General features: G+C 42.9%; 1 protein-coding gene across 1 annotated transcript; it reads right to left on the bottom strand.

The window, feature by feature from the left end:
• Positions 1–869: 869 nt before the first annotated feature.
• Positions 870–75,886, bottom strand: MOXD1 (monooxygenase DBH like 1). The gene is made up of 12 exons (XM_054975333.1): positions 75,527–75,886; positions 58,218–58,364; positions 56,861–57,028; positions 56,658–56,741; positions 29,166–29,345; positions 28,571–28,673; positions 21,465–21,631; positions 13,596–13,787; positions 10,705–10,764; positions 7,994–8,136; positions 5,618–5,786; positions 870–1,426 (listed from the first exon to the last, which is right to left on the bottom strand). Exons 1-12 carry the CDS (start codon positions 75,788–75,790, stop codon positions 1,253–1,255), a joined length of 1,851 nt encoding a protein of 616 aa, XP_054831308.1. The 5' UTR covers positions 75,791–75,886; the 3' UTR covers positions 870–1,252.
• Between the last annotated feature and the right edge of the window lie 42,292 nt (positions 75,887–118,178).

Raw genomic sequence — 118,178 nt, forward strand, 5'->3', positions numbered from 1 at the left:
CACCCTGTATCCTCCCACCCAGCTCCTGCTTGCCAGCTCCAAGAACAGACTGTCCTCTACCCATGGTACCTCACTCTTGGCAGGACTCCAGCACTTGGGATATGTTTAGCTCACCATGTGAATCCATCTCCCCTTTGCCAGAGGGCTTTTCTGTTGGGTTTTTTAAAAAATCAGTACGAGTTATATTACCATAGCATTATATACATACTATTGATTTGAACAGGCAAAAAGCCTTCCACTGGCAGGAGAAAGGGAAAATACCAGCCGTGAGGGAATGGGGAGGGAAATGGTACAGGATGTGGGCATGGAGGTGCAGTAATAGGCAGCTTCCCACCCACACTGAGGGCAAACTCACTTTGCTGTGATGTTTTCAGAAACATCATTGATCAAGCAGGTTTCAGAAACACTGGAGCAAAAGATGGGAAACCCCTGAAGGTGATAGAAGGTGAACAGAAGTAGGAGGATGACTTTGTGTGGATACTTTAAAAAAAACCACCCTGCTACTTTTTGGAAGCCAGTGAGTTGCGAATTGTTTGTGTGGAAGCATCCCAACAGTGTCTGAACTAACTTTTTGTCACAATTGCCGGTGTCATTTCAGTTTGTTTACTCTGACTGAAGTAGACCAGTTGCTTGGTCTACTTCAGACCACTACATACAAATTCTTGCCTATCATGGATGGTTAAATCTAGATGGCATGAGCTTGTTGACCTGATGGCAAGGTATGTGACCTACATCATCTCCCATGGCTGGCTGATATGACAAAACAAGGCTTTTGGGATGCAGCGGTACCACCAAGCACTGTCATAACTTACCAGAGTCCAGGAGGAGAGGCAAAATAACTCACCAGACTTCAGGGTGATTAAGGTTATGTAAATAAAGTTTAGTTTATTACAATGGTATCCAAATACAGAGCAATCTTTGGAATCACATAGTGAGGTACCGGGACAAAGTAAATAAAATGCTATGAATCAATTTAGATAATGTACTGCAAACCAGTGTACCTTCTATACATAAAATACTGTACATTTTTTTCCCTTTCAGACAAAGTGAATGGCATTTTGAACTTGCAAATAAAGACTGCAATCCTAAGGGCACTTTCCTGGGAATAAGTTCCAATGAATAATATGGGACTTACTTCTGAGTAGACATGCTTAAGATTGCTCCCTTAGTTTATTACTATGTAAAAAAATAAATCTACGAGAAAAACAGTGCAAATGTAAAAGCATGGCACAGAGAACATATGTGAGACCAATCAGAATTGCAACACAAAGGGCCGACTATTCCTTGGAATGCTGGTTGAAATGTACAGAGCAACCAAAAGAATTAAAAATAGATTATGGCTTAAACAGGAAGATGAGCTACATAGAACTGGATCTGTCACATATGGTCTTTCTATTTCAGGAGGTACTGCCATCATTCCTTGTATCTGAAATTTAAAACAAAATAAAATGATCTTCTGCATTTGGTCTAACAGCATACATGTTTAATAACTTGCATTTAATAGCTGATCTGAACAGAATTGCTGGGCTATATCTTACAGACTGAAAGCCACTGATGATCCTAGATATTTTCCACATTGCTTTGCCCTCAACAATTCTTTCCAACCCCAGTCAAGTTTATTCCTGCGATCTCAGGACCCTTGAGCACTAATAACCACAAGGGTCCAGTGGTTGCAGCAGGGAGGGGGAAGAGGATAAAATCACCTTTTCTGCCTCGTCTGTCAGTGCTGCTGTGAAGAAGGAAGAGGGAGGAGAGGGTAATTTCACCCTCTTTCCCTTCCCCACTGTGTCTTCCTGACTCATCTAGTTATTACACTCCATGGGTCCCAGGAATAAGCTTTCTTGGGTCAGAAGTGAATACTTGTGTTAGACAACATGGAACGATCTGTGGATCACAGATCTAGCCCAGAATCTGTTCACTTGTATCTTATCTGTTATTATCATCAGCAGTACAATAGTGTATATAACACAGTGCTTTTTTGCTGGGGGTACGCAGGGGTATGCATACCCCTAAACATTTTGTGAATCTAATGGGAGAAAGTAAAAATTTTAAATTTTGAGGCTTTGGTTGCCCATTTCAAAAGTGCTAAAGTAGATGACAATAGAGACAGAACTGAGCGAAGCTTGTATGAAGGACTGTTACGAAAAATTACCAATATCAATTTAATTTTAGATCTTGCCTTGATGTGTGATGTTCTTCAAGAATTAGCAGAACTTAGTACAGAATTGCAAGCATGTGATATCACACTCTACTCTGCTCACAGAAAAATAACCAATCAACTTAAATTGTTTGATGAAAGGAAGACAGACATGGGACCTTATTATCTGGAAGCCTTAAAAGCAGAAAAAAGTTTGGACTTAAAAGGAGTTTCACTGGAAAATGGGGCAAGACAGTGACAGGGAAATCGTATCGATCCAGTAAAATTTTACGACAGTCTGAAAGCCCGTATGGAGAGCCAACTTTTAGCAAGAGAAATGCTGAAATTCCACAATGGGCCAAGGTGCTGGATTGTAAAACTTGGCCAGATAATCCTCCTTTAACCTTTGGTGAAACAGAAATAATGAACTTGTGTGAAAGATTTGGACTACCTGATAGACAAATCCTAAGGGGTTTTTGAGAGTATCTTTCAGAAAAGAAGGTTCCATCATCTCTTATGTCTCTTCTAAATGCAATCAAGAACATCCCAATTTCAACAAGTGAGTGTGAACGTGGCTTCTCACAGATGAATTTAATAGTGACTCCAACAAGAGCTTCTTTGCATTTAAGCACTGTAGCAAACTTAATGTTTATAAAATTGGTAGGCCCTCCTTTGAGTTTGTTTAAGCCTTCAGTGTATGTAAATTCACGTTTTTTGAAAGGACGACATCTGGCGACAGACACCAAAAGCAAGCAGAGGAATCAGGAAGATGTTAGTGAACACAACCGCATGCCAATCTGGAGATTGTGAGCTGTGTAATATGAGGTAATGCATGTTCTTGGTAATTTTGTCCATTGACTGCATTTATTTTTTCTGATTTGAACTATAAAATGGTGATTTTCTTGAGTCAAACTGAGAGTACCTCTAAACGTTTTTTTAGGGGGAAAAAGCACTGATATAACTCATACAGTTTTTTTGGTATTTACTGTAAACTGGCTTATTCTCACCATCTATTAATCAACACTAGCTACTTCCTTATCATGCCCTGTTCTATAAAATCACAAACCATGAGTAATTGTTACCCAAAGTATATAGCCCCAGGAAAATGTTTCTTATAATGCTGTGTAGCATTACACCAAAGCCACTCACTACAGGACTTCCTGATTATACGGATGCTCTAAGCCCATTCATATAAATGAGGTTTTACAATAGGGTATTAAAGTTAACATTTACTATATTTTACTATATTTAACCATTTTTACATATTGTATTTTAACAGTTTTATAATATATTGATATTGTTCCACAGATCCTGACTGTTGCAGCAAACTGTGTAATCATGTAGTATGCATCTTCCAAAGTCACCTGGAATAATACTGATTAGCTATTAGTAGAGAAGCTGGATTTCAAAAGTCCTCAAACAGATAATTTGCACTGACAATACCAACTGTGGTGATCATCTATAAGGGGATGTATATATAGACCCACCGCACTAGATTTTACCCTGTGGCCCAGCCCAGGCTCCTTTACTTAGATGGGGCCTCATCAGAAGGGCAAGCTTGTTTACAGAAGAAAACTGGCTTCTGCTCAAAGATCCCCCTTCTTAAATAGCAGTGACTGCTAGCTATTCTGAACTTTCAGACACAGGTACAAATAAAAAGAGAGAGCACATTCATTTTCTTAGTTAATCAAAGACAGCACCAGAATTCTCACATACAGCGGTGTAGTCACTCTGAATCATGGACAATAAATATATCTGGCTGTATAGACAACACGTTGCCTTGTTATTTGAGCATGAAAAGAAACTGTTTTTCATGTTATCTGTAGCTAATCTTCTAGCATTGTTTCTTCTGAGCAAATTCTAGATTAAACCTTGCTGTGTATACAGGATTGGCTTAACAATTAGCTCTTTTCAGTTTTATCACATGTGTATACCAAATACAAATGGGGCAGGGTTCAGTCAGGAACCATGGGATTTTGTGAGAGATTATTTTCTAGGAGAAGAGATATCTACCAAGATGCATTACCTCCTGCAGGAGAATCACTTCCCCTACTTTCTGATTCATGGGGACATACTCATTTGGTCAACAGTTCAGGGTTATCTTTAAGTTTGTACTTAATATATTGGGGCTATCTCTTCATGTGGTTTCCTCATAGTCTACTAACTAATATCTCTGAAGATAAGGAAAGGGATCGTGTTAGGATATAGTGGCAGAGGCACCAGGTTTGCTACTGCAGCATTGTGCAAACAGCACTTAGTATAATCACAGAGGATGACATTACCATCCTATGCCAGGCAGTGCTAACTACTCAGTAGCCATGCACCTGCCCAGTGCTGCATCAGACGCTCTAGGGCATCTGTCACTGTCCTATAAGACTGTCAGATATTCCTCTTCATTCAGTGGCAGTAGCTTGTAGTGCTTCAGCAAACCACTGCACAATGCATTCTTGGATTAAGAACTGAACATAGATACTGGAAGCCCTGGCACAATTTAAGCCATTGCCATGAGTTATTCATTGCTTGGCAAGATATTCTTCCTGAGGAACCATTCTCTGATTCTTATGACTTCCTTGGCTTCTGAGGAATCTGCATTGACAAGTTAAGACTATGAGTCTAGAAATTATTTGATCAAAATCTGAACCAAATCCCATATATTCTTAATTTAATTTTCTTTAAAAAGTCATATAATGAAAGTGACTGCTAAAGATAGCAACATTTGGTAATCTCCGAGAACCAGTGTGGTACAGTGATTAGAGTGTTTCCATGACTTGACATCCCACTATTCCAACAGCCCCTTGTACATGGGATGCTGCCATGGCAGCATCTAGAGCCTGAGGGAGGCCTTCGGCTACATGCTGCAGTTATTGCCAAGTGGGAAAGCAAAGGGGCCAGCAGTAACAGGGACATTTGCACATGGGATGGGTGAACCTTTGTGTTTGCCCTCTCTTTGATGACTAGATTCAGGAGGCAAACACTTGGGGGCAGGAATTGCAACAATGGCCTTTGTTATGTCCTAAGTTATTTCCCTGGCTGCTCTTTGATGGTCTCGATCTGATCTCAAAGCATGCTTTTTGACTTGGGAATTACAGCTCACAATGATATGACCCCATTTTTCAACTTACGTCTTAGAAATATGTAAATTCTAAAGTCTATGTCCATTATCCCTAATGTACTAATCATAGGCAGCATGGCACCCTGTGTTTCCTCATTTTCTTCTTTCCAAAGCAAAAAGCCAATTGCGGCTTTTCTCTACCTCATTGTAGCAGAAGGAGGATGCTTGGTTTTGCAACTTCCCAACATTTTGTGATTGGTCCAAGACCCTCAGACAGCCATTTTCTGATTGGTACTAGCTCTCCATAGTAGCCATTTTATGGTGGTGCCTATTCCCTATTATAATGTATCGGTGCCCACATTATAAAAGTGCCCACCGGTTCAACAAGAATGAGGACTCATGATCTATACAACTGATCATAAACTTACCGTCCACTCAGCGTTATCAGTCTTAGAACATCTTACATTCACTGGTAGCCTAAGAACAAAGTCATTGTAGGACAGGCCCTGTTCTCTTGTCCATTTAAACTTATTCATTGCATCCATGAAAGAGAGGTTTTTGTACTGTTTTGGACTCTTGATAATGAAGGGCCAAGTCCTGGATTTGGAAATAAAATACATATTCCTACTATTTCTGAAACTCCTGTAACAAAAGTTTAGAATGCTGTTCCTATAAAAGAAAATTATTCCATAAATAATTGATTAATTTATCAATACTCTGAACACTACCTTTCTATAAGCATGATCCACTTCTGTCTTTCACATTTCTACCCTGCCCTTTCTCCAAAGAGCTCAGAGTAGTATACTGAGAGTGATTGCCACAAAGTCACCCAGAGGTTTTATAGTTGAGCTGGGATGGTGATGGGAAACAAGATGCATACAGGTACCAGCCCCAGGCCACATCAGTCCACTGGGAAGCTAAGCCATAGTTCCTTTGCTTCATAGGCATTTAAAAACACAGTCATTTTAGCCCACACTTGCTCTCTGTTTTTTGTTTACTCTGTTAAGTGTCAAACAGAAATGTAAAATATTCTGATTTCTAGAAGCAACCACTAAATACATACTTGGGAGCCAGACTTGTGCAGAATTGAAAAAAATAATGTACATTACTATATTACGTTACATGCACATGTATTACTATACATGCATGCACAATCTAACCTCATTTTAAGAGGCCCTCGCTTCAAGGATTTTTCTAGCCCTTCTGTAGACTACACAGAAAGTTGCTTAAAGCAGTACATTATTAGATGACTTAAAAGTATCATTCCACAGTGAATTATCTGATCCTATTTGCAAAGTTACACATTAGCTAGAACAGTATGTTGCCACCTGTTCTGTGGCTGCTCTTCAGCTGCTCCAGGTAACATATATAGAGAGCTACATTTGAGAAAAAAATACTTCCACATGTAGAAGTCTCTTATTCACAGCATATCCCTGAAAATATAATGTGGTTACAGATATATGGTGCCTACAGACAGATATGAGGTTTACGGCAGAATCTTAAAGAGAGTTACTCCAGTCTCTAAGGGCCAAGCTACACATGACGAATGACACTTGAACGGCAAGTGGATTGAGTGGAGGGCAAGTGAACAGGGAGAAATACACTTGCCATTCAAGTGTCATTCGTCATGTGTAGCTTGGCCCTCAGATCATTGATTTCTCTATTAATCCCTTCTGAGTTTCCCTCCTTCTGAATCTGTACCTGTGTTCAGTCTCCATCTAACTGATTCCAGTTAAAATGTTGCACTGATACATTTGTTTTATACTGTTCTTCTAGCTTAGATTTTGGAATGTGCAAATACCACTGCAGAGGCAACCACTGCTTTTGCTACAGCTTTCTATACATTTCATTTGTGTGATTTTTTTGCTGCTTACTTAAGTCATGACTTTAAGCAATGATGTGGATTAAAACAATGGGCAACTGCTTTGATTTTTTTTTAGCATTCAGTAGAGTATGATTGTATCAATATTCTTTTTCTGTTAATAGATAGATACTCAACTTAGTAGTTTGCATTTTGCTGCATATCCAACTTGCTCTTGCAAACCCAACCCTTCCCTTTCTCCAGCTTTTACATGACAGTGGCAGCAACAGGTAAGTCTTATCATGGAGAGGCTTCTTGATAGGGCTTCCATTTGGATGACGTTTCCATGGCTTCTGACATCCCACTATCATGGGATGATAGTGGGATGTCAGTTTGGTGGAGTGGTTAAGAGCACAGGACTCTAATCTGGAGAACCAGGTTTGATTCCCCACTCCTCCACTTGAAGCCAGCTGGGTGACCTTGGGTCAGTCACAGCTTCTAGGAGCTCTCTCAGCCCCACCCACCTCACAGGGTATTTTGTTGTGGGGATAATAACAACATAATTTGTAACCCACTCTGAGTGGGTGTTAAGTTGTCCTGAAGGGCAGTATATAAATCTATTATTGTTGTTGTTGTTGTTGTTGTTGTTATGGGGACTGCATTGTTTCACATATATGCCCTTCCTTCCTCTTGTAGCTTCACAAAGATGCAATGGGGGTGTCTTAAAAGCAACTTCTTCTGTACTTGCCCTCCCTCCCTCATACATGCATGCTGCTATAGTGTAGGGCATGTGGCAATTGACAAGAGGCTCATGGGCATATGTTACATTCAGGATGTGCTGCTGTTCAGTCTCTTGGATCATGTGTGATCTGGGTGCTTAAGAGAAATGCATAAGTAAGTAATATTCAAGAACAGCGGTGGCTGATCAGTGATACCCAAGGCCATCCTAGATTTTTGGCACCGCAGCATCATTTACCACGTAGATTGCATATACCCTACGTACCTTACTGGCTTGTATATTTCTTTCACACCAATAAACTGAAGTTGCTCCATGATGTCTGGAATGCTTGCACATCTGGTGAGATTTATTCTTGGATAGTACAGAAGATAAGACAGGCACATTTCATTTCTGGTGCTAAAACCACCCTGAAATTATAAATTGAGTATTAATTTTAGTTTCAAGATTTCTCACATGCATTAGTTAGGCAGAAATCTGGAGTGGTCCCTAAGATTGCTTGGTTTATTCTCAATAATTACAAGAAACCCATATTAAAAATGCAGATAATATATAGAGTAGCAGCAGCAAACGATGCCACAGCCATGATTCATTTCTTTATAAGTTGTGAAACTATAAAAAGAGATAGATTATTCCTGATAGATGCAGAAAGAATTTGTTTTAAGGCTAAATGTAACTATTGTAAATGAAAAAGTATTTCAGCTGTACATTTCTAATAGAAATCCTCTCCCCCACTGATGTCATTTTCGTCACTTGAGCTGTGCATAAGGATTCTGAGAAGACCTAACGGTATGTGTCCAACTATTCCACTCAGCAAAGTTTGAAGCCTTCCTACAATGGAAGTGGTTCTTCTGCTAGAGGAAGAGCCACTGGCATCAGAAGAAGGCACCTTAGATTAGAGGAAGGTTTCAAACTCTGATGAGAGGAGTGGTAGGATGCAAGCCAATATTTCCAGAAAAGTCAGTCCCTGGTCTCTATATGTCCCTCATGGCCACTGCTATCACTGCTGCCCATGTGGAAATATGTGCATAAAAACCTAAAGAACATCAACAAAGGGGAGTAGTAGTTAAGAGAATACAGAACTCAGCATGGGCATTTTTAAGATGGGGGCAACGTGTAGTAACAGGCTTGATTCAAGGCATTAATTATCACATACAAAGCCATTCATGGCCTTGGCTCCTCATATCTACAGGAATGTCTCTCTCCCTCTACTCCACCACGTCAGCTTCATTCATCTGAACAGGGCCTTCTGCAGGTACCACCCTGCAAATGGGCAAAATCAAAAATTGTCCATACATGTGTATTCTCTTGTGGCCCCATCTTGTGGAATGGCCTGCCTGAAGAGGTTAGGAAGTCTCCTACTCTCCTGGTTTTCCTCAAACTGTGCAAAACTGAATTATTCAGGAGGGCTTTTTTATGCAGATAAGAGGCAATCTGGATGAAGAGAGACACCCATTAAAGAGGACTGGAAATTCTTTGAAAGATTCCACAGATTAATTAATCCCAAGGAAGATACTGTGCACTCCATAAAGAAGTGTCCCTTTAAAAAAGGCTAGAGAAATCACTGGTTAGGAACTGGAGAGCACATGAGAATCCACAGGTGGAAACAAACCCAGCTGAGTGAGTCCCTGTTCACGAAATTACAATCACTCCCAAAATAGCTAAGGCGGCATTCTTTACAGGCAAATGACACTGTAACTGAGCTAAAAACATCAAACAGACAAGCAAACCAAAATAAAGCCAGAGGGATTCAATGAACTGCTTAGAGCTGGCATGGAGTTACCCTAAACTGATACACATTTTTGTAAAAGATTACCAGGGATGGTACTTATTTTCCATTGCTGGAGCTGCATTACTGATAGCTATACTTTGTAAACAGAAAATTCCAATGCTGTTATCTCAGACTAGCTGTTTCAGGTGACATTTGCTACCACTGCCCGCATAATGGATTAAAAGATGCAGCATAAAATACAGTTGTGCCATTCAGTCTCATGATTTTCCCCCTGAAGAGGCTCCCTCCCAGCACCACAGTCTTTCATTATCTGATATAATGCAGATTTATTTCTTACTTAAACAACAAATTATTTTTAAGTGTTTATTTTGGTGAATAAAAAGAAGTCTGCAAACAACCTGCCATGTCATAATTTTCTCTGCATTTAATTCTGATCTGTCAATAGAAAGAGGGGGAAACAGCAAAGGGAGGGCAAAGAGAGTCAAATTTCTTCTCACAGTTCTTCAGTTGTAAAGGAAAAAAGGGAAGAATTCCCTTCCTCTAAAGGGAAGAATTAATATCAAAGAAGGAATGCCCAGTTGACATTTTGTGAACTTCTAGGATATATAAAGGGAAACTTTAAATAAGACTTTTTTCCCATTGGGAAAACAGAACTGGGAACTGGGCACTTTTGTAAAGCATCTACCCATACTGTTCTCCTTTTTGAAACAGCAGCTCCTGCAGCTGCATTTGGGAAAGAAATAACCATAGAGTTATTTGTAATAAGTAGTTTAATCCTTAAACAGAACAGAATTTTTTTACTTATTACTTATTTGTAATAAGTAGTTTAATCCTTAAACAGAACAGAATTTTCTTAAACTAAGCTTGCAGTTCAAACATATCTATTATTACGTCTGCCCAACTTAACTTTAGTTACTCTATAAAGTACCTTATGCCCTAACCCTAACCCTTATTAAATTTTACCAAAATGCCTAACTCAAAAAATTCTTGAAGCCAAAGAAAATAGATAGGCAGTCCAATGTTTTTTCTTATTTATTTTGCTTCATTGATGCCGCACAGTTCTCTCCAATGAAGACCCAAAGTGTTGTATAAGTCTCACCTGTAGAGAAATGTAGTTTCTCCAGATTCAGAAATCAGCTTTACAAAATGGATAAATCATGATGCTAATTCTCAAAAATGTCTAAATATCTGAAATCTCAAAACAGTATTTTCATTCTACATCAAGCCAATTTGTAATGTTTCTTACCCAAGTCATACGTGATCGATTTATGGTACTGTAGTGACATTCAGTGACTAAATTATCTCCCTGAAAAATAAAATTTAAAAAATACAATTTTACAAATTTTAGCATTAGCACCATCCTTCTGGGAAATGCATTTTTTCAAAGATGTAAAGTGTACACTGAAATGTCACTTTCTGCATTTATACTGGTTCGTGTTAAATATATGGCATAAATATGATAAATATACTGCATCTGTTTCATAAAATATACTTCATAATTTCTACTTTAGCAACACTCAGCATATACCTATGTTAAATGTAATACAAACAATATACAGCCAATAAAGTTTGAGTATTCATAAAACAATGCAAGTAACATCAAGGGATTTATTTTCAAGTAAACATGGACTGGGCTGCTTGACTAAAATGCCATGCACATTGAGGCCAGACACTCAGTAATTAGCATTAAAGGAGATGTAGTGAGAGGAGTATCTGGGATTCTCCACCTATGTATACCAGGATTATTCCCTTAGAGAACTCTCAAATAGGCAAAACTGATATCTATGCCCCAATATAATGGCTTAATGGTTTGTCCAGAGGTAGGACAATAACTTGGGAAAGGTCTAATATGACTATCTGGGATGCATTATAGGTAAAAATATTGCATGATGACCTGGTAAGTACCAGGCAAGAAGGTTATCAGATGGCTGAATAGCCTCGATTAGGTGAGTAGGAGAGAAAAGTGGAAGGAAGGTGTTGATGAGATTAGGTGAGGAGTTACTCTCAGGAAGCCTCATTATCTCTGCTGCTCTCTGGGGCATGGAAAGCCATCAGTCAGTCATCCCCCCCATGACTCATGGCTTGGTAATTTTCCAGTCTCCAGGCCAGCTGTCATCTGCTCTGCCTGGGGCCAGGCAGGGTCTAGGTCTTATTGCCAGGGGTTTATAATATTCCATATGCATAAAACACTTTTAGCCTGAGGAAGGGGTCTGACTGCTAACAATAGTGTCCAGAAATAGATTGGGAGCTAAGCCAGAATTGTACTGATATGGTCCTTGCAATCCACTTCAGTCAACATCCTGACTGAAGAATTCTATACCAACTGAAGTTCCTGAATATTTCAAGAGCAGCCCCAAATAGAGCACTGCAGTAATCTAATCTAATTCTCTGTAGGGATCAAAATGTACATCATACAATGATAAACATGCCTTTGAATCCTTGTGGTGGAGATGCAATTCAGAGCAAAGAAATGGAATACAGGGAACCAGTTAACTTTTAAAACTGATTTAGTACATTTTATTTCATGCTATGCATGGCTCTCCCCTCCTCCAATTCTATCCTCAGTCCTGTGTGGTGGATTAGGCTAAAAGAAAATAACTTGCCCAAGGCCACCCAGGGAATTTCATGGCAAACAGGGATTTGAACCCCAGTACCACAAAGGTTCTCTAAGCATCAGTTAAGCACAAGATTTAGTACTCCTCCTACTCACTGCTTCCAGCTACCATTAGGTATTTGCATGTAATATGATGTTTCATTCTGATCCTCTTACATAGAACTCTGAGTTCACATGCTGGAGTCAAAGCATATTCTGGTACTACTGCAACAGTGATCAACTCTGCTCTTCCAGATCTAACATGACAAAGTTGTTCACTTTGGGGAAGTACACTGTTTGATAGTGTTTCTCACAATATGTGCGTGATGTTATTCTCAATCAAAAATATAAAATTGACTAGAGTGAGTGATTTTGATCCAAAATTAATACTTTACCTTAGCTACATGCAAATTGGGAACAATTAAGAATGAATCCATAAACTTGGGGCCAGACACTCAGTAATCAACATCATTTAGAAGGTGGTATCCATTTTTTCTCTCTCAAATCCCAATAGATGTCTAGATGTGCAGAATTCTAGAGCAATTCTCTATGCTTTGTGGGGGTATTACAAGTAGGAAAAGAACAAAATCAAACAAAGGACTGGTGTTTTTTCTCAGACCATTTAAAGGATTATAATGCTGTCAACTCAGTGTCCAACTGGAATCAGCCATTACTCAGTGCACAGTTAGGATCATGCACTTTTGTACACATTATTATAGCAACAGCAGTAGAAACCACATCAGACAGGTACATTTCAAGCTCACATAATTTCAAAGCAGAGAGTATGTCAAAAGTGCTAAATCAGAATGCACCGCCTGCATGTAACACAGAGAATCTGCTAATTGCTGCTAGTCAAGCTTAGTCACTCTCTTGCTATTTGGCACCTGCACTTCCTACTTAGTGATAGTTGCTGAGGAATAGTCGGCTAAATATTGCCTATGTCTGAACAAGAGTTCCCACCATTCATTTTTAATTTTGTTTGTGATGAGTTTGCTCCGTTAATTCCTTCTTGGCTGCTTGTTCCCCCTTCTTCTTATCATTACGTCTCCTATTCTGTTATATATATTTTTTTTAATCTCAGAATTGTGGCCCTCTCTTTGGTTTGGTGTATTTTAAAAATAAGCATTGATACTTAATATGTATAAAGAAAATGATGAGTAGCTGGGACTGTGCAGTTTCATCCCAAACAAACAAAAGGGGGATGGGGAAAGAAAGAAAAAAAGAAACAATTTTTCTTTCTTTCTTTCTTTCTTTCTTTCTTTCTTTCTTTCTTTCTTTCTTTCTTTCTTTCTTTCTTTCTTTCTTTCTTTCTTTCTTTCTTTCTTTCTTTCTTTCTTTCTATGGCAACAAAGACTCCCAAGTTCATGGCACATATTGGTAAATAGAAATTAAATCTGTTTTTCATTTTTTTTGTAAAAACAAGACAATAGAGAAACTGTGTGGGATTGTTGTCCATTGTTTGTAATACGGTTATTTCTGACCAATCTCACTTCAAACCTCACTTCAAAAATATTACTGAAATTGGAAAGAATTTATATTCATACGGGCAAGACAAGCCTTTCTTCTTTTAGATACTGAAACTCCTGGAAGTTGAAGTCAAAGTCATCATCATATGCCAGAAGCTGCTGTTCGTTGCCCTTGTGGAAATGGCGCACCCTTATAGCTCTACCAGCGAGGTGGGCATGTAGGAGAACAGCAAAGATGCGAATCCCACTTGGCTTCTCAGCATCCAGGGCCTGGGAGAAACCAATGAAAGCAATCAGCTTATTTCCAAGAGTCAGTGGGTACACACTAGATATCAGAAGAGTACAAAGGCTGTATATGCAAGACCCATTCCTCTCCACACACAAGCAATATCAATATATTTAATTCTCATCATGGCCCCATCTGTGGATACTTATCCAGAGATTGGAGCCATGAACGAACAAGACAGGTCTTTCTACAAACATAAAAACACCCCAGGACTGGAGCACAATCTGAAATCTAAACAAATAAATAAATTGGGGTGGGTGAGTGTAGCTTTAAGAAGTGAATGCCCCAAGTGGCTGTTACTAGGCAACCACACAGTATTGCCAGCGTTCTAGTCTTGGTTTCTGTCAGTAAAAGGTAGACAGAGGGCATAGGGCCCATGCCAGGGTTTTTTGGCCTTTGAAGAAGTACTCACTGGGACTAAGCCCACAAGCAATCACTGAGTAACACACTATCACTCAATTTGCACGACTCACCCTGTCCCAGCTGCTTGCTACTGTTCAACAGCAACTCCTCTATGAAAGCCAGTGTGTGGAGTGGTTAGAGACTAGGATCTCAGAGACCCAGGTTTGAATTGCCACTCCACCATGGAAGCTCAGTGGGTGACCCTGGGCTAGTTACGCATTCTCATCCTAACTTACCACAATGAGCTGGTGAAGATAAATAGAGGAGAGGAGAATGATGAAACCTGCTTTGGGTCCCCATTGTGGAGAAAAGAAGGGAATAAATGAAAAAATAAATATAGCTGAACAGGAGGGGGGAGATAAAAGGTAGGTTGGTTGGGGAGGAGGGAGGGAGAGAAGGAATCAAAGAAAGGTGAGAATATGGGGGTTTCCAGAGGAGCAATAAAGAAGAAGGGGATACCTGGGGAAATGGGGTGCCTTCTGTAAGTCCTTGCAGGTTCCCCACCATACAACTGGGCATGGCCTGGTGGCCAGCATCAAGCAATTGAGCTATAGTTTTCTCAGGCAGAGGCTGCCAGGGGAGGGAAGGAGGGAAAGCTGAAGATGGGGAGAGCAAATACAGGAAAGTTAGTTGGTTGGGTGGGAAGGAATGAGAGAAGGAATCAAGAAAGGGGTAGAGGCTATTGTGGCTTTTAGGGAAGGGAAAGACAAAATAGTGGAGAGAGGAAAATGAGATGCCCCCCAGCAAGTCCTTGCAGGTCCCCTGCTTGTACATATGCTATCTTGAGGTAGTTACTGTAGGCATAAGTTTTCCACTTGTGGAAGACAATTTTCGCAATTCCTTTCTTCTAGTTGCAACTTGCCATGCTCACTGAAATCATGGCATAGGAGGATAGAGTGAACTGAGAAGGTCTGCAATAGAAGAGAATTGGCAAAAATTGCTCCACCTCTGAAATCAGAAACACCATCAAAGCCATAGACTTCTCTCTCTCTCACCACATACATACATACATACATACATACATACATACATACATACATACATACATACATACATACATACATACAGAGAAAGACTCATATTCAATTGTTGATCAACACTTGGGACCTTTAAGGAAGACTAGGGTTGTTATGCAGAGGCAGGCAATGGCAAACCACCTTTGTTAGTCTCTTGCCTTGAAAACCTCAGCAGGGGTCACCATAAGTCAGCTATGATTTGACAGCACTTTCCCAACCAACTTTACAAAACAATTTTAGGCAGAGGAGAATGTCCAAAACTAAAACAAAAGAGGAAAAGCTACATCTAGATGTGAGGTAGCAGAGGTGGGAGTAGTTATTTTTCTAGCAAACAGGAGTGGAAGTTTACAGATTTATGAAACAGCCAAGCTATAAATCCCCTCACTAGTCCCACTTCATCGATTAATACTCTCTTGCCTCCCCTCCCCCAATTTCTCATGAACTTTTGTTTATTTGCCTATGCAATGTGGTTCATTGTAGACCTGAAGTAGACCAATGACATTTTACTTTTAGGTTTCATGCATCTGATGAAGAGAACTTGATTCTCGAAAGCTTATGCTACAATAAAATTGGTTAGTCTTAAAGGTGCTACTGGACTCTTTTTGATTGTTTTGTGTATGAGTGCCCTTTACTTTGGTGCAGAGTCCTTCATGATAAAATAGTAAAGCACTGTCAATATTTAGAGAGGAAAGAAAAAACAAAGTGAAGTCATTTAAAATTAAAGGTTAGAATTATCTCTTGTGGCCCAGAAATTCATTTGCTCAGCTGCAAAAAAACTGATAAGAGAACATTGCAGAGATAAAGTCAAAATTATTAACTAGAGCTCAATTTAAAAGCATAATCTGCAATGATTAGTATGAAAGATGCTCTCACAAAGGCCTGCAAATCAAGACAGAGTCACTTATCCCCTCCAGTTTCAAGTATTTGTTACTCTACATTAGTCCTTAGACCTAAGCCTTCTGTAAGGTTTTGAGTTCCTCCTGACTGGCTCATTTGTTTTATGTGGGATTCAAGTGGTCTGCAGACACAGTAACATTTTTTGATATTATCAATTCTCAAGCCCAAACTTTCAAATCTACCTGTAGATTTAGATTCTTGGTACAAAAGGGAATGGCTAAAGAAAATATTTCTCAATACCATGAACTTTCATCTCCTGTCCTAAACAGGTCTGCCATTTGCGCACCTGCAACAAGTAAGCCCTTAGCCACAATCCTCCACCCTTGAAAAACTGAGGTGGGAGAAAAATCAGAGGAAAAATGGCCCCATAGTGAAACTAGGAATTTCCCCATGTCTTTGTGGTCTTTACCATAAGGATTTGGGGAAATACCTAGAGTAACACCTGGAAGTAATGTCACATCCTCTCCAAATCCTACCCTCCCCAGGCCCTGCCTTTAAAATCTGCTTGCATTTGCCAAGGCTACACCAGCATCATGAAATTAACAACAACAACATTCAATTTATATACTGCCCTTCAGGAAAACTTAATGCCCACTCAGAGCAGTTTACAAAGTGTGTTATTATTATCCTCACAACAATCACCCTGTGAGGTGGGTGGGGCTGAGAGAGTTCTGAGAGATCTGTGACTGACCTGAGGTCACCCAGCTGGCTTCAAGTGGAGAAGTGGGGAATCAGACCTGGCTCTCCAGATTAGAGTCCTGCCGCTCTTAACTATTACACCAAACTGGATCATTTGGAAATCTCATCTGCTTCCCCCAGTACAACATTACCCTCAAAATGTATAACGTATAATATTGTATTAATGGAGAATTCTGTACTTTGAATTAGGGATGTGCGTTTCGGCATTCAGAATGCCGAAAGAATGCCGAAACAAAAGTGTTTCGGCTTCTTTCGGGGAATGCCGAAACGTTTCGGGGAATGCCGAAACGTTTCGGGTAGCCGAAAGAAAAAAGCCGAAACGTTTCGGGATTCTTTCGGCTTTTCAATGGGAAAATGCCTCCGTCTTCCCGGACGTCTGGGGGAGGCATTTTCCCACCGAATAAGCCCAAAATTGGTGGGGACCTTCCTCTAACCCTTCTCTAACAACCACCCAAGTTTCAGACAGATTGGACTTTGGGGGGCCATGTTATGGCCCCCCAAAGCAGGTCCCCCCATCCTCCCATAAGAAAGCGAAGGAGCAGCATATTGTTAGCATGCTGCTGCTCATCTTTCTTCATTATTTCCTATGGGGAAAAAATGAAGAGGCAGGCTTCCTTTGCCAGGGGTGGCATTTTGCATGCAAAATGCCCCCTTACCCTCAGGGGCCCTTCTCCCACCCCTCCTCCCACCCCCCACCAAGGCTCAGCCTGCTCCCACTTGGGGGGGCCATTTCATGGCCTCCCCAAGTAGGTGCTCTAATCTCAACCACTGACAGCTGGGGGAGGCTTGTGTTGCCAGGGGTGGCATTTTGCATGCAAAATGCCCCCAAGCCCTCAGGGGCCCTTCTCCCACCCTTCCCCCCACCCCCCACCCAGGCTCAGACTGCTCCCACTTGGGGGGGCCATTTCATGGCCTCCCCAAGTAGGTGCTCTTTTCTCTACCACTGACAGGTGGGGAAGGCTTGTCTTGCCAGGGGTGGCATTTTGCATGCAAAATGCCCGCCAGCCCTCTGGGGCCCTTCTCCCACCCTTCCTCCCACCCCCTACCAAGGCTCAGACTGCTCCCACTTGGGGGGGGCATTTCATGGCCTCCCCAAGTAGGTCCTCTCAGCCCCTAAAGTCCACCCCTTACAGCCCCACACAAACCCAATTCCCCCCCAGCTGCCACACACAGACCCAAATCCCCACATTAGCCCCTCACAGACCCAAATCCACCCCCACCTGCCCCACACCCATAACCCCAGGAACAGGCTGGCAAAGGCCAGCCCTCTCCCTTTGTTCCCTATGCTGGGAACTTCTAAACTCTCTTTCCCTGGGCAATTCTGCACAGCCCAGGGGTGCCACAATGGTGGGCACACTTCTGAGTGCCAGCTGGTCCCTGTGAAAGAGCACCTGAACCACAGACACCCTCCCTCAAATTCCCCCACCACCTACAGAGATGGCTGGCCAGCCAGCCCCATTGTTCCCTATGATGGGAACCAACTGCACAACAAAGAATAAAACAAGAACAACACAAAATAAAGTTTTAAAAAAATTATTTTCTCCCTTCCAAAGTACAAGTAGGCAAAGCATTATGAAACATTACACCAGCAGTCCCCCACACAGAAAAATTAAAACAAAACTCACTTAACATCAGAGAATCACAAAACACGATTCCTGTCAAAAACACTTTATTTCTTGAACAGCTTTAGGTTACACAGCAGGGGGGAACACCAAAGGGCATGGCAGCACTATCTTACACAAAAATAACACAACTCACTTAACATCAGAGAATCACAAAGCACAATTCCTGTCAAAAACACTTTATTTCTTGAACAGCTTTAGGTTACACAGCAGGGGGGAACACCAAAGGGCATGGAAGCAGTATCTTACACAAAAATAACACAACTCACTTAACATCAGAGAATCACAAAAGCACAATTCCTGTCAAAAACACTTTATTTCTTGAACAGCTTTAGGTTACACAGTAGGAGGGCACAACAGGACATGATAGCAATGTACTACAAAAAATAATACAACCCACTTCACCGTTTTTGACAGCAATTGTGTTTGTGTGATTCTCTGATGTGAAGTGAGTTGTGTTATTTTTGTGTAGTACACTGCTTTCCTGCTCTGTGGTGCCTTCCTACTGTGTAACCTAAAGCAGTTACAGAAATAAAGTGCTTTTGACAGCAATTTTTTGGGGTGATTCTTTAATGTGAAGTGAGTTGTGTTATTTTTGTGTAAGATACTGCTTCCATGCCCTTTGGTGTTCCCCCCCTGCTGTGTAGCCTAAAGCTGTTCAAGAAATAAAGTGTTTTTGACAGGAATTGTGCTTTTGTGATTCTCTGATGTTAAGTGAGTTGTGTTATTTTTGTGTAAGATAGTGCTGCCATGCCCTTTGGTGTTCCCCCCTGCTGTGTAACCTAAAGCTGTTCAAGAAATAAAGTGTTTTTGACAGGAATCGTGTTTTGTGATTCTCTGATGTTAAGTGAGTTTTGTTTTAATTTTTCTGTGTGGGGGACTGCTGGTGTAATGTTTCATAATGCTTTGCCTACTTGTACTTTGGAAGGGAGAAAATAATTTTTTTAAAACTTTATTTTGTGTTGTTCTTGTTTTATTCTTTGTTGTGCAGTTGGTTCCCATCATAGGGAACAATGGGGCTGGCTGGCCAGCCATCTCTGTAGGTGGTGGGGGAATTTGAGGGAGGGTGTCTGTGGTTCAGGTGCTCTTTCACAGGGACCAGCTGGCACTCAGAAGTGTGCCCACCATTGTGGCACCCCTGGGCTGTGCAGAATTGCCCAGGGAAAGAGAGTTTAGAAGTTCCCAGCATAGGGAACAAAGGGAGAGGGCTGGCCTTTGCCAGCCTGTTCCTGGGGTTATGGGTGTGGGGCAGGTGGGGGTGGATTTGGGTCTGTGAGGGGCTAATGTGGGGATTTGGGTCTGTGTGTGGCAGCTGGGGGGGAATTGGGTTTGTGTGGGGCTGTAAGGGGTGGACTTTAGGGGCTGAGAGGACCTACTTGGGGAGGCCATGAAATGGCCCCCCTAAGTGGGAGCAGTCTGAGCCTTGGTGGGGGGTGGGAGGAAGGGTGGGAGAAGGGCCCCAGAGGGCTGGGGGGCATTTTGCATGCAAAATGCCACCCCTGGCAAGACAAGCCTCCCCCAGCTGTCAGTGGTAGAGATGAGAGCAGAGCACCTACTTGGGGAGGCCATGAAATGCCCCCCCAAGTGGGAGCAGGCTGAGCCTTGGTGGGGGGTGGGAGGAGGGGTGGGAGAAGGGCCCCAGAGGGTTGGGGGGCATTTTGCATGCAAAATGCCACCCCTGGCAACACAAGCCTCCCCCAGCTGTCAGTGGTAGAGATTAGAGCACCTACTTGGGGAGGCCATGAAATGGCCCCCCCCCCAAGTGGGAGCAGTCTGAGCCTTGGTGGGGGGTGGGAGGAAGGGTGGGAGAAGGGCCCCTGAGGGTAAGGGGGCATTTTGCATGCAAAATGCCACCCCTGGCAAAGGAAGCCTGCCTCTTCATTTTTCCCCCATAGGAAATAATGAAGAAAGATGAGCAGCAGCATGCTAACAATATGCTGCTCCTTCGCTTTCTTATGGGAGGATGGGGGGACCTGCTTTGGGGGGCCATAACATGGCCCCCCAAAGTCCAATCTGTCTGAAACTTGGGTGGTTGTTAGAGAAGGGTTAGAGGAAGGTCCCCACCAATTTTGGGCTTATTCGGTGGGAAAATGCCTCCTCTAGGCGTCCTGGAAGACGGAGGCATTTTCCCATAGAAAAAAGCCGAAAGAATGCCGAAAGAATGCCGAAAGAATCCCGAAAGTCGAAAGCCGAAAGAGATTCTTGTTTCGGCTTTCGGCTTTAACGATAGAGAATCTTCTTTCGGCTTTCTACTTTCAGCTATAGCTGAAAATTTTTGGCTTGCACACCCCTACTTTGAATTAAATGAGTAGCAAAGCAATCATACACAGAGTAACTCTGCATGGTGTTGTAATGACAAATGCAAACAATATGCTCACTGTGTTAAAAAAATAAAAACAATGTGTTAAATTTAAAGCTTGACCCTTTCCTTATGGAATCATTCACAATATTTTGTCTTATGAAATTAGGACTCATATATCCAACAAAATATCCATCTACAAGGTTTCCTCATATTGCTCTTGAAACTCGGTTTTTAAAAAATGAAAGGGGCTTGCTTAATGCATGAGAAAGCCTGACTGATGGAAGTCAGGCACTGTCCTTAGAGTACTACATATATTTTTTAGAATTTCTGTCACTACTTTTCAGATTATTGACGCTGATTTGCAACTGATTGCAATAACAACATGTATGCTTTTGACAGAATACAAAGGACATGTGATCTTTGCAGAAATCTGAGCACTGAGGCTTTAATTTATGGCCCTTTTTTGCTACAGAAGTTGAAATGGATGAAGACACTCATCATTTTAAAAATATGTACAGTGGCATTTGTGTCTGGCAGTGAGACAAACCTGTCCCATATGTGCACACTTCTCAGTTTTTGAACAAAGACATAGAGGAAAACAAATATCTGTATACTAATAACTATACTTGTATTTGTCATTTTCCTTGGAAGAAAACCATTTACACATGCTATTTTCAGTTTATTCAGAGAATCAAAATGAATTACACTAGACAGTAGACATACTTCTTTCAGGCATTCCAGAGTGCAGTGACCCTCTGACATGAATTCAGGCATGCCTGGTGGGATGTTGTGGAAGAGGCTGACCCAAAGACCTGCTTCAATAACTCCAGCATCATATCGCCTCAAATCTGGAGTATAAAAGAGCCTCAGTCCGGAGTTATCCATCTTCCCTAAGGACAAAAGAGCAATTGTGAATTGCTGCTACAAATCAGTATAGAATATCCTATCAGTTTTAAGTTGCTTTGAGACCCACTCATCAAGTTTTATGCAAGAAAACAAGACAAAAGAGGGATTGTCCTTAAGACAGGTCAAATGGGTCACAGAATCAGGCAAGCTGTAAACAAAGCATAATCACAAGAGGATGGTTAAGCAGGGCAGGATGACCTTTGTACTGTTCTAAGCCATACAGAAAATTCTTCTGTCCCTATATGGACCTTTCATGACAGCAGTTATTTAGTAATAACAGATGCACAATTGTTAGTTGTCGGGTATCATCCACATGACATACTGCTTGCTGCAAAGATATCTTAATTCAGATTGCAGTATTTTGTCAGTCACCTATCACAATCTGGAGTGCTGTAAGAAATGTGATTACACATCTGACATGAATATCTATTTGATAGCGCCTATAATAGTTGCTGTGGCAAGCAACTTATTTCTGTTCCATTTCCACTCAGTTATAGATTCGTTTTATTTTATTTATTCCTTCTTTCTTTGCAAACTAAGTGCTCCCCCTACTGTATCACTCAGGCAGGAGAATAATGAAGCAGCCCTTAAACAGAAATAAATACATGATAGCAAACACTTGCAAGATTAATCCCTTATTCCACAGAAACAACTTCTTGTAATTAAATTTTTGCTATATTCCTCTTTACTTTCTTCCCTTTTCTAATATGATTCATTCAATTTAATCCTTTTTAATGCTGCACATACTTTTCCCAAGATTCGTTACTTATTCTTTTAGAGATTTATGCTCTGTGATCCACAAAGGGTTCTCTAGGTGATTTCCAACGTAAAACAATAAATAATGCACACGATAAAATCAATTACGACAACCACAATTTTATAAACAGTGAAGAGAACAATCTACCTGCTGTGATACTCTCATTTCATCAGTTTTTTAGTGACAAGATACTGAACAACTTAAACTGTGAAATACACAGTTCTATGTCTTGTTTCCATATACGTTAACTTACACATAAACCCATTAGTGGCAAAATGGTTTTTTCAGTCTCAAGATTGTTGTTTGGATTACTGTTTCTTTTTAACATCTTTGTTATGATAGCCTCTATTTTCTAAACTTTGGGTGCATTCTGGAAAAGATTAGTCACAGCTGATTCCATGGAAGCCATGGGTTGCCACTAGTGAGTTTATTTCAATAAATCTCCGCAGTGTTTTCTTCCCACTACCGTAAATTGACTAGGCAGATAGTACAGTATAGATGGCCATAAGTATCATACACACTCACATGCATGCAAGCCCTACTTGGTAATGGAAAGCATGACATTTACAACAATAACTTATCTGTTGGCCTAATCCGCTGTATCTCATCAATAAGAACCTTTTCTTTATAAATCTCAGACTCCGCAAGTTTTCAAGTGTTCAATTGTTCTGAATTCTTTTAAGGATGCTGTGAGATGCCTTGGGGTATGCTGATCTCTCAGCGGCAGCTATGCAAGCAAGTCTGCCAGTCTTAACTAGGACCTAAGCCCTTCCTCCTCAGTTATTTCACTCCAGGCCAGATCACCATTCATGCAGTACAGCTTCTGTGGGGCTACTGCAGCCTGTATGCAATCCATAATTCAGTTTAGATATGCACATAGGACTATTTGGATAGCATTCCCATATTACCCGGGGAAGAGGGGAAAAGATGTATGCTGCTTTAAGCTCACTGGAAGAAGAACAGTATAAAAATGCAAGAGAGAAATAGATACCAGATAGTTACAGGTTAAAATTAAACCAAAAAAGTTTACTACAAAACATTAGGAAGAATTTCCTAATGGTAAGAGCAGTTCTTCTGTGAATCAGGCTTCCATGGGAGGTGGTGGGTTCGCCTTCTCTTTGGATGTTTTTAAGCAGAGGCTAGATGGCCATCTGTCAGCAGTGCTGATTCTATGACTCCATATGAACTTAGGCAGATCATGAAAGGGTGAGCCAGCGTTTTGCTCTCATGGACCTTCTTTATATGCCCAAAGTAATGCTGTTTGCCACTTTTGGATCAGGAAGGATTTTTCTCCAGGCCAGATTTGCTAGGGACCTTGGAGTTTTTACTTTTGCCTTCCTCTGGGCATTGAGCAGGGGTCAATTGGGGGACTGCGAGGTAGTTGTGAATTTCCTGCACTGTGCAGGGGTGGACTCTTGGGGATCACTTCCAACTGTATGATTCTATTATTCTACCAAATGGAAAAGAGTCCAGTAGCACCTTTAAGACTAACCAACTTTACTGTAGCATAAGCTTTCGAGAACCACAGTTCTCTTCGTCAGATGCATCTCCTCTGGGTCTAACTCCTCCAGAGGATCTAACTCCTCTGGATCTATTATTCTACCAGTTGTTGAGATTTAGTTGAAATATAGGGTTGCTATAACCAACATATCTGATATAATAATAGTAAGAAGAAGAAGCACAACCACAACAACAGTGTGCTTATCTACAACCTGGTCAGATTAGTGCCATGCTCAGAGCGGTGAACAAAGTCAGTGTTATTATTACCCTCTCAATTCAGCTGGGGCTGGGAGGAGTGGCTTACCCTAGGCCATCTGCTGAGCTCATGGCAGTAGTAAGAGTTAAGCCAGGAGAGGGCTGATTCATAGCTCAACTACTTAACCAATATAAATCAATGTTAATATTAATATTTTTATTATATTACATTATTATTTAAATGTTAAATGTTTACAGTGGAACAAAAAAGTCTAATAAATCCAGTCTATTACTGTCCCTAGCTGAAAAGCAAAGTCACATGAGCCAGATATAAACAGATGTGTAACAAAGGAATTTACAGAGATAATTATATTATTGTTGTTCTTGTTATTTAACAAGTAGAGGCTTACAAGGACTGTGGGGGGAATAAACGATCAAGTAATTTCTCCCTGTCACAGCCCAGAGCAACCTACTCCTGAAGAAGAAGAGGTGGAGCCGGGCAGAGCCCTAAGGAAGGCAGCAGCCCAGTTGCAGAGCCAAGGAAAGAGCTAGTTGGGCCTGTAAGGATCGAGAGAGGAACAGACAGGAAGGAGACCAGTCAGTATTAGCTCCCTATGGAGCAAAGGCCTCCTCTGTGGTAAAAGTCTCCTCATGAGAAAGGGTCTACTCAGGAATAACAGCAAGGAAGCAGGAAATGGGAATGGCCAGGGGAAGAGGGATAAAAGGCCAGCAGCCTGAAGGACAGGCTGCTGGCTGACAGCTGGGAAGGAGCAGTGAGTAGGCAGGCTTACAGCTGGTGCAGACTAGAGAGAACAAAACCTCCTGGAGACTTGAAGGGTAACATTCCTGGCCCAGAGGGAAACCACAGGGAACTTCTCCTACCCAAGTAGACTGATTCCTCACTGGTTTCAACCTGCAGAAAGGGTGCAGCAGCCAGGAGAGGAACTTAATGACCTGGATCAAAGACTCAAGCTAGAAAAACATCCCCAGCACCTACATGTGAGCAGATAGAGGCGATGGTAGATAGAGGTAAAGTGACTCAGACAATAGGAAAGCAGTTAACCACTGGAACTGGCACTGTAAAAGAGCCAAGCAATTAAAGTGCAAGTGTTATATTCTGGTGCGTTGGCTTGTCTTTTACACTGTGCAAAGAAACTAGCACTTCCATAGGGAGATGAGGCCTCTGGCTCTGGTAAGGTTTTCAGGTGCCCACTGGTGGCAATCGGAGGGAGGTAGCAAGCCGCCCAGGGATTGCACTGCCATTGGCAGGCAACCTGGGCAAATGTGCTTTGGGCACAACCTCACTTCTGGAAGTGATGTAATCGCACTGGCCACAGGAGTGTTCCTGAACTTTGCAAGGGGGCAATTTTGGCCTCAAACAGGCTGCTTCTCAAAGAATTGATGCCACGCAAAGAGTAGGAGCCCTGCCACAGTCACTGTGATGATGTCACTTCTAGAAGTGACATTCAGAGACCCAGGGCCGGATCGACGGGGGGACAGGGGGGGTAGTCTGCCCCTGGCACCGCCAAAGAGGGGGCGCCGGGCACAGTTGCCAGCCCCAGGAGCATGCTGCCAGCCCCGGGAGCGCGCCTGGGGAAAGGCGAACAGCGCGGGCGGCCTCCCAGCCACCCGCGCTGCCTTTTGCATTTCCCCAGGACAAGGGATGGCCGTCTTGCCGCGTGTGTAGAGCCTGACTATGGTTGCCCTGGGCACTGGCAACCGTAGATCCGGCCCTGCAGAAACCAGGGGTGCACATGAACAAAGCATGCATGCGAAGGGAAGAGCTATAGTGAGTACCACCCTCCCTCCCACCAGTTGCCTAAGAGACCTAGGCCCTGAGGACTTCATACTTCCCCAACCCAAATCTGTCTCCAGAACACTATGAGGGCTTAAGAGTTTGAGCAGTCCAGTCAAGATACTGCTTTATTTTCTTTATTTCTTGAACTGAAGTTCAACTTGACATGAATATTCCATGCTTCTAGAATGCAATGAGTATAATCAATCCTCCTTGTACAACTTGGTGAAGGGAGTCTTCTTTTTTATGTACAGAGGAGGTAAGTTTCCTGAATATTCAGAAACCCCTGTCTTGCCTATGAGTGTCCCTATTATGATGCCCTACTGATAGTCGCATAATGATTAAGTTCAGTATTGGATGGAACAAACTGGGTCCCGTGAGTTGTTGCTCAACTCCTTCAGGAAGTTGGCATTTAAGCACAGGACCACTTGTGACCCTTTAAGCCCTCCAGCTGTGTCAAGGCATTTGATCGTTTCAGCCCCCTTTTCGGGGAGGAGGTGGACAGGATTCTGCAGGTGGTGCGACCTACCACATGCCCCTGGACCCATGTCCGTCATGGCTGGTAAAAGCCAGCGTCGGTGGACTACGAGATTCCTTGGAGGCGCTTGTTAACTTGTCCTTAAGCTCGGGAGTTTTTCCTAAGGCGTTAAAGGAAGCTGTGGTACGGCTTCTCCTGAAGAAATCATCATTGGATCTTATATATCAGCTCAGCTACTGCCCGGTCTCAAATTTGTCATTTCTGGGCAAGGTGGTTGATCGGGCTGTGGAGAGACAACTGCAGAATTTCCTGAAGGAGACCTTGGCCCTAGACCCTTCCAGTCTGGTTTCCGCCCAGGACATGGGGTGGAGACACTGTTGGTTTTCCTCACGGATGATCTCCACAGGCAGCTGGATTGGGGCAGATCGGTGCTGCTGATTTTATTGGCTCTGTCAGCAGCATTCGATACAGTCGACCATGACCTTCTGACCCACCGCCTCACCGATGTGGGTATTCGGGGGACAGCGCTGCAGTGGCTAGTCTCCTTTCTCCGTGTTTGGGGACAGAGGGTGGCGCTGGGGGAGGGGTTATTTACTTGTAAGCCACTAGATTGTGGTATGCCGCAAGGAGCGATACTCTCCCCATTATTATTCAGTATCTATATGCGCCCCCTTGCCCAGTTGGTGCCGAGTTTTGGGCTTGGGTGTCACCAATATGCAGATGACACCCAGCTCTATCTGTTGATGGACGGCCAACCTGGATGGGCCCCGCATGTCCTGGAGAGTGTTTTTGAAGCAGTGGCTGGATGGTTGAGACAAAGTCGGCTGAAACTGAACCCTACAAAGACAGAGATCATGTACTTGAGTCGTGGAAATGTAGATTCGGGACCCCGGCTTCCTGTACTCAATGGGGCAGTGCTTACACTGGCTCCGAGAGTTAGGAGCCTGGGGGAGATTCTTGATTCCTCCTTGACAATGGAGGATCAGGTCTCAGCAGTTGCCAGGTCCTCTTTTTATTATCTTCACCAGGCCAGGCAGCTTGCCCCCTATCTATCATCCCGCGACTTGACTACAGTAGTCCAAGCAATGGTTACCTCTAGACTGGACTACTGTAACGCACCTGTAACAAACAGGTGTGGAGACCTGTTCACAGATCATACTGTTTGTTGTTCAGACATCAGAGCTATCCTATTTTGGCAATTCCTCTGGGATGGTATGCTTGTGCCCACCCCCACCCCCACCCCCAACTCTGGAACTTCCAGCATTCTAAGTGAGGCACTCTAAAGTTTGGTTAACATAGACAAGATATTTTTATCTTAGTTACAACTGAAAAGGGGGGATTAAGGAGTGGTGTCTTCAACTGACACCACATACACAGAGAAGACTGAGACAAAATGGCAAACACTGCTTGATAACTGGGTGAGTAGGAAGAGTAGCAGTTGTCTTTCACTCTGCAGTGCTGAGAGTATAGGCAAAATGTTTTCTTTGTCAGTCCACTTCAGCAGCCGCCATGCTTATCACCTCTATCCTCCACAGACCACAGCATGGCCTGTACACCAGGGTATGGAAATAAAATTTTGTCCACCACCTAGCAGGTACAGTCCTACGGAATGAAACAGTGAGCAAATAGGAGATAGTGCCTGTAAAAAATCCAATCAAATCCTGCTTGTGAACTCACAATATGGTTGGTGTAAACACTTTGGAAAGACAGATTTATCAGCTCAGCCTGGTTGGTAAATGTTCCTGTCACTTAAAATCTCTGAGTTGACTTCTCATCACCCTCCTCTCACCTTCTTGAATTCCAAACCAGATGGTTGCCAGAATAACAGACAGAACTGGAATGATTTCTGATTCTGAATATTACAAATTAATGATAAATCTTCCATTTATAGTTGTTATAATAACGAAGAGATTTTTTTTGGTTAATTAATCTGCATATCCCTAATCAAATGTAACCTGGTATACCTCCACAAAATTTCCTTCATCACCAATCCAACATGAGCCAGTGCGAGCCCTAGGATATTCACATAGGAGACCTTAAGCAGCAACCTGTACTGCCATCTGCTGCTAATTCATTTCACCTGTTTTGGAAAAGCCAGCAAAACATATATGCAAATGTATCATATTGCAATATATATGCAAATATATTAGCAAATTCAACAGTTAGATTAGAAGTTAAAATGAAACAAAGAAATGCACCTTCCAGATATGATGGATTGTCATAATGGACTTCCATAAGCACATACTGAGGATCTGTTGCTGTACCAATGGATAAGCCAACATGAGGAGGATATGTGAAGCCCTGAAATTTGAAACATGCAAACACTGTTAACCAGGTTTTGTTCTTGTAACATGTTGATCTATGTTGGAGCATATCTTTAGTTATATATTGGTATACCAACTAAGAAAATGACAGATCCTCTAGAAGTGACACAAACCAGAAACTTCTTCCAGAGTTACTAGTATCTGAGTCTGCAGAAGTATAGCTTGACCATTTTATTTTTTTGAACTGTTACTTTTTGGTTCATTTTTATATCTCCCATTGTTCCACCAAAGACAAAACTAGACAGTGGCAATGGGAGCACAGCTATGCTATTTCCACTCCTTTCCTAATTATCACCCCTTTCTGTTGCTGACCAGGGTAAAATGATGGAAGAGGACTGGCAATGACAGGTAGCAATGACAGGTCAGATATGAAAGGAACCTCCCCAGAGCTTATAAAAATAGCAATGAACAGCTAAACACAACACCTACAAATGCATTTATTATATGATAAATAAATCATTTATCTTACCTCTCCTCCAATGGCCCAAGCAAAAATTACTGTTTCACATGTCAGGAAAGAATCCGGCATGTTTGGATGATAGCACTCATGTCCATAGTCCAATACACTGTCATTTAGAGTGCTGCTACATTGATAGAGTAGAATGTGATGCACCATACTCTCATGGTCCTTCTGTATCAGTGGTTCAACCTGTTTAAATAAAGGGAAGTATTGCTTGAACTCTGTTATTCAAGCAAATCAAATGCATGTCAGAACCCAATTAAAATATCAACCAAACAGGTATTGTTTTCTACAACAGGCTGAATGGTTTCATGCAAAAGCCAAACAGAAATTGTATACTTGTACTAAACTGTTGTCATTTATTAATGGATGTACTGAATAGAGATAGGCACAAACCGGGAAAAAACTGAACTGTGCAGTTCATGGTTCATCCCATTTCACAAACCATGAACCATGAACTTTCACGAACCTCCTCCAGTTCGTGAACCGGTTTGTTTGGTTTGTGAAAACGTCACATCCAGGTCAGCAAATCAACACTTCTGGGTCAGCAGAAGGTCACTTCCAGGCCAGCAAGAAGGCTACTTCTGGGTCAGCAGGTCTGCAGGAAGTCCATCCCTTGTTGCCTAGGAAACTGATTAATTGGTGCCAGGCTGTCTGCAGTGATGAACCGAAAGACAAACCAAATGAACCAGCCTAAAGTTCATGGTGGTTCATCAGAAATGGGCTCTGACGAACCACTGGTTCACAAACCATGAACAGGCTGGGTTTGTCACAAACTTTGGTTCGTATTTTGGTTCGTGCCCATCTCTAGTACTGAATTGATCTCAATGGAGCTATTCTGATGTTCTGAGGAGATGTAACAGCCCCTACAACACACAGTGCTTTTTTGAGCTTCCGCTTTTGGAGGTTTTCATGTGACTAGCATTACTGAAATACATGTATGTATGCTTTGCATCACAGGACATTTACCTAATAATGTTAATTAGGGATGAGTGAATTCTCCCAGCTCTGTCCTAAATGGAATTCATCTTCTCCTTATTTATGGAATTTCGCTCTAATGATCTTTCATACCATTTAATGAAATCCAATTGGGATTAAATTCTCAGGGTTTGAACCCCTTACCTAAGAGATGCTGCCTGCCAAATTGCAGGTGAACTTGTGACACAGGAGATCCGTAAGTAGACTCTCCCATGTTTTGGTAAATGGCTAAAGGGTCCCTCAGTTCAGATTGGGTCAATGGCATTGGTGGTGTTTACGTTTCACTCTTATACAATTTCAATATCATTCACCTATACTGTACGGCTCTAAGGTCAAAAGGCTGCATTAGGAAAATCACAGAATCACAGAGTTGGAAGGGGCCACATAGACCTTCTAGTGCAACCCCCTACCCAATGCAGGATGAGCCTAAAGCATCCCTGACAAATATTCATCCAGCCTCTTCTTGAAAACTGCCAGTGAAGGGGAGCTCACCACCTCCCTAGGCAGCTGATTCCATCTTTGAAGTACTCTGACTGTGAAAATGTTTTTCCTAATATCCAGCTGGTACCTTTCTGCATGTAATTTAAGCCTGTTGCCTTGGGTCCTATCCTCGGCTGCCAACTGGAACAGCTCCTTGCCCTCCTCCAAATGACAGCCTTTCAAATATTTAAAGAGAGTAATCATGTCTCCCCTCAATCTCCTCTTCTCCAAACTAAACATTCCCAAGGCCCTCAGCCTTTCCTCGTAGGGCTCAGTCTCCAGACACCTGATCATCCTCATCGCTCTCTTCTGCAACCTCTCGATTTTGTCCACATCCTTTTTGAAGTGAGGCCTCCAGAACTGCACAAAGTAGGATAGAACAGGATAGAAGAGTTAACCCCTTCCCAAGCAGTCCAAACCTTATTATGAATTGCCTCTCAAAAGGGTTGCTATGTGTGAGGGGAAAGGCAAATTCTAACACCCTTCAACTTCCCTTCATCCAGGCTCAGGGATGCTAATCCTAGCAGCCCACATCTGACTTTAACATATAGGAGAATGAACACTTTGATTTTTCTCTCAATCTTGGTTTCTCCAAGCAGGATCCCAACATATATTGTACTACAATGCAGACCTAGTCACCTGTGAGACAAAACCCACTCTCCCAGAGTCCCTCTTCTCAGACTACACATTAATAGGAAGAAAAATCATGAATTTATTAAGGAAAGAAATATGAACCAGGATGCACTAAGTTTAGCGCTGAATTTAATAATACAATTCAAGGTGGTAAAATTATAAAAGGACTCTCAAATCTTAAGTAAAAAAAAAGTTGTCATAATTTTGCCACTTTTAATAGCAACAACAACAACATTCAATTTATACACCAGCTTTCAGGACAACTTAATTCCCACTCAGAACGGTTTACAAAGTATGCCATTATTATCCCCACAACAAAACACCCTGTGAGGTGGGTGGAGCTGAGAGAGCTCCAGAGAGCTGTGACTAGCCTCATGTCACCCAGCTGGAGGAGTGGGGAATCCAGATTAGAGTTCCGCGCTCTTAAACACTATACCAAACTGGCTCTCAGTCTCTCTCCTTTAAGAAGACAGGAACCCAGAACCAAACTAGCTTCTCTGTGCAAGCCTCTAGCAACTGAACAAAACAAACTCTTTTTCTCAACTGTCACTAGTACTGTGGCAGAATCTTCACTGGCCACATCTAAACTCAGGTTAACCTGAGTAGAGCAACCTGGATGGTTATATCAGGCCCTCTAATGCCCTTATTTCTAGTGTTTTTGAAACAGTCACAGAAGCAAAGTAGAGTTTTCACACACTGATAGTTGGTTTTAAAATAGAACTAGTAACCATGCAGGATCATATTTTTATTTATTTAGGCCATTTGTATACCCTACCTTTCTCTTAACAAAAGCAGGTGACAACATAAATAAAATACAAAAATATTAATTTTAATTAAAACACATAGTTCAGAACAAGTAATTAAAGCAATTAAGCACAAGCCTATTAAAGATGCCCCATAACTCTTTTAAGCAATTCTGAAAAACCCAAAGGTAGGTGCCTACCCCACCATTTTCAGCAGGCTGTTTTATAACTATGGGGTAACAAAAGAAAAGGTCCAGACCATAGCTAACTGTATTCAAAATGAGGGGATTTAGTGAGGAGTGTAATTGCTGCATGGGTTCACATTGGGAAAGATGTGAAATATGTGGGCCTCAGGTCATGAAGGGCATTAAATGCACCAGCACCTTAAATTAGGCCTGGAAACAGAGACAAATAATGAAGGGACCGATACCAGTGCAAAGTAGCCCCAGTGGGCAGAGCCAGATAGCAAATGGACTGCTGCATTTTCCACTAGCTGAAATTTCTGCATCATCTTCAAGGACTATCCCATGTACAGCATATCATCTTCACACTCTAACTTCAAGATTACTATCTCAGTATAATGCTGTTTTCTCATCTTCCAAGCCCACATGTAGAAAGATGGGATATTAGCGCAGGAGTAGTAACATTATCAGAAGAGACCAAAGTAGGAATATATGCTAAAGCTGCAATCCTGCTGAAGTAAAATAATGGATGTTTTAGGATAAAACATTTAAAATAATTTTAAAATGTTACACAGAATTTTTAAATTGTGATAATAAATTAAGAATGGATACAGCTAAAAGATATGGAAAGTGTTCAGTCTTTCTGTTCCTGCTGGAAATAATGGGATATTTGTTCAAAAATGTGATATACCCACCTGCCTCTGCAGGACAACACATGCTGTGTTTCTACTCACAACTTCAAAAAACCAACTCCCCTTCAAAGCAATGGGTCATTCCCAAAATTAGCAGTTCACATCTTTCCATTGCCAGCTTCCTAAACACTAACATTAATTCAAACAAGAATTCTTTTGTTCGGCTCTCTTTCTGTTAAAAAGGAAAAAATTCTAAAAAGAACAGTTTATGAATAACCCTCTGTAAGGAATTTTGTCTCAGGCTTTGCAAATTTCAGAAAAAAAGATTATGAATACTTATGACTACAACTGACAATATAGTAACCTTGTAACAACTGTACATAGTGAAGAACCACTGTTTGTACATCTGTTTGTACATCAGAGTGCTTGGTGGAGAAAAAAGAATTGCAATTACTTGTAACTGTTGTACATCAAGACTAGAGGTGGGCACGAACAGGAAAAAACCCTGAACATGATGTTCGTTGCCATCCACGAACAGGGAATCACGAACAACCACGAACATGACCCTGTTCACAAACATGTTTGTGGTTGGTTGTTCATGGGAGGGAGGGGGGAGACTTGTAAGGGAAGAAAGTTCCCTGCGCCATTTGCAAACAGCGTGGGGAAACCTCCTTCCCTTCAAAGTCTCCCTCCTTCCAACTGGCTGGAGGGAGGGGGGGAGACTTTGTCAGGAAACCCCTGACAAGTGGCTGAGTCGGGGGTGAAGTGCCCCTCTCCCTGCTGCTGTGCATCAGCAGGGAGACGGGCATTTCATCCTGGCAGGCTGCACTCAGCTCCCTGACAAGCAGCTGAGTGGGGGATTTAAATGTTCTTCTTCCTGTGCTGCACAGCAGCAGGGAGAGGGAAATTCAAACCGAGGCAGGCTGCACTCAGCTGCTTGTCAGGGAGGCCTCTGACAAGAGGCTGAGTTGAGAGTGAAGTGCCCCTCTCCCTGCTGCTGTGCAGCAGCAGGGAGAAAGGCATTTCACCCCGGCAGGCTGCACTCAGCCGCTTTTCAGGGGTTTCGCTGACAAGCAGCTGAGTGGGGGATTTAAATGTCCCTCTGTCTACTAAATAGGAGGCTAGACAGGTACCATGTGGTGACAAGCCTTTACTTGCCTGGGAAATAGGGTTGCCAGGTCCGCCTGGCCTCCTAATTGGGCTGGATTCGGGCTGATTCAGCCTGGATTGGGCTGCTATGAATTTGGCCTGGATTGGCCTGGAACGGGTCACTGCTGTGCGTGGGAGAGGCCTCAGTGGCCACAGAGTTCATTCTACAGAGCAGCCATGTTCTCTGTTGCCAGGAGATCAGTTGTAATTCTGGGAGATCTCCAGCTACCACTTGGAGGCTAGCAACCCTCTGTGAGGGGCCCCCACCATAATATGCCTGCACAAATATCTCTTAGGAAACAACAGTAACAGGTATGTGAAACCCTGTTTTCATCGTTGAGTCTCTGTGCAGTCCCTCGTTGGGAGAAAACATGGTTGCACTTACCTGTAACTGATGTTGATTGGGTGGTCACCAGTGTAATCACAGAAAGGTATTTATTTTATTTTATTATAACATATGTACATAATCATACATTGAACCGTATACATCTATTTTTACCCCTTCCCGCCCACCCACCCCCATTATATCTTCATATCTTTAACCATGTGCACAGATTCTTCATTCGGGCTTGAATGCTTGGGTTGGCTTCCCCCCTTTCCACCCAGTGCCTATAACACGACCATTTACTTGTAATCTTTTGATGCTTATCCTCCCATGTCTCATCAGCAGTTATCTATACAAATATATCCGAATGTACACATTCAAAGACATAATTATTCCATTTTTCCATTGTCCATTTATGCTTGTCCTTCCATCCCAATGCTATTACAGCCATTCCGGCTAAAATCATAATTTTATATAGGTCTTGCTTATTTCCATCTACTCTTTTATTTCCCAATATTCCAGAGATAAGCAGATCTCTATTAACCTCTATATTAACTTGAAATAAACCAGACATTACCCTTATAATCTTTTGCCAATATTCCTTGACCACATTACAATCCCACCACATATGCGCATATATACCAACTTCTTGACCACAATGCCAGCATTTAGGACTCATTCCTTTAACTATATACGATATCTGAGCCGGTGTTCTATACCATTTCCATATAAATTTCCTGGCCAATTCTTTATCTTTATCCATTTTAATTTTATTTATACATTTCATTATTTCTTGAATCGTTTCCTGATGAGATAAGCCTTCTCGCTCCCATTTATTCTGTATTATCCTTATCATCCTTTCCTTATCTCTTATCATTAATTCATATAACGCCCCTGCTAGCCCTTTCTCTTTTATTTGTCTTTTACTTAGTATATCATCAATTTCTGTTTTTACCCCAATTATCTCTACTTTTTCAGATTTAATTAACGCATATAATCCTTGCACCTCCAACCAGTATTGTTTTCCTATTTTCTCCAGCAAGTCATTTTTTTGCAACTAAAGTCCCACCTTCAACAAACAAATCTTTTAATCTATTAAATCCAAATTCTTCTAATTTCTTCCACCCACCAGTGTCTGTATATTCCTTATTTATATATTTTAATGGAGTCCACTTTGAGTAAACCAGCATCCATTTCCTATACTATCTTTTCCAGATAACTAGTGCCGTTTTTCTTGGGCCAATCGCCTGCTTATAAGCCATCTGAACATCCCTATTAAAGATCCCCTCTCTTCCTATTCTATTATTTATCTCATTCTCCATCCTAACCCATTTAACTCTATCATTATGCCCAATCTCTATTAAATATTTCAATTGAAACGCCTCATAATACAATTCCAAATTTGGTATCCCCCATCCCATCTCCTCCTGTGATGCATAATTTCCTATATCTGGAGTTCTAGCTCTTTTGCTTCCAAAAACCCAGTTTTTGAGCACCTTATTCCAGGTTTTAAACCAATTTGTTCTTATCGGGAGCGCAATTACTTGAAATAAATATAATAATTTTGGCACCAGAAACATCTTAACTGCCCTAACCTTACCTAAGATAGACAAGTTCTTATTTTTCCAAGCTCTCATATCTTTCTTAACCTTCCTCCATACTTCTTTATAATTCACATCTGGGATCTTGGCCACATTTTTAATAATATTCACTCCCAAGTATTTAATTTTTTTTCTCTTAGAGTCCATCCTTGTCATTTTTACTATTTCCTTCCTTTCCTCTCCGTTTACATCCCAAAATAAAATTTCAGACTTGTCCATATTGACTCCCAAACCAGACACCTCTTAAAAATCCTTCAAGATAATCAAGAGTTCTCTTACTCCCTCTAGTGGGTTTACCAAAAATAATAAAATATCGTCTGCATACATATTTATTTAAATTTCCTCCTTACTGAATTTCTTATCCTATCTGCCAAGTACGCCATACCCATCACAAATAGTAGTGGTGAGAGTGGGCAACCTTGTTTAACGCCTCTTTGTATATTAAATTGTTCAGAGACTCCATCATTCACCCTTACCACTGCCTTCCCCTCTTTGTATAATTCTTGAACCGCCCTCACAAAGTTTTCTCCTATTCCTGCCTTCGTCATAATATTCCATAAAAAAGTATGCTTTATAGTATCGAAGGCCTTATATACATCTAATTTCAGTAAAGCCAATTTCCCTTTTGTCCTACTCGTTAATATGTTTAACACATTTCTTATAGGGTGCCCTATATATCTTCCTCTTATGAAACCATATTGGCCCTTTGATTATTTTAGGCAGAACCTTTTCCAAGCGTTTTGCCAGAATCTTTGTAAATATTTTATAGTCTGCATTCAGTAAGCTGATTGGTCTATATGAACCCACCTCTGTAGGGTCCTTCTGTGGTTTTCCTATCACTACTATCTCCACTAATTTCCACGTCTCTGGAGCCCTTCCCCATTCTAAAATATTATTAAATACTTTTTTCATTTCTGGGCCAATAATATCAATTGTTTCTTTATAAAAATCCATAGTAAACCCATCTAATCCCGGGGACTTCTTTCTCTTAAATGTTCTTACCGCCTCTTCAATTTCCTCCAAAGAGATTTCTTCATTTAACCCTAGTCTATCATCTTCCTCAATCTTGGTTTCCAAACTTACACTACTAATGCTTTTATTTTCCTCTTTATATAATGTTTGGTAGAATTCCACAAATTCCTTCCTTATTTCTTTAGAGCTTTCTGTAAGTATTTTCCTTTTAGTCCTAATAGCTTTTACTCTCTGTTTATCCCTTCTTTTCTTTAAGTAATTTGCTAACCTCTTAGTAGATCTTATTGACGTTCTCTGAAAATCATTCTTAATCATATTATCTCTCTTCCAAATCGTAAACCAGTATAACTCGTCCAATTCTTGTTTTAATTTTCTTAACTGCCCCTGTCTACTTCTTAAATATTTGCTTTGCTGCTGTTGTTGGAGTATTTCAATTTCTTTAATTTTCTTCTGCCTTCCCAGATACCATTCCCTCTTAATAAGTTTCTCTGTCATTATACAATGCCCTCTTATAACCGATTTAAATGCATCCCACACTATCGGTATCTCTCCCGTACCACTGTTCTCTTTAAAGTACCAGCTACTTTGTTTTCTGATATATTCCCTATCCCTGTCTTTACCCATTATTAGGTTATTATATCTCCATCTCATACTTTGCTCTCCCCCTTCACTTCCTAGCTCCACAAACAATGGGGCATGATCTGAAATCCATATTTCTAAGGTCTGGGCTCTCTTAATCTGAAGTTCCTTCCTGTTTGTAATTAGCAGATAATCTATATATGTATAAGTCTTGTGTCTATTAGAAAAGAAAGTGGGTTTAGTACTAGTGTTTCCCATCTCAAAAACATCTTTTAATCCCCATTTATTCAACTTGAGAGAATGGTCTGTCTTTAAACTCCAATTAAAATCTCCAGTAACAATTATATTTTCCCCCTCAGCAAAGGTCTGTAATTTATCCAAAGTCTTCCTTATAAATTTTTTTTTGCCCTTTATTTGGGCCATAAATGCTAGCCACTGTGAAAATCTTCTGCATCGTTTTAATTTTTAAAAACACTTATCTACCATCATTATCTTTCTTCTGCTTCAAAACCTCGAAATTGAGATTTTTATTACATAATATTGCAACGCCTCTGGCCTTATTTGTTGCTTTTGACTCTATTTTTAATCCCCATTGTTGGGAAGACAGAAAAGGTTTATTATTTTCTTTAGCTCTATGCGTTTCCTGAAGACATAATAAATCAACTTTCATTTTCCTTGCCAGCTCCAAAACCCTGTAACGCTTAGTGTCTGAAGTCAACCCATTCACATTAAGAGACAAAACTTTTAAAGTACTATCCATCATCCCATTCTAAGTTTATTCCTTGAATTCCTCCGTGCACATATGTTTTCAACTGATTTGTAACTCTTACTTCCCCCCTCCCCCTTCCCACCTGAGACTCGAATAGAGATCTCTGCGAACTCTGTCTCATGGTAACCTTGGAGGCCCACGTTCCTCCCCCCTCCCTCCTGGAACACAAGGAATACCACACCTTATCTTTACAAAAAAGCCTGTTTTATATATCCCCGTGTATACTATGCTTTTTACTTATTACTACCCCCCCAGTCCCTTTCTTTTTTTTCCTCTCCTTCTCTTGCACTGGAGATTCTTCCTGCTCATTTTGTATGTCCTCCTCCACACTTGAAAGCTCTTGCTCACTCTGTTCTTGCAATCCAACGCCCAAATCTGCCAACATTTTCCTTGCTTCTTCTGGGTCCCGAGCCGAGTGTTTCCTACCATCTCTGAACACCAACAGAGTTGCTGGCTATGCCCAGGTGAAAAGAATTTTGTCATTAAACAAAGCTTGCACAAATTGCTGCATATGTCTTCTGGCTTGTAGTGTTTCCTGGGAGAAATCCTGTCGCACTATAACCTTTCGTTCTTTGAACTGAAGGTCTGTCTTCTGCCGCAAAGATTTATAGATCTGATCTCTTATCTTCTCTCTTGCAAATGCCACTATAACATCTCTGGGGGCTCCAGCCCCTCTCCTTGGTGTAACAAGTCGATGTGCTCTCTCTATATCATCCTGCTTAATCCGAATTCCTTGCTCCTTGAGCCAGTTCAACATGATTTCTTCCAAGTCCTTATTCTGAATATCTTCTGCAATTCCAGCAAATTTTAGGTTTCGTCTGCGTTGTCTATCATTCATCTGGGCGATCCTTTTTGTCAAAATTTCAATCTTATCTTTATTTGCCTCAGCTAATTCTTTAGCATGCTCTGCTGTTTTCTTAACCTTTTCCACAGCCGTCATCATTCGTCTCATCTCTGCCTTTAGATCCTATCACAGAAAGGTATTGTGCCTGTGCAGATCTGCCATGGAAGAAGGTTCCCGATCTCTCACACTGGTTTCCCCACTTTTTTCAGCACAGTGAGGGGAGTAAGGAGCACCTTTCCTCAATTCTCTCACTGCTACTTCTGGAGAGGTTTTTTTAAAAAAAAGAGCTTGCAGAGATGCAGGAAGGAGGGTTGTGTGACCACTCAATGAAATCAGTTACAGTTAAGGGCAATGATGTTTTCATCATTGTGGTCTCAATTCAGTCCCACAAGGGTAATTAGCAAGCTGACCTACCTATTAGGATGGTGGGTGTGAGGCTCTCAATGAAAAAAACCTTTGGAGTACAGCTTAACCTAATGCCTCACTTGCAGAATCGACATTGATGGCAAAACAGGAAGTTAAGGTTACAGTCCTTTACATAAATGTAAAATGAGAAAGAATAAGCCAGTTATATGGATATTTGTGTTGAATGGCATGCATTTTTCAGGAAAGATTAGTTTTGATTTGTTTATTCAGTCTTAAACAGACTGCAAAACCTTGTTTAATGATAGGGTTGTGCTTTTCTTATTGGTTTTTTAAAAGTAATTACAACATTTTTAAATGATAAAGTTGAAGTCCATTCAAGCTGCTTATATGAAAAAGGTTATAGGTTTCTAGAAATGCCTACTGTAAGCCTACTGTACTGTAAGCCTATTGTAAGAATAATAATACTAGTCGAACAGCACCAATGCTAGAGAGATCAACACATTTACAGCACAATCCTCTGCAGAGTAACTCCAATCTAAGCCCATTGACTTCATTGGACACAGACTGGCATAATTCTGCATAGGATTGCACTGCCTATGTTCAATGCCACACACTACACTGCTTGGAGTTATTAATTACTATAGCATTATTTTGGGAATGCTATAGTAAAATGGACTGCTTCCTTCTGCACTAAGCTCAGCCATTCATTCAAAGACAATAACATAATAAATAACATTGGATTTATATACCGCCTTTCAGGACAACTTAACGCACACTCAGAGCAGTTTACAATGTATGTTATTATTATCCCCACAACAGAACACCTTGTGAGGTGGGTGGGGCTGAGAGAGCTCCTAGAAGCTGTGACTGACCCAACATCACCCAGCTGGCTTCAAGTGGAGGAGTGGGGAATCAAACCCGGCTCTCCAGATTAGAGTCCCGCACTCTTATCCACTACACCAAACTGGCTCTCAATCACAAATGTGTCATCCTGCATAGTTTATCCCTTCTAATTTTCCTTCTTATATTGTCCTATTCCACTTGAAACCACTTCTCTCCTAACCAAAGATTATATTTTTTCTTCTTAGCCAGTTATGCTTTATAGTAATTTACATTAAAAAATAAGTCTTGAGAAGCAGACAAATAACTGTGGAAGTGGGATGCACCCTAAAGCGTTTTATATATTATATACTATCTAATTTCAGTATGGCATGTTGATTGCGATTATTATTTTGAAATAAAGCAGCTAAAATGTCAGATGGGTACTATTTGTAGAAAAGATTACAAGCACACTGAATAACATTCCAGGAGCTGCTTGTTAATCAAAGATGGCCCCAAGTACATGGGGAAGTCAGACCTCCTCCTAGGGTGACATCTCATCTTAAAGTTGAAGAGCTTTACTTATAACCATTTCCCATGCTTTTTTTGTTTGCTTTGCTTCTTTTGAAGTTACAGCTGTAGGCTGGATTTTTCCACAGCTATTTGTTCAAAATTATCTAACGACAAAATTATGGCCTGCTTAAATCTCATCTCTCCCCAATGAATCTGATTAATCAGTTTTATTCACTGAATAAAAAAAACACACAAATAAAATATGTTTAGCGCAAGGAACTGCACAGTATTATCCTAAGCAGAGTTATCCCCATCTAAACTCATTGAATTTAATGAGTTTAAAAGGGCTTAACTTTACTTAGGATTGCACTGGCAGTCACACACAAACAGATTTTTTACTGTCATCCCAGAACTGCAGCCACCCTCTCCCCCACACACAACAAGAAGCTTTTAAAGTTTCCTCCTAGTTTAAAAAGCCTGCTGCATGCTTGCAAGACTACATGTGTATACAGGAAAACTTGGACTGGGGTTATTATTATTTATTATTAAGGTATAAGAACAGGCTTGGAACCTATGACCGTGTTCCACACACACTTTGCTCCAGTTGTAATACAGCAAACAAAAGAGAAACAACTTCCTTGCATACAAACGAAACTGAATAAGGAGCAACCCTACTCAAGGAAGTAAGGCACAAAGAATTCAGAACAGTGCGGGTCAAAAATTCTCACCAAAGTGTATTATTTCACCAATTTAGTCAATAAATACAATTAAACAACAAGACCCACGTTCCTTATAAGGCATGCTTAACTGAGAAAATAAAGTCTCAATGCAGATCCGGTAGCAAGGACTGGAGAAAATCCAATGTCGGGGTGTGTGACAAGGCACGTCCCGCTTTGGAAACTGCAGGCGTCGATGAGCGAGCTGCAGTGTTCCGAGCTAGAAAATCGTCAGGAGTACGAAGATGAAGTTGCTGTGGAGAGCAGAGCCGTAAAATGATCAAAGGCAATGCAGAGCCATAAATAAATCCAAGGTAACGAGCCACGCCGGCCTCTTTTTTTCACTCGTTTCAGATATTTAAATCTTTCTTCAGGCCATAGCATAATCACTGTTCAAAAGCAGAAAGTCGATATCCAGTTCCTTGCAGCAGTCTGTGCTGCACGCCCGCAGGGCAGCGGAGGCCCAAAAGAGCCCTCCCACCTTCTCTGCTGCTGCACGGGCCTGCAGGGCAGCGGAGGAGGCCTCCACCACCCCAGCATCAGATGGAAGGTAACTGGGGGGATGGGGCTTGGGAGGGGGTGAGGGGCTGGGGCTGGGGGTTGGGCCATTTAAAGGGCCTTGATGCTTGCAAGCAGCAGGTCCCTTTAAACTATCAGCTGGCAGTCGGTGAGTGGGGATCTCCCTCTGCTGCCTGCCAGCTGATAGTTTAAAGGGACCTGCCGCTTGCAAGTGGCAGGAAAAGTTTAAATGGCCATTTCCTCCAGGGAAATGGCCATTAAACTGGCCCTTTAATACAAACTAAATGAACCAGTAGTCCAGTTCGTGGAAACCAGCTTACACGAACCCTGGTTCATGAATCCCAAACCGGGCTGGTTCATGGGGGTTATTTTGTTCATATTTAGCTTCGTGCCCATCTCTAGCCAGGACCAAAAAGGCCCTGGACCTAGTTGAGGGTAGACAAACCTCCTTGGGGCCAGGGACCACCAAAAGATATTGACTGGCTGAACAAAGAGAACTCCGGGAAAACATACGGCAAGAGGCGGTCCCGCAAATATGTAGGTCCCAGTCCGTTTAGGGCTTTAAACATCATAGTCAGTACCTTAAATTTCACCCGGGACTCAACTGGGAGCCAGTGCAGCTGGCACAAAGTGCCACCCTTCAAAAGGGTAAGATCAACAGCTCCCTGTAACTCAATGTTTTCCCACACTTCTATAATTCTGCATAATTTGTAAACTAGAATTGTACAGGAAGGCATTTTTATAAAAAGAATAGGATTATAGTTAAATAGAATTGCTCGAAATGGTGCTTTTATAAAGAAAATATAGTTTTAGTTTATTGCACTTTTATTATGCTATCTTGTTTGTACTGCTTTGTCTTCTCTGACTCTTGTAATCCATTTTTTTGCATTGTTGATCAGTTTTCATAGCATTATTTTCTAATGAGCCTTAAGAACATAAGAACATAAGCAAAGCCATGTTGGATCAGGCCAGTGGCCCATCCAGTCCAACATTCTGTCACACACAGTGGCTAGAAATCCAGTGCCATCTAAAGGACTGTCAGTGAGGCCAGGACACCAGAAGCCCTCCCACTGCCTTCCTTCCAGCACCAAGACAACAGAGCACCACCTCCCCACAAAGAGAATACCATCTATCTCCTGTGGCTAATAGCCACTGATGGACCTCTGCTCCATATATTTGTCCAGTCCCCTCTTGAAGCTGGCAATGCTTGTAGCTGCCACCACCTCCTGTGGCAACGAATTCCATGTGTTTATCACCCTTTGTGTAAAGTAGTATTTTCTTCTATCTGTTCTAACCCGACTGCTCAATAATTTCATAGAGTGCCCACGAGTTCTTGTATTGTGAGAAAGGGAGAAAAACACATCTTTCTCGACCTTCTCTAACCCGTGCATTATCTTGTAAACCTCTATCATGTCTCCCCTCAGTCGTCTTTTCTCCAGGCTAAAGAGCCCCAAGCGCCTCAATCTTTCCTCATAGGGAAAGTGTTCCAACCCTTTAATCATTTTAGTTGCCCTTCTCTGTACTTTTTCCAGTGCTATGATATCTTTTTTAAGGTGTGGCGACCAGAACTGTACACAGTATTTTTAAGGTGTGGCGACCAGAACTGTACACAGAACTGTACACAGCCTTGAGTCTCAGTGAGCAAGATGGACTATAAGTAAAGGAAGTGGGCAAATAAATAATTCTGCAAATTCCCCATTTGGGGAAGATAGTATTACAGGACATACCTGGAAAAAATCTAGCACATTTCTTAACAAAGGACTTCCAAATACTTAATATGAACCTGCAGTATAAGAAGTTATTATCCTAATAATATGTGGTGGCAGTTATGGGAAATGAAACTGATATTATTGTTTGTTCTACTTTTTAAAAATCAGAATTTACTGCCAATAACTAGATTAACTTTTGAAAGTAATTAAAAAAACTAGCCATCTTCACTTTTGTTACCTACTTGCAGCTTTCAAGAGTACAGTGGTTTATAAGTCCCTTCCAACAGATAATATTTTATGTGCAACAGATATATCCAAACTTGCAGTGAAGAGAGAATCTGTCAGATGGGGCATATCAAAGTGCCCCATAGCATGGAAGCCTCATGATAACACAACTGAGCATTCTACAGATACTCTGATGTTATGGAGCTCAAATTGCTTTGTGCAGGAAGAAAAAGTGATGCAATTTGCATGAAGCAAAATGTGAAGTAAGGCCACAGAATAATAAGTAGTTACAATTTATCCTTTAAGATAAGCTACAGTGCTCCCATTAAGCTGCATTAATACTGTAGCTGCTTCTTTGGCATTCGATCAATCATGCTCTCAAACCAGAGCCCCTTTGTGTTTTTCACACTGTGGGCTTTGGCATTAATACATTCTTATGTCAAAAAGCCTTGTTACCCATGGCAACAAGATTTTTGAGGGGCTCTATTTTTTAATGAGAGGCTACTCAGGAAGGATCTGAAAATATGTTTAACTAGCATCTGCTAGCCTGTTCCAGAGTAGATAAAGTACTTCAGCGACTGTTTTCTTGGTGCCAATCACAGGCACAATTTTGTTTCACTTCAGAATTTGTATAACATTAATCTGGAAGATGTCAGTAGTGGTGTTTTCAAAAACACTTGTTTTATTAAAACTTTGTCTTGGAAAAACACATCCAAGATACGATACACTCCTGAGAGCCAGTGTGGTGTAGTGGTTGGACTAGGATCAGGGAGACCCAAGTTCAAATCCTCACTCTTCTATGAAAGTTCTTGTTACCGGAACTGGTCTCCTTGCAATAAAATGATTTGTGGGGGAATTAGCTAGCAAGGAGAATGGCTATATAAGTCAAGCAATAACTTTTATTAAGAACAAAATAGCATGCACATACATTCGCAATTACGGAGTAAAAATACTCACATACGCTCACACAGAATCCTAGGAAGCTTAGTCAGAGATTGGGAATAGAGAGAGGGAGCAAATATATCTACCTATCCTGAAGAGGGGGGTCCAGTCCACGGGAGAAGAGAGTAGCTTTGAACGCCAGCATCCTTGGCTAGGGGAGCAAGAGGCTTGGGCAAACCTCAAGGGAACAGCTCTTATGGATCCAGAAGCGAGTACAAAGAGAGAGAGGGTTAGGGAAGTGACCCTAAGGGAGCAGTGCTTGGACTCAGGAAGCGTGCACGATTTGAATGAGGCCAGGGCCCTGCCCTTATAGGTAAAATGTGGCCTGAGGTGGAAGAGCCCACCTAGCCATTAGAACAAAGGCTCCAATGGTTTGACAAAAGGGTTGATCACCTTGATTGGTAGCTGCTGGGGTGTGTGAAAGCATATGCAATATCACAAGCAACCACATTCAAATGGCTATTAAAATGGTGGAGGCTGGCCAACCGCTTACATTCTTTAAGTGACCTTGGGCTTATGATTCAGTCCAACCTACCTCACAGGGTTGTTGTGAGGATAAAATAGAGGAGAAAACAATAATGTAAGCTGCTTTGGGTCCCCATTGGGGAGAAAGGCAGAGTACAAATGAAGCAAGTAAGTAAAATATGAGAAAACATCTTCTGTGTTTATAATAACCACTTTTCCTGTTTATATCAAAAGATCAATGTCAATATTGATAATTTTTTTTACATCTATAATTTTAACATTCCTGACCAAGGATCACAAGTTTGGGCTCACCTGCAATCCAACAGTGTGCATGCTTACTTGGAAGAAAGTTCAATGAGGTTAACTTCCAAGTAGGCATGGGAAAGCATGGGCATGAGAGCCAGTTTGGTGTAGCGGTTAAGAGCACGGGACTCTAATCTGGAGAACCGAGTTTGATTCCCACTCCTCCACTTGAAGCCAGCTGGGTGACTTTGGGTCAGTCACAGCTTCTAGGAGCTCTCTCAGCCCCACCCACCTCACAGGGTGTTTTGTTGTGGGGATAATGATGACATACTTTGTAAACTGCTCTGAGTGGGCGTTAAGTCATCCTGAAGGGCGGTATATAAATCAAATGTTGTTGCTGTTGTTGTTATTAAGGACTGCAGAAACTTTAGGAAAATTTAAACATGTTTACATGTCATATGGTCTTACATAACTATGCTGGTTACTTGCTTCCAAATGCTGTGTATAAATTAGCTACATTGGGAATGTCTGAATTAGACATGGGCATGATCTGAATTACGATTTCAAAAAAAACCCGATTTTGGCGTTTGCACCATCATGACTCAGCTAATCGGTTCCGTCCACGGCAACCGATCCAGCAGTCAGGGGTTTGCTTGTTTAGGACTTGATCGAATATATCGGTTTCTGTTCAGCATTGCAGACACTCTGGCGCCAGTAATTTATTCCCGGGGCAACGGAGCCAGGGGAATGAGTCGTGTTTGCCCTCCTTCTGTCGACCTCAAAACATGAATGGAAGCCCAGCTTTCCTTGATCAGCAGACTTCCTTCCAACCACGGAGCAGCAACCCAGAGGAGGGAGGGGGAAGGGGGTGTTCTGAAGCCATGGGCACAAAGGAAAGGCAAAAGGCAGTGCGGGTGGCTGGGAGGCTGCCTGCACCGTTCGTCTTTCCCCAGGACAAGGGGCGCGTGGGCAAGCCGGCCACCCTTTGTCCTGGGGCAAGGCAAAAGGCAGCGCGGGAGGCTGAGAGGCCGCCTGCGCCATTCGCCTTTCCCCAGGACAAGGGGCGCGCAGGCAAGCCGGCCGCCCCTTGTCTTGTGGGGCAGGTGAATGGTGCAGGCAGCCACTGAGCCACTCGCACTGCCGCCAGCTCCGCAGCGCACCGGGACAGCCAGCTTGCTGCATGGGTGGGGAGGGGAGCGACCCAGGAGCGCGCGCACGCAAGAGCCTGACTACGGTTGCCCTGGGCGCTGGCAACCGTAGATCCGGCCCTGGGAATGTCCCCCCCCTGAGGGGAGGCGGCTCGTTGCCGGGTTAAAAACTTTCTCCCCCTCTACTCTAATTGTGTGTGTGTGTGTGAATGTCCCCTTCCTCCCTGAAGGGAGGTGGCTCATCGCCGCCTCCCCCTGCCCGCCGGGCCTGGCGGCCGCTGCCACCAGCCACCATTCCTATATCACTAGAAACAGTGGGACGCCCTCCCGCTTTGGCCTTCCCGATTCTGGATTGGAAATGGGACTTGATCGGTTAGAATCGGTGGCCTGGGTTCGGCAGCGACCCGCATCGACGAACGGCTTAATCAGTATTTTTTTTTGGATCGTGCCCATCTCTAGTCTGAATCACTTTCTTACGTTATCTGCTATGTTTCTTTTTCTCTGCTGTGGATCTGCTGATTGTCCTTGGAATTGGTCTCAGCCTCCATAAAATAATTACCTGCTGCCAATGTTGTAATAATTAAGGGGTTTTTTAAAAACAGAATGAGAACAGAAAACAAAACAAAATGACAAGAGCTTGAATATGATTTTAACTGGAGTTATCTTCAGCATCTGTGTTTTTACTCGTGTTTGGTGGTCAGAAAACTGCGTCATTTTTTGATTTAAATCTGCAATATGCCACTGAGCTAAATATATAATCCCTCCTCTTCTATGAAGGAAAATCATGCACATGAGGGATTTCCAATTGATGCAGCAAAGAGTACAAGAAGTATTTGGAATGTATATATTTTTGGATTCGGTTTCGTTTTCTCGGCCATGTCGGACGCTCCTCTCCGCAGGTCCGAGAGGAAGCGCCCGAGCAGCCTGACCGGGCGGCTGATCTGCGAAGATTAGCCCCCAGAACTCCCAGTGAGGGAGGCATGGTCCGGAACGCGGCGGGAAGAGCCCCCTGAAATTGATGCAGGGGGTAAATTGCCCGTTTGTTCCTATGGAGGCTGGCAGACATGCGCAGCACCTCGAGTGCTGCCGGGCCATGGAAAACGGCAAAGAGCAGATCTAGGTGGAAGCCTGTAAGTAAGCGAATCCCTTCTGTTATTACAAGCACACGCAAAGGAGTGGTGGGATCTGAAGCTAAGAAGGCTCGTTCTTCCCCCTCGCTGAGTTTCAGAATTTGGTCGGCGGTTACCCCCCCTAAAATGGCAGCGAAAAAGCAGAGTCCCGCTTTGGGCATGTCAATCTCGGCTGCCCTGCAGGGGAAAGGAGAGTCGCTCGAGGACTTGGTGAAGAGGTCGGTTATCGAAGCCATAAAGCCCTTTGTTGACAAGCTGAATGAAACAGATCAAAGGGTGGGCTTAATTGAGAGCGAAGTGAAAACCATTAAGGAAGCAACGGGGGGGGGGCAGAGAAGTCTGCTCGGGAAAATGCGTCACTTGTGAGGGCAACGAATAAAGAGTTAAAGCTGGTGGAGAACCAGCTGATCAGGCTACAAGTGGAACGAACACAGACAATTTTGCGCATCCAGAATGTGAAAGAGGAGGAAAATGAGGATTTATGGGATCTGGCCTCGGAACTATTGGCGATACCCGCGAGGGCAACTAAAGAAGAGGTAAAAAGCACCACTTTGGAAGTCCGTCGGGCTTCTTCAAAATATGCAACGAAGCGTCAGCTGCCTCGCGAGATCATCATCGTTTTTTCATCTAAGAGGATCCGAGACACTATCCTATACAACTCATACAATGTGGATCTGGACTTTCTGGGTAATAAAGTTAAGATACTGAAGGACGTTCCATTTTTAGTTCGGAAAAGAAGATTTAAGTATAAAAAGTTCACAGCTCTTCTGAGGGAACGTGGAATAAAGTATAAATGGCTATTTCCGGAAGGTATCTGGTTTAGTTACAAAGATCAAGCTTACAAGATAACATCAGAAGATCAACTAAGGGATTTTGAGGACAAAAATCAAGAATTTCAGCAAGACACCAAGCAAGAAGAAAAGGATTTGAAGTCTGAAGGGGGGGGGAGGGAACGAGCACTGCGGTTGCAGTTGCTCAGAGAGAACTGCGTCCGAGGCCCAGGGGGGGGAGGAAGACTTAATTTGGATTGTAATCTGTATTTTGCAAGGTCAACCACTCCATCAATATCTTACAAAGTTTTAATTTTTGAATAATGGCAGTATGAAGGGAAAGCATTATTTGTAGTGTAGTGTTGTTATATGTTGCTGTTTTTTTTTCTTTCCTTCCCCTGCCCCCCTTCTTTCCCTCTGTATTGTTAGTTAATGTAGGTAATAAAATAAAAAATAAAAAAGGAATGTATATATTTTTCTCCACTTTTATACAATTATTCTGGTAGATCAAATCAGTTTTATATTTCACTCCTTCTTGGTGATCACTGTAATGAAAACTCTTTTAAAATAGCTAGATTTTGCACCTGGCATGCTTAATTAGGCAGAAGAACATGGCTTTGCTCTAGCAAACTTTAATTATGAACTATATTTTATTCTTATTGTATTTTATATATTTATGACATGCATTTAATGTATATGTCTGGCAATGACTTTGATTCTGATTTCTGATCTTGAATTGTAACAATAAACACATACATTCAGAATACAAGAAGTGTCTACGCACATCCATATTAGAGATGTCATATCAATGCAAATGTATTTATGAAAAATCTTCTGTAAAAATTAACGCAAAGTGAGAATGAGGAGGGATTTAGAAACAGAGTATTAGTGAAACTAAGGAATGGCTTTGTGATAAAATGTAGATATCTTTCTTAACAACAAGTTTTCAGTGTTCTTTATTAAACCAGCCCATCTGTACAACAATGTCCCTTTCTTTAACCACAAGGTTAACCACATGCATTTCAGTGCATGATGTAGTTGTTGCTTTCTACTTTTGAAGAATGGTTCATTTAGAGCCATTACCAAGGCATGTGGTATCTGAAGTCTTTGTCCTATTGCTTCTCGGCATTTTGCCTCATGCTCAATCCACCATCCTATCTTACGTGCTCAAGAGAGGCTCAAACACAAGCACCAGGACGCCCTTTATGTCAGCTCCAAGTGAAATAGCCCTACAACCTTTCCTTTCAAGTCTTTCTAAACTTCATTCCCCCCTGCTTTGTCTTTGAAACAGTTCTCTAACCTTTGGGTCAGTCATCAGAAATAGACACTCCAAAGCACAAACTGTGACAGAAGAGGGAAACAGAATTGACAAATGCAACGTCTGTTTATATATTTAGTACATTTTTTATCCTGTCCTTTCTCAGGAGAAAACACATTGGATCTCCTTCCTCTGTGGCTTTGTAGTCTCACAAACAAAGTAGAATTCCTTCTTCAATATCTACTTTAAAAATCCCAAGTACTTTATGTTCTTTGTTCATTGCTTATTTTGCTCATTGAATTAGAAATCCAAAAACACAGAATCTTTCTAATTTTCAGTTGTGGCTATTTAACAAAAATGTAGGAAAAATTATTAACTTTATTTTTCAGTATGTATGCTCTACTATTTCAGAAAATTAGCATATATAATACATAAGCTGTTTTCTAATATTTTACTTGCTTACTACATTTGTACCCTGACTTTCTCCCTAGTGGAGACCCAAAGTAGCTTACATTGTTCTCCTCTCCTTCATTTTACCTCACAACCCTCTGAAATATGTTAGGCGGAGAGTGTGTAACTGGGCCAAAGTCACCCAGCAAGCTTCCACGGCAAAGTCAGGATTCAAATCTGGGTCTCCCAGATCCAAGTCCAATGCTATCTTCTACATCACACTGTATTTTAGAATATTTAAGGCATCACTTCTATATATAAGCAAAAATATATATAAGAAGTGCTTCTGACATCTGTTATGCCAACAAGGCATATCTAGTCATAAAACATATATGCAGACCTAAGGACACATTATTGACTCCCGCAGGAAAAGTGAATAAACCTCTGATCTCAACTTGTGTGAAATTTCATAATCCTTGCAAATGGAGTGAAATGGAAAAGGAAAGGAAATTCACATGTAGAGCGGGACCACAAGTGACGTCTGACACAGGTTGGACACTTGCCAGCTTCCCTCAAGTTTTGATGGGAAATGTAGGCAGCTTGGCGGAATGTTGGACAAGTGACAGTTGAAAAGTCCATTGGACAGCAGTCAGAGAGTCAAGCTGCAAGACCAGGATGCCTACATTTCCCATCAAAACCTGAGGGAAGCTGACTAGTGTCCAACCTGTGTCAGGCGTCACTTGTGGTCCCGCTCGTAGTCTTTGATTGGGATAATAATGTAAAGGGTTTTTTGGCCTAGCTTGCTCCAGGGATGTTTTAATATTCCCATCTGCCCCTAGGAAGGATTTTTGGGGGTATTCTTCTGTTTATTGATAAACTTGCAAAGCAATATATTTAAATACCCATTGTGAGGATACAAGGGAGAACATAAGTTCCATGCTTACATGTTTATGAAAAACATATGGGAATACTCTGAAAAAGATATGTAAGTCAGCTCTTCCTTGCAGTTGAAGAGTCTGTAGCTGCTGTCCTTGACTCCCTTTATTCTCCCTTTCTTTCTTAGAGTATAAGGTTAGCTGCATGCATGTAGTGAGAGGAGCAGCACAGACAGAGGTCTTATATACGTCATGGAAAACCAGCACCTAAAGAAAGACAGGCAGGATGGTATAGTGTTTATAGTCTCAGACTAGGACCTGGGAGACCAAAGTTGAAATCCTCACTTCATTGAGGCTTTCTGATCTTGGGCCAGCCACTGTACCTCAGTCTAACCTACCTTACAGGTTTGTTGTGAGGATAAATGAACACGTTACAAGCTGCTTTGGGTTTTCACAGGGGAGAAAAGTGGGGTATAAAATCTAAATAACAAACTATTTGCGATGTGAGTTCATGTGAGTTCTTTTCTGGTTCTATAGAGAGAGGTGAAATTCAAACTACACTTCCTGGCTATTCGTCTTGTGTAGTTTAGCTCTTAGTTAACAACTGAAGGAAAGCACTGGTGTGTGAAGAGAAGGGGATTGGGGAGCACTGGTGTTTAGAGAGACAGAGATAGGAGTACTAAAAAGTGGGTACCAGCATTCCTAACTCCAAAAGGGACAGAGAATGCTAAAGGAAAGTGTATTAGTGTGTTTGGAGAAAACCAAGGGAAGAAAAGCCTCAAAACAAGCATTTAAGTATTTGTGGAGAGTATAAAGGTAAAGGTAGTCCCCTGTGCAAGCACCGAGTCATTACTGACCCATGGGGGAGACATCACATCACGATGTTTTCTTAGCAGATTTTTTGTTACGGGGTGGTTTGCCATTGCCTTCCCCAGTAATCTACACTTTACTCCCAGGAAACTGGGTACTCATTTTACCGACCTCGGAAGGATGGAAGGCTGAGTCAACCTTGAGCCAGCTACCTGAACCCGGCTTCCATCAGGATCTAACTCACATTGTGAGCAGAGCTTGGGTGGCAATACTGCAGTTTACCACTCTGCAATCTGTGCATGTTCTGATTTTACCTCAGAGATATATTGGTTGAATTACCTCATAAATTTTCAACCCCTGGTTTTACCTGATCTTTCCCCTCTAAAATAAATAAACTAGTTATTTTTCAGAGGTAAAAAATGACTCTGGTGCCATTTCTGCTGTCTAAGGACGAAGGTATGTCCACAATACAAAAATAAAACCCACAACTAGTTTGTCCTGTCACAGATACAAACCAAAATAAGAATCTATTTTATACATTTTTGAGGAATTACCACAAAATTACTGTCAGCAATGGAACCACCACATGGACTGCAAGAGGCACTTGGAAGTAAGGGAGAGGAAACATCTGCTGAGGGGAATCCTAATCAGGAGGTAGAAATTATGAAAATGAAAGTTGAACTGGCAAAAATTGTAGCAGAGAAAGAAAAAACTAAGAATGAGGAGGATAAAGAATTAGCTAAAATGGCACAGCAGAAGAGAGAGCGCGCGAGAGAGAAGTTGAGAGGCAACATGAAAAAGTATTGTATTATATGAAGATGAGGGAAATTGGCTCAAGGAAGTAATAAATAGCATAAATGCCATAGGGCTGGGCAGCTCTCCCACACCACCACCTTCTGGAATCAGTCAGGCAAGTAAGAGTGGAACCACCAAAGCATAGTACACTCCAGCCAGCTACTCCAGAAGGATATCAGATTTAATGGAAATGAAGGTCAATGAGAATCATTAGATACACATTCTCCCAGCAGAGTCTGTTGATCAGGGCAACCAAGCTGAATCAAGATTGAAATGGTGCCGTGGGCTCTGAGTCCTCAGAGGATGAAGACCTCAGGGAGGATGACAGGGGAGAGAGTATGCCAAGCCCCTCCAGAGTCAGCCGCTTGGAAGACCAGCAGGGAGGGGAACAGCAGGAACCCTTGCCAGAGCAGGCGGAGGAATCCAGGGCAGACTCAGAGACAGAGGCTGTTCCCCTACCTGCACCAGCAGTTGAGACCAGGGCAACATCCCCACCAAGCTCCCCTGAGCCTGAAAGGCAGCGTAGGGTGCGGCAGCGTCTTGCTGCACAGGAAAGGAGACGAAGTGCAAGGCTTCAGGCACTCAAACAGCAGCGTAGTGACCTTGAGGCTTAACAAGATGCAGCACTGCCCTGGAGGTGATTGCTCTTAAGCCAGGACGCCCTTCCCCTCATTGCAGACGCACCTGCGCACAGACCTGCCTGGCTGTACTGCAACCCAGCTCTGCTCTGACTGCTCTCTTGGCTCTGACCTTTGAATTCAGCTCCCTGGACTACACTCCCTGCTTGCTCCCCGGTCGGCTTGGTTATACTCCGGACTCTTAGAGAAGCTTGAGGCAGACTCCCCGCCTGCATTCCAGCACAAATGGGTCCGGATAATCTATCTCCTCCAAGATGGCTTGAAGTTGTGCAGCCACCACTTGTTCAAGCACCTTGCCCAAGAATAGAATTTTGGCCTATGTGAAGTAGTTGTATAGGTCGTTGGGGTCCTCATGCACCTTCTTTAGGATGGGTCTCACAGCCACGTCTTTCAAGGCTGATGGAATGATACCCTCCCACAGAGATGTGTGTATTACCTCTTAGAACCAATTGACCAAACTAGGCCAGCTTGAAAACATCCATGAATGGCAAGGGGCAAGTTTAGACATGGTAGGCTGCACAAAGCAGTTTGTCCACTTCATGAGCCCTCACCGACTGAAATTCATCCACGCAACTAGGATCTGACCGTGCTCCAACAGCATCCTGAGATGGAACTGAATAAAGTTGCAGTGGATGCAAGTGTTTTTAGTTCAAAAATGCATCACAAAAGAGTCACAGTGGACCTTGCATATTTTCTGGGTCAACCTACTTAGGAGCCTGAGATAAGATACCCCTCACAGCCCAGAAAAGTTCAGCTGGATAGCATTATGCAGCCACATTGATAGTGGATAAATAACTGGCCCAAATGCCATCAGTATTGAGAGATGGTGGAGAGGTGGGCTCAGTTTCCCACCATCACTGCTACAGAATAGGCATGGTAATGTGCTGTCACTTGTACATGGTAATATTCATTTCAAGTTTAGGATGATTCTGTACAAGAAAACCTCAGAGGGGGGGGGGCAAAACTATGACAGAGCCATCTGTGACCGTGCCATCCTCTCCATTCTCACCCACCCAGGTCTCCATACCTACAAGGTCAGCCTCATACAGTATTAAATCATGGATGAGGGATGCTTGGTTGTGAACCAATCTGGCAGTCAGCAGCAGCACTTTTAGGCTTGATGGGTGATCAGAAAAATTACTAGGGTTCCCCTGATTGAGAGAAAGATCGGAAGTGGTCATAACTTCTGGCTGGACAGGTAAGTGGATGACCCCTTCATTCACTTATCTGTCACCCTTTTATAACAACAACAACAACAACAACAACAACAACAACAACAACAACAACAACAACAACAACATTCAATTTATATACTGCTCTTCAGGACAACTCAATGCCCACTCAGAGCAGTTTACAAAGTATGTTATTATTATCCCCACAACAAAACACCCTGTGAGGTGGGTGGGGCTGAGAGAGCGACTAGCCCAAGGTCACCCAGCTGGCTACAAGTGGAAGAGTGGGGAATCAAACCCGGCTCTCCAGATTAGAGTCCCACACTCTTAACCACTACACCAAACTTGTTCTTTACGTCAGAAAAAAAAATCCACAGAGCAAATGAAATTCATTTGACAAATGACTCTATGTTGTGATTCAGAGGCAGCTCTTCGAAAGCTGAGGAACTTCAGGTAATCCCACACCTTTCTCCATTCATGTATCTCCCTCTTTCCTCTCAAAGGCAGCAACTCATCCACATCCCCTTGACACACGTATATCCAGGCACATGAGACACCAGAGGCAGACTGCTTCCATTTGTGGTTCAGAGGGAAATGCAATCTACCCTGGAGGTGTTGTTTGTGAATGCCAAATAGTACATCTCCTCTTGGGCTGACTGTGGTCCATTCTCAGTGTTCTGAACCTCAGGCTAAACCTCAGTTCTGAACCTTCTGCTGATTGCAGCATGTTCTGGTTTGATGTTCTGATGTTGCTTGCCACTAGACATGAGACAGAGGGCAAGAGCCAATGGCCAGTTCTAATTACAAATTTTGTGGAGGACTAACTCCCAACTAGGATTGTAAAATGTTTTACTTTAAGGGTTTTCACTGCAATGCTAAACAAAGCTATACCCTTCTATGCCCATTGACATCAACAACCTTAGAAGGGTGTAACTGTGCTTAGGATTGCACTGTTATTGACTGGATGGTTGAAATTGGCTGATCAATGTTCAATATATTCAGTTACTTCAGCATATTAAGCATTTTTATTAAATGATTTTAGGGAGTGTTTTGATGTTCTGTGTTATTGGGTTTGTTATAATCTTATAAAACAGTGCATTGTTCTGTGCTCTGAACCCTTCTGGGAATCAACTGGTGCATAAATCTGGGGGGAAAACTGAATTCCTATTTCAATGGAAACTTTCAAAGTTCCAACTTTTCACACAAATTTAGGGGCTTAGTTTATATTTTCTCTTTGTACAATAAATTAAACTCCTTATTTGACTTATGCAGGTTGAAATGTTTTAAAGATCTTTAGCAGTGAATAAGACAGAAGCAACAGCTCCCAGATTCATTGGGGGGCTGGTTTGTTGGTGATGAGGGGAAGGCGGATGGGGAGACGGCATGGCAGCCGCCCTGTTGTGAGGGATGGGGAATGACCAGGGGTGCATGCCCAGGTCATCCGGTGGGGGCCCCTAGTCTGGAGGTTTGCTCCCACCTCTCAGCACTTGGCTCGTGGCGGCATCCCACCCAACCCTCCCTCATCAAAACTTTGTAGTAGGCTGTGGATTGGCATTGGGCATTGATCCGTTTGGGGGGAAACAGGACCCTCAGGCTCAGTTTCCCTATTATGGGGATCCCCATAAGAGGTCTAGGGAGTGAGGAATGGCCGGTGCATGCCCAGTCGGGGGCTGTCAGTCCGCCTCACTCCCAGGTGGCAGGGGATGTTTCACACAGGGGTGTATACCCACGTGGTATCCCACTGGCTGTCATCCCATGGTTGGGCTGTCATTCCATGGCAGGGGTCTGAGGGTGTGTGAGCAAGTCAGCCAATGCTTGGATCCATGCCCTATGTGCACCTTCACTCACTGAGCTGTAATCTCAATAAAGTTGTGGCCTTCTTTACCTCCAGCACTGTGTCTGTGTGTTTTTGTCACCGTGCCCCCTCCCCGCTCTCCTCCCCCACTTAGCACTCACCTGCAACCAAAGCTAATGGAAAATGTTGTTTTTTAGCAAGCGATAATATGTTCCTGTTCCTCAACGACTGTCACTATCTTTAATATCTTGTCTACAAGTACCAAGAACTACAGCAAAAACAAGACAACATGAAGCTAGACAACTAAATGGCATACCTTTATGACATGATGTTTTCCACGAACTGTTGGTATCTTAAACATTTGGCACCAGTATGTTGTGTCTTTGTCTGGTATAGGCACCTGTCTTAATAAAAAAGAAAAGCTAATATAAAAGTTTGATTTTTGTTCCCCATAGTTATATAAGAAGTCTATCTATCTTGCACTAATATTCAATAAAAGTAAAATCCAAAGTAACTTACGTCTTGGTTTGTCAGGTCGAAGTACAGCAAGGAGGGAGAGATAATAGCAGTTTTCTCAGGATTCAGTAAACGCAGACTCTTTGTTCCCCGATTTGAACCATGATAATTTTGACCTGTTTCTCTGAAGTCTTTGTCATGATATGCCCATATCACTCTCACTGTGCTTTCCTGGAAAATGCAATTAGGTGTAAGAGAAAAGTTAAGCCTAGCATTACAGTTAAGCAGATGAACTTTTGCATCTTTAAGTATCAGCCACTGTTTCCTTTCCAAAAAGGCATTGCACTGTCGCTGCCCTTAATTTTAGTTTTATGAGCAATGTTAATGTATCATTGCAGTTTGGTGTAGTGGTTAAGAGCACGGGACTCTAATCTGGAGAGCCGGGTTTGATTCCCCACTCCTCCTCTTGAAGCCAGCTGGATGACCTTGGGCTAGTCACAGCTCTCTGGAGCTCTTTCAGCCCCACTCACCTCACAGGGTGTTTGTTGTGGGGATAATAATGACATACTTTGTAAACTGCTCTGAGTGGACATTAAGTCCTGAAGGGCGGTATATAAAGCAAATGTTATTATTATATTCTTTTAGTTATTTTACATTTTGAACTTGTGCTTTTTTATGTTTTATTGTAAGCCACTTTGAGGGGTTGGGGACAAAAGGAAGGATAAAATCTAAATAAATACATCATCCTCCAGGAATTCCCAAGTTTGAAGGATTTTTGGAAAAAAGATTAATATGAAGGTTAAATGGCACCAAAGCCTTACTCCATATTCCTCACCTGTCATATCTGCATAGCCATCACACACAAAACCGAACTGCCGAAGGGCTGCACAGACTACCTGAAATGGTAGGCAAAACCCAGTGATAACCTGACAGCCAAAATGAGAAGATTGCAATAGTGATGGCCAGCAGGAGGCAGAAGAGGAAGTTACCTGGTGTCAGCAAGGCCAGGGAAGATGTATGAGCCAGAAGTGGAAAGGGGGGAACCAAAACCCATGGGGGTTACTGTAGGGCAGGCAGAACTAGTGGCGAAGAGAGGAGAGGGAAATGGAATTTCTCCCCCCCCACACACACACACACGTTATAATTTTTTTAAAAAACACTGTTAAAGTGGTAAGGAATCTTAAAGAAGCCTTACAGAAGGAGCAGAACAGATACACTGGCCAGTCACCATTTAGAGATGTTCACTCAATTATACATCAGCAGATGTACCAATTCAGCAGATATTACGGCATATTTAGCATAACAATTAATGCAGACTTGAGCATGAGAGGCATAGTTTTATTTTTAACAGCTTGTTTTATTTACTCAATTTTGATTTGATTAATTTTTCTCTCCTCAAGGTGATTTATGATGAAATTACCGTTATACTTTTGTCATTGATGTCACAAGTGTGAAGTTTCCGGCTGAAAACTAATACTGTATGGGTATTATTTTCCATGGCATACTCCAGGTGGTAGTCCTGCTGAGAGTCCTTCTTCAATGTTCTGTCTGCATCTGTAAAATAATCCTGTTGAAGGCAAAAACGAAAACATCATCCTGCTGTTTTTTAAAATGTCCTTTTTTTAAAAAAAACTTTTCTTCACTTTTACTGAGAAATATAAAAAGTTTAAAAGCCATAGTTTTCAAAAAAAATCTTTTAGCATAATAAAAATGGAAATTTCATAAAAGTAGAAAATATATTTTCACTATGTATATTATTTATTCAAATACCTAATAAAATGAGAGGTAAAAGAAAGACAACTGACCAAATTTGCCTGTACTGTCACACTCCAAATATGAGTAGATTTCAAGAAAGACAGGAGAAATCTCTCTCCTCAAAATAGCTACTTTGTATGCGTGGTGTCTATTTATATTACTCAATATAGTTTGGTGTAGTGGTTAAGAGCACTGGCACGCTAATATGGAGAACTGGGTTTGATTCCCCACTCCTCCACTTGAAGCTAGCTGGGTGACCTTGAGTCAGTCACAGCTCTCCAGAGCTGTCTCAGGCCATTTCCACACGTCCCCCCCCCCTCCCGAAAAATGGCGCAAAACTTACGGAACGGCGTGCCTTCATAGCACGATTTTCCATCATGAATTCGCTTCATGGCGCGTTTTCTGACATCATCGTGCCACGAAGCAAAGTCATGTCGGGAAATCGCACCATGAAGGCGCGTCGTTCCATAAGTTTTGCTACATTTTTCGGGAGGGGGAGAAGACGTGTGGAAACAGCCTCTGCCTCACCCATCTCACAGGGTGATTGTTGTGGGGATAATAATAGCATACTTTGTAAACTGCTCTGAGTGGGTGTTAAGTTGTCCTGAATGTATGTATGTATGGCATTTATGGTCCGCCTTTCTCACTGAGACTCAAGGCAGATTACACAGTGTGAAAGTAATAGAGTCACTATCAAGGACAATTTCATAAACAATGCCGTAGGGTAAATAAACTCAAGTTTACAAAGATGTAACATTAATCCAATATAGAGTTGAAGAAATGCTGAAACAGCATTATTATTATACCCAGAGTTAGAGTTCTCTTCTTGAATGCATGTTTCCATCAAAAAATGTAGTAATACCTTAATTTGAACTTAGTTTAATTGGATTTTAGATTGATTTTCATGAAACTTACTTCTGAGTTTGTGTACTTAGACTTCAGGAATAGGCAAATTCATTTATTTTTGGGGTGGGTGGGTGGGAATTTAAACAGGAATATGATATTGTCGTTTACTCTTCACATGGCAAATCACAGGGATGTTTTAGTGTTGTTGTTTTGTTTTGGAGAAACAGATTATTTGCTTTTGGAGAAAAGAGTATCCTCAGTCCTCAACACTGCAAAAGTGATATAATGCATAAGTAGCTTTTGTAATGTAGTATCATTAACCTCCTCACCTCTGAATCCTTTGCCATAACATGCAGCTGGCTCTCTGACTCCCCTCCCTCTTTCCCAGGACACCACAATCCTTATGTTGCTCATTCCAAAAGCCTTGCCATTAGCTTAGGATCTAGAATGGCAATATAGTCATATTTTCCTTGTTAGTTTTCAAAGTCCTTTATACACTTATTTCCTTGCTCAGAAATTGAGACTTCCCCTTTAAGTATTCCAAGGCACTGAGATAGCTTGTAGTTCTATTTTCAACCCAGTTTTTTCACACATACATACACACCCCTTTTTGTGAGGCAAAATTAATCCTAGTTTGTTACTTCAAGAGACTTGGTTGTTCTTGCCACCCTAGTAGCTTCTACACTACTCTGGGCAATATATTTATCACCAGCCCTTAGCACGAAGACATGCTCTTTGGCAATCAGAGGTTTTGCTGGCTTGGTAGGTAACCATGCAATCCATTCAAACAATACTGGCAAGAGAGGGAGCCACATGACCTGGAACTGTGTGTGGGATCTACAGTGGCAGCAACAACCATGTTAGCTGAAAATAACATACACTAGGCCTTTGAATCCTTCTGATGACAGAGGAAGAGAGTGGGAGAGGGCTAGTTTCCTCTCATGTTTGGGAAGCAGGACATGGGTCAAATTTGCTGGGAAAAACTATCCCATATCTTAAAGTCTAGGCTCCCTGGGAACATAAGTACTAGTCATCATAAGTATTTATGTGCAGCTCATCTGTGTTTAGGCTACTTTTACTAGAACCAAGTTTTACATGTTCTGTGGTACCAACATTGCCTAAATTGGCATTTTTTGAAGAAATGTAGTAAAAGCAACTATAAGCTGGTGGGTAGAGCCAAATAATTTGATGTCTTTCACAGGAAACTATTTGGAAATTGAAGCAACACATGTTAAGTTGATTTTACGATCATAAAAGATGTGGTGTATAATTTCCTACAGATGAAGGAATTGATGATGAATTGCTCCTCACATGCTGCTGACCCTGTTCTTGCTCTCTCTCAAAAGGGATTTTCAGTTGATATGGTTTCTGATTAGAGCTATACATAATGCCAGGGAGAGTAATTTCTTATGGATGTAATAAAAGGATGTAAATAAGCCTAGTTTTATCCTTGAAGAATGTAAGCACAGCTGCACAAGGAACCTTGAGGAAAAAATCACAGCTGTCACTGCATGTCTGAACAGGTGTTTAAAGGGGGAAGAAACCCCTCAAGCACCTACAAGATATTTTGGTTTTCTCCAATCAGTAAAGTAAATATGAATGAAATAGATTCTATATACTGAGGCTTTCCAACACAGAGGATCAAAAGAGTACGATGGTCTAATTATGCAATTGTATCAGTGGATATGGAATTGTGAAATGTTTAATGCTTGTGAAATGCTAGCTGCGTTACTAGTGACAGTGAGTTGATAGCTGTCCTATTTTGCATCAGGGCTGCCAAGAGGCATCATATCCCCCAGGCATAGAGTGCTTCTGGGACCCACACAACACTTGCTTAGAACAGCTATGCAGCTGTTGTCCAGTCCCCTGGGCTTCCAAGGTGGCCTGATGGCCACTAGTCCCTCTCAACAATCTGCATAATAGTCTTTGTGGTATAGTGGCTAGAGTGATGTAATAAATCCAGATTCAAGTCTTGAGCTGTCTTTCTACCTAACCTACCTCATGTGGTTGCTATGGAGGTAAACTGCTGCTCTGAGCTCCTTGGAAGATGGGTGGGATAATTATGTCAATCAAAGGTGACTGAATAGATGATTATCTAGATACGGCGAAGCCTAAAGCATAACCCCTCCTCCCAGTCAGGGAGGTGAATTTATGATTTTCTAACCTGGCTTTGAATAAACTGGATGAAGAACAACAAGGTACTACAATCAGGTATTGTGAAGAACACAATCCACTGCATTTATTAGCAGGACCTCAACTAACCATGGAGTCAGCCCAGGCTCTCTATTTCCCCACTATCTGGGGATCCTAATCCAGAGATGTGAGTATTCTGAGAAATGAGGCAAAGTGGGGGAATATCTGAATTACGAATTTCTTTCTAGGCCTCTTGATTACAAAATAAAATTTAAGAAATGCATATTTTTGCAGAAGTCTTTGGGCAAAAGAGGCATGTGTTACAGATCTGAAATCCAACTGTATCTCTTTAATATTCAAGTCCAAAGTAACTTTCCTCAGAAGCAACTGCTGCTTAGTTCAGTGGGACTTACTTCTCAGTAAGAATGTTTAGGATTACCATCTAAATTTCATTTAATAGTAGAGGGGCAATTTGATTGGGACCACAGCACGAGGGAAAGGACTTTAATCTTTCCCAGTGCTAACTTCCTGATAGAAATCTACCCCCACTCCATAGCTTGCATTTGCCTTGCTGGAGGTAAAGTATAATTTTCTTCTGTGGAATAAACAGCAGCTGTGTGAGAGGGCAGCACATTGATATCTCAAAAAAGCAAAGAAGTATTACCCGTCTCCCCTACAGCTATGTGATTCCAATATAATTCCATATTTTCCAACACAGCTTTTAAAGCGTATTTCAAGAGACCAGGGATCTGATCACATACCTCCTCTCACATACTATAGAGCTTAAAAAGACATTAGCACACTGCATAGTTCTCCAAATATCACAATGATTATTTCCTATCTTCAGATCCTAGCTGTGTAGCCCATCTGTCTGCAATAAACATGTACACCATGCTTTTTCAGCAATACTTTCAAGATGCCCCCTGAAACACTAACAGAGCATTGATCGAACTGGATGGAATTTATTCATTTATAAGATGGTCTTGCTGCCTCTCTGGGAAACCTGCCCAAGGCAGGTTACAAAAAGAAAAAAAGTAAAAGAAACCACAATGCAAATCAGCCAAAAGCCTGAGCAAAGAGATACATCTTTGCATGATGCCTAAAACTAGCCAGGCTAGATGTCAGTTGATTCACACCTGGAAGTGAGAAGTGTCAGATCAAAGGCTCAGCTGCAGAAAAGGCCTTGTCCCTGATGACCACACATAGCACCTAGAAGGACCTCAGAAGAAGGCCATTAATGATGGGCAGATTCATATAGGATCAAGTGGTCCTTTAAATACTGTAGTTCAGGAAATTTGAGGTTTTAATGGTGATGATCAGCATTTTAATGGCACCTAAAATGGAATGAAAAACCAGCTGTAAAACCTCAAGAGAGTGACTGCCTTACTTCTTTTTAGAGTTATCACCCTCCATGTGGAGCCTGGAGATCTCCCAGAATGACAGTTGATCTCCATACTACAGTGATAAGTTTTCCTGGAGAAAATGGCTGCTTTGGAGGGTGGATGCTATACCTTGCGGAGGTTCCTCCCCTACTTCTTTTAATTTTGAGTGTATGTACCTGATACTGAGAATTAGGGATTCAGCTGGTGTATCACCTACCCAGCTGCCCATAGTCTCCTTGTCTGAGCTGACAGAGGCAATATTGGTCTAAGCACTAAGGGCACTGAGGTTTGTTGCTCTTGGGGATTTCAATGTTCTTGCTGAGGCTGCCCTAATAGGAGCAGCTCAGGATTTCATGGCCTCCCTGATAACCATGGAGCTGTCCCAGAATATTCTGGTACCTACGTATACAGAGAGTTATACACTTGATTTGGTTTTCTGAGGATAAGTTACATGATTTGGTAATTGGGTAATTTTCCACTCTGTCCTTGTCATGGATCAACCATTATCTGGTGAGACTGAGACTCATGGACATTTGGAGGGGACAACTAGGATGGTCCACTCCAGGAGGGTAAAGAATCCAGAAGATTTCCTGATGTCTCTTGGGGATTTTCCAGTCAGCAATGTTGGTGCACCTGTTGCAATCCTGGTTCATCTGTGGAATTTGAAGATGGCCTGAGCTATGGAGACAATTACACCTGAGCACCTTTCCTCTTTCCATGCAGTCCAGAATGTCCCTTGAATCACTGAGAAACTTTGAACAATGAAATGGCTAGGCAGAAAGTTAGAGCCCAGGTTTAGAAAACTCGAAGTGAACACAGATGAGAGTACATTATTGTCTTCTCTGTGGTAGTACTGGAAGTGAAGCAAGCTCACTTCTCTGCCACCATTGCATCTGCAAAATGCCATCTGGCAAAGTTTTTCTATGTCATGAACCTGGAAAACATACAAACCCACTGGGATTTCTTTGCAATTTATTTTGCATATAAAATTGTTTGCATTAGCCATAACTTATAGCACTGCAGTTGATAGGTTTAATCTCAGGATGTTCTTGGAATGTAGTCTGCTTCTAGGTGTATGGATGACTTTCAGTTGGTGAGGCATGATGAAATGGACAAGGTGCTTTGAAGTGTGTGGCCCAACTTATCCAGGCTTGACCTTGACCCCTCATGGCTGATTGAGAGGGATACAGTCTTGGTTGCCCTGGTTTATTACCTTTGCCAGGAGAGTGACAGGGGGACTGTCTCCCTGTTGATTCCTCTAGTCATCTCAGAAGCTTTCAATAATATCCTTCTGGGTATGCAAGCATGGTTGGGAATTGGATTCTGCTTCAGTGGTTCTGCTCTTACTGGACCGACCAATTTCACAAGGAGGTGCTGGGGTCAACTGTTCTGTCCTATGGAATTTATGTTGTGGGCTCCCACAGGGTTCCCCTTTGTCCCCCATGCTGTTTATCATCTACATGAAACCACTAGGAGAGGTTGTCTGGGGATTTGGAGTGTTGTGTCACCAATATGCAAATGACATCCAGCTCTATTTCTTCTTAACAGTTAACTCAGGTTAACTGTGGAAATGCTGAATAGGTGCCTGAAGAAGGTAATGAGAAGGTTAAGGGCCAGTAAACTGAAGCTCAAGACAGAGAAGAATGAGTTTCTGCTGGTCAATGGAGAAGCTGCTCAGTAACTGCAGTTAGCATATCCTGGAGGGGGCTGCAATCCCCATGGTGGCTTGGGGGTGCTACTGGATCCTGGCCTAGAGTTGGAGGCTCAGGTCTCCTCCATGCCATATAGCACTTTTTATCAGCTCCACCTGGATTGACAACTACAACCATTCCTTGAAAAGCATGATCTGGAGATGGTGATCCATGCTCTAATCACATATGTTGGATTACTATAATGCGCTCTATGTAGGGCTGCCTTTGAAACCAGTCTGGAAACCTTCTTGTAGGTGCCAGATCAAAACACAGCTTATTAAGCTATGCTTTTAATTAGAGATTTTATCTTTCCATCTTTTTAAATAGTCTGCTTCTGTTTTATGGATAGTTTTCAGGATGTTTATATTCAATAGCTTGTTTTTAATGGTTTGTTTTTATATTGCTACATTGTTTTAAATGTAAGCCATCTAAAAATAAATAATTCTTTCAAAACTGGTCAAATCTGTTTCCAATAGGATTATGATAATAAGCAATTTTCCTGCTATGTTTTATAGCAATTGAATAAAATTGTATACCACAGAACACGTTTCACATGGACAACATCCCAAGTGTCTCTAGTTAAAAATATCTAAGGGCTCAGAACAACTTCTACCAAAGTCCTCAAAGAGCTTCTGTCAATTGGACTAAGTAGGAATAGCCTAGATGGGGGGTCTTTGGTCCAGGAATGGACAGAGAAGCAAAAATAGTCCTGAAAAGGGCCACGCCTTGCGTCTACCCCACCCTACCCAACAGCACAGGAAGGAGCAAAAGATGGCTCTTTTGCTACAACAAGCTGGCTGCTCCAGCCCCAGCCCTGTGCAGAGCAGGCTAGCTGCCTAAACTGCATAAAGGGTTGCCAGGTCTTCTGTGACAACCGGTAGGGGTGGGAGCAGGGAGTACTCACCCTGTCGGGAGCATGCATGCCACATATTTGCCCAGGTTGTGGGCCAGGGGCAGAAGACCACTAGACAGCTTGCCATCTCCCACCAATCAACAGCAATCGGCTGGCAGGGGGGCAAACCCCACTGGGAGTCTGCCTACCACTAGTGGGCACCTGGGAACCCTAGCCCCATGTAGGGTGGGCAAGCCACTGCTCACCTGCTCCATCTGGGGTCTTTGCAGCCATCTCCCTAGCAATAGCAGTGATTCACCTGCCCCACACAGAATGCTTACAGCCAGCTTGCTCATAGCAGCAGCTCACCCACCCCTCACAGGGCTGCAGACACCCCTCATTTGGGGCCAGGGTGGTCCTGGTTGGGGCAAGGTGGTCTCTCATGCCTTCGGCCCTCTGGGATTGTGCCTGGAGGTCATAATGGCCAATCCACCCCTGCACTGGTATCACTCAGTATGAAACAGATTCAGAATGCAATGGGTAGCTGACACTGTATAGGAACAACAATAATGTTTCAAAGCTCCACATATTTTAGCACAATTTATTAGGATATCAGTGCTAGCTAAAGTCTATAGCTAATCTTGCCTTATATCACACAGAAACCACTCCAATATTAATATTCTCCAAATGTTGTCCTAATGAACCAACATTGTTAACTGTTTTTGACTTAATATCAATAGAATGTATGGCTCATTTTCTTAAATGGAGCTGTATATATGAATGAAGGAGGATTTCAATGTGCATAAAAGTATGTGTATTTATTTCTTTCCAAACTTCTTAAAGAAGCTAGATGGTAACAGAAATCGCAATTAATAAAATAAATGAACTAGTTTAAACATAACATACAAATGGGCGATTTTAAACTCAATGTGTTTATTAAATAAAGACCTCTGTTCTTGGAGAGCTTCAGTCTATCAATGAATTTCCTGGCAACTGTTAGGCAACAGAGATGTGAAATATGGCATCAGTCCCACTGAAATCAAAGTGATTTACAACCACATTGAGTGCAGGTTCTGACAAAAGTTTTTCTAACTTGTATATCTTAGTTGCTTACTCCATCTTCAGTAGGTGCTGCCACATTAAGGTAAAAAGAGAATGAGAAAGTGCCTTCTATTAGCTTCCAGGAAACAGCCTGAAACATTGTGGAAATGTTGCCATGCATTTTCCCATTTGACTAGCAAACTTTTCCACTTCTTTCAACTCTCATTTTTAGTGAGAAATGAAAGAAGTCTGAGAGAAGAAAGAAGTCTGAGAGAAGTTTAACAATTTCCAAACTTTTTTTAAAAAACAAAATAACTAACTCCTGCTCATCAACTTCTCTCTTCAGAGTGATTCAGATAGGCAGCTCTGGGGTTAATTCTATCATATAGGCAAGGACTGTGCTGAACTCAGGAGCACACTTTATACTCTACATGTATACTTTACATAGAAGACATATTTGCCATAACATGTAGACTGAGTAGGAGGGGGAACTGATGGAAGGTGGCTGCCAGTTTGAAACAACTAGGTTGAGTGTTTTGTCTCTCTGCTGCTGCAGGCGTGAGCTTCTGGGCACAAACTAAAAGGGACAAGAGCCTGAGGGCCTTGGCTCTTAGCCAATGGATCACAGTCCACGGCCCTGACCAGTCAGACTGACCTAGTGGGCATCAGCCCAGGATATCTTTTGGTTTTTGCTTGCTTTTTAATACAATGTGCTTTTATACTGTTTTGTAAATTGATTTAAAGTATATTTTTGTAAGCCACTTTGCGTCTCTGTCATAGAGAAAAGCGAAATAGAAATATACTAAATAAATAATTATATAGTTAACCTTAATTTCTCAACATATTTACCTGAATTATGCGTGCCAGAAATATGCATTTGCACATGTGCATTTGTACATGTGACAGTTTTACAGATACACTCAAAATATTTTATGTATACTTATAAAATATAATGCATGAATGGCCATAGATGAATGTTCAAATAAGCTGCCCTTCAGGATGCAAAGCTCCTGCAATCAAAGGTTTATTGTCAAGTGAACAGGAATGGGCAAAGGACTTCAGAAGAGGTGGTGGAGCTAGCAGTGGAAGGAATACATGAAAAATCAACTGGTACAGGGAAGGTATATATTGGGTGCAGTGGATTGGGTCAGGGGACAAGAGCCAAATCAATGTCCCTTGTACCAATTGCAGTGCTACTCAGATTCAATTCAGTTTCAAATCTTGTCTATTCCGAACAAGTAGTGAGGGTATACTTCTTGATCTCACACTATTTAACACAAGAACATAAAAAGGGCACTGCTGGATGACCACTGGTACAGCATCCAGCTCCATGTAGTGCCTAACTAATTTCCCTGGAGGGCCCCACAAGCAGAGCACAGAGGACAAGGCCTTCCCCAGCACTACACAGGTATTCAGAGGTTTGATGCTTCTGTGTATGAAAGTCCCCTTCAGTCATACAGACCTCTCTTCCTTTAATGAGCCTTATCCATTTTTAAAGCATGAGTGCCCATGGCTATCACTACTTCCACTAGCAATTAATTTAATTACTTATTGAGTACAGAAGTGTTTCCTTTTGTCTCTGCTGAATCTATTGCCCATCAATTCACTGGGTGCCCCTGTGTTCTAGTATTATCGGAGAGGAAAAAAAATCCTCTCTATCCACTTTCTCTACCCCACGCAAGATTTTATAATCCTGTCATGTCCCCCCCTTAGAGATCATTCTTCTAAACTGCATAGTGCCATATTTTTTACCCTTTCCTCAAAGGAAAGGTGCTCCAACTGATTATCTTGATTGGACTCTTCTGCACTTTTCCCACCTCTGCAACATCATCTACACAGTATTTCAGTAGAGCAGGAGCATTACAATATTGGCTGTTTTATTTTCATGTCCTTTCCTAATAATCCCCACCCCAGCATGGAGTACATCTTTTTCACCACTGATGCATGCTGAAGCGACATTTTCACTTAACTACCCACTACAATCCCAAGAGCTCTTTCCCTCTCAGTAACACCCAGTTCAGACATCATCCTCATATGTTTAAAGTTAGGAATATTGTTCCAGTGTGCATCACCTTATACTTACCTACAATTTACTACTCTATAACTCATTTGTTTTAGCAGGATTGCAGCAGCATAAAGAATTGCCATTCTTGGTCATACATTTACCATAATGGGACCACAAACTAGAGCACAACCCTGTGAACACAAGAGTTGCCTGATAGGCAATGACTATGCTCAATCCCTGATTCTCCAATGTAAATTTTCAGGTACTGTACCTATTTCTAATTACATTCTTACTTTAAGGATTTTAGGATGGCAAGCATAGTTATCAGCTCCCCATTTTATCCTTACCAATCTATGAAGTTATGTGAGGCCCCCACACTGACTTCTGAAGAGCACTACAGTAACCATGAGATAAAACTGTAACCACGTAACTAGTAACAGTGTTGGTCTTGATAGGTCCCAATCCCCGCCCACCCATTAAGATCACTGGATGACTTTCTAATGTCATGGAAATAGCTAGAACTGTGGGAGTACAATTGCTGGATTTAACCAAGAAAGTCATAGCAGATACCTTTGCACTTAGAGACAGGGATAATTTGGCCCCATAACTAGACATGCCGCAAAGGGAGTCAAGAGTCTTAGAAAAGAACAACCTTGGAGAGTGGCACAACACAGAGGAATAACACAGTTGTATTGGCCTTGGGTAGATCAGAAGAGCCGTTTAACTCATATCAATATATATAATGTATTAAAGCCCAGGTGCAAAGAGCATCTGAGAATGAATTCACAGAATTCACAGAAGTTAAAGATAAAATTCAAGGACAGATGTATTGGTGGAGGGCCAAAAGATATTCATATGTATGAGAAACTTGTAATCACTAATGTTACATAGACTCTGTTAAGCTAAAATATACCAAGAATGAACTAAGTATTTGTATATACTTCAATAAGATGATTCAAGTATGGATTACCTTGTACGGTGTTTGAAGTTATAAGACAGCAAGTTAGCCAAGAACGCGCACCCTTTGAAGCAGGACAGTGGGTTATTGTAAGGAGACGGTTCTGAAATGCTATAAATATGAGAAGCTGAATTGTTTGGGAGCATCTTCTTAGAAGGGGCTCTTTGCCTATGATCTGCTTATCTTTGGGTAAGATACTTTTTTGGACTCATGTAATGATCTATATAGTTGTTAGAATGGATGGTTTGGTTTTCTGTTGATTGTGCCAATATTAAGAATGCTGAATAATCATGTTTTTATTAATAAAGACTTACAATGGAAACAGACTTTGTATTACTTGTGGACTATACCCAGTAATGAACCTAAAATGATATCTGTGGTGCACCCCTTAAATGATTTTATATAAAAAAGCTAACTAGATGCTCAGGGCTTCGTAAGTGCATGCCTATATCTAAATCAGGCCTGACCAGTCATCCAGAACATTAAGCCTGGGAGATATGTTAGACTGTGAGTGAGACTGGCCCTGATCACCCAACAAGCTTCAGGGAAGAGTGAAGATTTGAACCTGGATCTCCCAGAACCTGGTCCAAAACACTAATCACAACACTGTAATGGACACTTACGTTTTCCTAAAGATACCTACCAGACATTAAATGCCTTCAATCAGGCACCAGCAGTATGATGTCAGTATGGCATACACTTTATGTGAGCCCTCTAGCTGCCATTCAATTGGTTTTCCAGACATGTCTTTACTGCTGTTGACATGAGTGCATTTAAAAGTAGCATACTGTTGTGTTCACTGTTTTTTAGCCTTTCAAAATCTGCCCCCTCCCCAAGGCTCCACTATAAGCATCTCTCAATTAATTCTATGGGATATATTTGATAAATGGCTATCTTTGAACTTGGATGTTTATTTGTCAGCTAACAAGAAAAGGTTAGAATGAATCATATAGCACTTCTAACTTCTAAGCAGTAATGAATTCATTATTATTTGGATTAATGCCTTTAAGGACTATTTTTGTGTAAGAGTTCAGCAGATGGATGATACAATGCAACCCTCTTGTATAACTTGTACAAAATAGGCATTCATTGAGGCAGATTACTCTATGTAAAATGGATCCCCCAGCTACTACATGCTGTGGGTGGGATGCACAACTCCAGACCGGAGTGGAGACCAAGGAGAAGGCCTCAAACTGTGCAAGAAAATGCAAACTGCATCAATTCATAAGCACAAAAGAGGGGTTTTCTAAAAAGCTAGATGCAAAAGTTAGAGCTGCCTTGAGAACTCTCATGGCAAATAAAAGCTTACTTCAGTAATGCTGGAAGAGTAATATTGCTACAAGCACAAAAAGATTGACCAATTTCTCTGAGGCAACACCCATCTTCACTCAGGCATCTTTGCTTCACTGCACTGGGTGGGGGAAGGGGGAGAGGGTCTTTTCCCCTTGTATAAACAATTAAAGATCAACATCTAAACTACTACCAATTGTCTGAAAGTGTCTGCAATTAGCTATATAGCACTTTACTGTTCTGCAAACTTGTTTTCCTTTAGCTGAACTCTCACTCCTTTTCCTTTTCCCACCCCTTACAGAAGAGCTATTAAGCATGCTTGAGAGACTGCTCTTAGACATGAGTCTTGCACTTTCCAGATTGTTAGAGCTGGGTTCCCACTCTAATCTCTGGACTCCTGGAATGCCTGGTCAATAATGCATCATTCCCTGCTCACTCTTCACTCAGTTAAACTTTTAAAAACATGTGCAGGCCCTTTGTAAAGTTCCCTTTTGTCTTTCTGCCTCTGTAACATAATTACATCTTTCAACCTGACTGATCTGTTTAAAAAGAGTTAATAGAATCCTCTTTCATATTCTGCTCATAATACCAGATACTGAAGCAAAAGCCCCACATAAAACACAATAGTAATATCAAAAGGACAAGAGAAAGAGATATTTGTTTGATTTGTGCTGTTCATTAAACCTTTTCCTGATCTTGGAAAAAGTACTTGGAAAGTTTTCTCATGACAATAAAAACATGGGGAAACAATTAAAAAGAAGAAAGTGTTGGCTTCTTTAATTTTGTTTTGTTTGCTTACTGTAGTCACTACACAGCCATTTTCCCAGCCAAATTCTATTGCTCAAATCTTCCACTGTAATTTTTCTCAGATTTGTCAGCTACATCTTGCTGTGTTCTCCTTAACAGAAGCATAGCCATTTATTTTGAACTGCACATTCAAAACTCTGAAAAGCACCGCATGTATTGATGTCACTGTAAGGATGGATCAATTTTGCCTCACTCAGGAAGAGAGACACTAACAGAGGTATATCTAAAGGCAAAAATAATTTAAGTGCCTACGCTGAAAACGTTGTTTGTATAACTGGTGTGAATGGCCACAAACCAGGGTACACTTAAATGGTATTAAACTGACAATTCTGGGCAAAGTGGTAGCAAAACACCAGTAAACACTTTTTGACCCCTTTCAGTCAGACTTTAAGTCAAATACAGCTTTACTTGTTCTGGTGGATGAACTCCAAATACATTTTTTTTACTGGCTTTGTTAGACCTATCTGAAGTCTTCAACACCATGCACTGGTTCTTTTTATTACATCATTTGGAGAAGAAATTGCAAATTGGTCTCTAGGGTTGGCTGTTATTAACACATATGCATTCAACAAATGCAGGAGGAACACAAGCTGAAGAAAGGAATAGCGACTTTATTTATTGTTTATTTAGAGAATTTGATGCCACCTTTCCAGAGTTCTTTTCTACAGTACTTTCACTATCATTTGTATGGGATTTTTGTGCCTCCTTTGCAGAAGAACTCAAGATATACAAAATGTCAGCTAATGTAGTTTAATCCTTTTTCCTAGAAATGATATTATTGATATAAAACTTTGGATAGCTCTATTTGTTAGATTTGCTTTTATAGGACAAGACCAGCACTCAAGTAACAGATCTGGATGTTGGTGGCTCTCTGTGATACTCATCACACTTCACATAATATTAATGAATTCATCCCCCTTCACCCTGAAAAATGAACTACTTTTTAAAGCTATTACTTGTTCGATAATCGCTTAGGAATCAATTATTTGGTCTAAAGAATAAAGGGTTACTCAAGGAACTCAACCATGATATAATCTGGCTAATAAACAATATTTAGTAGGTATTATTACTCCAGTACTGCAGATGGAAAGGGAGGTGCTGAAGCTTCAATATAGTAGCTAACTTAAGGCCACTTACTAAACTGCTAGTAGAGAGGAGATTTGAACTAGCGACTTAGTGGTTCTACAGTTCAGTTTTGTAGCTAGTACTCTAGGGGAGTTCTGTGGCCTTAAGTGGTAGCTCATGCAAATACAATTGCTTCCCCCTTCTCATTTTTAAAACAATACCATGGGTGAGGATTTTTGTTTTGCTAACCAATCTGGCCAATTTCTGTTCCAGAAATGGAGGAGCCCAGGGTTTATGGCACTGCATTAAGAAAACTGTCCATTTATTCCTACCTGCACCTTCCTTGTTTTTGTTTTTAAACCAGAAACTAATCCAGAAACTAATCCTTTCTCTTTGATGATGGTTAATTTTATCCAGACACTTCTGATGACAAGCTTTGTCAGCATGCCCTATCTACCATGCTTACTGGAACAGTATCAAAGTTCTCTAAAAAGTAGGCAAGACTTCCCTTTGCAGAAACTGGTGATTCTTCCAGATGGCACATACCTGACGTTGGGCCTAGTCTGGCCTAGTGCTCCTAAAGGAGTATACTGATTGGTCACAGGCAGAGCCAGAGGACATGTGATCAACTTAACTTGTTTAACTTTTTAGACACACTTGTGCCTTGAACATCATACTGCAGCATTGAAATAGGCCAATTGGCTTGGATTACCATATATGGAATAGGCTGCCTTCAGTATAAAGGGGGCAGCAGCTTTGTTTTCTGTGAGGAACCTGAGGTAACTTCCTTTGTGTTAAGAACCTATTCCTCCCTTTATTGCAATAAAGACTTTCTGTACTCCTTCTACTCCACCTGCCTTCTCCTTAAATGGGCCAGGAGTGGGTGGGGCCCTATTTGGGCTAACATTCCTTTCCTATACATTTTACATTCAATGTTTTATATCAGTTTTTTTCAGAAGTTACACTAATAAATTTGTAGTTTCCTGGATCCCACCTTTTTAAAAAAAAAGTAGAGGGAGATACCTACCAATTCTTTGGAAAGCAGACTTTTGGTGCTGCAATCTTCTTTAAAAAGAAATCACACTAGTTCTTTCGAATTCTTAGGTTAATGGCATCTGCAATTTGTGAACTGTTATTTTTTGTTAGCTAAAATGAAGAAGTATATGTTGTTGTTGAATAGAGAGTTGTATCAACTCAGGCTATTATAAATACAGGAACTGTGAGATGCTTTTTTCAGATTTCATAGTAACCTATCAGCCCATCTTGAGACCTGATTAGATGACTTTGTACAGAGATAACCATGGATGAGCAAAGTAATGCAGAATGCAGAAATTGTGAGTCATGCTGAAGATAACAATACATACCATATAATCAATAGATTATCTTTTTGGATCCAGTGTCCAGATAGGTTTAAAGGATTACAACATGGAATCTCATGAAATATGAATTGCAGAGATACAAAATGATAAACCAAATGCCCTATCATGGCCGAATTCAGACTATAAAAAAGGCAGGTAAAGGTAGTCCCCCGTGCAAGCACCGAGTCATTACTGACCCATGGGGGGACGTCACATCACAACGTTTTCTTGGCAGACTTTTTCTTACTGGGTGATTTGCCATTGCCTTCCCCAGTCATCTACACTTTACCCCCAGTCATCTACACTTTACCCCCAGGAAACTGGGTACCAACCTCAGAAGGATGGAAGGCTGAGTCAACCTTGAGCCAGCTATCTGAACCCAGCTTCCAGCAGGATCAAACTCAGGTCGTGAGCAGAGCTTGGACTGCAGTACTGCAGCTTACCACTCTGCGCCACAGGCTCTTAAAAAATTTAGACTCTAGCCATTGCTCTTATCAAATCTTCTGTACCTATCATGGTATGTGTTTTTACCAATCCATTATGAAATTAGATATGACACAGTGAAATCCTAAACAGAGTAACTGCCACCTAACACCTCCAGAGAGGAGAACTTTCCATAAAAACTGAAAGGATTAATATGAATGTTGGCGAATAGGGAAGCTGCAGAGAACTGCCAAGAAACATCTTTCGAAGTCTTCCAAGGGTATTTGGTGGGTAGAGAGCAAATATTCTGAGTTGCTAACAATAATAGCTCCTGAAGTATTTGGTAACTTTGAGAATCTGTGTGCATAAATTAGCACAAAATCAACAGATGTGAGATCATAAATGGGCAGATACCAACACATGAAATTTTAAGTGACTTTTCAGTGCAACTCTAAGCATCAATGGACTTAGAAATGTATAACTCTCTTTAGGATTGCAAAGTTTGTCTCCTGTTGAAACGCTACCCAAGCAGTCAATCTATCTGCAGCTTTTCCTCTTGAAATGAGGCCAGCTTTTGTCAGAACTACTTTGCTCTGGAAATCGTGAGTTCAAAATCCAGTTAAGTACCAGGACACAACCATGAGACAAAGTAAGCCACAGCCTTCCACCCATATGTCACACTAACTGACCCTCTCCAATAAAAGAACAGCACACATCACAATTCCCCCCACCCACTCCATAATATATCACTTTATTACGTTTATTGAGGCTCAAAGAAGGAAAAGTTTAATACTTTCGTTGTACTTACTGCCACTAGGTAACAGCGCAATAAATGATAAAATGGGAGCGAACAGGCACAAACGCGGGGACACAGCTTTTATGAATCAGCCTCGCCTAAAGAGGAGAGCACCGGTGAGCACAGACAGAGCGCACGACTGCTCGCCTGTAAGGACCTCAAGCTATCCTTCTGCAAGTTACTGTTCAGCCCTCTGCTAAACCGGCTCTTGGTGCCATCTAGACTGACCTCCCACACACTTTGAGCGGACGGGGAGGGCAGCCGGGGGACGAGTAAGCCCCTCCCCAAAGACCAAACAGCCTCTTTCCCTCCCGGCTTGCCCGCCGGAGACTGAGGTCGCCCCTCACCTGCAGGTATGGCTTGCCCCGGTCCAATCCGCCCACCACGATATCCGCCGAAGCCATAGCGCCCGTGGGGGAGAAGCCGAAGCCCACGTAGCCCTGAGTGCGCACCTCCAGGCGGAAGGCGATGGCGCTGTCCTGAGGAGCCCAAGACAGCCGGTAGCGGGACGCCCCGTCCAGCACGGCGCTGTGCGGGTAGTGGCGGCCGGCCGCAGGGGGCAGCCCCCAGAAGCACAGCAGCACCAGCAGCGGCGGCGGCCAGGGGCGCATCCTCCTCCCCGCGCGCGCGCCCGCGCTCCAGGACGCAGAGGCAGAATTGGGCGCCAGCAGCGCGCAGCTCGTCCCTCGCTGGGGCAGCGCCTTCCACGCCGGCTGGAGCGACTGCCGCGCCCGCCGTTGCCTCTTGGCGCCTCCGGAGGGGGCGGGAGCCGGTCACCCCGCCCTCCAGGAGCTGACCTCGAGGCGAGGGGAGAAGCGAGAAAAGGAGGAGGGAGGGCCATGGAAGAGAGGGTGGGAAGGGGCACAAAAGGAGGGCCAAGAGAAGTTGCTGAGGAGAGGGGGGAGTGATGGACGGCAGATGCAGGACACAGAGGACTTAACTGGAGCAGCTCAGCAGCGCAGAATGTTTAGCTGAGGATTAGTCAAGTTCATGGGTGGTACATGCATTAATGGCTGTTACCCATATGGCATAAATGGGAGCCCCGTGTTCAGAGGCAGTGTACCTCTGAACACCAGTGTTTTGAACTCTCTGCTCTGTGCTCTGCTGGTTGGTCTTTCAGGAGCATCCGGTTAGCCACTGTTTGAAACAGGATGGTCAACTATGTGCACAATTGGTCTGATTCCGCAAAGCTGCTCTTTTGTTCTTATTTGAGCAGAGTCTAAAAAAATAAAGACATCCCTGGTGGACCTATCAGCCCCCTCCTTCTAAAATTTAGGTTTTTAACAGATTGCCAGTCCCCATGCTATCCTCACTAGTTCAAATAGCACACTGGTAGGTTAGAAGGCTCAGCAACAATTGTGTAGTCAAGTCATTGAACTGCAGAGAGATCATTGCATAAGATTTTATATATATATATGGTGGCAACCTGTGTGCTGCTTTCAGGCAGGTACTTTCCCAGGCATCACTTGATGTGCTTTACCAATCCTTTGCCCCTCCCAACAGCAAACGAGCAGGATCAGTGCAAGCAGTGGTCCAAAGAGTGACCACGGCACAAAATTACTGCCCTAAAGAACGTATCTTTCATTTCATTCTCCAGACCCCTCACAGGCAGTCTAGCACCACAGCACAAAACCAGCCTTGGGGCAAGCTGCTGTCTGGACAAGCCAGAGTTTAATAATGCAATCAGCAGGGTGGGAACAGTAATTGTTTGGACGTTTTGTGCTACTCTGTCTTGCGGGCTCAGGGCAGGTCGCAACAGAGCAATGGAAACCACGGCCCAAAAGTTTTAAATAAAAATTGCATTAATACCAATGACTGCACACCCAAGGCAATGTTGATAGATACTCCTTCATATCTTTCAACTACCTTGCCATATTTGTGGTCTAGGTGTGGGGAAGGTGGGCTTTTATCACCTTTTCATTGCATGCTTGTGGGTAGAATTGGAATTCTAATTGTGTTTGTGATTATGAAAAAGAGGGGTATTACTGTAATCTTGTATATAATGTAATATCACTTTGATCAGCCTGTTCCAATTCCTTGCGTGACATCCATCCCATGAAATCTGAAAACTTTTTAACCTAGGGCTCATTCCCATAACCATTTTTTACCCTGCAGTGGTGCAGAGAAGTCACAATATAAATCATTCTTGTGAATGTTCAAGCAATTGTTGAAATTATGATTGATTACATCTTGGAAAAATTCTGAGAAAGGGGACGAGGCTCCACCCTTACTGGATTTTACAGGATGGTTCACCAACAAGATTTTACAGGATGGTTCACTGCTAACAGTGCAGTACAGTAATTAAGGTTTTTGCAGATGAAGGGTTTTTAAGGGTATACCTTCACTGTGCTGGACATTCAGATGTTATACAGAAACTCAGCCAATCTCTATGCTAATTTCTGCCCATACCGATAGCAGCCTGGAACTAGGAGGATTAATGTAGGCTTTACAGTCTAGCAGCGCAAACCTAAGCAGAGTTACTCCAGTCTAAGCCCACTGATTTCAATGGGCTTAGACTGGAGTAACTCCGCTTAGGATTGCACTGTAAAAGACTGTGTACCATAAGGGCTCTAACCCCACCAGGTGCTATTTGGATCTCCTCCTTGAAGTACCTCTGTCCCTTCTTGTTTTACCACTTTAGCTGTGGTAAAAGCTGATGGCTGGATGCTCTTTTTGCACACACTGTAAATGAAAACCATTCTGAGAAGGCTGGTGTTTTATGATCACTTTTAAATAGCAATAACAACAAACCACAAACAGGGGAATTCCAAAGAGACCACACTTTGGCAGATCCCTGCTCAGGTGCACACAAAATATCTTTAGGAATTATGTCCCATTCTGAAGAGTATTAGTTGTTTCTCCTCAAATTATTTATTTAGGCTGTAGAGGATAGGAATTATGGGATACTGGATCTAAACCACAAGAAAGATGATGGCAAAAATGGGTTCCTGTAATATGAAAGGACAAATCTCCACATTTCGACCACAATGTACACTTTTGAAACTTCACTTTTCCAAGTATTAAATGATGGTGCCTTAAAAGTAAGAAGATGGAAAACTTTGCTAAGCAAAATAACATATGTAAGGAAAGAGGTTAGTGTGTATTTTTCTATGCCGTGTGTGGTACATAATTCATTAGTGTAGGTACATGAACCACAGTGCTAAAATAAAGTATGAGGTCACATGTTTCCATTTAGCCTTTTAAATTTGCTTTTGAAATCTTTTCCTAAAGCCGTGCTACATAGACATTTTTATCTGAAAGAGTTTCTTCTTCAGGTCCTCACATTTTCATCTCATTCAGGCAAACACCTTTCTTTCAATGGGACATGTTTTGATAATCTCTTCAAAACTGGAGTGTCCCCTGAGCCTTCAAAAAGCATTGCCTCCAAGCTATCAGGCTCTCAAACATACTTACATCCCTAGTTTTAAACTTATGTATCCATCAGTGGCCTGTGTCCTAATTTGTTTAGAAGTTAGTAAGCAGAACAGACTTATATCCAGTGAAGACTGGCAATCTCAGATGAATGGACAGGGTGAAACTCTTTTTAAAAATGAGTTCATATTGGATTGCTAGAATCAGCAGTGCCTAATTTTAGAAGTATAGTTTATAAGCATCATGGGATTAAAATTGGCATGAGGTTATAAAAGGTCAAGCTGAAGAGATTCTGGAATTTTTTAAATAAAACTTGGATTATAGATTGAGCTACTGAATATATTACCAATAATTATAGCTTCTGCAATAGTTGTTTCTCATTTATCTAAGAGTGATTCCGCACACGTTGGATAATGCACTTCCAATCCTCTTTGTAGATCATTTGGAATGGATTTTTTTGTGTGCAGAACAAAAAATCCACCTCAAATGATTGATAAAGTGCATTGAAAGTGCATTATCCAATGTGTGCGGAATCAGCCTAAGTAAGTTTTATGCAACAACCCTTGGAGGTATGCTATTATTTTTTCCACTGCTCAGCTGGAAGAAAATGGAAGTGGAGCTTGAGACTTGCTCAGCATCCATGGTACAACTGGGATTCAAATTCTAGCAGCAGCATTTATTTCCAATTCCCTGTCCTTTGGACTATTAACTAATGCTAAGTAGAACAATATATAGTCAGTGCTATAAGAATGAAAGGCAAATGTCAATCTTTACCCTTAAAGTTTTAAGAAATTTATAAATAAATCTCAAGATCATCAAATGAATGACCAAATATAACCTTCAGTTTCATCATTTACATGTAAATGATAACTTTCAGCTTGGCTGTAACAGACAAGCTTTGTGGTGCAATCTGTACTGACATTTACCAAAAAATCTCAGTGTCTCCAGCTTTCTTTTTTTTTATAGATTTTTATTTTTTAATTACTAAACTCAAAAAACTACAAAAGGAAAAAAGGGAGAACAAGGGGAAAGGAAAGGAACAACATATAAAAAACACACACTACAACTACAACTACAAGTCTTGCATTCCCTTCATAATACAGTTATTTAAAGTTAAACTTTCTAATATGCCATTAGATTGGTAGACCTTATAAAATACAAACTACAGTCAGGATCAGGTCTTCTCCCCCCCCCCCCCGCATCTCGGTCGCAGCTCTCTCTGAACAGCTATAGTAGCTGCGCTCACTGCCTCCCCCCTCCCCCCTTCAGATTCTAGATCCTCTCCTTGCTGAAACTCTTGATGATTAAACACAAAGTCCCTCAGTTGTGCATCTGATGTTATCTTGTAGGCTTGATCTTTATAACTGAACCAGATGCCTTCCGGAAATAACCATTTGTATTTTATTTCACGCTTCCTCAGAAGAGCTGCAAACCTTTTGTATTTGAATCTTCTTTTCCGAGCTAGAAATGGAACATCCTTCAATATCTTAACCTTGTTACCCAGAAAGTCCAAGTCCACATTATACGAATTATATAAGATGGTGTCCCGAGTCTTCTTAGATGAAAAGTCAATAATAATCTCGCGAGGCAGCTGACGCTTCGTTGCATATTTTGAAGATGTCCGGCGGACTTCCAAAATATCGCTTTTTAACTCTTCTTTCGTTGCCTTTGTGGATGACGCCAAAAGTTCCGAAACCAAATCCTTTAAATTTTCATTTTCCTCCTCCTTTACATTCTGAAGACGCAATACCGCCTGAGCACGTTCCACTTGTAGCCCTATCAGTTGATTCTCCAAAAGCTTTACTTCTTTGTTTGTAGTTTTCATGAGTGCTGCGTTTTCCCACGCAGACTGCTCTGTCCCAGACGTTACGTCTTTAATGGTTTTCACTTCATTCTCAATTGTGTCAAACCTTTGACCGATTTCATTTAGTTTATCAACAAAGGACTTCATAGCTTCAACGATCGACCGTTTAACCACCTCTTCAAGAGACTCTCCTTTCCCCTGCAATGCAGCCGAGACAGATTTGCCCACAGCTGGGCTCTGCTTTTTCGTCGCCATCTTAGGGGGGGGGGGGAGTCCGCCAACTAAGTTTCAAAACTCAATGAAGGGGAAGATATCCGAGCCTTCTTAGCTTCAACTCCCACCAATCCTTCGCATACGCTTGAAATAACAGAAGAGATTCGCTTACTTACAGGTTTTCACCTTAAATCTGCTTGTTGCCGTTCTCCATGGCCTGGCAGCACGCGATGTGCTGCGCAAGTCTGCCGGCCTCCGTTGGAGCAAATGGGCAATTTACCCCCTGCATCGACTTCAGGGGGCTCTTCCCGCAGCGCTCCGGACCCTGGCCCCCTCACTGGAAGTCCTGGGGGTTAACCCTCACAGGTCAACCACCCGGTCAGGCTGCTCGGGCGCTTCCTCCCGGACCTGTGGAGAGGAGCGTCCGACATGGCCAGGAAAACGAAACCGAATCTTCAGTGTCTCCAGCTTTCATCCTGATTTCATATTAAAGGGCAACATTTACCAAATGTCCAGGACAAGCTGGGTAACACAACCAAATCACTCCAATAAATGACCATCATTCATTGGAGCCTTGTTTATTTCTAACATTCACTAGTATATCTTAGGAACCATCCAATGCTATAATCATTATTAGTAAAAAGATTACAAAGATTCTTGCATCATTATGGGAGTATGTAACCATCACTTTGTTCAATTTGTTGTTTATAAAATATGCTTACAAAATATAATTACTAAGAATATTTAATTTTTTATCATTCTTAAGTATTGCTCATGATTAGTTATATTGTTTATTTTACCTGCTCAAGAGTTCTCTGTAAACCAGAAATGTGTCTAGCAAAATTTAGTTCAGTAAGAAGGGGCCAGTACTTACTTATGCTAAATTGCACAGTGAAGGAATTGCAGGAAGAGGCAGTAGCATTATTTTCTGTTCACCATCTATATATAATGAAGATGTTCAACATTTTAGCTTGGAGTGGAGAGATACCATTACAACTCTTTTGTAGATTATGAGACAAAGAACTCGAAGATATCATAGAAGTAGATTCATTCCAGGTCACTTACAGACATTAACAAAATTCCTGTTTTTTAAAAAAAAACTTTTTTATTTTTCATTTTCTTGTACTAAAACAGGTCCAGTACAAGTTATACTGAACAGATGCTTCATAGTCATCATGAACAAGAACAGCTATACGAAAAAAGTCAAATGATGCAGAAAAGTTCAAACCAGAGAATGGAACAATGATATCAATTGCTCTTGTAGAATAAACCTTATTAATTATCTCTTTTATAACAATATATAATCTCGTAAAATTATAAATTTTGCCAATTATTTTTAAAGTGGATAATTCTTGCCTGGGCTGTTACCTCAGAGCACAATAAGAAATGAAGCCCCTTGTATGAACTTAGAGCAGAACCACAAGTGACAAAAGGCACAGATTGGACACTTGTCAGCTTCCCTCAAGTTTTGATGGGAAATGTAGGCAGCTTGGCGGAATGTTGGACAAGTGACAGTTGAAAAGTCCATTGGACAGCAGTCAGAGAGCAAAGCTGCGAGACCAGGATGCCTACATTTCCCATCAAAACTTGAGGGAAGCTGACAAGTGTCCAATCTGTGCCTTTTGTCACTTGTGGTTCTGTTCTTAGAAGGCAAAATATATGGAAAGAAAAGAGGATTCACAAGATAATCCTTTATTGAGCTGTAACAAGAGAGGGATACTGTCCTGGTCTGCTCCTGAACCCTTACTTCCCTTTCCCCCTTGCATTTTTTCTTTATTTTCCATGGCATAATTTATAACATGTATAATAGAGTTAGGTGATTGTCCACCTGATTTGTGATGAGATTTTGCTCTTCTTGTTGCTTGTGGAATTTGGTCTGCAGCATATGTTGGTGCAGATATGTGACTTCTATACAGCGGTACTGTGTTGCTCCGTAACATTTTTTAAAATAGGAAAAAAACCTGAAAGGTTACCCCCAAACAAAATTTTCAACCATACAGCCCACGGTAGGAAAAAAAACACTTCTATCTGCACAGTGTAGAGAATACCCTTTTTGGCAGGAGTGTAGCAATTAAGAATGAGAGCTGTGTGCTAGAGGGTACCTGTCTTAAAGAACAGTTTAGCTGTGAACTCAATATGCACCATCAGGCTAGAAACTATCTCACAGTTCTCTGCAGTACAGAGGTAATAGTGACTGGCCTAACATAGTTGTCACACCATAAAATGACATTTTCTAGTGTGATGGAAGAGTGCAGGAGCGCATGCATGTGTTTCTCCCTCCCGCCATGCCTCCCCCTCACCCCGCAGGCCAAGTGAGAAGGGCTGGGAGGTGGTAGGTGAGGGTGGGCTGGTAAGCCTATGAAGTGAGCATGCAGTACTTTCCTTGCTTCTCAATTGTTGCATGATTTATATCGGCCTTTTGACCTGACTTTTCTCTTCTGGTTGACCTTTTCACTTCTCTCTCAAACCACTGTGACACATATACCTACAGATAGGGTAACAAGTAGCTTATTTACTTATCTTGCTGGAGGGAAATAATATCAAAAGAAAGTATGGCAGAAACTCCATCAAAGCCTCAGAAGACTCTGAAAGTTTAACAGAACTGAACTCTCTCTAACCAGTAGCCACAGACGGAAGAAAAGAGCATCTAGGTAGAACTATATCTAGTTGTGCAGATATTATTATCATTATTATCAATAACCCTTTTCCTGACAAAATAATGTAGTTTGTTTTATCACAAACTTTGTGTTTTCTGTTTAACTCCTTTATTTGTACTTCTCAGATAACAAAATTTAAGGTGCATATGCTATGGTAGCATAGGGAGCATCAGCTTGCAGTGTTCTCTCAAGTTCTGAGTATATTTGCAATTTTGCTTGTAGAAAACTAAGGCATTTATAACTCTTAAATTCCACAAATATCTCAAATGTTACAATTTTTTATGCTAAATAAGTTATAAATGATGCATTTTGTGTTATTAATGCAGTGTAATTAGTTTAGGTTTGATAGGACAAGAATTGCATATATTTCAATTTTACCCAACGTTTCTATTTTTCCCCCCGAAAATTCCCCCCCCCATGGCTTGAAAATGTCCAAAAATTTTACATCTCTACCCACTACCCACTACATTTCAAAGTATACTTCAGTTGTATTGTCGAAGGCTTTCACGGCCGGAGAACGATGGTTGTTGTGGGTTTTCCGGGCTGTATTGCCGTGGTCTTGGCATTGTAGTTCCTGACGTTTCGCCAGCAGCTGTGGCTGGCATCTTCAGAGGTGTAGCACCAAAAGACAGAGATCTCTCAGTGTCACAGTGTGGAAAAGATGTAGGTCATTTGTATCTACTCAGGAGGGGTGGGGTTGAGCTGAGTCATCCTGTAAGAGTTTCCCAGGGTGTGGAATGCTAATGGCGGGAGGCTTCACTGTATCCTGAGGAGGTTCTTTTGTATATGGATTGGTGCTTGATGTGCTAATCTTCTCTGCAGGGCTATTGTCGGGGATAGAAGGGGATAGAAAGAATGAACAGAGCATGGTTTCCAGTTCTGAAAAACACCAGGCTAACAAAACATTCTATCCCCGACAACAGCCCTGCAGAGAAGATTAGCACATCAAGTACCAATCCATATGCAAAAGAACCTCCTCAGGATACAGTGAAGCCTCCCGCCATTAGCATTCCACACCCTGGGAAACTCTTACAGGATGACTCAGCTCAGTCCCACCCCTCCTGAGTAGATATAAATGACCTGCCACATCTTTTCCACACTGTGACACTGAGAGATCTCTGTCTTTTGGTGCTACACCTCTGAAGATGCCAGCCACAGCTGCTGGCGAAACGTCAGGAACTACAATGCCAATACAGCCCGGAAAACCCACAACAACCATTATACTTCAGTTGTTAAAAGTTGTTTTTAAGATCTAGATCAGTCTGTCAAAAAGAATGTTACAGGTTGAATGGTAGCATTGGATCAGGAGTCTAGAAGTTGGTAGTTGTGGGTTTTCCGGGCTGTATTGTCGTGGTCTTGGCATTGTAGTTCCTGAAATGGGAACTACAATGCCAAGACCACGGCAATACAGCCCGGAAAACCCACAACAACCATAGTTCTCCGGCCGTGAAAGCCTTCGACAATACAGTCTAGAAGTTAATTGTGCTGCCTTAGTCATTCATTACCCACAATCACAGTTTGCCAAAAGATAGACCCACTTGTATATTAAGCCTGTTTTTTGTTGTGTTGAAACACCCTCTTGCTGATACAAGACAGGGACATTCTGTTGTATATTCTTTTCATTTACATGATTTATTTATACATCAGTTTTCAACCAGATTAACTCCTACAACACTTCATTAAAATACATCACAATATACAACTATGTGGTAGAGGAGTGTTAGGAAGAGGGGAGAGACAGAAATGTCTTTTAAAGGGGGGGGAGACTTCATGAAAAACTGCTTGCCTGTCACACTTGCTTTCAAATTTCTTTTTAAAGTAAAGATTTTAAATCTGAGGGAGAGTCCACTCTACTTGGACTAATTCGGGCAGATAAATAAAGATATAATTAGGCAAATAAAATGTGTGTCAGGAAGTTGGACATTACTAGTACGTCTGTTAGGGCACAGGGGATATGTTCGACTCTTTACTTAGGTATTGCCCTCTCGATGCAACTGCCAAAGTATTTTTATCATCTGACAGTACCAAAACTCAGAAGAGCTTTTACACTGGCAAGAATGAATGCCCTTCCCTCAGCAGTTTTGGAGAGTAGATACAAGAAACTATCATAACAGAACATGCAGATACCCATATGATAAAACTGAAACCATTAAACATGATTATAGAGTGTCCCATATTTAATTAGTTGAGGGCTAGCTTAATCATGCCTCTGCTTAAAATTATGGAACTACCTGATATGAGAACCCAGGTGATGTGGTTACTATTGGATACAAATGATTCCGTTACTCTTTCTGTGGAAAAATATATAGGGGCAATAAATAAACATCAGAGACATGATATCAAGTAAGGTTCTTCCCATTTTAATTTCTGGTTAAGGCAATAGCCGTATGAACAGTACTACTGGTGAAGGCGGCGAGGACAGAGGAGGCACGGTGACAAATCACACCACACACATGACTGGAGAAAAACAGGCCACAACTTTATTGAACAGCATGTAAGGAGCATTGGCAATCATATGGGTCGGATCTCACAAACATCGGCTGACCCGTCTGCCAGCTGATGACCCCTCCCCCCTCAGACCCCAGCTGAGGGGGAGGAACCAAGGAGTGGTATTAAAGGGGGAGATCATATGGGTTTACACCCCTGTGTGATCCCCCTGCCACCTGGAAGTGAGTGTGCCCTGGCAGCCCCCAAGCTGGGCATGCACCTCCATCACTCACTCCAAGATTCCTTATGGGAATCTCCTTTTACAGGCAACCTGGGTCCGCAGACCCTGGTTCCCCCAAAAGAGATCCGATCCAATGATCAACTGCCATGGACAGTTGTGACAAAAAACTAAAACAAACCGAGAAAGAGGGAGTGGAGGGTGGGCCTTCGCAGCCAGGAGCCGAGTGAGAAGGAGCGAGGACGGCTGCTGCTTAAATGTGAAACTGCTGGACCAGAGGGAAGACTGCCTCCCTGAGGTCCAGCAATAAGTACCACACACACACACACCTGGCCGCTGCTGATTGGGCAGCCAGGGTTTAAACCTATTGGCTGCTGACTCGCCCGGGGGACCCGGGTGAGCCAATCATGGTGGCCACCATGCTCCGTCTCGCCTCCCCGCCCGCGGCAGCAACCCAACCACCCGGTAAGTCAGGTGTTCACGTTTTTCAGTAGAAGTGCTAGTAAAACAGAATAATTGAGCAAATAGGTTGTAACTAAGGTTGCCAGCTGCCTGGAGAAAAATATTCCATCCCTTTAATAGAGGCTCAGTGGAATATTATTTATCTTCATCCCACGAAAAGCTTCACCTGCCTATTTCCACACATTAAAAGATCAGGCCATTTTCCTACAAGCCTGTTGGCAACCCTAATTACAGCCTAAATTGGTTGTGAAATGTAGTTATACAGCCAAATGCAATGCCACAGGAATAGGAAAATTTCTGTGCTAACTTAAATATGAGAACAGTAATTAGCAACTTTGGGAGTGGGGTAAGTGAAAGGCAATCATTAGAAGCTACAAGTGAGCAGAAAAAAGGAACAGCATTATATCTCTTTCAGCCATTTTCCTGCTGAAATTCAACCACCACCAGCTCAACTGCCGTCTCACCTGCAGGGTAAAAGAAACAATCTTTATGTAATCTACCAGTGATAGGAAAAACAACTGGGTGGGGGTTTCTGCATGTAAAATTAGTCTAAGGGGCAAGGGTTAAGCATTACACGCACACCCTACTTTTGCCCCCTAGTTGGAATGAAGAGACAGACACAAGCTTGGATCTAAGGGCCACTTTATTACATTAACCTCAACCTGAAACAACACAAATAACTGTGGCAAGGGCCAACTAGCGGTTCATGAGACCACATGGGGTCTCATGTGGACCTCTGCCTAACCTGTCTGGGCAAGCCCCAAAGACCCAGGTGCAAGCCTTCCATCCAGATGGCTAAAACCCAGCCAACCAGGCAATTGGGTCCCCCCTTTTCAAGCTCCTCAGCCTCAGCTGTACAGCAGTGAGGGAAGGACTTGCACACGGGGTTCCCCCCAGGCAGTCTGACCCCCGCACTGGTGGCTGTCACAAGCAGTACCAGCCACTCCTGGCAGACCCCTCTTCCCCATCAATGGGGAAGTGCCAAGGGTGCTCACTGACCCTCTCCCTTTCCCTAAACTCTATCCTGCTCATGACAAAACTATCAGGCACCACCTAGCACCAATTACCCCAACCACTATAAGGTGCAAAGTAGGCGAAAATCACCCCACTTCCCAGCGCCAGATTGGGAAAACTGAGGGGAAAAATTCCTACCTGACTCTGGTAACAGCAGCCGGCTAATCCTGCACCAATACAGGGTGAAGAGAGTGGGCTGAGAACTTGGAGGCAACTGTGGCTGAGGCAGACGGATCCGCCTTCACAGACTGTTGGCTCCTCCTCCCCAGCAAAGCCTTGGATGACTGGGAAAGCTCCATCTCTCTCTCCTTCCAGGGAGGGAAAAGCGAGACCCCCGGCTTTGACAGCCTTGCTGCCTGCCGGGAGGGCTCTTTTGCCCCCTTAGTTGGAATGAAGAGACAGACACAAGCTTGGATCTAAGGACCACATTATTAAATTAACCTCAACCTTAAACAACATTAATAACTGTGGCAAGGGCCGACTTGTGGTACAGGTTAAGCCACGGGGTCTCACGTGGACCTCTCTGGGTGAGCCCTAAAACCCTGGATGTGAGCCCTCCATCTGGATGGCTAAATCCCATCCAGCCAGGCAATTGGGTTCCCCCCTTTCAAGCTCCTCTGCCTCAGGCTTGCAGCAGTGAGAGAAGGACATGCACATGGGGTTCCTCCCAGGCAGTCTGACCCCCGCACTGGCAGCCTCCACAAGCAGTACCAGCTGTTCCTGGCAGACACCTCTTCCCCATCAATGGAGAATCACCAGGGGTGCTCACCGGCCCACTCCTCACCAGTCCCCCAGGTGAGTCTGGGAGCCGTTGCTTGCAGGCGAGTGCTGAGTGGGGGAGGAGAGTGGAGAGGAGGCACGGCGACAAAACACACAGACACAGTGCTGGAGGTAAAGAGGCCACAACTTTATTGAGATTACAGCTCAGGGAGCAAAGGCGCGCATAGGGCACAGATCCGAGCATCGGCTGACCCGTCTGCCAAGCCGATGACCCACATGCCCCCTCAGACCCGTGCTGAGGGGGGGAACCATGGGATGACAGTCAGTGGGATGCCACGTGGGTGTACACCCCTCTGTGAACCATCCCCTGCCACCTGGGAGTGAGGTGGACTGACAGCCCCCGACTGGGCATGCACCGGCCATTCCTCACTCCCCAGACCCCTTATGGGGATCCCCATAATAGGGAAACTGAGCCTGAGGGCCCTGTTTCCCCCCAAACGGATCAGTGCCCAATGCCCAATACGCCACAAGAGCCACAAAATGGCTCACCGCCAAAGCCCCTAGAGCTGCAAAACCAAACCAAGAGGGCCCCTCAAGAGCCCTGCAACCACATGTCCAGGCCCCAGTCGGACAGGCTCCACCAGGTGAGAACCATTGTTGTTCCACGCTAGCTGACCAGGGAAGAAGCACCCTGCAGGCTCCACCGGCCACCCCATGGGCTCAGCCCCCAGCATCCTGTTCAATCAAGTCTGGGCACTGTGATCTGCTCCAGCCCCTTGTCCCAGGAGGCACATCCCAAGCTGCAGCCCCCTGAGGAGCTCCCCTCTTTTGGTCCTGAAGAACTGCAGGATGCCCCTGAGGCCACAGTTACGATCCACTGTGCTGTTGCATCCCTCGGGGACCTAGCCACCTTGTCACCACTGGACCTGGCAGCCGCATCCCCTCCGGCAAGTCTGCACTGGAACCAGCAGAACCTGCAGCTAAAAGAGAGAATCAGCAAAGAGCTTGGTCTTCATCAATGTAGCTTGGTTCCTCCGGCTATACGAATCCCCTATCCACAGCAGGGGGAACCCCAGATCATTCCACCGGTGACCATCTCTCCCAGGAAATAGAGGAGAGGATGGACCACCCCAATAGCAAGGACAAACCATCCATGGTGACTCCTGCTCTCTGCCCAGAGGAAGGCAAAAAACCTCCAGGACCCCAGAGCCAATCAGGCCTGGAGGAAAATTCCTTCCTGACCCCAAATTGGCGATCGGCATTACCCTGGGCACGTGAGAAAGGGCCACATGTGCTAGACCCTGAACACACCTCTTTTGATGTTTGAGGGCAAGGCCCCATGCCCTCCCCCGGGAAGATCAGCACATGCATAGATATGGCTATGGACATTGGGTAACTAAAGCCAAATACTAAAGCCTCATCTTAGAGGGTTGCTGGGTGGAGGAAGCAAACAATCCAAGAACCCTCTTGCACCCGCGAGTGGTTACAAATTCTGCCGTTCCTTGGCAAGTCCCGCCCATAGCTCCGCCCAGGATACCCTTGAAGAACCAATCCCTCAGGCTTCCAAAGTGCGGATTCTGCATCCTGCCACAAACTGGACTGAAGAACAATTTTGTTAGCTGACAAAGTAAGATGCACTTGCGCACAATGTGCCTGAATAAGACTGCAGGGCTACCTCCTTAGAACGCTTGATACAGTGAGTGCACCATTGAACAGCGTCAAATTGTTCCAGACTCCCTGAGAACATTTTGTTACCATGATATCCCATTTCAAAAGTAGATAATTTAATGCACATTGAGCCTGCATATCTCTATCTACATGTATCTATAATTATATATCTTACTGCCTATACAAAGAGTAGACTGATCCACAAAGGAATCTTGGAGGTAAGAGAAGAGAAAGCTGGGCATTATTTATTTACGCTCAGAGAATGAAGAGAACTGGCAGTACAAGGAGGGGAATGAATATGGTGGCATATACTACAAACTACGTACCAAATAGCAAGTGCCTTTACAGTAGGCTTTCTGGACTGCAACCTGGTGCTCATGCTCCCAACACCAGTTTACAATTCTGTGCCTGTTCTGCCTGGAATCTGTCCATGGAATGGAATTAAGGCTGAAGCACTAGCTCGCCACAAGTTTTATGTTCTACTATGGAGTGCAGATCGCAGAAGCGCCTAATGCTGGATACCTAAAGGGGTATGGGACATGTTAATCTATTATTTCCCTTTAACACAGAGGCAAAACATGCTGTGCCTGATTGCAATGGAGAATCGGCCCTTCCAGCCAAGGTTACAAGGATTTCAAACCCTTCCACAGCAGCAAATACTGAGCCACTTTACACAGAAGCTTACCATAATGCTCCTGACCAGTTTGGAGAGCTAGCAATGTGCCATTACTGGCCACCTCCACGCACCCCGGAGATCAAGAGATGCATGCTGAGAGTAACTGAGTTAATAAATGTGCGTTAATTACCCAGCACCAAACATGTTCTCTTATTCAGGGTATTATATTGTGACGTAAGGAAAAATGAGAGACTATGTCACTGTAAAATCTGCAGAGACAAGATGGAAATGTGCGTTGGAAAAACCATGATCCATTCCCCATGTGGGAATGTGGCTGTGGGTGCAATAGAAAGAGAGAGGTCCCCCTAGCACCAAGCCGCCAGGCATGGGATCATGCCTAGCCTAAATGGTAGCCCTGCAATGAGTTCCATGCACAACAGTACAATCTAATCACTTGTGAGCATGCTTATGCTTCCTGGCCTTCAGTTAGTGTAGCCAGGGAACAAAACAGCAGCACTAACTGCCTGTATTGAACCTCTTAGGTAGGTAACCAGCTTGGAATCTCTTCTCTAGCCATCTGCTCAATAGGATATAGAAACCATGCCAGACATTTTAAGTGAACGTGTCATAACAGAGGGACAGAGATACTAATTAGATACTGCAACTTTAATAAGAAGCTCGGCAGCACCTTGGTCCCCAACCAGATAATACCAGCATAACTCTGATTTTTTTTTTGCTTGTTTGTTCCTGTCTGTTTGTTAGTTGCTATTTATTTATGCTTTATCCTAATTATTTAATTTGTCCCAGAACTCCCTTCACTGGGCTGTACTCTCTAACTCGCATGCTGGAAGTTGAAGGTGCCACTGGCTATCAGTTTCACTTTATCTGTACAGCATGCCTGCATTTAACTCTGCCATTTCCTGGTCAGCATGACTGCAGATTAATTATTTTAATAAGTGCTGTTCAGCCTGCCTTCCCAGTTGGTGACCTGAGAATTAAATCCCCTCTGAATGCTGGTTACAGGTTTGACTCACATTATAGCTAATCCGAAGAAGCGAGCCATGGATTACAAAGGCTCATACCCTACTGCAAATTTTGTTAGTCTTATAGGAGCTGCTGGACTCCTGCTCTCTCTACTGCTACAGAGACTAACACAGCCACCCATCTTGCCAAAGCAGTCTGGGTGCATCTATCCTCCCCTGGGAACCACCACGGTTTACCTTCCTCATTAGTCTGGGACACAAAGCTCTTTTCCAGCCTGTGCACGAGTGTCAGATCTCTCTAATGTGACTAGCGTTGTAAGTAACTGCAGCAATGTATACGAAATATGTGGGATACCGAGCACTAGAAGTGCTGAGCCTGAGCAAAGTCCAATGCCCCACAGCCAGTTTCCAGCAGCAGCGATTTACCTAGGGAGCTGACCCTGTACCCTGAAGGTCAATTGTAATACCAGGGGATCACCCAGTTACTACCTGGGAACCGGCTGTCTCACCATAAAGACAAGCCTAACCAGAATAAAGCCAATGGCTGCTTCTCATCAAATAATGACTCCCAATTGTTTGAAATGCCTTTCCCTTTTCAGTACTGACCCTTTAGCTACCAATTGGGAAGAATAAGAATGTGAGGATGTGAGACAGGAGCGTTCTTCTAGCTGTTAACCCCATAGTTGCCAGTGGGTGGCTAGAACAAGCAGGGCATATACCCCAATACCAGATCTCACAAAGCATGTCTCTCTGTCCATGTGAGAGCACGCACGCTCCCTCTCTCTCCCACAGTTACCCCTTTCAGGTTGCAACTTCCAAAACAGGAAGTCGCCTGGCACTACCAGGGGTGGGGGCAGGGGTGGAAAAGGGGGGGTGGCCCTTCCCCATGCAAATGGGAAGTTTACTGGCTAGCTTAGGGAGAAAGGATAGTAGCCATCCCAAGCAGCTAGGAGGTCCACCAGGAGAGAATCCACCTCCCTCCCCTTATTTATTTATGTATTTTTTTTTTTTGTAATGCATAGTCCTTTCTTATTGTGACTCAAGCTGGACTATACAAAGACTATTTCTTGGATGCATGAGGCAGGAGGAGGGACATACAACGGCAGCATTCCTCCCCCCCCCCAATGTGATCTCTTCCCTTCCAGGCTCCCAGTGAGGAGGGGGAGAGGAGAGCCGGCGCTGGGCAACTGTAGGGCTATGATTATGCTTTGGATGCCAGAATGCGGTGCTGCTGCTCCTCCTCATTGCACCTTCCCCCACCCGTCCATCAAGCCGCAAACACTGAGGGGAAGCTGGGTTGAACAGGGCTCAGAGGCTGCGACAGTGCGAGGGGCCGGGGCCGGAGCGCACACCAGACCCACCCCCCAGGGAGGTCCCCCCTCCCCCCGCCAAGCTGCACAGGGCTCTCCACCCGAGAGGGATGAAATGTGATAGCGGCGTGATTGAGCGCACGCCACCCCCAACTCCGGGAAGTTACCTCCAGCTGGCCCGTGCCTGAAGGAACAGAAGCAGGGAGCCCGCCTTACCTAGCATCCGCTCCCTTCCTTACCACCAGGGGCCAGGCACACGTAAAGCGCCTGGCCCCGCTTCCCTGCTCCGGCACGATGGCCCTCTGGTCCTCTTCCCATCGGTATTGCTGGTGCTGCCTAAACGGCTTTGTGTGGCCCGCATACTCCTGCTGCCGCCGCCTCGCACAGCCCGCTTGTGGCTGCCTCGCCTCGCGGCCTGTTTGCAGCCTTCTCGCTTCGCAGCCGCCTCGTCCTTTCTCGCCTCGTGGTCTCCTCATCTCGCATCCGCTTGCCGCCGCTGTCGCCTCGCGCAGCCTCCTTTCCCTTGGCGCCGAGACCTCGTGGCATTTGCGCGGCACTGGCAAGCAGGCCCCTGGCACATCCTACCTCCCTGCCGCCATGGGCCAAGTGCTGAAGGGCGGGGGCCAGCTTCCCAGGCCTGGGGCTGCACCAGATGAACCTGGGCATGACCCCTGGCCCCTGGTCTTTCCCCGCCCCTCCACAACATGGCGGCCACCATGCCCTCTCCCCACTCGCCTCCCCCGCAACGCCTGCAATCCAGTCCCCCAGGTGAGTCTGGGAGCCGTTGCTTTCCCCAACTCTATCCTGCCACCGCCATTTAGAACTTCCCTTCAAAAGAAAACCCCAGGAGTTCAAAGTCATTGGGGTGAACTGGGAGCAAGTAAAACACAGACTTAATGTTGCATTTTGCCATCTCAGCCCCCACACCACATCAATGCACAACTTTGACCACTTGGTCAAAGGAAGTATACCGAACAGAGCACAACTGCTCAGGAACAGCATCATTCACTGAGTTCCCTTTGGGGAACGACAGGTGATGAATTAGGTGAAACTCACCCACTGCCCCCAATGAAGACGCCCTCAAGTTAGGGACTGGGGGAGTATCAAAGGGGCCTAAAACTCTACCCTCAGTGTACTCCTTTGCTATTTTCTGCCAAACTATATCTTCCTACTAATGTGCTCCAAATGAGCTCTCAATACCTAAGACTGTAGGTCTGAGGGATCATTTTCAAAATTACACCACATATTTAAATCCTCTGCATAGATCATAATTTCTCTTTCTGTCCTCAGTTCTCCTTGTAAAGGAATGTAGCAGAAGCCCAACCTTCCCTTTACAAGCCCCAAAACAAGAATCAGATCAGAGTTCTCATTTTTCATTCTTGATATCAAATATTAAATCTAAATTAAAATGATCCTGGAAGCTTTCCACACAATTATAATAATCTGTCCAATTTAGTTTATATAAAGCAGCTGTGAATGATACATTGTATAAACCCATGTAAAATGATATTATTTTGTAGCATAAAGAATTTCGAATATATTTTAATTGTGAGAAATGGTAAGCACATAATTAATAGTGTTGTTAACTCTTTAGAAAATGTTTTTATATTTACTTTATACATGAGAGTTGTTTTGGCACAGTACATAAACATTTGAAAACACTGCTTGGTGATCTTCCTATAGCTAAAATGCTACTTACACTCTTAGTTGTGCTCCAGCACAATCAAGCATGGCACGGAAGGGCTATGCAGTCAAATCTGAATTGTACACAAACTGTGGTGCAAATGGTTGAGTGTCAGATACAATCTGTAAGATCAATCATGGGTGCTTAACAGGCAGGGCTTTTTTTTCAGCTGGAACGTGGTAGAATGGAGTTCCAGAACATCTTGAAAAAGGTCACATGGCTGGTGCCCCCCCCATCATCTCCAGACAGAGGGGAGTTTAGATTGCCCTCCTTGACGGCTCTGTCTGGAGATCAGGGGGCGGGGCCACCAGCCATGTGACTATTTTCGCCTAGGCAATTTAAACTTTTAAAAACTCCCCCCTTGTTCCAGCTGACCCAAAGTGACATCATTGGCCCTGGGAGCATGCATGCACTTTGCGCGCACACATGTGATACCAGGGGCACCACCTCCCGCCAAGAGTTGCCCCCTGTGCTGGCAACCCGCAGAGTTCCACCACCTCTTTTCCCAGAAAAAAAGCCCTGTTAACAGGTGACCTTGTGCCAGTTACTGTAAACTACCTCACAGGTTTCTTTGTGAGGACAGGAGGAGAGGAGAATGATGTAAGATGTTTTGAGTCCCCATTGCAGAGGAAGGCAGGGTATGAATGAAGTAAATAATAAATAAATAATTTTAAAGGCCTGTCCTTGCCTTTACTTGGCAAGTACATCAGTGTAACTGTAGGTGGGATGGTGAAGCAAGAACTTTTCCTGCTTTCCCTTTGCTCACCACTGTGTAACTGACACAGTGCCGGCAGCATAACACACAGGTATCTGGGGTTCTCCTTCATTTCCCCTTGAAGAGTTCTTAGGCCTATTTGGTAGAACATCTTCTCTTGGCAAGTTAATTTGTCACTTTCCTCACCTCATTCCAAAAGAGTATTTACCTGATTCTTTTTTGGTGGGAGTTGTTGCATAAGAATTTTTTTCTTTTAAATTCTGCTTCCCCCCCCCCTTACAGCTTTAGGACTGTTGTATTTTTATAAGGATTTAATGAGGATTTAAAAATATTTTGAAGATATTTTAATCCAGTTTGATAATTATTAGAAAGCATTATTATTAGAAAACATTTGATAAAAATACTAATCTCCACTGCTTCTGAATTTGGAGAAAGAATTCAGATTATTAACGCTGGATGCATGGTCTCCTCAGGACTGTAATTTTTATATGTAAACATATTTTATATTTTTACTCAACAGTTGTTAACTTCCATAGCTTTCTTTTTACAATAGTGAGATGTGTTAAGTACTATACAAAAGTAGACAATTTGAAACCACTGAGATTAATTAGGCTTATGTATGTATACACACACACACACACACACACACACCAGCTTCAGTCTAATTTTGGGAAATGAAACAAGCAGAATGTACAGGGGCCACTTGCAGCTGATGTTCATATAGCTCTCTCCTTGTGGTGAGGCTTTCATGAGCTCACACTATCATACCACTGGATTGCTGCCTCTAACATATTCAGGGATGGATTCTCTGCAAACTCTCTGCTGCTGGGATGGGCTTCCATACGTGGAATGACAATCCTCCACATCTGACCTGCAGCTGTGGTCCAAAACCCCCCATGAAAGGCTGTTTCTGGGAGCCCACTGAATAGCATGAAGGGGTAGTTAGAGGTCTACCATGGTTGTGGAGAAATCAGCACACATCAGCAGAAATGTAATGTTCTGTTGGATACAACCTTAAGGTGACTTGTTAAGTGACACAAAAACAGTATTGTGAAATGTAGCAATTGCACCTGACCAGTTTGACTGCAAGTAGAGAGCTGATGCACACTGTTATTTCAAGCAGCCCCACATTTCTAATAATACTGTGAACATTGTTCTTGTATTGCAGATTAGACTGATCATAGCTAGGCAAGTGAAGAACTTATTAAAGGTTTAAACTCATGCACTAGTAAAAGGCCATGGCTACAGAAAAATCTGCAACCATGGGGGGGAAGTGTGGCTCAATAGCCAGGAGTCTCATACAAAAGGAACATTTAAGCATCCTGTCATGGATATACCTAGAACTATAGAGGAACAACTGCTAGATATGATCAAGAAAGTTATTCAAGAAGACACCTAGGCACACAGAAACTGGGCTAGCCTGGTCCCATAACTAGACAGGCCCCATATGGAGTCCAGAGGCCTAGAGTAAAACAACCTTGGCGAGAGGCATTAAACAATAGAGCTACACAGTTATATTATCATGTCTAGATCTGTAGATACATACAATGTACCAAGGCCCAGGTTCAGGGGCATCTGAGAATGACAGGAATGTCTAACTTCATAGACACTGACAATATTATAGAAATACTAGTGGAGGGCCCAAAGATATTTAGATGTATGAGAAACTTGTAATCATGAATTCTACATAGACTTTGTTAACACACAAACTAGCAAGAATTAACTAGCTATTGTTATATGTCTCAAGATGATGTTTCAAATATGGATAATCTTGTTTTATGTATGAAATCATAAGATAATAAATTAGCCAAGAATTTGAGTCTCTGAAGCAGCTATTGTTAGGAAAAGGTTCTGAAACCCTATAAATATGACAAGCTAAACTGAGAGTGAGTTTCTTCTTTGGAGGGGCTCCTTGCCCATTACCTTCTTATCTTTGGGTAAGGTATTTTTTGGGGTAAGATACTTTTGGACTCATGTAATTGCTCTCCTCATGTAATGGATGTAATGGACTCATGTAATGGATGGTATGATTCTCTGTTGACTGAGTTGTTATTAAGTATACTAAGTAGGCATGCTGTAATAATAAAAGTATTAAAAGGAAGCAGAGTCCATAATTGTATTACTTGTGTACTATACCCAGTAACAAACCAAAGACATTTTGGTGGTGTACCTCTGGCCAGGAGTTAAATGATTTGATATTGGAAAACTAATTAGACACTCAGGGCTTCTTAACTGCATGCCTGTATCTGAATCAGGTCTGATCAGAGTTGTCCAGAACAACCTGCTTAAATCCTTCATTGGACTGAAGCCCAGTGTTCCAAGCTACTCTAAGAAAGCCCTAAAATGCTCTCTGGGATGCCAACAAGCTGAAGATTGCTGAACTGCTGCAGTCCCATAGAAGTGTTAATATTATGTCACATGTTGCCATTTAGAATGTGGCCATCATAGCGACATATTGACATTCAGAATTTTTTTTAATTTAAGATTTGGGTTTTTTTTTAAACTTTCAAATCCACTTGAAACCCCAGATAACTATTTCTTCAGGATGTAAAGCTTCCAATGCTTATTCATCTACCAAAATGGGCATAACCCACAAAAATCTCAAATACATGGGCGCACACATAATGCTGGGAAAACCCCAAACTTTCAGGAACATTGGCTGTAGTAGGCTAAAAAGAATTATATTGTATTGTAGAAAAGTACTCTAAATTATCATTTCATTGGGAAAGGATCATATACATCCAATTATTTTATACCATTTAGATTCATTACAAGAAACAAGTTTTGGTTTTGTTTTTTTAAAGGGGAGGTGACTGTTAATAAAAATGTGCTGTGTTTAAAAGACAGCTGCATAAATACTGGAGCCTGGAGACAGCACTGACAGATGTTGTCTTGCCAACAGATTATAAAGACAAACATGTAATTATTCTGTCATATAAAATTTTCCAGAATATTTCAACATTAAGTTGAGCTCTAGTTGGCTTTAGCTGAAGACAATGGCACATTCCTCCAGAGTTCCAGGAGGAGAGCCTACAGCATATTTTCTAACTTAGGAAAATAAAAATGACAGTTTGGTGATAACTTGTCTGCATGGAAGGAAGGAAGGAAATACGGGTGATTAGCAGAGTCATAGTCCATGCTGCTGTGTATAGGTGATCCATTGCTTTGCAATTTGGGAGGCATATTTACTTTTATATATCCAACAGATGTGATTCATAAAACTTGGCCCTTGTAGTTACTGAATGAGTTTGCTCTTCTTGTCCTCATAATACAATGTAAAAGTGATATAGTAAGAGCTCTATGGAACATTGGAACCTGGATTTCACCTACAATAATTAGCTTAGGAAGCAACAGCAGTTGCTGTTTAAGAATTTTCTGTCTAACTTCTCAAAGCCTTATCCCATACTTTTAAGATGTGGTTAAAGAGAGGCACTGGCAAGGCAAAAATATTCCCAGTGCAACTTTGCACAGGCTCATTTATACTGTACTAGAATTCATGCAAGTAGCCTCATATACCCAGTCTGCAGTCTTGTTATGACACTCCCCCTTCTTCACCTTTTTTTTTACTTAAACAACTTAAATGGCACTAGAGGCATTTTAAAATTCAAAAATAACTAAATATTTTATTTAATATTGTGGAGGAAGGTCAGGTGAAATCAAGGGCTGAAAATTTCTGAGGTAACTCAATATAGATAACTCTGAGGTAAAATCAGTACATGCACAGACTTTAGTTCTTATGTTTCAGACTAATGAGAATTTCTTCAGTTCTTCACAGTTACTTAAAGCTTCAGGAGACTTTTGGTCCAGTGTTTTCCCAATCACTCTAGTACACTTTTTGTTTTCAGTATTCTCTTACTCTTTTGGTTTCCAGAAGGCTGGTACCCTCTTGCCAATACCCAAACCCCTTCTCTTGAAACACTAGTTCCATCTTCAGTTTTTAATTGACTCTTAAGGTCTCCAAAGGCAGTTTCTATCTGCACCAGAACAGGGATTTCTTCACTGTTCGACTGGGTAGGGAAATTCTCCAGTTACTAGAAAATCTATATCCTTTCTTTGGCCCAAATGGGAGCCTGCGCCTACTTCCCAAACTTCCTTGCCATCTTTCCTCCAGTTTTCCTGTCTGTGTTAAACTGCTCTCAGTCAGGGCTGGATCTTGAAACTGTTAGCACTGGACTCCTCTCAGCTAGGGCTCCCCAGCATTGAGTTCAGAAGACTTTCTTTGTTCAGCGAATGCCACACAGTCAGATTCCTTGGAGTAGCCTGTCACTTCAGGCTCTGTTTCTGTGAAGAATTAACCCTAAACAGGCCTTCAGCTGTTTGTACAGCACTAGCTTTTAAAAAGTGTATCCTATCACACCAGTGCAACATCTACAAGGGTTATGGATCTCTGGCACAAAAACTAAGGGTGGATCCACATGAGACTGGGATCTTGGGATGGGATCTCTGGGAGCTTGGGATGAGGGGTGAGGAATGACATATCAAGAGGTAGGGGAAAAGCCAAGGTGTTTTGCAAGTGTGAGAGAAACCCAGTACTTCCCATTCTTTTTCTCCTGGCAGGGTCTTGTTACATCTCTCCGCCACCCCCACCCCCCACTATGAGCTCATGAAGGAAAGCTGAGCTGAGCAGATTTTTGAAAGAGAATACCTCTCTAGTCGAGCGGCTGTAAGAAAACCCACTCAGCTTGGTTTTCCTCTAGGAGCTTGGAGAGGGGAGGGGGGTAAGACTACCCCTCCCAGGGAAGCTTCTGGGATCAAACACGTGCTCTTCATGTGAAATTTGTCTTGTGTGTTTCAACTTTAAGGATGTGTAGTTGCTTTACATTGGTTGAAGCACAGTTTAATGAGATCTTCAGCCCTTGAGAAATGTGCAAGAGGAAGCTCTTGTATCTCACCAGCATCCTATTTAAATCAGGCCTTTATCTGCAGCAAACAAAAAGCATCCCTGATGTACTACTTTCTGTTGCGGCAAGTAGGGGTGTGCAAAAAAAAGCAGAAAAAAGAGTTGACAATAAGGGATTCCTGCTTTGGGAATCCCTTGTTTGACCCGCTTTGGTGTGCTCTGTAAAGATTCGAGCACACTGACAAACTACCCCCGGCTTATTTCACCCGATGGGAGGAGGAGGAGGAGGAGGGAATCCCCTCCTTCACCTCCCATCAGGTGAAATAAGCCATGAGGGAGGGGGAGTTCAAACCACACCGAGCAGATCAGCTGCTTGGTGGGGTTTGTGGCCGGCCCTTTAAATTCCATCTCGGTCGCAGGTGAAGCATGGAAGGGCCCTTTCCAGCTGGATGGAAGAAGGGGGGAGAGTTTGAAGGGAAGAAGTCCCCCCCCCCCACTGCTTGCAAGCAGCTCGGAGAACCTTCTTCCCTTCAAATTCTCCCCCTTTCCAGCTGGCTGGAGGAAGGAAGGAAGGAAGACGGAAACCTGTGACAAGTGCAGCAGCATGGAGAGGGAAATTTAAACCCCGGCAGGCTGCACTCAGCTGCTTGTCAGGGAAACCCTTGACAAGCAGCTGAGTCGAGGGTGAAATGCCCCTCTCCCTGCTGCTGCGCAGCAGCAGGGAGAAGGGCATTTCACCCCGGCAGGCTGCACTCAGCCACTTGTCAGGGAAATCCCTGACAAGCGGCTGAGTCAGAAATTTAAATGTCCCTCTTTGTGCTGCTGCACGGCAGCACGGAGAGGGAAATTTAAACCCTCTTTGTGCCGCTGCACAGTGGCATGGAGAGGGACATCTCCAGCCCCTTAAGCTGAAGCTTCCCGAAGCTACACAAATAGCTTCAGGAATATTTGATTCGGGGTTCTCAAAATGGCCCTGGTATGGTGGGGCCATTTCAGAAATCCTGAATCTTTGTGAATCAGGTCCGATTTGGGTATTTTTCCCAAATTGGAAACCCGAAGCGCACACACTTAGTGGCAAGTTTGATCTACTATTGCTGTTTTTGCCCTGCAGTAGTTCTGATTCACATTCCAATCTTGTCGTCCATACAGACTAGAAATTGATCTTCCACCCCCCAGTTTGTGGATTGTATGTGATGGGTGTTCTGAATCTGAGTGCCCATCACTTGCAAATCCATTTGTTTGTACGTGCTGTTAGGATATGGTTGTCAGGTCCCCCCCCCGCAGCAGGAGATCTGGGGCCCAGCTCCTACCTTGTGGTTTTACCTCTCGCTTGCACACCTACCACACACATGCTCCTGGCTTGCATGATTGATGTCACTTCTGGCAAGTGATGTCATTGTGTAGGTCACAGGCCACCCTGGGAGGGCTCCTGTGCTCCCCAGAAGGCCAAATTGGGCTGAATTGAGACACCAAGGAGCACAATAACACTCCCGTGCTATGCAGTGACCCAATTTGGGCTGATTTGGGGCTGATTTGGCCCAAATCCGTGCCAATTCAGCCCAAATCCAGCCTGTGGAGCACAGCAGTGCTCCCACGCAATGCAGCAGCCCAATTCAGCCCAAATCCAGGCTAATTTGGGCTGATTTGGGCTGCTGCGGTGCACAGGAGCATGCTGAACGACCCGGGACCACACCATGCCACCGAGGAGCATGCTGCGCTGCCCAGGGTGTGCCCCAGGAGGTACGTCCCCACCCACCCCCCGCTGGCCAGATAAGAGTGGATGGGGGGTAGAGGATGAGAACAGTGGATCCCCCACCCCCCGTAGGGGAATGGCATCCCTATGTTAGGAATAAAACTCTGAGAGGACATCACAACCTCTACTAAGAAGTGAAACAAGTGCTAATTTACTAAAGGTGCTGCCAGCAATGCAAGCTTAAGTACTATGTCCTAATTGCAAAGCAATGGAAAGATGAGGGTTATCAAAAGTGAGTATGGGCATTTAGAATCTAAAAAGTTTTTCTATGGGGCACAGCTCTCATGGCCTGTTACCTACACAGAATGTACGCTGAACATTAATGTGAACTGAGTGACAGTAAGCTATCTCAAAGCAATTTTGAAATGATTAGTGATTATTGTGGGGCATCATGGAGGAAGCCATTTAAAATGATGTGCATGGGGTGAGGTATTAAACATGTAGATGAAAAATTATAAATTCTGAAAATCTTCTGAGAAGTAGGAAGAGGAACAAAAGTAGGGCAACAAACAAAATCTCTCTCAGGATGGATTTACAGCTTCCAAAAGCTTTTAAAGACAGGCAAAGAGTCTTCCAAATTAAATTAAGTAAATCATTACTTGGAGGCCCACAATTCAGTATGAGCATGAGTACATGTAATAAGCTGGGTTTTTTAAAATTTAGGCCAAACCTTTATTTAAAGCAGCAAATTCAAAAATAACTCCTTTACATGTAAAGAATAAGACAGCATCTATACTAAAATCAGTGTTGGAGTCGATGGATGTATATGAATTCCATTTGCACTGGTGGAACAAAAACTTGCCCTCCTTTTCTGAGGCGATTTAGAGTCAAGTCCTTGTTCATTTTAGAAATGTCCCCCTTCCAAGTTTAAGTTGTGGGAAGGAAAGGTCAGAGAGAGGTAACGAGCTATGCAGTCTGTTAGTGTCACAACTCTGACTTTCATGGGGTAGGGGGAAGGGTATCAGTCATAACACACAGAGAGATATCCTCTTATGTCAGAATTCCTTTAAAGTGCTGGGAAAGAACCGCTTCTTCCCAGACTAAAATTACTTCCAACTTCCAGGCACTGCAGTTCTTTCATCTAAAAACATCAGTCAGCTTCAAATACAGTCTGTCTTTATGCAAAACCCTTCCCTTTTTGATATGACAGTAGAAACAAATAATTTAAATGGATCCTTAGGGGAAAGCTCTGTTTTGGCCACATTAAAAAGAAAGCACCCTTTGAAAGATTTCCTTTGTTACCCCTCCCTTCGCTGGGATAATACATAAATGCTTTTGTTGGGTTTGTCTAGGGTTGCCAGGTCCCCTGACCCCCTGAATGGGAGGTTAGTGGCCTGTCACCTACCTTTTAGATCCCCCCTCATGCATGTATAACACATGCGCACACCCGACCCATGCTATGACATCACTTCTGAGAAGTGATGTCACCACGTGGGTCACGTGCCGCCCTGGGAGCACTCCACAGGGGGCCAAATGCCCAATTCATCCTGATTCAGGCCCAAATTGAGCCCAATTTGGGCTCAAATCAGGCTGCCCAAATAGGCCCAAATATGGCTGTGGACCAAATCCAGCCTAATTCAGCCTGAATCCATCCCGTGTCATGGGCTGGGCCAGCCCAAGCAGTGTAGTTCAAGTCCAAGCACCAGCACAAAGCCCAAGGGGAGTTCTAGGGTCAAAAGCCAATTCCAAACTGTGGTCAGAGCACAAACTAAACACCAGGAGTGAGTCCTGAGTCCAGGAGCCAGGTCAGGTACAGTCCAAGGTCAGTTGCCAATAATGTCAAGTCCAAAGGCAGGCACAAGCAAAGTACACAGAGTGGTTGCAGATAGCTTGACACTTTGCTTCCACACCTGGCAGTTCCCTCAGCTCAGTTTTTATAGCCAGGCATGGATTACAGCCAGCTGCTGGGGCTCCATCCTACTGCTACTCATTATCGCTCTCCAGCAGCTGGCGTCAGTTCAGGAGATGAGCACTGCGCCATCTGTCCTGCAGCTCCAGCCTCAGCCTTTGGCTGCAGCGTTCTTTATGCGTGGACAAACCTGGGGTGTGTGTGTGGAAGCCCCTGGCTGGGCTTCCCCTGTGGTGCTGGCAGTCCCTGACTGAGCTTCCCCTGTGGAAGTCCCTGGCTGAGCTTCCCCTGTGGTGCTGGGGCTGGAGAGTACTGATGGCTCTGCTTCAGCTGCTGGCCTGTAAGCTCCTATTAGCCAGCAGCTGTGGCTCCTGATTACCAGCCTCTGCTGAGTCTGGGCCAGCTACATGGAGCTCCTCTTCTCCTGAGGAGTCCTGGCTGGCTACACAAAGCCCCTCTCCTCCTGAGGAGGAGTCCTCGCTCTCACTGAGCCCAGACTGGGCCATGACATCCCGATTCAGCCCTACTCAGCCCAAATCCAGCCGCTGCAAAGTACAGGAGCACTCCTGCACTCCACAGTGGCCCAATTCAGGCTGAATCTAGCTGAATCTGGCCCAAATCGGGCTGCTGTGGTGTGCTCCCATGTGCCGCACCATCTGGGAGTGCACCCTGGGAGATGCGTTCCCCCCGACAGCCAGGTAAGTGGGGGTGGGGGTGGAGGGTGGGAGCAGGGGATCCCTCGCCCCCAGCAGAGCACTGGAAACCCTAGTATATTCTCTGATCACTGGGGATCAGTCTAACCCTATAAAATAAAAGGAAGTGTAATGTGCCTTAACAATTGTAGCGAGAAAATAGAATAGCTAATTACATTTGCAGCTCCACTTTTCTAATATAAGTATCTACCATTCTTCTAAAGATTTTATGCAAAAGCAATTTTTGAGGCTAGTCAGTATAACTTCCTTACATCAGTATTTTTATTGATTTCAGGATTCATATAAAACCTGTCCGGCCTGAAAAAGAACTGTTTCGATATTGATATAACTGTAGTTTTATCTCTGTGTGTAAATTATTTTTTACTACTGAAGAAGTCCCTCAGGGCCAACACATGTTAGGTCTAGGGATGCCAGGTCCCCTTACACATCAGGTGGGAGGTAGAAAACCTGGCATTTACCTTAGCTCCCAGGGCTACGCAATGATGTCATTTCTGGGATGCGACAATCACGCAGGCCATGTGCCACCCTGGGAGCCCTCCCAGGATAGCGCATTGGGCCCTGAAGTGCTCCTGCACTCTGCAGCAGGCCTGTTTAGGTCCGTTTGGGGACGAATCAGGCCCCAAATGGATAGTGCTGCTGGGGTGATGTGATGGGCCCTGGAGAGCTCTTGTGCTGGAGCAAACCACACTACCCAGGAGGCATGTTCCCCTGCCTTTCCCCCCACCAGCTAGGTAAGCTGGAGCGGGGGGTAGAGGGTGGGAGTAGGGGATCCGTCTCTCTCAGTGGGGGACTGGCAACCCTAGTTTGGTCTTTTGGTCAACATGTATGTGTAAACATATCCTGATTTGTTGTGATTGGTGTATACCATATCGTGAGTTTTTAAAAGTATTTCATTCATGGTGTTTTTAATAGACATGGGCACAAACTGAAATACGAATCAAATTTCATGATGAATCGGGCCAATTCATGTTTTGCGAAACACGTTTTGTGGGACCACGGTTTTCATAAAATTCACAACTTTTGGGGCTGATTCATTTGATTCATGAATGATTTGTGATGCCAGACAGGCTGGCGCCGATCCATTGATTCCCTAAGCAACATAGGCCTAGAATGTCTGCAGACCTTTTTTTGCCATTGGAAACCCCAATCTTAGCCCACATAACTTTGATAGGCAGCTCTCCCTGCCAACTGGAGAGCTTCCGTTCTGCCCTATACAGCAAGGAACAGGGGGGTTAATCCCCTAGGCAACTGAGGAGATGGACCTTCTGTAGCCATGGGAACACCAACCTCATCCCTCCAAACTCTGTCGGCCAACCAGAGACCTCCTGTTCTGCTCTATGTGAGCATTTCTTATATAAAGCACAGCTCTCTGTCTCATGCTTTTCACTTCCAGTAGACAGAGGGAGAGGGACGACCTGTTGCTGGGATTTGGAGTGAAATTGGGAGCTTTAGGCTGGATTTGCTGCTGCTTTAAAAGAGACTGAAAAGCCTCTTTCTTATTTTCAGCTCTTGGCTTTGTTGGAAAGGTCGTTGGGGAGGGTGCCTTCTTTCCTTCATCCTACCCAACCCCAGTCTCGGGGCATTGCCTGGCTCTGGGGCCTAGCTAGGGTTGCCAGCCTCCAGGTGGTGGCTGGAGATCTCCTGGAATTACAACTGGTTTCCAGGCCACAGAGATCAGTTCACCTGGAGAAAATGGCTACTTTTGGGGTGGACTTTATGGAATTATGCCATGCCAAGGTCCTTTCCCTCCCCAAACCCCACTTTCCCCAGGTTTCTCCAAGTTTCACCCCAATATCTCCAGGAATTTCCCAACTTGGAGCTGGCAACCCTAGGCCTAGCTTGACTGAGGCCTACCTTTTTTTTCTTTAATTTTCTTTGCTTATTTTCTTATTTTGAGCATTTGTTCTTGCTGCCTGGATGGGTGAGGGTGGGTGGAGGAAATCCTGCTGAAGTCTCCCTGCGAGTTTGGCATCTCTGGGTATGAAGGGAGCCATTGAAGTGCCCTAGGTTCTGATGAATCACAAAACTAACGAATCGTTTCATGAAATGGGACAATTTTGTGAATGTTCGTGATTCGTGGAATGTGATGAAACACGAAACGCTCCTTTCGTTTTTTTCCTGTTTCGCGCCCATCTCTAGTTTTTAATCTTATTGCACAGAGCACAGATTCATAAATTGTTATATTTGTTTTATTATGTTTTCTTGCTGCTCAACTTTTTAGTTCTTGACTTGATTTAGGTTGGTTTTTTTCTCCCTTTGTCTTTGTCCCTTAACAATTGTAGCCATCTCCTTGACTGGTTGTGAGCATCAGGAAATCCCTCCCCCCCCAGCAAGTGCTTGTCTCCGAAACCTCTCACTTCTCAGAGTAGTGGAGGTGTGTTAACAACATTTTAATACTTTTATATTTGTTGGCCTTCCTTTGAAAATGGTACATTAAAATGCATTAATAAATGGGAAAATGTGAAGGATCTGTCAAGCTAAGAAGAGATTTGCTTAAAGATATAGGAGCAGCTCTCTCTGAATTTGTTACATTTGTCACTAGTACAAAAGTTGGGAAAGGCGTGGTTTGACCATCTTGGAGTGGATTATAGGTAAAAATATGGGTTGGTGACTTTGTAAATGTTGGACAGGAAGGCTATCAGGTGTGCTGAACAGCCTGATTAGGTAAGTGGGAGGGGAAAGATGGAGGAAAGCATTGATGAGATTAGGCGAGGAAGTATCTCTCAGAAAGCCTCATTATCTCTTCTTCTCTCTGGGATGTGGGGGCTGTTCAGCCAATTACTCTCTTATGACTCAGAACTTGGTAACTTTCCAGTTTTCAGGGAGGCTGGCATCCACTCTGCCTGGGGCCAGGCAGTGTCTGGAACTGCTGGCAAGGGGTTTATGAAATTCCATATCCATAAACTTCCCTCTAAGTATGTGGAGGGGCCTGATGATTAACACCTGTAGAGATCTAAGGTGCAGCTTCATTCAGAATACTATGTAAGTTCTGGCCTCTGTATTTTTTTAAAAAGGTACTGCAGAGTTAGAAAAAGTACAGACTAGGGCTACCAGAATTATTAAGGGTTGGAGCACCTTTCCTTTGAAGAAAGGTTAAAGAGTCTTGGACTTCACAATTTAGAAACAAAGATGTCTCAGGGGGACATGATAGAGGTTCATATTATTATGCATGGATAAGAGAAAATAGATACAGATTAGTTTTTTCCCTTTTCTCAAAATATTAGAACTCAGGGGGCATCCAATAAAGTTGATGTGAAATGTGTTCAGAACAGACAAAATGAAATACTTCTGTACTCAATGAATAATTAAATTGTGGAATTAATTGCTAGTCAGTGGAAGTAGTGATGGCCACAAGCATAAATGTCTTTACAAGGGGATTAAACAGATGCATGGAGGAGAAGTCCATCAATGGCTTCTAGTCAAGGTGACTGAATGGAAGCTCCATATTCACAGGAAGCAAACCTCTAAATACTAGTGCTAGGAGGCAACATTAGGGAAAGGCCTTGGCATCTGTGCTCTGATTGTTGACCACCCAGGACACCTGGCTGGCTGCTGTGTGAAGCAGAATGCTGGACTATAGGGACCACCAGTCTTCCCTAGCAGGGTGGTTCTTGCTTTCAAGATATATCAGTGGTAAACCTGAGAGAAGGCAGAATATGTGTGTTGTGTAACAAGATGGGAATCAAAAGTCTGCTGAAGATAAGGATGTAACGGAGGAGACAGGAAATGTGTGTATGCTGAAAGCTGGTATAAGAAACAGATGGAAACAGTCTGAAGATCTGAGAGAGAAATACTGTTCTTCCTGAGGTAAGTTCTGCTGTGGGCAACAGAACATATTCAGACCTCCAGTGAAATATTAAGTAGAGTTACTCCAGACTGGTTGAGGCAAGGCAGCACTCAGAACTGTGCACTTGGAATGTTTCAACCAAGGTCTCCTCTACAAAGGATGGAAACAGATTGAAATGTGAATGAGTGAGTAATTTTAAAGTGATAGAGAGGACTGCACCACTTCAGAGAGAAGATATGTGAGGGAGTCATATTTTTAACGCCTCCTTGTATAATGAGCTCAGTGTACCAAGGAAATAAACTAACCTAGAACCTCTGTACCCAATATGACAAATTTTTACTAGCTGGATGTGGCAACATATTATTTTAAAAATGGCACAACCTGTCTCTCACCTGAAGTGGTAAGCTCACTCTACCACTTCAGGATTCTGTCAATTCCTTTTTGCATATGTAATCATGATGACTGAGAGTTGATTTGGGTGAAGAAAGGAATCAAGCAATTTGTTCAATTATGGACATATTTAATGTTGTTTACCTTGTCCTGTTCTCCTTTCCTGTTAGCTTGTACCAGTGTTTAGGAAGCACAGGAATGGAATGAAGACAAAAGTATTCAGTGAGCTGAGGTAAAAAGCAATGCCATCAGATTAGGACTGATTCTTTGGCAGATGATGTCTGGCTGGTTGAGATAGCATCTGGAAGGATTCTCAGGCATAGGCTGTTAGCAAAACTTTACAACTGCTACCTACAACCACTTGTAAACAGCAAGTCCTCTCACTTTCAAAGGCTCTGAAATCCAGGTGGCTCCATGAGAGTCTAGGATAACTATATGTTCACACATGCAATGGAGGAGAACTCAATGCTGTAACTGTTTCCATTTCTCTCCTCTGTCACCCCTGCCCCGCAGGATTCTAAAATACACATTAAGCACCTGCTCCCACATTCCCCATTATCTCAGTAAATTTGGGGTTGAGGAGACTATGAATTTGCTGATATAATATTTAACTAGATTCTCAATTGCAGAGCTAGTGGGAGTGGAAAAACTGTGAAACTCTTCACACCCTGGAGGGAAGGAAGGCCTTCTGTTTTTCAACAGCAATTTATCAAAGCTATTTACAGTAGCACTTTAAAAAATATTTTTATGCCCTAAAGAAGTTTCTGTGCTGTTCTCTTTATGTAAGAAAGCTTATTGGGAATGGCAAAGCAAAAAGAAAACTGCTCCAAGGGCCAATCTAACTGTTACAATGCAAGCTTCTGTAACAGTCTCCTGGAGGAGATTTCAATTGGGAGTACAGATTAGTGAAGAAAGGGGCTTTGCACTTTTCACCAAAAATCAACACTCAAAGCCAGTGAGACTGTGGTTGATTTTCTGTAGAAAAATGTCTAATAATAAATGAAGGACTTGTCATTTCTCCCCAGACATTTCCACCTCCCAGAGCTGCTTTCATTTTTTTTAAAAAGCATCAAGAGATTATACATCAGATGCTCTAACAATATCTTGCTTTGCCCTGGCCTGTTCTGTTAAATGTAAAAGCACTGATATGCTATCTCTTATGGGCATGACTTAACAAGCTGGAATGAAACAGGCTACTCACCAAGAAAGATTATAGAATATTCAGGAGAACACCAAAATTATATAGCAGTTTATCATTTATGAACTGCCATTTAGTTGTGCACCTAGACAACATTAATTGTTCACTTAATATGCGCAATAGGAGAATGATACTCAGAGAAATTCATAGAACATATCTTATGGAAGTTTACTTACAAACAATGATGTTCAGAAAGAAACTTGTTCAACACTGTTTCAATGCCAGCCCCTCTCCCCCAACTTCGTATCTTCATCCTAAGTAACTCACAAAAATTATTTTTGCCTCCCAAAGATCTTTCTGTCCTTTCACCATCAACTCACTATACAAATGGAACATTTGTCCTGAAAACAAGCCTACCTGGCTATCTTAATTGCTCAGCACCCAAAGAATGCACCCCCTGTGTTAATGTCGCCTAGCAAATTAGCCCTAGCAAATAGCTGCTTCTGGCTAATTTATTTAAGAAAATAAGTGTACATTATAATAATAATTCTCATGGTGATGAACCACACTTAAAATAAATCTAATCCAGAAACATCAAGAAAATGCTGAAGAATTATGCAGCAGGCCATAACATCCATGGAATATTTGTTTAAATAAGGATCTCTTTACATTTAAATTAGGGTCAAGATCCTGAATCTGGAGAACCTCAACAGGCAAGTGACTCATATAGGGGCCAGTATTAAGACTGGCTGCTCTGCAGTAGCTATCAACTTTCTGATAATGAAACCACTGAGTTTTTATCTGTACAAGATCTCAAAAATCAGGGACACTCTCTGAAACAGAGAATCAGTACTTTGGGTCAGATAGGGCAGACTTTTTATCACAACAAAGGACATACTAAACCTATATTATCAGAGTTCTGTCTTGCCATTCTGAAAACCTTTAGGAACTTCTACTTTTCTGGGTAGCTCATTCCAAAACATATCAGCATTTAGTTCAGTCATAAACTTGCTTGTAAACAGTCCCAAGTGCACTGAAGCTGGAGATTAGGCAATCTCAACATATTATACTGGATATAGCACAAAGTTCACACAAGGAGCCCTGATCTCCCTAGTTTTTCCATCCCTGCAGTAGCCTTTCTCATCACAGGAAAGTTTATCCCTGGGGTCACAGGATCCACATTCATTATTTTTTATTTATTTATTAATTTATTTACGTCATTTATAGTCTGCCTTTCTCACTGAGACTCAAGGCGGATTACACAGTATGAGGTTAATACAATCAGTATCAAGTACATTTCAATACAATACCATAAGGTAAACAGGTACAAGTGTAAAAGACATAGCATTAGCAAGGATCCAAGAGATAGTAGAAAAAATACTGGAGCAAAACATAATCAATTCTAGGACTAACATTAGACAACATGGAGCACTGGTTGTACATCGGAGTTCATATTTAAAGCAGCTGGTAATATATAAGGCAAAAATAGTGATGAAGTCTATGATCCCCAACTCGTTAGTGAAGCATCTGAGACCCCATTCCTACAATACAGCTCTCCCATTTGAGTAAAAAGCCTTTTTAATAGTTCAATTTTGCATCGTTTATGGAAAGCCAGGAGAGTGGGGGCTCTTTTGACTTCCTCAGGCAGGTCATTCCACAGGATAGGGGCCACCACAGAGAAAGCCCTTGTATGGGCTGCTGCTGACTTCACCCATGTGCAGCCTGGCCCCCGAAGGAGACCCTGTTCCAATGAGCGAATCTGCCATGGAGGAACATAGGGAGGGAGGCAGTCCGTAGGTACGCCGGTCCAAAGCCGTGAAGAACTTTGTACGTAACTGAGCACGGTAAATGACAGCTATATGGTACAGGAGACTGCAGCAGGGAGGGAGTGAAATTGCTCACTTCCTCCTCCTCTGTCATTAGCGCTCTACTCATGCAAAATGTGGAAAGGAATTATTGCACCTCTCCCCCTTCCCCCTGCAAACTCCCGGGTCCCCCAGCCCTATGAATAAACTTTCTCTGGGTCAGAGATGGCTGCTGGAAGGGGAGGGGAAAGCTAGGATAGGCTGTCAGCAGCTTGAACTTCCACTGATGGATTGTGGGACCCAACCCATTCTGCTTATTGATGTTAATAGTTGGCATGCTTTAACATCACTGTGATGTGTATTGCTTTATAGCCACCTTATATTTTGATAGACAGACTGTGTACTTTAAAAGGAGCAGCCTAAACTTGTTTAAATCTTTGCCCCACTCCACCCTTGGCATGCTTCAAGGAAGCTTTGTTGTATGCAGACAGGCGAGATGTGAACATGCAACTCTTTTGATACATTTTTGACTGCAGCAGCTCCTATTGTCAAAGAATCAAACTGCTGGCTTTTCTAAAAGGTCAAAGATTATACCAGCTGCATGCGTGGTCCTTTCCTGCATGCACATTGAAAGTATCATGTGCCTTTTAGGACTGCATACACTCTTGGGTCAGGTGTCTCAACCTTGGGTACTTTTGGATTTTAGAGAAAGGATAATTTGGTGGCACAGGAAGGGGGAGGTGTTGGGAGATTCTATGCCAAGTGTTCTCCTTTGATAAAGGCAGCTGCTTCTGAATGGGCAGTTCATGTAGATGCAAAGACAATACTTCCTGGGCTTTTCTGAAGCACAACCTGCACTAAAGTAGCAGAGGAAAGCTGGGACTGGTTCTTTGGTTTGGAGAAGAGCTGCTCTTTGTTTTCAGTGTCAAAGAAAGGGGAGGGCATGGTCCTTGTGTCACCAGAGAGAGAAGTATAATAAAGACTGTGATGCTGCCCAAAACAAGAGTGTACAGCATAGGTGCACTTATCCAGGATGAATTCAGTAGGTTGCTGATCAGCCAGCTGCTAGAGAGTGACCTGAAGCTCCACTTTTTCCTATTCAATACCTTTTAGATTTTATCCCTAAGATTAAAAGGCTTTAGGAAACATATTAGGAAGCAGTAACTCACTATGATTTTTTTCATGTAATCCTTTGTTGAGCAAATCTTTCAGAACTGCTGTGACTTAGGATAATTTAATCAGTGGCCCGGTGTTAGGGATACCTGTAACATCATCAAATTGAATAATGTTGACCAATTCCTGAGTAATGTGAAAGCCACCACTTGTAGCCTGGACCCCTGCCGATTATGATTAATATAACCTAGTAGTGGGGTAATGAGACTCCAATTTTGAATACTGCTTTACTGGAGGAGATTTTTCCAGGGTCCTGAAAGAGACAGTTATCAGACCTTCATTGAAGAAATAGTCTGCTGATGAGGAGTTATTAACCAACTATAGACTTAAGTCAAAATCTGCCTTTTGTGGAATAAATTAATGAATTGGTGGTAGCAGGAACTACAAGTTTACTTGAGATCCCACATCTGGCCTTAACACTTTTCAACCAGACTTTAAGCTTGGCTTCAGGACAGAGACACTTTTAGCAATACTAGAGATTATTTTTGTATGTAAATAGATATGAAGAATGCACCTCTGATTCTTCTTCTTTCAGCCTATCATATCATGGGGCAGTGGCACAATTGCAGAGCAGAGGGAGAAATATGGCAGGCAGGAGTGATAGCCAGCACTGCTCCCTAGTTTAGAGGGCTCCTTGCAAGCAGAGACATCCTCAGGAGTAAACTAGGGGAGTCAGGCACTGGGTGTAGCAAAGAGCAGACAGGTAAAAGATAAACGATCCCATTAGGAGAATGTGAAAGAAGAATCTGCTGGCTGGTACAGGTAGGAAGCTGGGTAGGAAAATTTCCAGCAAGGCCTAAGGTCTCTGCAGTCAGGAGAGAGAAAACTGTTCCTGGGACAAGAAATACAGCAGGTGGGCTACCTGCGTCAGAGCTTAGTCTTGTAGAAAAATTATAGTGGCCAGAGATAACAGTTTGCAAGTGGGATCAGCCCTGGGTTGAAGCAGGTGATAGCAATGGGTGATGAACTGGTTTCCTGGCTGCATTATGCTTGTTACTCTTTGAGTGATTTATATAGTTAAAACTGAAGCCCAGCCATTCCCTTGTGTTGGATTATTCTTGGTGATGAAGTGGAAGATGGGATATCTCTATAGAGGACTTCCCTCGAGTCCTGGGAGGATTGACACAGCCATATTTGACAGCACGGACCATACCATACTGCTGAAGCACCTAGAACATGAAGTAAGTCAAGACAGAGCAGTACTGAAACTGTTTAAGTCCTTTCTAACAGGCTGTACTCCAAAGAGGATAGTGGGAAGTGCAGAATCAGACCCACAAGGTCTGAAGTCTGTGGAGGGGGAAGGGGGAGGATATGTGAAAAAAAAAGCTCTGCTGTCTTTTTGTCTTTAGATACTGTATTTAGATTTCAAGTGAGTGGAACCTAGTTTCCTTATTAAAAGCTTGAACAGATTTGTCTTTGGTGAATACTTGATAAGATGGGCAGAAATAACCTACTCATGTAGGTTAGCTAGAGCAAGCATTTATAAAGAGTTTTCTAGTCAGACTGAAATAATGAGAGGCGTAAAGCAAGGGTGTTCTCTGTCACCCTATTTAACTTATATTTAGAATATTTTACAGCAATGATTCGACAAATATCTTAATGTTTTAAATTGAATTTGTAGGGCCAGCTTGAGGGGTGAGGGTGAGGGCAAGGCTATAAAGACACAAGAGACTACGGGTGGAGTTTAAAAGGCCACAACTTTATTGATTACAACTTACAGGAGCTTTGTTGCATCATGGGGCACAGATCCCAACATCAGCTAACCTGCCTGCCAGTGGATGACCCCCTTACCCCTTCAGTCTGCCAGCTGAGGGGGGAATATCAAGGGATGACAGTAAGTGGCATTCCATCTAGGCATATATCGCTGTGTGGTTCCCCTGTCACCTGGGAGCGAGCATGCCCTGACAGCCCTTAATCTGGGCTTGTCCCTGCCCAGCATCTCCCCCAAGATCACTTAAAGGGAACCCCAGGCTGTGTGTCCCTCCGAAAGGACCTGTGTCCAATGCCAAAACCGTGTCCAATGTCAAAACTGCCATTGAGAGCCACTTTGGAGTAGAGATGGGCACAAAATGGGGGGGGGGAATGAAATGAGCATTTTGTGTTTCATCACATTCCACGAATCATGAATCACAAATTTTCATGAAATTGTCCAGTTTTGCAAATGATTCATTAGTTTCATGATTCATCAGAACCCAGGGTACTTCAATGGCTCCCTTCATACTCAGAGATGCCAAACTCGCAGGGAGACTTCAGCACACTCTTCTCCACCCACCCTCATCAAACAAGCCAGCAAGAACAAATGCTTAAAATAAGAATATAAGCAAAGAAAATTAAAGTAAAAAAAAGGTAGGCCTCAGTCAAGCTAGACCCCAGAGCCAGGCAATGCCCCAAGACTGGGGCTGGGTGGGGTGGAGGAAAGAAGGCACCCTCACCCAATGGCCTTCCCAGCAAGGCCAAGAGCTGAAAATAAGAAAGAGGCTTTTCAGTCTCTTTTAAAGCAGCAGCAAATCCAGCCAAAAGCTTCCAATTCCACTCTCTCACTCCCTCTCCCTCTGTCTACTGGAACTGAAAAGCACGAGGCAGAGAGCTGTGCCTTATATAAGAAATGCTCACATAGAGCAGAACAGGTCTCTGGTTGGCAGACAAACCTGCCTAACAGGGTTTGAAGGGATGAGATTAGTGTTCTCATGTCTACAGAAGGCCCATCTCCTCAGTTGCCTAGGGGATTAACCCCCCTGTTCCTTGCTGTATAGGGCAGAATGGAAGCTCTCCAGTTGGCAGGGAGAGCTGCCTATCAAAGTTATGTGGGCTAAGATTGAGGTTTCCAATGGCAACAAAAGGTCTGCAGACATTCTAGGCCTATGTTGCCTAGGGACTCAAAGGATCGGCGCCAGCTTGTCTGGCATCTCGAATCATTCATGAATTGAATGAATTGGCCCAAAAAGTCATGAATTTTGTGAAAACTGTGGCCCCACATAATGCATTTTGTGAAACACAAATCGGCCTGATTCATCACAAAATTTGATTCGTATTTTGATTCATGTCCAAGTCGAGTTTGATGTAGTGGTTAAGAGCATGGGACTCTAATCTGGAGAACTGGATTTGATTCCCCACTCCTCCACTTTAAGCCAGCTGGGTGACCTTGGGTCAGTCACAGCTTCTAGGAGCTCTCTCAGCCCCACCCACCAATCCTGAAGGCACAAATAAGGTCATTGTTAGGGAGACCTCAAACAGCTGCACCTCAAAGGGTGACCAGCAGATGGATGGGAGCTGCCTGATAAGGCCACTGAGAACAGGTCATATGATGGACCTATGGTGGTCCGTAGGGGGTGAGCGGCACCTTTTTCAACCCTTGATGGCTCAGCATGCAGTGAAGGAATTGCAAGGGCCAGGAAAACCCTCATCTTACTGAAAAAAGAGGTGGCTGCTCATGGTGTTAGGGGCCAAGCCTTGCTTCCTTAGGGAAGTCGGATACCACAAAATCATGGCTTCTGATGCAGGCAAGGAGGCTCAATTCTCAATGCTGGAGGTAATGTCCAGGAAGTTTGCCAAAGCTGCACTGTAAGTCTGCATGGTGGATGGGGCAACTGACACCAGTATTCCCTCCATTATTGTGTGTTCTCTAGCTCCTCCAGGTCCTCTGGGAATGGGTCTGGGTCCCAGTAAGTCTCCAGGGCGAGGGTGAAGAATCTCTCTGTGTGGGACAAGGTGTCTGCAATGCTGCTATCAATCCCTGCTATACAACATGCTGAAAACAAGATGTTGATGGACAAGCAGGCCAGAAACAGCCTGTGCACATGGCTCGTAAACTGCTCAGAGCATGAAGACTGCCTGTTCAGGACATGGACCACTGCCTGGTTGTCACATCAGAAGTGGACATATTTGTCCCAGAGCTGCTCCTGCCAGATGACCACCATAACTAGAACTGGGGAAAGCTCAAGGAAGATGAAGTCACACCAGATGCTTGACTGGACCCAAGATTCTAGCCATCTCTCAGCACACCACTGTCCCTGGAGATAGACCCTATGCGTGACAAGCTGAAGTGGGGCATGCCAGAACACCACCTCATCAATGATGTTTCCGCCTGGTGGAACTCCACCTACACCATACTTGAGTATCAGGTGGAGCAAAGGAATGTCCCCCATCTAAGTTAACTAGGAGACTCCAGTTGGTGCTGTGGCATGACTGTTATCAGGAGCAAGCAGGAGCAAGAGCATCACCCCCATTCTGCAGTCACTCCATTGACTACCAATCAGTTACCATGCTCAGTTCAAGGTATTGGTTATCACACATAAAGCTCTTCATGGTCTTGGTCCAGCATACCTATGGGACTGTCTCCCTCCCTATGTTCCTCCACAGTAACTTTGCTCATCTGAACAGGTTCTCCTGCAGGTACCACCTGCTTTCTCTGTGGTGGCCCCTACTCTGTGGAATGGTCTGCCTGAGGAGGTCAGGAGAGCCCCCACTCTTCTAGCTCTTCATACTTGACTTGAAAAGATCTGTCCACTATCCTATATATATCTATAGATATGGATATATGGGCCATGTCTGAAATGAAGTAACTCTTCCATTGCCATCTGAGAAGTTTTTATTGTATGCAGTGTTTTAAATTTTACTGTAATGTTTTATCTGCTTTTATGTGTTTTTATTTAAATTAAAATGTTGTGCTCCGCCCTGAGCCCGCTCAGTGGGGAGGGTGGACTAAAAATCTAATCTAATAAATAAATAATAGCTTTCTGCAAATAATGCAAGACCAAATTATTCAAAAAGGCTTTTGTATTGTAGGGGGTGGTGGTCTCAGATACTTAGCTAATGAGTTAGGGACCATAGACTTCACCATTATGTTGCCTTATGTACTTTGTTGTTTTAAATATGTGCTCCTATGAGCTACCTGTGCTTCATGTAGTCTAATGTCTAAGGACTTCACCGAGGCACTCTGTGCTGACACAAGTACCTTGGATCATGTCACCCCCTTGGTGAAGGAGCTTCAGGGGAGCGTAGATGAGTTTGTTTTCCCTAGTCAAGACCATGCTCCATTGCTTCCATCACTGTGTGTCCTGATGAGAAAGCTGAAAGAGAGCATGGAGTACCAACTCCATACTCTGACAATGGACATGGTATACATTCTGGTGACATTCTTGCTTCAAGGGTGTGTTCACCCTTGCAACCAATGATCTCTTCCAATGGAGGAGTGAACTTTGCAAGAAGGGGAGGCAGCAAGGAGTATTCTCCCAAGGGTTGAGGAAGAATGCATGGAAGGTTGCAACCAACCTGCAGCTTCCCCTTTTCCAGGGTGGGAACCCCCCCACTCCCGCCTCACGGGTATGCTTCTTGAATGCCTTTGGACGGGTTTATGGCCCCAAAAGCAACTGAAGGTGCAGGAGGGAGGATCAGGCAGAGAACATGGTTGGGGTGTACCTCACAGAGCCCTATAAATTGCCCGAGATTAATCCCTTGGCATACTGGGCCAAGGAGGCGGCAGTCTGGTCAGACTTCTCCCTAGTGGTGCAGAAGTTTCTCTCCTACCCTCCTATGAGTGTGCAGAGTGTCACCATTCACACCTCCTTCCCTGGCATGTGGAACAGTTGGTTGTCATGAAGGTCAACCTCTGACTTGCAAAGTACCCAGCCCTGGACTCTTGAGGATGCTTAAGAAGGTGGCACTGGCA

Source organism: Eublepharis macularius, chromosome 1 (assembly GCF_028583425.1).
Source record: "Eublepharis macularius isolate TG4126 chromosome 1, MPM_Emac_v1.0, whole genome shotgun sequence".
In the NCBI taxonomy this organism is placed as follows: Eukaryota; Metazoa; Chordata; class Lepidosauria; order Squamata; family Eublepharidae; genus Eublepharis; species Eublepharis macularius.

Bases quoted from the DNA above. Each gene is read 5' to 3' on its own strand.
- MOXD1 (XM_054975333.1), bottom strand. From the start codon at position 75,790: ATGCGCCCCTGGCCGCCGCCGCTGCTGGTGCTGCTGTGCTTCTGGGGG. The intron at 56,742-56,860 runs GTAAGTTACTTT...TTATTAAGACAG, and splicing joins TCGACCTGACAAACCAAGAC to GTGCCTATACCAGACAAAGA. The intron at 8,137-10,704 runs GTAAGAAACATT...TTATAATTTCAG, and splicing joins ATCGATCACGTATGACTTGG to GGTGGTTTTAGCACCAGAAA.